At 40.3% G+C, this 144179-nt stretch overlaps 5 protein-coding genes across 14 annotated transcripts; 3 read left to right on the forward strand and 2 right to left on the reverse strand.

The window, feature by feature from the left end:
• Positions 1–1310: 1310 nt before the first annotated feature.
• Positions 1311–79645, reverse strand: abtb3b (ankyrin repeat and BTB domain containing 3b). Of its 3 annotated transcripts, none has more exons than XM_088298610.1 (17): positions 78579–79645; positions 28424–28564; positions 23625–23829; positions 12122–12274; positions 11743–11908; positions 10037–10126; positions 8288–8389; positions 7229–7322; positions 6897–7032; positions 5184–5404; positions 4888–5066; positions 3700–3805; positions 3331–3433; positions 3088–3169; positions 2926–2994; positions 2445–2558; positions 1311–2372 (listed from the first exon to the last, which is right to left on the reverse strand). In XM_088298610.1, the coding sequence occupies exons 1-17, from the start codon at positions 79432–79434 to the stop codon at positions 2163–2165; spliced, it is 3027 nt and encodes a 1008-aa protein (XP_088154736.1). In that variant the 5' UTR covers positions 79435–79645; the 3' UTR covers positions 1311–2162. The 3 variants fall into 3 exon arrangements, with proteins under 3 accessions (XP_088154736.1, XP_088154735.1, XP_088154737.1); XM_088298609.1 differs by having other exon boundaries at positions 23625–23837; positions 28423–28564; XM_088298611.1 differs by lacking the exon at positions 8288–8389 and having other exon boundaries at positions 23625–23837; positions 28423–28564.
• Positions 79646–84946: 5301 nt separating this feature from the next.
• cry1b (cryptochrome circadian regulator 1b) lies at positions 84947–94671 on the forward strand. The gene is made up of 11 exons (XM_088298613.1): positions 84947–85584; positions 86894–87002; positions 87729–87871; positions 87962–88146; positions 90275–90363; positions 90798–90938; positions 91023–91334; positions 91421–91572; positions 91822–92024; positions 92364–92498; positions 93291–94671. The coding sequence occupies exons 1-11, from the start codon at positions 85427–85429 to the stop codon at positions 93467–93469; spliced, it is 1806 nt and encodes a 601-aa protein (XP_088154739.1). The 5' UTR covers positions 84947–85426; the 3' UTR covers positions 93470–94671.
• A 116-nt stretch (positions 94672–94787) lies between these two features.
• LOC148335360 (dihydrofolate reductase) lies at positions 94788–99759 on the forward strand. The gene is made up of 6 exons (XM_088298615.1): positions 94788–95044; positions 97304–97353; positions 97479–97584; positions 97702–97828; positions 98058–98173; positions 98665–99759. The coding sequence occupies exons 1-6, from the start codon at positions 94938–94940 to the stop codon at positions 98744–98746; spliced, it is 588 nt and encodes a 195-aa protein (XP_088154741.1). The 5' UTR covers positions 94788–94937; the 3' UTR covers positions 98747–99759.
• A 3100-nt stretch (positions 99760–102859) lies between these two features.
• On the reverse strand, positions 102860–107752 carry mterf2 (mitochondrial transcription termination factor 2). Its single transcript, XM_088298614.1, has 2 exons — positions 107654–107752; positions 102860–105200 (listed from the first exon to the last, which is right to left on the reverse strand). The coding sequence occupies exon 2, from the start codon at positions 105169–105171 to the stop codon at positions 104044–104046; it is 1128 nt and encodes a 375-aa protein (XP_088154740.1). The 5' UTR covers positions 105172–105200; positions 107654–107752; the 3' UTR covers positions 102860–104043.
• A 19218-nt stretch (positions 107753–126970) lies between these two features.
• On the forward strand, positions 126971–139013 carry LOC148335362 (carbohydrate sulfotransferase 1). 8 transcript variants are annotated; one of them, XM_088299502.1, is made up of 5 exons: positions 126972–127101; positions 127303–127378; positions 128078–128109; positions 130989–131164; positions 137427–139013. In XM_088299502.1, the coding sequence occupies exons 4-5, from the start codon at positions 131026–131028 to the stop codon at positions 138593–138595; spliced, it is 1308 nt and encodes a 435-aa protein (XP_088155628.1). In that variant the 5' UTR covers positions 126972–127101; positions 127303–127378; positions 128078–128109; positions 130989–131025; the 3' UTR covers positions 138596–139013. The 8 variants fall into 8 exon arrangements, with proteins under 8 accessions (XP_088155626.1, XP_088155628.1, XP_088155624.1 ...); XM_088299498.1 differs by adding an exon at positions 128348–128420 and having other exon boundaries at positions 126994–128109; XM_088299496.1 differs by having other exon boundaries at positions 126994–127205; positions 127303–128428.
• Positions 139014–144179: the final 5166 nt, after the last annotated feature.

Consider the following 144179-nt stretch of genomic DNA (forward strand, 5'->3'; position numbering starts at 1 on the left):
ATACAGCATTGTCTTGTGGGTGATGTAACCATAGCAACACCTTAACAATGGCCTTCACCCCTTCCCTCATAGATTCTGGGCCAGACACACTCACTGCAAACGTCAAACATGAGAGTAATGAGTGGGAAAAAACGAACCGTCAGGTCATCATGTAGCTCGATCAGGTGCATAGTAACATACTTAGGCAGCAAATAAGCTTGCTTTTATTTTGGTAGCCTTTCATTCACAGCAGCAGTTGCCTGACCCGAGATTCACTTTTAAGGAGGGATGCTGGAGAACAAAGATAGGCCTGTTCTTTCAAAGCGCCACTTGATTCTTATTTTATTTTTTTTACCCTTTCTCTTTACAGGCGTGGGTATCCTTTAGTGAACTGACTGGTGAGTACACAAGACAGTCAATCACTAGGTATCCACTTGCGCAAAACATGACGTCATCTTCCCTGCAGCTCACAGCCCATCAAGGACACATTTTCACGGTTTCTTCCTATGATATGTTGTAATGCATGAAGATTTAGTGTGATTCAATAGGTTAAGTTTTCAACAAAATAATGGGGAAGTCAACACCGAAATTTTCTTTACAAAAATATGTTCCCTGCAGCCCCACTAATCGAAACATGGCATTCTGGTTAATATTGCATTTGTGGAATATGAGTTAAGCATTAAAATACAACTGTATTTATACATCTCTTTTGGGGTTGGATCGTGATGATGCCACTTGCTGTCGACTGACAATGACATCACAGTTGCTCAGGGCTCAGCTAATATCCAATCCTGGCTCAGCTTCAGAAAACACGTGAGTCGTGATTGGTTGTTACCTGAGCCCTGTGCAACGGGGATGTAATTTTCAGGAACAGAAAGTGACAATCACTGAAATAAACATTTACAAATAACGTTAACTGCACTAAAATATGTATTAAAAACTTAGTTGTGTTTACTTTATCCATTCATAGTGCACTACATGCTTCTGAGCGTAACATGTTTTTCTCTTCTGTCTCTCTACTTCTCTTCCCATTTTTCACTCTTATTTTCCTCGATGCTATTTAGTAGTCACTCACACTGAGACGAAAAAATCTTTAGCAGAATGTAATTAATTTCAATTTACTTGTAAAACGTTTTTCTGTCATTTGATTTAATCTATTAAACGTAACGACATCAGCTGGCTGCTAAATAAAACCTCTCCAACTGCGATGTGTACCTTTCAGCAGGTGAGAGGCATTTTTTTTTATACATCAATCAGAATAAAGGATGCCCCCTTGTGGGTATTTTTTCGATTTCTTTTGAGCGAGTTAGAGACAGCAGCTTGTTGCACATTATTAGTTCTCTTTATGGAGGAAAAATAAGTCACACATACATACACGGCATGTAGTTTCACAATTCTCGATCACAGCAGACAGCGTCTCTATTTCATGATTAAACACGCCTTCCGCCTCTCACCAAGAATGACAAGACTGTTAGACTTTTACACATTTAGTGACCCATGCTGATGACAACTCAATTCTCACTCAATACTCATTCTTCGGCAAAGCACCAAGCTTAATTCTCCAACACGCTCCCTTTGACATGCAACATTTACACATAGATAGCTTTTCTTGAACAGCAAGATTCAACAGTGAGACACATGAGAAAACAAATATATACAGTGACTTACATTATAGTTAAATCTGATTTTATCAACAATATTTACAGAGTAGTGAGGAAATCCAAGTTCTGATTTCCACATAAATCTCAATGATGCCACTCTATGTTGTGTTCCAGGTCAGTCTTTTGGCCTTAAAGAGTACGGTAATCATCAGGACTGACAATACAAATGTAATAACACAGATGAGTGAGCAAGTAAACACAACATTAGACACCAGCAACTTATCCTCACAGCCTGGGAAGGATCATCAGTGGTACTGTATATTTGTTTACAAAAAGCCTAGTAAATCTCTCAAAAGATAGAGCCACATCCTTCCTGTCAGTGTCCATAAATCAACATGGAACAAACACTGCATCTTTGATGAGTTGACGTGAAGTATTTTTGTCATTGTTACATTGTGGGAAAGTGTAGCTATTTTATGACTGTCACTACTATGCAACAATGGACAGCCATTCCAATATATTTTTGTTTTTATTGCAAAGATCCTCCAGTTGTATCCAAGTCTGCTCTATCACTTTAGGAGTTCAAACGACGGATCCTTTGGATGAGGACAAGTGGATGGACTGGATACGAACAGCCAGAGTTTTCTCCAAGTTCTGGAGGATGTTATAGCTGGGGCTATCCGGAGGTACATCATACAGCAGCTGTTTAAATGGCTCCAGCTCTATCAGCATGACCATGTTCTTTAGGAAGTAGCCCTCGATGTAGGATGCTAGGTCTGGTGCATCTAGAAACTGAGCAAAAAGTAAGGAAAGGGTTGTCATTCAATTTTTATCAATGTGAAAAAACTTTTGTTTTATTTGTACCTTGGTGTGGTTGTAGATCTCCACGCAAGTATCTGTGTTTATGTTCTTCGTGCAGATGATCTCACAATGCCTCTGCAGTGCTTCCAACTGGAAGAATTTAGATGCAGATAAAAGCTGCAAGAAAATGTGGAAGCATTAGGTTCTGAATAATTTGGACAGAATCATCTTGATTAGTCTCAGAAAAGTAGAAAGGTCACAGTGATATAATAGTCTAGCTCAAGTCACATATCAAATTATGTGTGCCAAAGAGGCCTAAATCTACGATTGTGCAAACTTGTACACTTGCACACATGCATTAAAGTACAGTTACACCGCAACAGCTTCTATATAACTATATCCATCCATCCATCCATCCATCTATCTATCTATCTATGTGTAATGTGCACAGACATTTTTCCATTCATTTCCCTTTCATTGAATTTCTTTCAAAAGGATTAAAAAACAACGACAAAAATACAATTTAAGGGAAGAGTGAGCTAACCTCCATAACATCAGGGTTCCTAATGTGCAAAGCATCTGCTCCTCCACAGTAGAGATACTGCATCACAAGCTGAGAGGGAATAAAAGCAAAGCTATTTGCCACGCATGGATACATACATTGTGAACACAAACATGAACACGGGGTTTGGAGTTCAGTAATTACCTGAAAAATGTGGTATTTCACATGGCTTATTTCAATGCAGGTGTTTTCACCACAGGGCCTATTTGCAAGGAGCGTTTTGAACCTTCACAAAAAGATATTGACATGAAAAGTCGTTTATTGACATATGAAATGGATGCATCACTTCTCTGAATATAAAAGCATTGTCATGTCAAGACTCAAATGACATTTTAGGTGTTACTGATCATAATAAACATGAATAAAATATTTCTTGTTGAGAGTTACCTATTGGAGGCTGTGAAAAGAAGGACTTTGTGGGCATAAAAAGGCTTCCCCTCCACCAAAAAGGTCACATCCGACATCTCTTTATTGTTCAGGAAGTGGGGATCTAAAAGACACAAAGATTCTCCAGTTAGAAAATCGACATACTGTAAACATCCGCGACGAAGGTGAATTATCTGTGACTTCCTATTTCTGGCCACGAGATGGCGCTCGGTCCTCATTACATTCATAAAGCGTACAGTGAGAGTTGACCCAACAATTCCTTGGAGATTTGCCTTTACACAGCTCAAATTCTGTTTTTATTTTCATGCCAAGTACAAAAGGATTCAGCAGAAAAGCATATTGCTTCAAAACAAAGTGACATGCTCTCACCGAGGCGTGACGACTGTTTGCGTTTTATCTCTGCAAGTTTGGGGATTGGGTAGGGCCCATAACACTGAGTGAAGATGGCTGACAGCTGTTGGCTGATCACTTCATTCTGGCAAAATACAAAATATACACAACAGAGTCAGCATGGATTTCATTTCACACATAAGAATTAGTGTTTGACATATATCAGATCTGTTTTACACCTGAATTCCCTAAGAGACGAGTGAAAAAACAGGAAAGACATGGATTCCATGACAGTTATTCGCAGCTCTCATGTGCGTGTTTGAGTTGCCAAGCAGAAGGGGAAAGGAGGAACAGTGCAATTCGCTACAAGCCCCCCTGTGTGCAATAAGGCTGTTTGCGCTTAATGAGGCATGACACCAGCAAACAGCTAGTAACATCAACTCGGAATAAATAGTTCTGATATACTGTACATTGAGCAAACTACAGTACAACTGCAGCCTTAAATAGCAAACATTTCACAATTCCAGGAGGCCTTTCCAAAGTCAATTAGTTCCAATTAAGCTTCCCCATTACAAATGTCAACCGAAAAAAGTCCATTCCAATAGTTGCCAACTATCAATGTTATAAAACAATACAGTTAATCCGATGAGTGGAAGAGCTGGAATAACACAGTACAGTACAGGACAGTTTAGAGTCGTATCAGAACAAAAATAATTCAAACAAGTGTTGTCAATAGTAAACTAGAATAACAATAAATCATGAAATAAAGCATCAATATGATGAAGAGTGCTTCCAGTAAAAAAGTTTCAGTTTAATGTCTACAGTTTGAAGCACAAAATATAAATCTGCCTATATGACAAAGGTGTCAAATCCAGGTCTAGAATGGAAACCCACAGTTCGTCTTTAGCCGCAAGTACTTTGAGAAAACCTGAGGTTTAACCAGCTCTTAAGCCTCTTAGGTTTATCATCAATTGATACCCTTGTGAGGTGTGTATGTTTACAAAAAAATAAATGAATAAAGGGGGGGGAGGGAGCATGCAAAACAGACTGGGAAACGTATGATGAAATAGTTGGGCAAGTGGAGGCCCGACTTTTTCGGGTCATTTTGAACCATGTTTGAATGTATATAAATGGCAAACCATTTGAGTTCCGTGTGGCCCACTTTCAAATTTTTACAGTTGACAATGACTATAACGAGCGGTTGCTGCATGATGTGACAACGCGTACCTTGCTGGCTCTGAGGATCTGGAACATGAGAGGCAGGCCATGCGTGATGAGCTCCTCAGTGTACTCATCTTCCTCAATGCAGATAAATTCTTTGAGGAGGCACTGGATCAGTGGCCGGCGGTGCTGGGAGAAACATGTGCGCAGAGACTCCAGCCATGTGTGCAAAGTCCAAGGCACCCCTGGCAAGAGGGATGGATGTAACAATGGAAGGGAAAAACAACAAGACATCAGGTGGTCATCAAATATTGTGAAACTACATACTGAGTTCAAGTTTTTAATACGTTACTGCAACTAACCAAGGCTCCGTATGTCTATGGTGATGTCTACATGTCCATGTTCTGAACTGTGGTACATGGCTTCTTTTAGGGCTTTCAGTTTGGCCTTCCCCGTTCGTATAAGGTCCGTCTCAGTAGAACTTCTTCCCTCCAGCTCTGATCCTTCTGCCAGAATCTCTTCCAGGGATAAGACATCTCCTTTACCTTTCTCTGTGTGTGACAACAGCTTCCGAAAGACGTTTCTGGAAGTAAAAAAAAAAAAAAAAAAACAAGCTTAATACTTTTACCATCCTTATTTCTCAATGAATGGACATCTTCTGTAATGCTGCAGACAGTTTGACTATAAACGCAAAAATACCTGTTGCGATGTAGTAGCAGTAATAGTACAAAACATGTCTTTGTTTAGGTAGTCGTGATTATTTTGATATCAGTTCACACCAGGTCCAGTCTAGGCAGGGCCAAGAGGGGGACTGGTCCCCTCAAATAAATGTTGTGTCAACCAAAATTAACACTCCCACTCCCCGCAAATCTATTTTATTACACATATTTGTTTTACTTCATGGTTGTCTCCTGCACTCCACTTCTTACTGTCTTAATGTCTTGCTTGCCCCCTGAAATATAAAATAAATATAAAATATATCAAGTTGTTTCTCATGTCATGCATCTAAACACCACTCCACTTCCCCTTTTCACTCGGCTCAGAGTGACGGCCTGCTGCCAACTTGCTAGCGGAGACCCAACTTTCAATCACCTTTCCATATGCAAATGAGCCAGTGTCAGCTTTTCTCATGGCAGTTTGCAGCAGTAATCTACAAATATGAGACAAATGAGCTGTGTTATACTCATTTGTAGTGTTTTGTGTGGTGACATACTTAAGTGCTAATAACAAAATTAAAAACAAAAGTGAATATTTTTCTTGAAAATATTTATTTTTTTCGGTCAACAACAACAAACAAAACCATATAATGAAATTCTGCTCGTAGCGAAGCTGTGGCCCATTGACCGAGAACAAGGAGTGTGCTCCCACTGACCTGTCATGTTTCACAGCACAAGGAGAAAGCACTGTCCACTCTCTGCCACAGACTTAGCACAAATTATCTGTGCGTGCAGGCCCAAAACAAAGCCCCGCCCACACCCCAGTTTTGCAATCTGGCTGATATCTTACAATCGCATTCCTGCAAAACTTTCAGCAGACTTATTCCAACCTCGAGTATCTCACTATCCTCAGGACTCAGCCTTTTAAAAAAGTGACATACAACAGAACACTAGTGAAGAGATTGCTTGCATTAAATTCTGCTGGTTATTCTGAGGTTACATATGCAATGCGGCGCAATGCCCCCTCACTCTGTAAAGTTGTTTTCTAATTATAAAAAAAAAAACGTGGATAATGTTAATGTACATCAATTGACAAAAGAAAAGCATTATCTGACATGTAAAAACAAAAGTTACTGTTTTCACAGTGTTGAGATCAACAAAATGGACTAAAAAAAAATTGCACTTTTGTTACAGAATGTTAATCATGTAATGACAAACAAAAAAAAAACACTCTCCATGTGCTAATTTCATGGTCCTTTAAACTGCTGAGAAGATGAGTTTGTGAAGTGTAGAGTATGCAATTTATAGTGTATACAGAGAAGGCGCAACAGTGAGTGAGGCTGTATGCTGCTGACTCATCCGTGGGTGTGTAATGGTGGCTGAGCATTTAAGTTAGGTTTTACCGTAAAGGTACATCACCTGTGTCCGTGTGCAGCTGCCAGGCTATAAGAGTTCATATCTCCCTGTGGTGCAGTAGAGATGCCATTGCGGGACATGGTTCCCAACATGGGGTCGGCCCCCCGCTCCAGCAGCAGGCTCACCAGCTCAAAGTTGCCTGAGCATGAAAAGCAAATATACACGCACACTGAACAGAATAAAAAAAGAAACGGAAAGTCTCTGCCAGCTCGGAGGACAAATTTGCCTCTGAGTCATGATTCAGCCAACGATGAGGCTGTCATACAGGTGAAGGTGTAAAAAATGGATTAGGAGGAGCAGCTGTGCGGAAGACGAGCCAGCGTCTTTGAGTGTACCTGCAGCAGCAGCCAGCTGCAGCGGCGTCTCGGTGTAGTTCTCCATCCCGTCCTGCAGGGAGCCTTCCACATTGGCTTTGGCATCCAGAAGCAGCTGCGGAGTTCAGGTGGGTTTGCAGAGGAAGTCATGATGGGAAGAGAGGGGAAAAGAAGTCTTAGCTCAGAGACTTTGAGCTTCTCTCACACGTAAGACTCAGTTCATGAATGTTTGATGGCTAACTTAGAATACAGCTGGACGTGGAATTAATTGTGTTCTTGTTGCATTAAGAATGGAACGAAAGCCAGCTGCCACTCACTATCTTTAGCCGAGCACAAAACGGGCAGACGGTGAGTCAAAACAAAGAGATGCACTGAGCATCCACAGATTCATTTATAATTAATAAGCGCTCATGTCCACATTAAAAAAATGTAAAAACACAGTAGCCAACAGTAGTAACACTAGTAGTAGTTAGACACGATAAATATGAGGTTGTGTCAAGCGAAGAAACTTGTTAGAAATATCCAGTTTTGAAAAAAAAAAAAAAAACACTTGACAATCAAAACTGTACATAAGGAATCCTTTACTGTTTTATACCTCAAAAGTATCTTGCATATTAACCCATATAACCATGCGCTGCTATAGTTAAACACTCGTAACAAGAAACGTTTTACAGTAAAAAGCTTGGGAAATGATTTCATGTTGTAGCTCTCTTTTTAATTCTTAATGCTATTTATTCACTGAGAGATCAAAACGCCCCGGCACATGTTTAAATCATTTTACGTTCAAATTAAATTACACAAATCCAGAGTGTGCACATCATTGAGAGGGCAGACTGAATTAGTTAAATGAGTTTGATTCCTTTAGTTAGCCATGGTTCACCTTTCCATTTACTTAATGAAGCCTGTTCCATTTGCTGGAAAAGGCAAATGGACATGCAATTGTTCGCAACAAAACCCCTTCTCGATCATGTCAAAATGGAAATACAAAGACAGAAGATGACCGTTGATTGATATGAAAATGATGACCAACCATGAGCTGAAGCACAGAGAGAGTCAACAGATGAGAGAGGACATCACTACCTGCACCACAGGCACATGTCCATGTGACACAGCAAAAGTGAGGGGCGTCGCCTGCCGCGTTTCGGGAAAGACTGAGTGGTGCCTGTGCACTGAGTTTGGCACCTGGGGAATGGACATCGGGAGGGTGGTTGTTGAAGGAGGGGATGGGGGGGGGGACATGAAAGGGAGATGAGGGAGAGAGACATGAAGCCATTAAAAAACGACGACATGGCCAAGCAAGCACAAGACGAGCTACTACAGGGAGGACCGAAAGCACTGGAGTAATCATCTAAGAGGCCTGGGGCTGCAGAGGACAACCTGTCAGCATGTTGACCTTCTAATGAACACAATAAATTGATCTGTCTAGTTAGGCCTCATTCTAATGGCTTTTCTTTGATCTCTCCCGCCTCCACTGTGTTTTCTCTAACAAGGGCTTTGACCTACCTCAGGGTTATCCCTCGAAACGAAAATAAATAAAAGTGAGATCCTTGATGCTAATGAACACACATTTTTTACAGTTGAGAATGCGTGATGCGATAAAAAGAACTTAACATGATTAACTAATCAATTAAAGGCTAAGTGATGCATAAATTGCACTTAGCGTGTCTTTGTGCTTTGGCCGAGTGTCAGAGAACTGCAAATCAAAGCTGGCACAATGGTTGATGATGCATGTTGCTGAGGTGAAAATGGACACGATCAAGAGGCTTTAACTTGATGTTGTCTCAAACATCTCAATACATCTCACCTCTTCGATGGATTTTGCGGGATGTTCCCGAAACTAAATGACATTACTTTTTCGCCCTTTTAAATCAGTACAATCAAACAACAGTCAAAAAAGTGTTGGCTTTGTTGCAGAAGTCAATTATTTAATGCCCACTAAGCCTTTAAGATGATTTTCCTGCACAACTGAAAGAGCTCAAAGGCCAGTCCTGGATGTGGGATTAACAAACCCCAGATTTGAAAAACTCCTCAGACTGCCCCTTGTTTGTTTGAAAGCAAAATCATGAGGTCCAATTTTGTATAATGCATTGAAAGAACATTTTTGACAATGACAAAAGAAAAAAAAACCCGTAAAGAATGGTGTCGCAGAAAACAAATGTTGCTCTTTCTTCTTTAGTGTTGAATTAGGAAATATAATTAATATAAGTGTCATGTGAGTTTGCCTTAGTGTGCAACTGCTCGGCACATACAAAGTGTATTATGTAATACACAAAAGATTTATATTATTCTTTGGTTTCATGGGTGAACAAAAACACCTCCCAGCAGTGCAATGCAATACAATACAATACAATTTTATTAATATAGCGCATTTCACAACAGCTGGAGCTGTAACAAAGCGCTTTCCAAATGCCATCATATAAATTAGCAGGTAATTAGATCACAAATTAAAACAAATAAACATATTTACAATAGATACCAGAAGAACAGCAGAGACAGTGAAAGTCTCGTGTTGAGTCGAAAGCTAAAGAATAAAAATGTGTCTTCAAACAGGTTTTACAAATGGACAGAGAGGGGGCTTGCCTAAAATTTAATGAACAGTACAATACACGGAGAGGACTATGAGAGAGATGAGAGTCAAGATATATTTTTTTCTCAACGTATTGCGCTAGACCTAAAAACAATGAGAAGTCGGGTTCTTTCACAGCAACAGCTTTGATGTCGGGACCATGAAACATATTATTTTCACGACAATGTTTTGGTATCGTGGATACACATTATTTTGCAGTTGAACTTGAAACATTCCAGAAACACGGCACCCAAAACACTAACCTCACTGTTAATATTAGCGCCGGCATCCAGCAGCATCTGCACCATGGCCTCGTCTCCACGGACACAAGCATACATGAGTGGGGTCATCCCCTGCATGAGCACAATCGCCGAACACAAGAGCAGCTGCGTCATAACTGAAGATATTTGCTGACATTTTTGCATAACATCACATGTGTACTTTGGTATTGCTTCACAAGTGTGGACGGTCAAGTGGCAGAAATGTAGCCTTGTGTTAACAATATTTCAGAAAAAAAATGGTGAATTATGACGTGCTTTAGTCATGGAATTTACATTTTTGGGCAGCATTATAGAGAATGTAGCGAGCATGACCTTAATAACTTCAGTCATGTGTAGTTACTGTGGTACTACGGTGACATTAGGTTGATTGAAGAGACTTTCAACTGTCCATATTTGAACGCCAGTGTTTATATACTTACAATTTAGGGTGTACCTTGCTCAAAGTCAGATGGCATACGCTCCAGCTCACCCATAAACTTGGACAGGATCAACTTTGGATATATGGATATGAATTTAATATTGCAGCCAACATCCATCAATCATGTACACCGCTCATCCTGTTCAGTGTTGTGGGGTGCTGGAGCCTCTCCCAGCTGATTCAAGGTAAAACCTGGACCGGTCGTCAGTCATGCGACCAAGATGTCTATAGCATTAAACAATACTGACAATATCTAGTTTACAAATATGTCACCCGCTTTCAAATACAGTGCACTCAGAGTCAGGTGGTTACAAGCTATTTTTCAAGTTACAAGGGGGCGGGGGATCAATTCACATCCTTTGTTCTTCGCCTCTGGACCAAGGTTATTTTTTTTTTCCTAAATCCGACCCTGGAACTTCACTGATCTCCAATAAACTGCAGTGGTGGGGAAAAGCAATTCATCATAAAAATATTTTTTTTTCCTACATTTTGAACCTGATACAGTTCTTTTTTGGGGGGGATCTCTTTAGAATGTTGCACAGAGATGGAACTACCAAAACACATTTTCAGTATTTGCAAGCTTTTTTTTACGTATTCCAATGAAAATAAGGAAATGTTTTTTCCAAAATGTATGTTTGGTGCAAACACAATTTACAGGGAAGCATGGTGGTGCCAGCATTTGTTTTCAACTGGAACTAGGGCCTTAAACAAGGTGGAGGAATTTATGAACAGTTTGAAATAGCAGTTATTTAGTTTGAAACCTGGCTTCTGCTAGCAAACAAAAAAAAAAATACAGGAAAATTGTAAATTGTACAGGAAAAGCCCTCTAGAAACAGCTGAAATTTATTGGGATTATGAAGAGGGACTCTTAATGGTAGCTGTTGTGTGCTGACTCCCATTTAATATGAGTTTAAATGTGGTTGCTTAACTCTGACCATAGGAACATTCTAGTATTTAGAATTGTGTAATCACATTATTTCACCGCCACCCTCTATGTTAGTTCTCCTCAAGAAAGGATGCAAAGGAGTTGTGTATCTTATTGCTCAGCTTAATTGTGGAAAACGTTTTGTAATCATTTTTATTGAAGTAGCATTTGAACAGGGGTGTGTAGACTTTTTTTATCTACTCTGTCATATGTGCATGTCTGCATAATGCCACCATTTACAAATATTTTTCGGTTCCACAAGCAGTGTGACAACTTTCTGTGCACATTCAGCAAGTGTAAATGCGCTTTAATATGAATTATTGAAGTGAGCTGACTGTCTCTGACCTGCTCACTCATGCTGTTGATACCATCCGGCCCCAGCAGGTTGACAGCCTGCTTCACCAAGTCTGTGCGTCCACAGCTGAGCATATGGAAGCCCAAGTTCTGCAGGAGCTGTGCCTCAGTTGAGGCAGCATCCAGCTTCCTTGAGGCGCTGAAGCAGTCATCCGTTCTGAAGGGAAAAGCGCACCAAGTGAGTAAGGTGGATGTTTTGATGAGCGTAATGCGCAACTGATCACACAAAACACAAAGTTTGAATTTTTTACGAGACACAATAAAATTCCTTGCTGACATGAATTGCGTTTTGGAAGGCGCGTGCATGTGTGTGCATGCACGTGTGTGTTTGTGTGTGCGCGCTGCCAAGCCAAGAGGACTGCAGCTGTACCGGAGCTGGCGGGGCTCGCAGTCCACTCCAGGCAGGATCAGCCTGGCAGCCTGCCGAACATCATCGCTGTCCACAGAGAAGCTCCGTCTGTGCTCAGTGTGAACAACCGCCACACGCACCCACTCCATCAGAGGCGGTAGCACCATGAACGGCCTGTGGGGGGAGATCGAGACACATGTGCGCATCAGCAGGTATGCACAAAACTGCAGATGGTAAAAAAAACAAAAACTCAAAAACAATTTGCATTTTATCTTCGTGCAATTGCCCAGCGAGATGGTCTTTGAGTAAAAGATGACCCCTGCTAAGAAAATGGAATCAAAGACAAAAAAAAAACACGCAATAGAGATGTGCTGCTGTGAGAAAATTGCATGAACATTATAGGGTATGGCTTACGCTGACACATAGTCAGATTTATCTACTGTGTGGCTAAAAAGAGCTTTCATAATTGTTCATGATTTTGCACTTCTATACAAATTCAAAGCGGAAAGAATGGATTCACTCAAATATATCAATCCATCCATTTTCAATACCGCTTCTCCTCGTTATAACTAGGCTTGAGGCCTTTCCCGGTTGAATTTGATGAGTTAGGTGGGCTACACCTCGCAATGGTAGGCAGTTTCTTTAATCCACAGGTGTCAAACTCAAGGCCAGGGCGCCATATCATTTTATGTGGCCCTCGAAAGAAAATTATGAGCATCAACTTAATGTTTCTTGCTGAAATTCCAGAATTGTAAATTGTCTCAATTTTTAAAAATATTGAGCTATTGCAAGCTTTATTATTACCAACCCACCACTTAAAACAAGTGTAATAATAAAAAAAACAGCCTGGCCTCTGATTTCAAAACTAGTTATTCAACAATTTGTTGTGTATATGTAATATCCGTCGATTAAATATTTGGTTACACGGTCATATAGGTCCTCCGAAGGGAACCGTCAATACCATGTGGCCCGCGGCAAAAATGAATTTGACACCCCTGCTTTAGTCAGTCCCTGGGCATTGGCGTGAGACCTGTCGTCCATGGCGGTGAGTCAGTTCACCAAATTCTTTCTTACTTTGCACATTAGTTGTTTTGTTTTTTGCTTTCAAGTTTTTTTATTTATATATATATATATAATCCCAAATACCCCATAATATTAAGGCACACTAGTGTGGCATTGCACCCTAGTTAGATTTATTTATCTATTGTGGTTACATTTCAATTCTCCAAAATATGGCAACTATATGGTTAATGGTAAAAAGTATGGCAATATATAATGGATTAAGATTTGTTGAATTATCGTAGTGTAATATGTTGTTATGGTACACCCTTGTAATGTGCTTGGATTACACAACCACACAAACACTTTGTAATAGAAGCCAAACAAGCAGATGGACTGCATCTTTATCACATGCCAGCATACTGTGCTGTAAGGTGGTAAGTGAGGGTGTACTTGTTAGCAGTCCTGCTGAGACAGATGCAGGAAATGACAACCATATGGTTGATCCTGACCCCAATGTTTACACGGTTAGAGATGAGGAGTATCCCTGAATTCAATACTAGTGCAAAGGCAACCTCATACAAAAAATGAAAAAGTTGAAAATACGCATATTATACATACGAATGACATACATCTCTCCACCAGTCCTACACATTTACACATCATCAGTTTATACTACTGCCATTTGACTGAAAATATGCATGCATGGTGCTGCATTTCGACCTTCACTGATGTACCAACATGTCATGCATACCAATAGGCACTTTTTTTTCTCCACTTAGGCAAGTAAATGAGCTGTCATCACAACATTTTTACAAACATGGCAAGTCCCTCCAGCTACGCCGAATGACATTACATTCATTTTGTATTCTAAAAACAGAATTAATTTTCATGAGGCATGTGGTCAATGAAGCCATCAGAAAGTACACATGATTGTGTGGTTATTGAATATTTAAACCCACGTAGGTATCTCAAGTATTATTAGTATTCAAAGTTATAGACCTGACAAATAGTATTTGATATAAGTAGATGTTTCATGTAATGATTTATAAGCAAGTCATTTGTTACTATGGTGGTTTTCTGCAACAGTGCAGGAAAAGCTGAACAGCTCAAGGTACTGTAGAAATGCCAAATAAGAACATTCTACATTTGACCTTCCACCATTTATGAGGACTGTCTCCAACGCCCAACAATATTTACAGGTAAATGTCTTGTCCAGAAAGTAGCAATCAGGGGAAATAACACAAAAACATTGCCAGAGCCTTTCATCATTCTGACATACTTAGATGATGCTACTGCAGCATCAATCAATACTGACTGCATCTGCAGGCCCACTGCAATGACTCCTTCCTGTACCTCTTCAGGTCATCTGAAGGACTTATTCGGTTTATTTTTTTTAATTACTTTAAAAATCTGTTCTATGACTCCTGAGGAATCTGGTGCCAGTGCGGGAGGATCTTGAGGAAGAAGAAGGAAATAAAATCTCAGTCTGCAGAGGTTCATGAGCACTGTGGAGTCATAAAAGAGAATTACCTGTGGATTCTACAGTTATATACAATACCCACAATACGGTATATGCTGAGGTAAGAGGGGTGCAAACTGTGTGGAGGGGTGTAAATTGAAGCACGGAGAAGACTGCCACTGCAGTTGTTTGGGCCTACGTTATTACCCTGGTGATCATCAAGCATAAATTATTATTACAAGATACAAGATGTGGAGCAGGTGTTGGACAGATAAATCAATATCAGGCCAGCCCCTATGAGGGCGATTTAATAAAAGAGTTTTTGTTTTTTTTGGGGGGGGTATGAACAGATTGAATGAGACAACTTACTTAACTGGGAATATTTTTCCATAATAGCAACAGTGATTTTAACCAAAGGCGTGTTTAGTAATTGGGATATTGAGTTTTGATTTGTTTTTGTTTTTCCTTGATACTGTCACTGAAGTTGAAGGGCATGCTCTTTTAGGATTATTGTTGTTATCTATTACTTAACAGAGCCCAAACCACACAATTAAACTTGGTAAACATTTACAAAAAAATGTCCACATTTCAATATATTTCCCCTTTACTCACTGCCGTTTGGCCGAAACTTCATGACCAAATTTCACAATTTAGTAAATAGTCATATTTTTTTCAGTCAGTCCACATGTGTGGGTGTTAATATTACAAAATAGTGACCAATTTAAAGTGTTGAAATGGCTTGCTCTTTTTGATGATGCAATGTTCATAGTTGAGTTGTTTTAGGGTCTCCTGAAAACTGATTTTGGCAGTATGAGGATTCCGCCCAATGCCAGCAATACGGGCATCTACAATAGCCCAAGTGAAAGAAAAATCAAGTTACATTGTGTTGTTGAAATGGTTGCCATAAAAACAGGAGCTTGGACCAAACAGACCAGAACGCGAAGCGTTTTGTTGTACAATGTGCCCCCCTCCCCGTCCACGCCCCCCCCCAAAAAATTACATATATCTGTCATCATCCACACCGCTTATCTTGTTCAGACTCACGGCAGGGAGCTGGAGCCAATCCCAGCGGACTATGCGCAAAAGGCGCACTACAGCCTGAACTGGTCCCAAACACACATACACCATCATTAGGGACACATTTACAGATATATTTATTTGAAAAAAAGTGAAAACGAATCTGACATAGAGAGAAACCTTGGGTTATTAAAAATGGCAGTTCAGAATGTCCCTCGACTGAATAAGATTGTTTGCTATAATACAGAGGTCGTTTGTGGCCCACAGGATGATATTTTGCGACGCCCTACTTGACATCAAAATTTAACGACCGTGCGCTGTTATTGCCCTGCACATTTTGTGTGAGTCTGTGTGTGTGTGTTTTTTTTTTTTAATCACTAAACGGCTACTATAACTCAGGCTCATGACAGCTTTCAGAGAAATGTAATTCTGAAGTGACACCAAGTAGAAGGAAAAGATATCCTGTCACCCTGTCCCAATCATGTCTTTTACAAAACCTGCTGTGAAGAGGACAGCGACGACAAGAACAGTTAATCTAAAATAAAGAAATAAAAAACAAGATCCCGACATATCTTCAATGTACATAGAATGTTGTGGTGCTCAAGAAATCAGACGTCATTACTCAACTGATGAACATGAGAGCGAGGAACGAGTCAAAAATCTTGTTCACGTTCTGAAGAACTGTTAATCCCTGTAACTACTCATAATAAAGATTGAGAAGATTGGATTAGTTGTACTTTTTTTGAAGACTATTTTGGTGGAATATTTGGCCCGCCCCAGACACGCCAAGACTCACAGACTTACAACCGATCACAGAATAGCATAAAGTGCTAAATATCTGCCCATCCCATCCAGCCGATCAGATCTGCGTAAGGTTTACTAATATTAGGGACACAACTAATATCATTGAAAAAAATGCTTACATGGAATGTCTATTGTATTTTTGGAAAGGGTAAACGTAAACGATGAAAATGCTTTTCCAGTCGACCCCATTGATTGCGCCCCCGCTGTTTTACATTCTTTTTAAGAGATCAATCGACAGGTCCTAGATTTCGATTTTTCTTTCTAAAAGTTCTCCAAATGACTGTAACAATATATAATTAGTCCATCGCTGGCATTTAACATAAAGTGTGAGGATTAAGCTTTTGTTCGACAAAATTAGATGGGTCAGTTGAAAATGCACATTTCAATATACAATGTTTAAATCTCTTTTATTTTGTGTGCTACTTTTACGTGACAACAACAGTCTGAGAAAGGTTCCAGTACGTTGAGTAACAATAGCTACGTTTGTCATTGTTTGGTTAAAGTAATGTCATGATCCGCGTCAGGCATGACAGGGGTTTTTGTATTGTTTTCGTGTCATGCGGTTTTGTTATTGTTTTCGTCACCTCCCTGCCATGTGCACTTTGTTTTTGTTTTGGTCAGCTGTGATAGCGCCTCCCCTCAGCACTCGTCCTCACCAGCCACGCACCTGTTCCCCGTTACCCTCATCACACACCTGTTTCCCATCTGCTCCCCTGATCACTCGGACTATTTAAGCTTCCCATACCGACAACGCAGTGTCGGGTCATTGCCGCACTTTCCGGACTTCCACGACCACGTATGTTACTGTCAAGTTCATGCTCTCGTTCCCGTTACGTCCCTCAGCGTTTTGCCCCGGCTTCTGTTCCTCGTCCTCCTTTTCTGTTAGTCACGTTTTGGTTGCCCTTGTTCCCTAGCCCCATGCCACGTTGTTTGTCTTTGTTTGTTTCAGTTAATAAATTCCCTTCACGTTACTCACCTCTCTGCCTCCTCGCCTTTTGGGTCCACCTCCTCCTCGCTGTAAGGCGAACCGTGACAGAATGACCCGACCGAGAAAGAAGGACCCAGCGAGGGGCTCGCGGCGGCGTCATGGACACCACCGCACGGACAACCTCCCTCAACCTGCCGATCACCTCAGCGCCACGTCTGCTACACTCCCCTCGTCACCAGGTTACGTCATCGATGGTTTACCCGTCATTCCACCCCATCTGATCATCGACTCGGATCACGAGGACGATCTCGAGTATTTCTACCGTCTTCCAGACGCCCAGCGCAACCCGGACTCAATCAGTGACCAGATTTCTGAACTTCAGGCCCACCTTGCTAAACTGGAAGCTCGCATGGCCCAGAAAGAGGAGGAGCTGCTGACTGTACTGGCAAGGAGGGAGGAGGAGAACCTCGCCCAGAAGAGGACCCGGGAACTAGAAGCTCAGATCTCAGAGCTGCAGGAGGATCTGGAAGCGGAGAGACAGGCTCGCAACAAGGCAGATGAGGGGCGCAGAGACCTTGGAGAGGAGCTGGAAGCTCTCAAGACTGAGTTGGAGGACGCTTTAGACTCAACTGCAGCACAGCGAGAGCTACAGGTCAAATTTGGAGAGAGCGAACAGCAGAGGCGGGAGATGGCTGACAAGTTGGCCAAGATGCAGTCGGAGCTGGACAATACCAACAGTCTGCTGACTGAAGCCGAGGGCAGAAACATCAAAGTCAGCCAAGACCTGTCTTCAATGGAGTCGCAGCTGCAGGATGCACAGGAATTGCTCCAAGAGGAGACCCGCCAAAAGCTGAGCCTCTCCACTCGCTTGCGGCAGCAGGAGGATGAGCTGAACGCTCTGCGGAAGATGCTGGCTGAGGCAGAGGAGGGCAAGAGGAACGCGGAGAAGCAGGTCTCCTCGCTTCAAGCCCAGCTGATCGACATGAAGAGGGCTGACGCTGATCAGGTTCCCCGTCGCGGCTGCGCCCGGCCCGAATGCTGCGCCCGGCCCGCAATCACCTCCACGTCAGCTGCAGCAACCCATGTCGCCGCCACGTCAGCTGCGCAGACCATGCCGCCTCCACGTCAGCTACAGCAATCTACGCCGCTTCCTCATCGGCTGCAGCCTCCAGTGCCGGTTCCTCACCAGCTGCAACCTCCAGAGTCCTGTACCGGTTCCTCACCAGCGGCCGAGCCCCCTTCCGGCGCCTCGGCCGCGTCCCAAGTACCCGATCCAGCGGAGCACGCTGTGTGTCCGTTTCAAGTCCATGTTCAGGCGGAGCACTCCCTGCGTCCGTCCCAAGTTCACGTCCCGGCGGAGCACGTCCTGCGTCCGCCTCAAGCTCATGTCCCGGCGGAGCACGTCCTGCGTCCGCCTCAAGCTTATGTCCCGACGGAGCACGTCCTGCGCCCGCCTCAAGTCCATGTTCAGGCGGAGCACTCCCTGCGTCCGTCCCAAGTTCACGTCCCGGCGGAGCACGTCCTGCGTCCGTCTCAAGGTCAAGTCCACGTTCAGGCGGAGCACGTCCTGCGTCCGTCTCAAGATCAAGTCCACGTTCAGGCGGAGCACGTCCTGCGTCCGTCTCAAGATCAAGTCCACGTTCAGGCGGAGCACTCCCTGCATCCGTCCCAAGTTCACGTCCCGGCGGAGCACGTCCTGCACCCGTCGCAAGTTCCTGTCTCGTCGACGCTCGACGACCAGCCGCCGATCCACGTTCCTGTCTCGGCGGGGCTCGACGGCCAGCCGCCGCTCCACGTTCCTGTCTCGGCAACGCTCGACGACCTGCCGCCGATCCACGTTCCTGTCTCGTCGACGCTCGACGACCAGCCGCCGATCCACGTTCCGGTCTCATCGACGCTCGACGACCAGCTGCCGCTCCACGTCCCTGATTCGGCGGGGCTGGACGACCAGCCGTCGCTCCAAGTTCCTGTCTCGGCTGCGCCCGGTCCGCCGCCGCTCCAAGCCTCTGCCTCGGCTGAGCCCCTCGACCCGCCGCCGCTTCTCGTCTTAGCCTCGGCGGCGCACTCGATGAGGCGATCTGGGCCTCCCGGACGCCCGCCTGAATGGCCACAGTCGGACTCCCTGGTTTGGCCTCCCGGACGCCCGCCCGAATGGCCACGACTGGACTTGCGGGTTCGGCCACCCGGACGGCCGCCTGAATGGCCACGAAAGGACGCGCTGGTCTGGCCTCCCGGACATCCGCCAGACCGGCTTCGATCACGGGTCGTTGACCCACCGTCCGACCCCTTCCGCCCACCCTCGTTTTTGGACATGGTTTTTCTTTTTGTTCTTTTTGTGGGACGTCTGGAATCCGTCCCTTAAGGGGGGGGTACTGTCATGATCCGCGTCAGGCATGACAGGGGTTTTTGTATTGTTTTCGTGTCATGCGGTTTTGTTATTGTTTTCGTCACCTCCCTGCCATGTGCACTTTGTTTTTGTTTTGGTCAGCTGTGATAGCGCCTCCCCTCAGCACTCGTCCTCACCAGCCACGCACCTGTTCCCCGTTACCCTCATCACACACCTGTTTCCCATCTGCTCCCCTGATCACTCGGACTATTTAAGCTTCCCATACCGACAACGCAGTGTCGGGTCATTGCCGCACTTTCCGGACTTCCACGACCACGTATGTTACTGTCAAGTTCATGCTCTCGTTCCCGTTACGTCCCTCAGCGTTTTGCCCCGGCTTCTGTTCCTCGTCCTCCTTTTCTGTTAGTCACGTTTTGGTTGCCCTTGTTCCCTAGCCCCATGCCACGTTGTTTGTCTTTGTTTGTTTCAGTTAATAAATTCCCTTCACGTTACTCACCTCTCTGCCTCCTCGCCTTTTGGGTCCACCTCCTCCTCGCTGTAAGGCGAACCGTGACAGAATGACCCGACCGAGAAAGAAGGACCCAGCGAGGGGCTCGCGGCGGCGTCATGGACACCACCGCACGGACAACCTCCCTCAACCTGCCGATCACCTCAGCGCCACGTCTGCTACACTCCCCTCGTCACCAGGTTACGTCATCGATGGTTTACCCGTCATTCCACCCCATCTGATCATCGACTCGGATCACGAGGACGATCTCGAGTATTTCTACCGTCTTCCAGACGCCCAGCGCAACCCGGACTCAATCAGTGACCAGATTTCTGAACTTCAGGCCCACCTTGCTAAACTGGAAGCTCGCATGGCCCAGAAAGAGGAGGAGCTGCTGACTGTACTGGCAAGGAGGGAGGAGGAGAACCTCGCCCAGAAGAGGACCCGGGAACTAGAAGCTCAGATCTCAGAGCTGCAGGAGGATCTGGAAGCGGAGAGACAGGCTCGCAACAAGGCAGATGAGGGGCGCAGAGACCTTGGAGAGGAGCTGGAAGCTCTCAAGACTGAGTTGGAGGACGCTTTAGACTCAACTGCAGCACAGCGAGAGCTACAGGTCAAATTTGGAGAGAGCGAACAGCAGAGGCGGGAGATGGCTGACAAGTTGGCCAAGATGCAGTCGGAGCTGGACAATACCAACAGTCTGCTGACTGAAGCCGAGGGCAGAAACATCAAAGTCAGCCAAGACCTGTCTTCAATGGAGTCGCAGCTGCAGGATGCACAGGAATTGCTCCAAGAGGAGACCCGCCAAAAGCTGAGCCTCTCCACTCGCTTGCGGCAGCAGGAGGATGAGCTGAACGCTCTGCGGAAGATGCTGGCTGAGGCAGAGGAGGGCAAGAGGAACGCGGAGAAGCAGGTCTCCTCGCTTCAAGCCCAGCTGATCGACATGAAGAGGGCTGACGCTGATCAGGTTCCCCGTCGCGGCTGCGCCCGGCCCGAATGCTGCGCCCGGCCCGCAATCACCTCCACGTCAGCTGCAGCAACCCATGTCGCCGCCACGTCAGCTGCGCAGACCATGCCGCCTCCACGTCAGCTACAGCAATCTACGCCGCTTCCTCATCGGCTGCAGCCTCCAGTGCCGGTTCCTCACCAGCTGCAACCTCCAGAGTCCTGTACCGGTTCCTCACCAGCGGCCGAGCCCCCTTCCGGCGCCTCGGCCGCGTCCCAAGTACCCGATCCAGCGGAGCACGCTGTGTGTCCGTTTCAAGTCCATGTTCAGGCGGAGCACTCCCTGCGTCCGTCCCAAGTTCACGTCCCGGCGGAGCACGTCCTGCGTCCGCCTCAAGCTCATGTCCCGGCGGAGCACGTCCTGCGTCCGCCTCAAGCTTATGTCCCGACGGAGCACGTCCTGCGCCCGCCTCAAGTCCATGTTCAGGCGGAGCACTCCCTGCGTCCGTCCCAAGTTCACGTCCCGGCGGAGCACGTCCTGCGTCCGTCTCAAGGTCAAGTCCACGTTCAGGCGGAGCACGTCCTGCGTCCGTCTCAAGATCAAGTCCACGTTCAGGCGGAGCACGTCCTGCGTCCGTCTCAAGATCAAGTCCACGTTCAGGCGGAGCACTCCCTGCATCCGTCCCAAGTTCACGTCCCGGCGGAGCACGTCCTGCACCCGTCGCAAGTTCCTGTCTCGTCGACGCTCGACGACCAGCCGCCGATCCACGTTCCTGTCTCGGCGGGGCTCGACGGCCAGCCGCCGCTCCACGTTCCTGTCTCGGCAACGCTCGACGACCTGCCGCCGATCCACGTTCCTGTCTCGTCGACGCTCGACGACCAGCCGCCGATCCACGTTCCGGTCTCATCGACGCTCGACGACCAGCTGCCGCTCCACGTCCCTGATTCGGCGGGGCTGGACGACCAGCCGTCGCTCCAAGTTCCTGTCTCGGCTGCGCCCGGTCCGCCGCCGCTCCAAGCCTCTGCCTCGGCTGAGCCCCTCGACCCGCCGCCGCTTCTCGTCTTAGCCTCGGCGGCGCACTCGATGAGGCGATCTGGGCCTCCCGGACGCCCGCCTGAATGGCCACAGTCGGACTCCCTGGTTTGGCCTCCCGGACGCCCGCCCGAATGGCCACGACTGGACTTGCGGGTTCGGCCACCCGGACGGCCGCCTGAATGGCCACGAAAGGACGCGCTGGTCTGGCCTCCCGGACATCCGCCAGACCGGCTTCGATCACGGGTCGTTGACCCACCGTCCGACCCCTTCCGCCCACCCTCGTTTTTGGACATGGTTTTTCTTTTTGTTCTTTTTGTGGGACGTCTGGAATCCGTCCCTTAAGGGGGGGGTACTGTCATGATCCGCGTCAGGCATGACAGGGGTTTTTGTATTGTTTTCGTGTCATGCGGTTTTGTTATTGTTTTCGTCACCTCCCTGCCATGTGCACTTTGTTTTTGTTTTGGTCAGCTGTGATAGCGCCTCCCCTCAGCACTCGTCCTCACCAGCCACGCACCTGTTCCCCGTTACCCTCATCACACACCTGTTTCCCATCTGCTCCCCTGATCACTCGGACTATTTAAGCTTCCCATACCGACAACGCAGTGTCGGGTCATTGCCGCACTTTCCGGACTTCCACGACCACATATGTTACTGTCAAGTTCATGCTCTCGTTCCCGTTACGTCCCTCAGCGTTTTGCCCCGGCTTCTGTTCCTCGTCCTCCTTTTCTGTTAGTCACGTTTTGGTTGCCCTTGTTCCCTAGCCCCATGCCACGTTGTTTGTCTTTGTTTGTTTCAGTTAATAAATTCCCTTCACGTTACTCACCTCTCTGCCTCCTCGCCTTTTGGGTCCACCTCCTCCTCGCTGTAAGGCGAACCGTGACAAGTAAGGGTCTTCCGGTGTTTATAATATAGATCAATGGTCCCCAACCACCGGGCCACACAAACAAAAGAAAAAAAACAAACAAATCTTCCAGTGTATTTATTATTTGAGGCTGAAAAATATTTTATTCGGAAAAATTAGCGGCTTCTCTCCGTTACATCGGACTGACACATGTCAAGATGCTAACTGTCGCGGTCGCATTATACTATTATTAAACCCACAAGCTAGCAAAATGAGTAAAAAACAGACCACGTACGAAGCCCGCTCTACACAACATGCGTTGAGCACTTAATTAGCCAGCTAATTAGCTTTAAATTGTATCGATGAATTCTGAATCTTATGCCGTTAGCCTCTCGTCTTGCACAGTGGGGGCGGAGTTACGATGAGGGAGACGGACTGGTGAATGCAAGGACGAAAGCGCTTTAAAAGGACCAGGACAGACGAGGAAGGAGGATGATTATTTCATGAATAAGTACGGAGGGACAATGACAGAAGGGAGCCCAGGTCATGGACAGAGGAAGGACCAGGAAAATAGGCTAAAGTGCCCAACTCTGCAAGTTTGTTTCGATTCACTAGTGACGATTGTTCTTTTGCTTGACTTTGCTGTTTAGCATCTTACCTCTCAGTTTGTAAGGAAACTTTTGATTGCTCTACGTTGGGGTTCTCCCACTCCATCTGAGGGCAGTGCATAAAGTAACACAACGTGTAGATGGCTTCGGGGGCCCAGTGGATGACCGCGCTCTTCTGGTGGATGGGTGTCCCATTGTTGTGGTTCTTGGTGTAGAGTGGCTGTAGGTAGTGCATAGCTCGAGACACCATATCACCTCCACATCCAACACAACCACACCACAGAAGGGGAAAATAACAAAAAGGACACACGTCATTAGGGTTCAGTTCAGTATATTCTGCTTTTTGTGCACAACCAGCCTTACTTTTCTTCCAATTTGCATAATCTTCACTGAGAACTACATTGATTAACGGTATCGTCTACATTTGTTTATCTTTTTCCCATTTGCATTTCAAGTATGCACCAGTTTGTCCATCTTAATAGAAAAGATGTGAAGTTGCAAGGTAACATTATGGAATTATAAGTTTTTTTGAACAACAATGTTGGCATTCAAATGTGCATAAAATAGCACTCGCAGGTGCGTAAACCTCAATGATTACCACAAGGAAGCTTATCCCATGCTAATTACGATGAGTCAGCAAGTGCTTTCCCAGGTAAAAACGCTGGAATGCTTTATGAATCTGATCATAACATTCTTATCAAGAAATAACAGACACAGCCAACTGCGGAATGCAATCCATTGTCATTGCTTTACTCTCATCATTATTTTGATGCATTTCCATTATGTTGTAAAATGTGATCGTTCTTGTTTGCATGTCTAAATGAATTCACTTCACTGTACATGTATGAGCGCATGTGTGTGTGGGTGCACCCATGTGTATTATAATGTAGTTCCAAACGGTTGATCCCGCAGACAAAGCCTTTATTTAGTTCCTAAATTGTGCTATTAGGTTCTTCCCAAGTGTCCATTTAGCCTGAACAATGTGAGTGCGCGAGGAGTGTCAAAAGGATGCCTGAATGAGGGAAGAGCATTTGGCAATGAAGCTGTGTATCTCCTTCGGGGGAGCAGCGTGGACAGCCACTGGACATCACCATCTTGTGAGTCGAGAAACTCGAAAAAAAGAGTTGCGTTCAGACATCAGTCTCCATTGTCTAATACAGTCAAAGATGCAACAACAGCATGTTTGGTTTTCATGAGCCTTTTTTTTTATAGTATTTTAGGCTCAATGTAAGACTATCTATCTATCTATCTATTATACCTTAATTGAATTGTCTACCTTTTTATTAAATTGCTTCACCTCTGGCATTTTACACAATAATCCCCACAATGAGACAAATCGACATCAGCACTTCTATTTCCTTCGAGAGGCTGCTCCCTCCACCTGACATGTAGTTCTTCTGTGGTATTAAAGGTAAACATTGCCCTCAGAGCTGAGACTCACAGGACAAGAGCACAGAAAATAAAGCTCTACCTGCACACTTTGCTGATTATGGACATCAACACAACAGAGGTAACTGATGTATATGCATATTCACAAAATTCAATAACATGGATCTTTACAAGAAACATTGTGAGGAGCAGAGTGACACCAACTTTGTTGGTTTTGGCATGAATGAGTGATTTCCCCCACAATGTTAATAACAGCTGTAGGTATAATAAGATGGTTTCAATTCAAATATGCTAATATGGCCTTTTGGCAGAAGAGAAAATGAAAAATTACAAAGAGGTAAGTTGAAAGTAATGCTCCAAGTGAGCCAAATGCCAGTGACTGTCCCTGAGCAGGATGCAAATGTGACAGGGGTGGAATATTTCATTTTAAAATATATTCCTGACAAATCACAATCATCATATTCTATTTTTCTCCCTCCAGCTCGCTAAATTAGAACAGAGATTGTGGCAGCCCTATCGATTCGGGCTATCCTTCGCTAGGGATTACTTTTGTCGTGTGTTTACAAAACCCAGTTATTTATGGATTTTTATTTTTTTTTTCAGAGAAGATGACATTGTCTCTGGACAGGGCTCTGCTATTATCCAACAGCCACTGACTTGTGTTTACCTTGTCAACAGATGATGAGTCCTTACTCAACCTCATCAATAACGGATGGATGGAAGACGCTTAGTGGTTCCCCCACCAAATGTTTACTATGACAATGGCGCTTTGCAAAACACAAAGAAAAGCTTCCTTTTGACACGTTGATGCCATTACGACAAACAAATAAAATCATTGTTTTTATTTATTGTGTTTTGTCCCAAGCACTCTCTTCAACATGGGAAAAAAGAGGTGATTCACAGAGCTGGGCATTCCCATTCAGGGGGAGGGATGGATCTGGACCGACGCCCAATTTGGATGCAGAGGATGGACACGTTTTTAAAAAGAAGAACTGTATTTCTTTTTTCGGTTCCAGCAGGATTGTGACCCGATACACAAAGTATGTATGAATGTAATGTAGAAGTTCAGAGCCCTGACCTCAACAACATTTAGAATGTACTCGTGATTGCGAAGTAGGCCTGCGCTCAGGTTACTAGAATTAAATTTAATAAGTAAAAAAAAAAAAAAAAAAAAGCGACAAATATATTTTTTAACTGCCATTCGCACATCTGTCACATTTGTAGTGTATAACACACAAATATACATTAATAAGCTCATAATTTATTCAGGTATGGCAGTGTTGGATTGTGCGGGCTGTCCATTTAGTAATTTAGCCATGATTTCTTTTACATCAGTTACTGGTACTTGATATTAGTTTTGTGGGGCCAGACAATTGAAGAAAGCCTTTTTTCCATGGCTGAAAACGAAACTAAAGAAGCATTAAAGAATAATCAACACTAAAAAGCCCAATCTAAAAAATTGAACTAATTGAATTAAAAAAAAAAGTCAAAATAAAATTAAAAAAAAACTACTGATATAATGAAAAATCCGAAATTATTATAATTGCCTGTTGAATTTGGCTGAAACAACTGACTGACTGAAAAATGCTGATGTTATTGTTGGCCAGACAGGCTGATTTGTTAAAGAAACACTTCCGTATAGTTTGAGTCACATCGGCTGATTCTGAATGGATTGAGCAGATTCAATTGACTTGGCAGCATAGAAAGTGTAATGTGAGAGGGGAAAAAAAAAATATCAAATATACTCATACACAGACTGGAAGCAATTCAGCCAAGAAAGGGGCAATAAAAGTAAAGGGACACTTGGATGAGCTTGACATTGGCACTCATATAATAGGTTTGCATGTAAAAAGGACATCAGTACTAAAATGCCCCCTCATCCTAAAAGACTCTGTAGTGATATAAATTTATTTTTGCGATGAGATTTACGAGAAATTGCCACGCCCACTTTTGGAGCGCGGCTTGGAATTTTTTTCCGGTTCCAGCGTCTATGTCAAGCATGGAGGCAAATTTGGTAATATTGCTCGCTTTGTCAGTTCTGCCACCACAATGCAAATGTACATTATTACTCTTGTCCACTTCAAACTGTTAAAGTATGAAAGCGTTCTGCACAATAGTTTGGATTTATTGACAGTGGCCAGCAGGCATCATCTTTCCTAATTCCTCCAAATTGAATGGATAAAAAGAAAATGAGAACAAACTAATTTCAGTGTCTAACTTCAATGCATAAACTGATCTTCTTAGTGAAAAATGAGCCATCTTGACTGGACAGATGCTTTAAGAATTATTTTGAAGATTTGAAGATAGACTGTTGGAAATAAATGAATTAATTAATAACTACACAAAACAAATTACACTTTAAAAATAAATCAATGCTTCTAACAGTGTCTGGGCCAGTATACAAGGCCTTGCTGACCAACAGTCAAAAAGTAATCTGATGCTCGTTATTGCTTACATAATGAGTGCATCGTGAATAGACAGACTTCAGTTATCCTTTAGAGAGGGGCTCTAATTATCAGCTGTGGCTCAAAAGACTTCTACTTAATGACATAGCAACTTCTGATGATTCATTTCTGCGTAATATGCACATTCACACGCACACACCAGGGTTATATAGTGACAGATTTCCTAATGTAGCGGGACAATATCTGGGCATAGCTGAATGCTGCCACCATCATATTAGCATATAAGTCAGTAATGTCAGCCAACTCAAATGTGAAGCGTTTAAAGCAACACGATGAGCACATTGGACTTAAAGACCATTGCTTGGAATTCATTCTGCTGGCTCACATTAACAAGAGTAGCATTTCTGCCATTGCCATGGCAACCATGGATCACCTACCTTAGTCATCTATAATGCTTGCGCATAACTGTATCATTCCTAAGTGCATTGCACAGAGTACTTGTATTAAACTCTGTTGCATGCAAAAATGCTGTATTTGCTAACTGTAGTTTGGCAGATTTAGAGCAGTCGGGATAGTGACACGGTCAGAGATTTAACAGTAGCAGTTAATGTTTGTAGTGATGTGGTTTATATTTTTGTTACTTTACTGAGGGGCAACATATTAGACCGCCCTCTCAATGATGCAGCACAGGTCTATGGCCCTGCAAACCACAGTCACGATAATAACCATATCGAGACATACAACCTCTCTGAATGTGTGAAGAAAAATCTTTGTAAAGGAAGAATATGTTAAAAAACTCCCAAAAATGGATTGGATTTCAGGGCTTTGCCAAAATGATGATAACTCAACCCTCGACTTGAGCTGTCGATCATGAATTTCAGCGTCTGACGTTGTTGACCGACTGAATAGCTCCACTTGAGGTGTTAGACAGTTAATTGCCTTACTCAAGGGCACCGTGACTTTACAGTGTATGCAGCACACACACACACGCACACGCACACGCACGCGCACAAACGCACCCCGACAGACGCGCACATGCACAAGCAATCACTCACTGAGTTCAGAGATGCTGCCCACTCGTGTGGCCAGTAAGCACTGTTCAACAGAGCGCAGTTCAGACTGGCTGTAGGCGTTACCCTCGCCATTCTTTCCCGCTCGCTGTTGCAGAGTCAGACCCTCAGGTAGGCTGAGGACACCTGAAAGAGAGAGAAAGAGTGAGAAAAAGAGAAACGGCAGAGTTTGAGTGTTCGCTAGGTGGATTATACGTTTCCATACATGGGAAAAAGAAATCAGCAATAATAGAAATATGTTCACAGGTCCAAACATGACATTCTGACTAATATTATATTTGTGGAATAAGAGTTAAGCAGCAAATTCCACCTGTTTTTAGCCATCTCAGGGGGCAGACATTTTGTCACTTATGGCGACTGAAAATGACATTTACAGTTGCTTAGGGCTCAGGTAACGACCAATCACGGTTCACCTGTTTTCTGTTGCTGAGCCATGATTGTTCATGAGCTGAGCCTTGAGCAACTGTGATGCCATTTTCAGTCGACAGCAAACATGCTAATTTAAAACAGCCCCCCCCCCAAGTTCTGTAAATTATGGTTAAATCAGTCTGAGTGTACATTTATTAATTACACCGACAAAAAGATTTCAAGTCTAAAGTGTACCTGTTCCGTTCTTTTGTGAACTAGCATCTGGTCAAAGGCATGACCATGAGCAGTAGCAGATCATATTGGCAGAGATGGGCATTTCGTCCCTGAGACGCCCATTTTGGGGACAGAGGACACAGAACGAGAGTCCGACCGGGTGCATAGAATTCAAATGTTTGCACTCGGAGCAGAAAGAATTCCTGTAATCTTAATCTTAATCTCTCTCTCTCTCTCTCTCTCTCTCTCTCTCAAAATCATGTTCTGCGAACAAAAAGAAATCATTTGATGGAAAAAAATGATTGATAATACAATTCAAACATATTTCTAGTTTATTGACCAAATAAAGCACACTCCCTAATTCATGTTTTTAGGTGTGCATTGGTAGAGTACACATTGGTTTTAGAAATATGATCTGGCAGGATTAACAGTAAGAAAATGATTCGTATTAACTGCTGGTGAGGCATATTGACCACCCAAAGCCATTTAAGACTATCCTCTCTCAATATGCCACTCTGCCACAAATGCCCCAAGGTGTACTGCACATTCTGCTCAATGATAATAACCTGGTATTTAGCATATCCAAAGCACAAAGCAGCTGCTCAGCGAGCATCAAACCAGAGAGATGACACCCACTGACGATGTGCGACAAAGAAGAGGAGACATCACCATCTGCTGCAAGTGTCAGGTGTCTTGAACAACTACATTGTTCACCCAAATATCCCAGCCAAGTACGAAAGATCAATGACAAACAAAAGTAGATTCTAAGTAAAGTAAATTCTTCGGTAACTAAAAAAAAACAAACCTTTGATGTTCCTTTTTTTTTTTTTAATTGTAAATATCAAGTAAATCCATCTATTTAAAACAAAGAGTGGGGCCGGATGACCTTGCACCTACCCCTCACTGCCACATTCTTCTTAAAGGGGCACTTGATCCGGATTAACATCAGTACTACTCAAAAAAAAAAAATAAAAATACTATGATCTTTGTGCCTTCGCTAGTACAAACATGGCATTCTGATTAATATTGCGTTTGGGAAATATGAATTAAGCAACAAAATCAACCAGTTTTTCACCATTTCAGGGGGGTGGCCATTTTGTCACTTGCTGTTAACTGAAAATGATATCACAGTTGCGAAGGGCTTAGATAACGACCAATGACGGCTTACCTGTTTTCTGAAGTTGAGCTATGACTGGTTATCTGAGCCCTGAGCAACTGTGATGTCATTTTCAGTTGACGGCTCGTGACAAAATGGCCGCCCCCAGAAATGGATGAAAAAGGGTGGATTTTTCTGTTTAATTCAAAATCCACAAGCACAATATTGATAAACGGACCATCCACAGTTGATCCCTTAAAATATTTATTTAGCACAGTAGCTACATGACCTGAGGCGTAAAGTGGTGCTGTGAGAATACCATACAGAAGTTTGCCTTAAATGTTATATACAATGTGACAACAATCAGCCTCCCAGGGACTATTTCTGTATGTCTTTTGGTTTTCACTTTGGCATTTTCTAACAATTTTCTTGAAAGACTTACCATTCGCAACAACAGTGTTGGCCATTTTTTTTGTAAATAATGGATTAAGATTTGGATACTCTTCATCAGTTAGTGCAACTTGTCAAGGAGCATTGGGTGAAGATTTAGTTTGTGTCATTAGCTTGTCTCGCTAGCTGCCGGCTCGACAAGTACGCTAGTATACTGAATGCTTGTCACGTTATAAAAAGGTCGAGTATAAAGAGTTTGTTATGTTGAGACCTTGCTTTCATTTCAAGCTTACGGACAATGTTAAAAATTAATGTATGAGGTGAATTGTACATACAAGACAGTGAAGAAAGTTGTCGCCTGTACAGTTAATCAAAGTTTCATAGCAGTGACAGTATTCCAAATACGATTAATTTCAGCTGTAACATCCATTCATTTTATACAGCGCTTGTCCTAATTAGAGTTGCAGGTGAGCTGGAGACGATCCCAGCTGACTTTGGCAAGAGGACGTGTATTCCTGGACTAGGTGCTAACTAATAACAGGGCACACATTGATAAACAACCACACTCCACACAGGAAACCCGAACCTCAGTGAGGCAGACACGCAAACCACGAACTCCCCAGGCTGCCCTCAGTGGAAACATTTGCTTTAAAAATAAACAAATCAGAGGTGGACCAGCATCACCGAAGAGATTGTCGGCCTATTCTACAGTCATGCTAGTGGTGAAAGAGATATCTCTCTGTCAATGTTTATTAAAACAGCCCATCAGTATCTATTAAAGAGGTCACATGAAAGATTGACTTTTAAATGGCGTGCCTGGACACCCATCAAGTGATAAATTAAACAACCAATTAACGAAAAAGCCCCGGAGAGCGTTTTGCACTAACAGAGGGGACTTGAGTCACGTGACTTGACTCAAGTCTCTAGTCGCCATGGCTTGCGACTAGCATAGCGAAAAGCTGAACTTCACTTTGAGTGAGACTCAACTTGAACTACTTGACTTGACTAGTTATTAAAGTCTGCATTTTCAACCCACAGTGCTATTTTCTTTTAAAAAATTTTTTTGGTGTGTTTCATTCACGCATATGTAGCAAACCACTGCATGCTTTTATGTGCAGTGCAAAAACCGTGGGAGCATGTATGGCACTGTATTATGGAATGATCTCCAAAGATCAATACATTTGGATTCAAGGATGATGTTTTCTCTTGGAAATCGGGAAAAGGGAAACGAGCAAGGTCTGCGACTCAAAGATAAGGGTTGGGGAATATGGTTAAATTAAACAGGTGTGGCATAACTAATTTAATGTCTCCTCTAAGGAAGAATTTCGGATACAGCTCGCATTTCATAGCATGTACTTGTCAACCAAATGAAGTAAACTACCGTATAAGTTGAAGTCAAAGTTCTATATGTCATCATTAAAGATGAAATAGCTAGACAACCTACTCAAGGATCCATATTGTCGCGTGCTTGGAATGCTTGATACACAAAAAAAAAAAAAGCAGAAAAACCATGCAATGTTGCTGTACAGTGCAAAACAACATTGACGATTTCATCTCTGTTATTGACTGTTACAGGAAACTATTGGATATTATAGGCATCCAATCATTGATCAAATTAATTGGCAACTAAACGATTACGGCTCTAAACGTTTAGTAGAACATTAAAATAGTTGTCAATTAATTTGGTAGAGTAAATGTTGATTAATCGATTAACATTGGTTCCTAGTGCATTTTCTGCACTGCCAATTTCAAATCATGTCCCGTTTATCTAGTAAAAGGCAGAGAAAATGTAACAATTGTCATCTTAATAGAGTACTTAAATATTCATGAGTTGAAGCCCTAATTATATCATTGTTACACTGTCAGGTTTGGCACAATTCAATCTAAAAAAAGTCATTATTCATGCCATTTCTGAGTAAATGCGCAAAAATAAATGCAAAAGTCCAGCATTTAGCTCTTCAGCTCCTTAGCCTAGTTGTGGGGCATAATAATGAGAGCAGAACTGACAGTGAATTGCTGAATGCTCTTAGGGAAGACTGAGGCAAGGTGACTCAGTGGCTCTCCTAATGCACAGCACTGTGTGCCCTCAGGGACTCACTGAAGGAGCGCTTACATGCCAGCCAGCCAATGTCTGCGTGCATTTGCACCATATGATATGTTGTCAGTATCTTAAGTCCTGATAGTCACCGGCCATGCACCAGTCACTCTGTGTCTCATGTGAAGTGGTACAAAAACGTTAGTGGGGAGCCATGATCAGGCAAATGTTGTGTAACACTTGATTTGGGCTGCATAATGTGCTGATACTAGACACTGGCTTTTCATTATGTGGACTCGTGAGATACAACAAAAGATGCAACTTTTTTCCACTCTTATACGGCTGGAGCTCATCTGTAAGAACTTGAGCTTACAAGTCATATTTTTAGTCCTGCTGTGGACATAAAAAGGCAACTAGATGATGGAGAGATGCTTGTCTGAGTGCCCTTGAGAAAGCACTGCAAGTGTTGTGATCAGGTTCTTTGTGTGCAGCACAAAATATACAACAGAGTATAAATTAAGAAGAATATATAAATTGCATGAATGAATGAATGGAGGACATGACATTTTTTTAGTTGATTTTATTTTTAGCTTCAACCTGTGAGCAAAAATCTGATAGTATTGCTGAATGTCAGAATTAGTAAATATTCTTAAAAAAACTAAAGTCAAAGAGGAATTGTGCATTTAAAACAACCATATAGCTTTGCCTCAGTCTATGTTAGCATTAATTTGAAGCTAGCAGATTATATCTTAAGAGTAATGCTATGCAATGATAGGCATCTATGTGGCTGTGTTATAACCAAGGGGAAAACAAGTGGTGCGCAGGTGCGTATAAACACTATAGTCATGTGCATGCCATATTAAATGGCCTCTGTCTCCGTCAAGTTGTGCCATGGCTTGACGAACCATCAAAATCCGACCTTTACTTGAAAGCGGCTAGTGGTGCAAAAAAAAAAAATTGGGGCACCGGAACGCTGTCCAAGACAACGTTCTCATATCACAAATAATGGGTGAGCAATTCATTTTTAGAAGCTGCCTTTTGGAAAAACTGAAAAAGTTTTCAATTAAATCTGATGAGAACAATTATCAGTCAAATTAAAATGCCTTATCTCCGCATTTTAACATGATATCACTATTTAATCAACATTCATGCAAAAACAAGACGGTGTCTACATTTTAAAGCATGCTGACGTTCACCCCAATTACAGGGCAAATTCCTCTCTTTCGCTCCACTGTGCAGAAAACAAGATTGTTGCAAATTTGAGGACCTGAGTTGGCGTTTTTCACTATTAATTTTTTTAATTAGTTGCAAGAATGGTCTGAGAAGTCACACAGCGAATTTATTTACGTTGACAACATTGAAGCTAGTTCGCTCGCAGTGCTAAAACTCATACACGTAGGAATAAAAGCAGTTGATGTATTAGTTTGACTTTCTAAAGGCTGCAAAGACTGTGGATGTGAGCCGCGGGCCCTTCTCTTTCCAAATGTGCTGTAAATCGTTATGTTCATTCACGAGATCGTGGGTCAGGAAAAAAAAAATGAGCACCAAACAATGACCTAGCTCATCTGAGAACCACCCAATTTTTTTTACGTGCATCCTTAATTACATAGCCCCATTAAGCAACAAATATTTCAACAAATATCATCTAAAGGCCATTTCATACTTTCTATGTCTATATGTCCACAGTGTGCATGCTAATTCATGTCAAAGAATGACAAGTCAGCATTTAGAAACTAAGCTACATGATTGTAGACCTCGGCTTTTTATGTCACATTTGCTGTAGATGGCATTTACCCATTAAAACTTTTGCACAGAAATAGGAGTTCAGAACATATTCTCACATACCATTATAGTCGTAAAAATTAAAACAACTATATACAGTAGTTCACATTGCCCATTTTCAATCATTCAAATTTCGTATACCCATCCATACTCCAAACCATAAAATTACTTTTCCTCTTCTTTTTAAATATTTTAGTGATGAGTAACACAGGCACACAATTTCTAGTCAAGGGGACTTTTTCGTATTCCATTCAATGGGACGGTCAAACAAATGGTAAGTACGCTGGCAAGTTAAATTACAAACTTAGTAACACAGCGAGCGAAAGATAGCGAAACAATGGTGGCTAGCAATGAGTATTGATCCAAAGCTTTCCAGAGGCTTCAGATGATTCTTAATACTCAGCAGATAATAGGAAGCAGGTGCGCCGACAATGACTTTGCCCCCAGATGCTCACTGAGAGGACTGGAAAAACACAAACACAAGCAGTACATGCAGGCACAAACACACGAACATGAGAATGTTTCATATTCATCAGGAATATTAGTGTATTGTATTTTGAGGAAACAGTACAAATGATCTAATATTAAGAAAGCAAAACGTTCACAATACAATGTTCAAAAGTGCTATTACAATGCCTATGAAGAGAATGGGAGGGGGCGGGGGGGACGAGATGAGGCTGAAAAGTTGCTCCTGGCAAGACATCGTTACTGAAGAATAAATAATGTGCAGAAGCTGCCATTAAGACGTCACTCAATGTCTCTGTGACAACAGAGGCAACCATACAGAACAGCTTATGTGCACATTCCAACACGAGCAGTTCAATTACCTCTTTTTATACAAGTGTGAAAATCTGCACTGCTTTGTATGAAATGAGCCATGCAATTTGTACATCAATACTATATTTTTTGGGCACTGACTGCGATCCCTGGGGGAGGGTGTCAAGCTTTGTGCATTTGGGTGCACTCTGCACCGTCTCAGGGTTGACTGGAGCAGTAGAGCAGGAACGGCGACCTCGCTGTGGCTCCAACCCTGCTCTTAAAATCTATTTTGGAGGGACTCATTGAGACGTACACATCGTCAAATGTTCTGCTGTTCTCAACTCACAATGGATGTGCCTTAACATACAGACGCAGTGGATTGAGCCCTTGACTTGGCAAATGCGAATATGAACAGGAAAGGTCAACTATGTTATTTGATGCATTAAGACAAGCGAAAAAAGGGACAAACAAGCGGAAAAGGTGAATGGCAAATACAGACTCGAAAGACTTCATGTTGTTACGCTAGATGGATACATGGAATACTGGGCTCATTTCTGCTGTGCCAGGCCAGATGGCTACCATATGTATCTGAGCGGGTGATCATAGAGGGAATCATAGCAAGAGGGAAGGCTTACATGGTGTGTCATAACTTCTTGTTCTACTTCATGGCAGCTTTAAATATTTTTCGGCATCTGTGTCGTAAGACCAACGGTATGAATAACGGTGGGAAAAGCAAACAGGGGATCCCGCAAGAAAAATAACGTCATTATGGCAAAGGGGACTATGAATAGTTTGTTTTTGACTCTCTGGTGACCAGTTTGGTCTGATGTAACCACAAGCGTGTAATGCTTTAGTTGTATGTCAGCCACAAGGGCAAGAAGTAGTCAAGTATACACGCACATGTCAGCTAAAATGAAGAAACCGGGACGAATAGAAGCCATGCGAGTAGTGAATAAACTACTAGTACATTCATGCAAATAAATGGTTTGTATACATCTGTTAAAAGTCCGAAATTACGACACTTGCTTATTATTGATAGGCTGTCTTGCAGAGAACGTGTTCAGCTAATTCGTCAATTGTTGCGCAAACGCAGGATCACGTTTCATGCATTTTAACATACTACCTCTTCAAAAGTGAAAAAGCTTAGCATCAGCAGAATGTTATTCTAATAGGGAGACAGCTACCGAATATTTTGGCATTTGGTTACCCTACTGAAAATTCTATCAAATAACCAAGCATTCAGATCAAAATAAAACATTCTGTTTACATTTTTGCTTGGTTACAGACCAATTATGAATAGAGAATAGAAAATAACACATTGTGACCAACAGTTTTTTTTTGTTTTTTTAGATAACCAACATGCTTTATTTAAATTTAAAACGTGCATAGCAGCAAATATTAAGAATTGTAAGAATTTGCTAACGTCATTAACATCCTACAGAATATGATATCAAGATGACAATATTTTGATATAGTAGCGATAGTTTGTGACGGCGATATGACAACTGCGTGTATCGAACAATCCAGGATGGAATTCCTGAAGCGTGTTTGACGCTTGATTCATTATGGGGAATGAGGTCATTGGTGACGTGTGAAGCTTCGCTGTCCCGAGTCGCTATTAATGAACAGACAAAATTCGTGTAATTATTGTGTTCATTGTACTGTTTTAACTTGGCCAATTTCCTGTGAAAAATATGTTTATTCATGTTTCCATTAATGACAACGAACTGAGTATAGCCGTGAAATGTTACAAGTAAAAATTGATGCAAGTCCATGTCATAGTAACAACATATTTCATAACTTACTACAAGATCCAGAAAGTTTTTAAAATTCCAATAAATGTTTTTGTTGCTCGACTGGTTAGCACGTCCGCCTCACAGTGCAGAGGTCGTGCGTTTGAACTCAGCCCTGGCCTTGCTGTGTGGGCTTTTCATGTTGTCCCCGTGCTGGCGTGGGGTTTTCTCCAGGTACTCCGGTTTCCTCCCACATTCCAAAGACAAAATTTTTAAGTGGTTTTGCTTGCAAGCATGCTTTCATGATCATGGATGCACCAACACACTAATTCCAATAAAGTGCATGAATAAACTGACTAAATGGTATCTCCCAATAACTAAAGTGCAATGCTGGTTATTTATGGACACCAGGGAGCATTTAGCTGCTAATGTGCCATATATCTTCATAATTAGATGAGAGAAGTCTTGCCAGTCTTAAAATAAGCGTGAAGACCGCCATTACATTCCAAATGATTGCTACCATTTATGTGTTTAATTGCAGAAATAAACATTTGGACATAAAATTAGACTGTGTTGTAACTAGAAATAATGCAATTTTTGTATCCTCATAAAATAAAGTCCCCAAACGGACTGTTTCGGAACCATGCAGAGTTTATGAATCTAATAAGTAGCTAATGAAAAAAGAAAATAATGAAACAGCAACAGTTGGACTTCTGAATTTTCTCATTGTAAATCCTGTAAAAGTAATCGTGAGTTGTATGTTTGTGTTTGCCCTGCGATTGAGTGGCAACCAGTCCAAGATGTAAGCCTGCCTCCCGTCAGAAAAAAAAGATGACAGAGGCTTCAGCTGACCCGCGACACTAATGAGGACAAGTGGTCTAGAAAATGGATGAAGGGCTATTATTGTGATAGTACAACATACGGCATACTGAGATTGTGTTTGACTTAATTTCAGGTGCAACTTTCAAATTTTGGAGAAGCAATTTTGTCAGGTCTAACTGCCTCTGCTTCCTAAGCCCCGCCCCCATGCTAGTTTGTGCATGTTTGTGTGTTTCTCTTTGCAGGTTAGTGGTGTGACTCAGCAGCTGCAGCTCATCAGTTAATAAGCAGCTTCCCTTTTTAAGATGGCTTTGGATGCCACAACTTCTACATTGGACATCGAGTTAGTTTTGTCTGGAATTTTTCAATAACTTTGGAGATAGTGATATTAATCCTGCCTGCTTGTCTTCACCAGCTGCGGCCTGCTACCTGCCATTGTTTGCCACCAACCTAACCTCAGTCTTGTTCCCCGAGTCCCCACAGGCCTCGACCTGGACATACTCGCTACTGCCAAGGAACGTGCAACATTTCCCACAAATAAATAACCCCTCATCAAATCTGCTGTTACTTTTCTGCATCTGGGTCCTTGTCACAACCTGCCATCCAACACCAATTTTTTGCCAGTAATCCCAGGGATCTGAAGCAAGGGTTTTTTTATAAGCAATAAAAACATGACAATATCACAAGTGAGTTGAATATAAGGCTGCAATAACGAACATTTCAGTGTTTGAATATCCGAGTGAAAGAAATTGTTAATCTGGATAAACTACAGTATATTTTTGCTCAATATATTTCACCGGATGGACAGCAATCTTCTGCCCTTTTAAAAAAAAAATAATAATAATTAATTTTCCATGTTTCATGTTTGTTGTGTTTACCTTGGTCCGAAACCACAGTGATGTCTTCCGGCCGTCTGACATACCAAAGTGTGATTAGCGGTTTGTGTATTGATGAAGAAGGCAGCTAGGAGGTGCAACAACTAATTACAGGGTGACGGGAGTGGATTTTCAGTCGTGTCCTGTCGCATCCCAGTGAAAACAACTTCCTTTCCATCCTGCTACTGTTCAGAAGAACTCCCACTACTTAGTTATAAAATAATAATAAAGTTGCATTTTAATTTATGCATTTGGTGATTTCCGTAACATTTGGCAGCTCTCCGTTTTGCCACATAAACGGATGTGTGCAGCAATGCTTTTTAAATGTGTTCAATTGAGGCGCAAAATGTGCATTTTGAATGATAAAAATCTGCTTATTTCAAGCCTTGAGAGGGTGTTGCTGTTGATGTCTTATAGCTTATATTAATTAGACATTTCAAATTATTGCAAATTTGAATTTATTAACAATGAAAATATGCCAGCATGTTAGAATATGTTCATACACAGCGCAGCATGAATTTTCGAGAAATTCACCAACAGGACAGCAGTCTTCATACCGGTAGTGTGCATATTGATTTTTGAAATGCTTTAGTCAACGTTTATCTGTTGAATAAGTTTGGATTTTTTTTATTTTTTTTTATTTTTAGTATTCAACATGAAGCCTGTCTGATTTTGTCAAAGTGTTACATGAATCTCGTCGGGTCAAGCAAATCACAATTCGAAAAGCCTGAATTTTTCATATTGCATTATATGGAAATGAACAATTTTAATGTTGTGGCCTTGTGTGCAAAAGCTTACTAAAAAGAAAAAGTGAGGTAAAAAAAAAGAAGACAGTCATGGTGAAGTTAAGCAAAACATACACATGCTAGAACACACAGTTCATCCTAACACAATAAAACGAGCACACACAGAGATGACTTGTGACGGGTGACCGGCGCACAACAAGGGCACGACTATTACGTAATCATATCCAATCAGAGGGAAACCAGTCTCCCTCTTGGCTGTGTGTTACTCAGCCCCAAGGTAGCAGCTCACTTGCCATTATTTCATTCTTTTTTTATCTCTTTTCTGCCGCCAAGGATAATAGGTCTGTGTGTAGTACCCACGAGTAGTGCAGTTCCCGCGGAATGCTTTGCAGACAATACTGGCAATCAACAACATGACTGTGAAGTCACTGAGCCATGCACCCACCCTCGCCCCTCACTCCCCACCAAGGTCTAACTTTCTATGAAGGCTGAGGCCTTTGTTCGACGTCTTCGCCCATGACATCTGATTTGCAAAAGGCGCATGCTTCTGAGTGGTCTGTTGCAGTCAACAAAAGAACGACGCAAACACAGTGAATTTGGAGGGCTCCTATTGACAGATTGTGCCAGCACTCCAGCTAAACGCAACAATGTTTTGATGTAATTGCTCATTTAGAACCGAGGGCACTCGAGTAATTAAAGAATATGACTAATGCCATGAAAATGGGATTTTGCTACAAGGGGATGTTTTCCTCCAGGCCAGGGATGACATCATACCCAGCTGCTTGTAAATACGGGCTGCTTTTAAACGAAGCCACTCGTGGACATGAAAACTCGGCAGCATAAACACCAAAGAAAGGTGCAAAGCACACAAGACAGTAACGCCTCCAGGCAGAAAAGGTACAGTCACTGGTTGTGTGTAATGGGCGCATGGTTCTTACGTCTGCGTGTCTGCATGACTTTATGTCTTTATGGCAGTGTATATTTTTCCGTGCCTTTGTCGGCATCTATGAAACAAGGAAGCGCAAGCTAGCAACTGCAAAGCTAATGTTCACTCAAACATCTTCAAAATTGCTGTTCTGAAAATACCAGAAAATAACCAGGGTTATATTTTTTGTTTACATTTTTAATGTGGATCAGCCCAACTAGACCAAAACAACATAGTGCTGTCCTGTAACAGTTTGACAAGAGCAGAACAGAATCTGAGGAGGAACAATTATGCAGTAAGAGAAGACAAAAGCATGATTCATTGTTTTTCTGGGAGGAACAGAAGCACTTGATGTTAGACATAATGGCAAATGATGACAATGTAAAAATAAAATCTACCAAACAGCTACACAGGCATCCATTTTCTAGACCGCTCGTGTTCCGTAGCGTTGCGGGTGAGCAGGGGTCGATCCCTGTTTAGCCACCTGTGGAAATTTTGGAGTCTTTATTTACCTATATATCTATGTTTTTTAAATGCGGGATGAAGCCAGATTATTCAAATAGATTCGAACCCTCGACCATAATACAAACAAAAACAATCCGTTGCGGTCAGTGTGATGCCATCGCAGCAGACTGAACAGACGCTTGCTGGGTTGTGCGTCACCATAGAGATGTGATTGATGATTTCTCATTCCATATTTAAAATGTCTTGATGCTGAAATTTCTTGTCTTTGCGCTGAGAATATGACCCCCCTCTTTGTCACTTGACTTGGTACAGTAAAACGTCCTGTGATAATAATTACAGCTAAAATGAGCCCACACATTTCTGAAACGGATTTAAAAACATCACAACATTATATGTTGGTTCTAGATCAGGTGTGGGCAAACTTTTTTATTGGCAGGCCACAATGGGTTCTAAAATTTGACAGAGAGGCCGGACCAGGACCAGTTGGATGGAGTGTTTTGGTAACCTCACCTCAACGGAGAAAACAAAAAAAACAAACATTTAATTTGAAATGAAAGTGAAAAAACCATTACAACAATATACATGTCTTTGAAAACCACAGTATTTAGAGAATAAAATATTAACAAGGTTAATTCATTTAATTTTTTGGCGGGCCCGATTAAAACGTTTAATAGGCCGTATGTGGCCCCCGGGCCGTAGTTTGCCTACGCCTGCTCTAGATGGATCATACCAATAATGTGTGTGTATTTTGTCTTTTTGTCAAGGCTTAGGATTGTTTCCTTTTTGTATTGCACAATACATTCATTTTTAATTCGCCAAAAGACTACATAAATCGGCAGTAAAAAAAAAAAAAAAAAATGGACCCTGTACTCCTTTCCAATTCCTAACAGCGAGTAATTTCATTCACACCTTTGTTGAACTTTCTTCTTCAAACGTTGTTGCACCCTAAGTGGTTGCAGGTTGGGAGACTCGCAAAATTTGATGCATTGAGCTACAAATTGCTCAGTAATTGTTTAACTCACCTTGTGTAATCTGTCAATCTGACCGTGCGCAGTCGCTGTGCGGCACGTCAAAAGAGACTGGAAGTGGGCCATGCCTGGCAGAGACTGATGCTGCTCCTTATTTCTCCGAGAAAGGGCCCTCATTGTTCAGGGCCAACTTTAGCAAATATCCTTGTCACTTTGATGATGCGAGAACAGTCGTATCGGAAATGCCATCATTCAGTGTGAAAGCACACGGGGGGGAGATGCTTTGAAACCGCTTTTCTGGTCAAAAATATGGAAACTTTGACAAAGTTTTATAAGTTTGATGCATAAATGACAGATTGAGGACTTGTTTTTTTTTTTGTTTTTTTTTTAATTGTGAAGTAAATTGCTATTTTAGTCATTTTAGTCAGTATCCCCTGTTGCAGTTTTGGTAGTTGTAATACTTTAACTTGTTCCTGTTGTTACTCACGCCTCATTGCTCCTACTAGGTTCCAACTAGATCAGAATATCTTCCCCACACTCACAATGGCCCTCGATTATTTTTTTTTTAAATAAAAATGTTAACAGTTGATGAGCTATTGAAAGATGTAAAACCGGTGTTTACCACAGGTTGGAAGACATTGCTCACCAGCGCCTCCAAACCTGAGGCTGTAATTGTGAAGAAGAGCGTGTCATGCATGGCCTCTTCAACATCCATCTCCAAAAAGTTTTTTTTCCCCAAAAGTGTTGACAGTTTGAAGCGCATTTGTGTCCTAACAAAAACATGGATAAATTCAAGGCTTAATAGTGTTCCAAATGCTGTTGCTTAACTAGACAAGTGGCTTTTGTGATAGACTCACAGAGTGTCTCAGAACTATTCACGCAAATGTTCAGGTGTTTTTCGGATCCACAAAGAAATGCACAATTTTCATGTGTTTTATAAAATTGTTTGCGCATTTATCATGACTTAGCATTTGTAAATATTCAGTTCTGTGTGAATTGTTGAATGTGCGTTTGTGGATCACGCACATTTATTTTTGACACAAACGTCACGCCATTTCAAGATATTCCCTCACACCGGCCTCAGAAAATGATGGCCTTTCCACACGTGAATATCCGAGACCCGTGTGTGTGTGTGTGAATATCTTGACGTTTGTGTCAAAAATAAATGCAGGTGTCTGCTGAACCACAAACACACATTTGACAATTCACACGCAGAATTGAATATTTACAAATGATAAGTCATGATAAATGCACAAACAACACTTACTAAAAACTTGAAAATTGCACAGATATATATATAGAACTGAAAAACATAAAAATGGCAAATGTATTTGTGGATGGGAAAAACTGTGAAAATCGCGGATGTATTTGTACAAATAATTTTGAGACAAATCTCTCCCCATATTAAGGTCCAGCTTTACTGCCCTATACTGGCAGTTTTCACACAGGTGAGTGAGTCAGCCGATTAATTTAGGGATTTGAATTACATGCACAAAACAAGTTCTTACATTTGGTGTTGGTTTTGAATGGGAATTTCTATGAAAAGAGAGCCAGTCAGTACTATTTGTGGATATTTTTGGTGGATTTTTTTCTACATGTATTTGAAAATTCATTGGTTAAAAAAAAAAAGAAACAGACATGTGCAATTATTTTGTCCATATTTTTGTCACACATCAAGTTATGATGTGCATGGTCCTATGTGAGAATACACCCCATCGAGAACAGAGAATGTGTGTGTTGTTTGCACAGGAGTCTTTTTGTCCACACAACATACAAAATTAAAAAAACACATAATCAAAATCAGAACAGTAAAAGCATAAACCAGCAAAGAGGAACTCAACCCCCCAAAATTCTTTGCAATAATATGCTCCATGCAGCCCTACTAGCCCAAAAAATGGTATTGTGAAAAATATATTGTGTTTGTGTAATGCTCTTGATGAATTTAGAAAGACTATTCTCAACAACGATTCTTAAATTTTGACTCAAAATTTGACTTTGTTTTTAAAAGGTCATTTCTAAACTTTAAGTTATTTAAAGTAATAAAGACATATTGCAGCTCTGGCTCTGTAGTCAAATACATCAAGCTACATAGATGAAGTGCCACAACCACCCAAGCAGAAAAATAACTTGTGTTTGCCTGGGCTAGCACATGGTTTGGCCTTGACTAAGTTTGTACGCCATCATGCCTTAGAACTCTCTTGATCTCAGTTTGACCCTCCTCATGATGGGATTAGGGTACAGTATATGTATATTTTGGTGTTAATGGAGCACAACGCCACTGGATTGAGTGTTGGTGCTGATGTATTTGGTTGATTAAGATGAATGCGCTCTCTGAGGATCGAATGCAATCATCGTCACTGATGAATGTTGGTGGTTTCCAGATGTTTGCTGCTCCATGACGGAAATATGTGACACTGTTTTTGCAGTGCACTATATTTGACTTTGAAAGGCTCCAGTATTCCTCTTTTGCTTTTTTTAAAACTTGGAAGTGAACCCCATCTCAGCAAGGTTTTAACTCTAAAGTGAACAATGTCTCCCTTGAATTTCTTTCCAACTTAACAGTGAAGCAGTACAATTATTATGCAACGTGATTTTTTTTTTCTTTTCAAATTTTGCGCATTTGCATCTGTGTACAGTGTATAATATTTGTATTCAATGTATTAGTGTGTGTGTGTGCGTGTGTGTGCATACACACTTTGAGACCTCCAAGCTTAGTGACACCATATTTGAGTTGTGGTGCAAAGTGGATTATGCAGGGCTTTTCCCGGCCTGGCAGTGTTTCCCACCCACTGCGCTGTCACAGTAGAGCCAGTAAGGCTGCACAAAAACGCGTAAGGAGGGAGGTACAGGCGGGATGACTAGCATGGAGCAAGATGCTGGAAGCAGAAAGATGGTGCTACAGGGGAAACATCCAGTTGGAAAGAACTGCGGATGCATGAAGAATATCTAGCAGGAACAAAGTAGCATAAGAGAAATTTAGCTGCAGGACTGGCTCGTGTCGAAATTGTATTGTATATTATGTACTATATACACACACGACACACATTTTACTCCTGTCATGATTCTCCGATTTCTGCAGTCCTTCATGTATGCACGCTGATTAACCTTTTAATCAAAATAAGACATATACCACAACAATACATAAAAAGAATTGGTTTATAAACAGTTATTGGGAAAACAACGGTTATACTGGACACGTTTATGCAAATTAAAATTTTTTTTGATTATTTGATTCATCAATGGAACAATCAAGAAAATATTCGATAGGGCGCAGCCCCAATCCCATCCATCCATCAACTCGTTGCCAGTCAATCACTAGCACCAATCGACAAACAACCATTAATCGTGACATTCACACATATGGACAGTTAAAAACAGCGAAAATAGATTTGAGGCCCACATAAATTGAGTTTGAGACGCCTGATTTAGAGCCTTAAATTCACCTTAACAAGCATGTTTGGGGAAGTGGCGTGGTGTAATTGTGGTTTGCACTACTGCCTCACAGCTTGCATGCGATCCCCGTGCTTGCGTGGGTTTTCTTACCCATCGATGTGAATTCACATGTGAATGCTTGTTTGTCTACATGTGTCCGCTGATTGATTGGCGGCCAGTCTAGGGTGCAACCCGCCTCTCGCCCGAAGTTAGCTGCAGGGCTCCATTAACCCATGACCCTAATGAGGGTAAGTACGACGGAAAATGGATGATTGGATGGATGGTTGGCATGTTTCTGCCAAAATTGGAGTACTCTGAGAAAAGTCTCACAAACAGAACCTGTGAATTCTACACAAATTATTCAGAAGATTAACATTCTTGAAGTACTTTTAATCGCCTTAATCGTTGCCATTTTCATTTAGAACCATCTAATATAGTTTTCAAAACCCTGCAGATTCATTATTCCAAATACTCATTTTATATTTTCTGCATGCACTATTAGCTCAACTTTAGCACAATTCATATGAAACAGCGTCATTCCCCTCGGGTATGTCAGTGTTGCACGTTGAAGCTGTGAAGCGAGCACGGCTTACATCAAGCACGATTCCAAATGGGAGCCATTTTAACTTGCTTTCCTAATGTTCCACTTGCCTCATTTGTCCCCTCAAGGAAACCTCTGGATTCCAAAAAGCCTAAAAGCACCTAATGCAAGTCAGAAGATTACTGCGACGATGCCACCAACCAGGATTGTTCAATCAAAGACTGTTTGGTGATGTTGATGACCACATCTTTTTAGGCAGTGAGTGCAATTTGCCGTGAGGAGGCAAATGACTTGAACAGTCATGGACTTGTACACTTTGTGCCAGCCTTATGAGTACTGTGTCTTTTGCTGCAAAGTGAGAGCAGTAATGCCCTTTGGTCGGCCACAGTTTAATATTGTGCTGTCAAAACGTCTACATCTATACAAATTTTAATAAGCTTAAGATTTTTGGACAAACTGTTCCAGAGTCTTATTTTTTTGTCTTGTGTTGCCACATTTCAGAATAATGAGTTCCGTAATTGATTTTTTTTTTTTCGTTGACTTTACTTTGCGCCCTAAGCCATCAAGAGAAGCCTCTTCTGTTTTCACAATAGACACTCTTATGTGCATTATATAATGCTGGCTTAGCTGCCGGGGGTATTACAGTCAAGGTCTTGATGGAGGGCATGAGCACAGAGGCCTTCCGCCTCAAACTGAAATCCACCCTCTAGACTTTTCCACTCCAACACTCAGCTGCCTGTCCAAATCAGAAGGTGGATCAAAGTTAGATGTGTACACTTCTCTTATTTTCCTTTCATTTCCTCTAGCTCCTTATCCTTTGGATTCGCGCTTATAGGTAGCCCTTGTGTAAGGCCGGTATTCGTGCATGTGTGCAATGACAGCGAAGCGTGCGATGGTGACGAAGAGCCTCAGAGCATGCCAGCTTCATCCATGAGCATTACTGTGTTTTCCGCCTTACTAGACATTAGCCTGTCTGCACACAACACTGTAAATCACCCTTTGACTCCTTTCATATCATATGAGCACGGCAGTGTGGTAGTAGTCTATATGAATCATGTCATGCCATGTCATATTAGCTACCTTTATGTTAACCATTGCAGGGTTACGCAGTCCCCCCAGCCTTGTCAAAGTGACAGATGGATTACAGTGTCGCATCCTTCAAACATGTCAAGGACCATCAACAACCAAATAGATGGAATCACTCAGCTGTTTTTAAAGGCAAAGGTTATGTGACTAACATCAACTTATACGTGAAAGACGTTGCAACATCCTTGAGTCATCAAATAAAAAAGGAACAATGTGTATTTTGAAATATTTGAGGTCTAAGGTGAAAAATCAAGGCATGGATTTGGTTTCATGCAAACAATCAGCCCTGATTTGGCTTGAATTTTCACCGCGCGTAGGCAGGATGGCGATTAATGTCAGCGACATACGGAAAATTGGGTCGCACCATAGCAGCAATTATTTTAACAATTAAGTCTGTATCCCACTGAGGGGCGAATTTTTGGTATCAAACGCACGTTCATTGTTCACACGTCATGGTTCGTCAAATATTCCCCAAACATTCTCCAGATGTTTGCCGACAATTGCCAACAATCTTAATGTTTTTTTTTTTTTCTCGTCACAAGAATATTTTGAACATGCTCATGGAACGCGTTAGGGTGGACAGAAACCAGCTATGAACAGCAAATTAATATTTCAATTAATAAGCATCGAAAACAAACAGTTAACAGATTACACAAACATTAACCACACGTTTGAAAAGTGGAAATGAATCAGTTATCGCTTAGGATGCATCAGTCTATCAAATATTTTTAATATCAGCAATGTTATTTGTATTTGTTTGCGCTATTTTGGTTGATAGAGTGCCGAGTTTAAGATTGAGATCTCTTTTTATTTGTTAAATGTATTTACCTTACAAAAAGCATGTTTACATGAGCATCCAATATTTAAATGGAAAGAAGCAGAGAGATGACTAAATCCGATACATAACCCATTTAACAGGAAATATTTACTTTTCACATTCAAATGACCCAATTCAGAAATATTACCGTTATCATTTTACACTTACATTTACAACACAATCTAATATATACAATTACTGTGAAGAACATTTTAAAGGAGAAGTCAACCCAAAAGTCTTCTTGACAAGAATATGTTTATGCAGGCCCCACTAGTCAAAAGATTCTGCTTAATATTACATTTGTGGAATATGAGTTAAGTAGTAAAATCCATTCAGTTTTCAGCCATCTTAAGGGGCAGCCATTTTGTAACTTTGGTCGTCTAAAAATTGCATCACAGTTGCTCAGGGCAAAGCTAACGACAACCACGGATCAGCTGTTTTCTGAAGATGAGACATGATTAAAACCAAATTTGGACATTACTAAGTTTGCATCAGACTCTCATTAATGGCGTGTATTGTAGTTTTGTGATTGGAGGTGCCGTAGCGTGACGTCATCGGCCACCGCACGTCTTCGGCTTTGAGGCAGACGATTCACATTTTAAGTGTGAACAGCCAATCAGAATGACCACTGTTTTATATTAATTGATGGCATCTAAAAATCATATTGACTCATGGTGACTGAATCCTGCCAGCTGATTCGCCGATGATTTATCACTTCCGCCTCCTTTACAGTCTATGCATGCTGATTCGCCGAATGAGGATTTCATCACTTCCTTTGACTTCTGAGCCAATCAATGAACTCCTTTGTCATTTCTTTTCAAAACGCTATTAATAGTAGAAGTAAAATTGCACGTCAAAAAGGCAATGTTGACGATAATATCGATGATATATATCGCTCACCTCTACTTACACACGTATGACAGCAAGCAGTAGTCTTTTGTTTATTGAACCAATTTAAAAGGGTTAGGTCAAAAAAGGACTGCGTCGTACGGCCTCTTTAGTGTCCTTGCATGACTTGGGTAATAGATTTTAATGTTTTGACGGAGTGATGTAATTGTCTGCCATGTTTATAAATGTTATTGTTTATAGCAGTGGCGGGTCGATTATTCCACACCGAGGCCTTCAGTGAAGTTCTACTTGCATAAATCCCCCTCATAACACGATTATTTATGACATCATGGCTGGAGAAATAATATACAGTATGCGATACTGGGTGTTGGATGACCTTGGCTCACGAGAGCTAGCTTTTCTTGAAAGGTCCGTCTTGAAAAATCTGCAATCAAATCCACTTTTCCCTCCATCAGCCATAAATTAGGAATACATTTTAGATTTTCCAACAGTCACCGTTTAAGACTGTCTGGTGTGAATTTGTTGATTCTCAATAGACCTTGAATGCCTTGACTTCCCACCACTGGTTTATATTGAATGTTGCACTGAATAGTGAATTGAAGAATCGACAGATGCTTGGATTTGACAACTTTTTGGAGTTAAAAGCCGCCGCTTGGTCGATTTGTTGCTTTGTGTTACCAGTCAAAATCGGAGCCAGCTTCAGATACCCTGTCACTTATATGGCTCAGTTCACTTCAATGGGGAATATTGATTTGACATACGAGTAAATTGAGTTATGAGTTGGCCATGGAACGAATAGATTTGTAAGTACGGTATCGCTTTAAATGGTCATTCTTATGTAGTGTAACTCATTTCAGTGTCAGTGTATTATTTGTATTACTATTACAAGAAGTTTAATGTGAGTATAAAACACATCTGTGTACAGTTGTGAATCAAACTGTACTGCTTGGTAGGCTCAAGGTGTATATCCCGGATTAACAAAAGTTCTGCCAGCGCCAAGCTCTTAAAACCATCCTGAACTCCCAGTACAGCAATTTATTTTTTGAGAACTAATCTCCAAATGGATCGGACAACAATATGCAATTCCTCAAATGACTGAAAAGTCCGCATTGGATGCTTTCTCGCCAAAAACATTTCCGCCCCAATATTAACTTGAACAGCAGCTGGTTGGTCAATGGTGAGCTTTCACAATGTCAACAAATACAATCAAACATGCATACTTAAAAGCAGCACAAGAAGCCTATAGCTTAATTGGACATTTTGCACGTGACCAAAATAATAATAAGTTCAGGGTCTAAGAGGAAAGAGAAGGAATGGCACAGTAGGATGGGATTTATAAGAGAAGAAACCAAATGTGATTAATTATAGATGTCAACAACAATGTGAAACATGCAACATTTCATTAAGTATTACAGTATGTTGGGACATGGCCTATTTTTTTTCTTTTGGCAGCCCTGTTGAAGTATGACTATGAGCTGTAAGAAAGTAATTTGTTCACTTCAAGAAAGATATTACTTACGCGATAGAAAAGTATAAGGCAGCAGAGGATTTTTTGGGCAAGAGCGTGTTTTGGGAAATTAGAATATGTTTGTGGTTCAAGTTATTGTCTGCACAGGAGGAAATGACATTCCTTTTTATTGTTTGGAAGAGTGATTTGTCGGGAGCTTCTCAGCAGATGAGAATATAGCAGAAGGTATAGATTGAAAATGTGTTTTGATATTTATTAAGTACCTAGGTTTAAGATGCTTACTGGGGAATAAAAGGGAATTGATGACGGAAACTCTTGAAGTGAACACGGTAACAACTGGGTGTCTTAGTTTTGGTTGATAATACTACGAAAAACCTGTTACACAATTATAGTTTGTTTAGAGTTACTTTATTATTTATTTTATTTTATCATGTTAAAACAAGGGCAGCACGGTGGTTGGCTGGTTAGCACGATGGCCCCCACAGCGCAGAGGTACAGTTCCATACACAGACTGTAATGACGTGACATCATCTTTCGTGACATCTCCATAAAATGAGATTTTAAAATTCTTGCCTCATCATTATGCCCAATCAATTTCTACCTCCTACAGAATCGCTCCCAAATACATTCTCACACACATAAAAAAACAGCACAATTCTCATTAATGTTGTTTATTTGATCTCTGCAGTTGGAAACAGACAAATTTGGTGACTCGTTATAAAGGGGAAAAAAAAAATAGAACTGGGTCACCAGGTCGAGGCATTTTCTGAGAACTATCCAGTCTCGTTTTGTGAATACATAATGAAAGTGACCAAAATTGAACATCTGCCGTTTCTGCTTGACAGCGACAAAATGTCAACATCATCGATTGCCAGTTAAAGACGGTTCATTGGGAGACAAAAACGCGGTGAGCTGCAGCAAGGAAGCATTCCTCACTCGAGATGGCAAGCGTTGACGACAAAAGCCTATTTCGGTGCTCAAAACATTGCTGACCGGCTGCTGACGGGGAACGATTGTGTTTCACTTGCTTCCGCAGGCTTTTCTGTGCTGCTCACATAACCGAAGCAGACCCACAATCACAGTTTCCACTAAAGCACTTTGACGACAGTGCTGCAACTTTCATCACAAAGGTCATTCCGGGTCTTTTTCTCGCTTGAATGGTGATCACAACGTGGCAGTTTTGTATTTTGATATTGCGCAGTGCGCATCCTTTCTAATATGGCCTTCACTGTCACCATTTCTTTATTGATTCTCAATGTGGAGCCCCCTCCTACGACTTGTCACGCTCCACTCTTTCAACTCATTCTTATGTTTTCATTGTTTGGAGATAAACTAGCGCCCATCAATCTGTGACAGCAGCTCTTTCATAAATTTCCTTCATAATAGTGATTTTCTCATGGTGGACATACTGGATTGTAGCTTCTTGGTCAGAAAAAAAATTGCCGGAAATAGCTCAAAATAGAGCAGTCATTTGCCTATGTTTCCTTCACATAATATTTGCTTGTGCAGGTAGAAAGTTCATAGATTTTTTTTTTTTTCATAACATCATAGCAGCTCGACGACATTCAATAAATCGAAGCACATAAATCCAAGAAGGAACATTATTTCTTGCTGACATAAATAAGAAACATGGTGGAAAAAAACCTCACCGGACAGAGAAGCCTGCGTTTATGATACAGTTCTGTTTGTATGACACCAACATAACCTGACTTGATGTTGAAAGGAACACACCGTCCTCTCTATCACCAACTTAAGATACTGGGGAAGGAAAGGCTTTCTTAAAGATTTGTTAAATATTTGAACACAAAACACTTCTCGGTAAAAAATTAAAAATATTAGAATAAAAACATTAACTAAAAGAGAACAATTCCCTTTTGTTTGAAATTGGTTGGCATACACCCAGCAAGGGGCTAAAGACATTCTTATACAAATGTAGTGTAATGTGAATGTGTCGAAAACATGTATGCTTCAATTTCTCTTTTTTTTCCCCCAAACCAACGCTGAGATGCGCATACTCACGGATGACTAATAAACATATAACAGCATTTCTAGCTCCAGACAAGTAAAATAGAATTCCAACAGAACATGCTATAAAGTGGAAGAAAACCGAACGGAAAGTGAAATTATATCATGCTGCTCGGAGTAAACAAGGCTCAAGACTAACTATGCATCAGAAAGAGCACATTTTGCAGTAATTATGTCCGTATGAAAATAAAATGGAACACATTGTAATGGGCCATTCGCGTACTGTTGCAACACGACAAGGAAAAAAAACTCTTGGGAAATTACTGTCATCTGAAGCAAAGATGCCATCTTGCATGAACCTTTTTTTTCCAGTTCTATGTCTAATGGATAAAATCCCACTCAAAAGATTTGCCATATTTGTGTCCTCCAGGCACAAGTTGTTTCTTGTTTGTGACAAATGACCAAAGGCCACCAAAGTAAATTGTCGTGGTCTTATATCATTGAGTCAGTCAAGATTTCAACCCTGAATTTGGGAACATTTTGCACCAATTCAATGCCTTCAGGGCACGCCTGACATTGTTGCCAATCAGTGATTGGCAAATAAAAGCTCTCTGGCCAATATCAAGTCCCTGCAGGGGCTTAGTGGCCCCGATGCGGCACAAGCTGCCACAGAACCCACAGATTATTTCCATTACAACTCTCATCACCATCACAGAAAACATTCTGTGCCTTCCAGTATTTATGACACTCAAGCCTCACAGGTTATTACATGTTTTTTTTTGGATGATCGTGAAATACTACAAAACTGAAAAAAAAACAAACAATGATAAGGTAGTGCTCATCTCTAGTTTTGAATTTATTTATCCCCTTGTTCACTTACTCACTCATTTGTGTCTGTGCCTGTTTGCTGAAACGCAAATTGTTTTCATTTGTTTTCTTTGTCGTGATTTGTGTTGATGGCATACTTTTTTTGTCACTGCTGATGTCAGCTTTTATTGGCAAGAGAGGCTGAATGGGACTGAAAAAGCGCAGAGTGGCTCACTCTCGCAACAATTTCCATAATTGCTATTTCTCAACAACCTAGGCCTTTTTTTATTTGAATGAGCAGTATTTTTGAAAAAAAAAAAAAAAAAAGGATTTCAATATTTGACTGCAATGGTTTGGTGATGATGTTGCGTTAACTTGATCTGCAAATTGTCTAAATTCAACAATACGGAATGTCAGTGCGACAAGTTGAGTGTGAATTTATACATGTGGTATCAGTAGGTTCACATTTGTGACCCATTTATGGCTTCAATTAACGCAGTCTGTTTCAAATTGTCTTGGGAAATAATCATGCTAATGCAAGATGTACGTTGAGTCAGGAAGTGCGGTGGTCTGAATGGAAGTGGATTCATCAGTTACCACCGGAAAGGGTTTGGCTCTCTTGGATCTTAACCTGAATGCAAAATACAGTGACACATTATTAATTCATATATCTTCCCAGCAAATATCTGTGTGACAAAATGTAGCTTTTTTTTTTTTTCTTTTGAATAATATCAAGCCCACCCTTTATTATTTTAATTATATATATATATATATTTTAAAATAATTTTAATTATTTATCTAATTAATATATTTGTCTGTATTATTGTTGTATTGCACTGGAGAGGGGAGCCCTCTAATCTCGTTGCACACTTGAGTACAATGACAATAAAGGGATTTCTATTCTATTCTATTCTATTCTTATATCAGTACGTCCATCTGTCCATGCAAGGATCCATTTTCTTCTGCCTATGCTGTTCAGGGTAAAAGGTGATCTGGAGTCTATACAAGCTGACTCCTGTCAAAGACAAGGTGTACCTGGTTCCCTCTCAGTCTCAGGAGACCAAATACAAAATAAGACAGGCATTCACGTTTACATTCGCAGAAGCACTGAGCTTGAAGAGACACTGGCTGCATGAAAGTTTGGCAAGTGAACCATTGCAGTATTAGTGACTTCCCCTAGGTATGTACAAATACTGGACATCAAAGTGAGGATGAGGTACTGTTTTAACATCCATCCATCCAGTATTTGAGCTGCAAAATGGTGTGCTGAAGCCTATCCCAGCTGTCTTTGAGCAGTAGGCGGGCTACACCCTGAACTGGTAGCCTGAGTGTCGCAGGGCACACGTAGACGAACAACCACCAGTGCTCGCACTCACGCCGAGGGAAATTTAGAGCATTCATTCAGTCAACCTGCCATTTATGCATGCAGGAAACTGGAGTACCCAGAGAACACCTATGAAGGCATGAGGAGAACATACAAACAGGAAGGCCGGAATCAAATAGATCCCACAACCTCTGCACTAGGAGAACATCGTGCTAACCAGTTGTCCACCACGGCGCCCGTATTACAAAATAATTCTTGAAATATCTTATTTATTCAGAGCACACTGCAGGAAGATTTGAGTTAAAGCATATATTATTGTGAACTAGTTTTGCAAGTTCAGTTTTGGGCTCACTTGTCACACTCCCGGACCGTGTTTTCTGAGAACAGCATACAAACTGTCAGTCCCCATGAGGGTTTTGGGTCTGTTATTTTTACAAATTATTAATCAATCCAAAGTGCTGAAAATTGCATGAGAACCTCAACGATTCAGTGTCAACTCAAAAAATATACCTATATTTTCTTTCCTGATAAGTGACATTTTTGGAGAGGTTAGGAACAAAATGCCTTGAAAAATGTTTTAAGCTTAGGGGACTCACTGTTACCCTCCAGATACAAAAGAAAAACTAATGCAGAGCGCACATCCTTTGAGTGTTGATAGCACAAAAGCCCCAATGACATTACAAACTGGAGGCTGGCCTTGCCATTGGTTCGCAGCCATCCGAGATTAACAGCTCCACCCTCATGCTGTCTCAAGGATCTGAACAAGATCATCCAGATGGCTGACAACCACTGGCTCAATCCACCAAGAACATTGCACAATGCACTGATTGTGCAGAGACAAAACAGTTGTGCATGGAACTGACAGAGTGGTATGAGGGCAGCAGAGTAATTTGCTAGACTGACTTAAAAGCAGTGGGAAAGCAATAAACCTCTCCAACACATGTGCGCGCACACACACACACACCCCGACTACATCATCCATACAGCAGTTTACAGACCTTCCCATGTCCCTTTCCCTTTCCCTCCCTCCTCATCGTCTTCCCCATCATTGTGTTCATCACTATCCAAACCAGAGGTTGAACATAGAAAAGCAAGCATTGCAGTTGAGATGAGTTTGAAATCTGACACTCTTTGACAGAAATTAGGCTAATTCAGATAGAAAAGGCACTCTGATAACTGAGTAGTTTTGTACAGATATTAGACATTGAAAAAACCTGCATTGTTTAAAGCGGCAGCAAGAGAAATGTTAACTGAAATTATTATTACTCCAGGCAGGATTCAGGATCATCGAACACACAGGTAAAGACAAAACACAGAAATATAATAGAGCACAGAGGAACATAAATGAGGGGGGAGAAAAAAGTAGTTCAAAGGGTTTCACGCAGACACTTTACAGGCGTGATTAGGTTCTGACCTGAAGGCATCCAAGGGCGTAAAGAGCAGCTCCTGCCCTTAATCAAACTTAAAAGGCAAAATGCTCGGCAAGCCTTGGCTTCGGGGGCAGGCAGGATAATGCATCAAGTTTGTTTCAAGGTGGGAGCTTTCTTTTTTTTTGCGGTGAAATTTACTGATCCTCATCATTGCTTAATCAAGGCTGATCTGCATAATTAAAGATGAAGCACTTTAAAATTCACACTCCAAAGACAAACAGCTTGTACCCCGAAAAGGTTCACGGCCACTAGTCAAACTTAAATGAATGCAGCTATTCCTAGTTAAAAGAATTCTATTTATATTGTGCATTAGGGCTGCCAAGATTAGTCGACTAGTCACAATGTCAATTAATTTATAGTCGAGGTCATTTATTTATGCATTTATTTATATTCATGTATTTATTTATATTTATGTATTTATTTATATTTAGATATTTATTCATATATATATAATCAGCCGAACACCTAAAACACCATTCTTCATTCACCTCTGTACTGATTTACAAAGCAGGCTGTGCTTAATCAGTCATTCATCTTAATTTGCTCCCTTATGCTTCAGCCAAACTGATGTTATACGAAAGTTCGTGCAAAAGTTCCCACACCTTACTTGAACTATACTGCTAACGTATATTCATATTTTATGATTTATATTTATATTTTATCACTCGAGTTCTGCTCGGCACAAGCACAGCTCATTCAATTGAGATGCAACTGCGGGCAAAAGGCAACAGAGCAAGACGTGTGCACACACGGTGAAGGATCAGAGACACAGTATGACACATTTATCTCCATCCCTCCAGGAATTTGACACCCACCCTGCACAACAGGTGGGAGAAGATAATTCAAACACTTGGACTGAGATGCTATCACATCGTTCATAATACTTACTACTTGATGTTTTTCCAAATAACATAGCACGTATCATTTACTTAACCCTTACAATAAATTAATGTTAGCACAACGATTAGTGGAGAGGGTGGATTCATCCTTGTAGAATAATGGAGATGCAAAAATTATAATACTTTTTTAGGACATGCTATAGTCCCAGTGAGTTATAATCAACGTGTGGCACAATGTGCACATTACATTATCTAGCTGTGGTCATTTGCCGGGCAGTGTTTCTCTAGCAGTGTTCCGGAACACGTGAGTGTACGGTGAGAGATCATTAGTGTGTTGCGCGTAATGATCCAGTGCCAATTATTTTGACCAAAAATTTTTTCGAATGAAAAAAAAAAAAGGTTCTATTTCCAGTAATTTATCCATGCCAACCACATGCAGTAAGAGGCCAAACAACCAAATGCTCTTCCGCTAGATGACACAATATACTGAACATAATAAACCTGCATATCCACTTTTGTGATTCATTTTACTAAGTGGTGTTCTGAGAGATGTTTTTTCCAATGTGAAATATGTGCTTGGCTCAATAAAGATTGGGAAACGCTGCTCTGGAGGTAAATTAAATTAAACATATCCAAATACTTTCAAGCTTCTGAAAAATGGATATATTCTACATAATGGTTAAACTCTTGAATCGTGAATGCATTTTTGTGAGGCATCTAAAATGAAAGGGGACATGTGTAAAATCTAATGGCTTGTGTACAAATACACTAGTTGGGTCTCTGGAGTGCCTGCCCACTCATCAATTGTGAAATTAAACAAGTATGTCTTTTGTTAGCTGCGTAGTTTTGAAAATGTGTCTGTCAGCAAGCGTTTCTTCACTTCAGCCCCACTGTTACATAACAGTGAGGCTAATTTATATGAACCACCACCCACGCTAAGTTTTTCGAGCCAATTTCAAGCTACGGCCACAGTCTGTCCATCAAACTATGCTTTGTGTAATATTATTATGCAGAAGCACTTCCATGCAGAAACATCCACATGGCGTGACGTAGTGATATCACAATACCCACTTTTGACTTCGATACTTACCTGGATACAGAAGGTCGATACCAGTACGGAAAGGATACCACGGCAAAACATCAGTAAAAAGTAGTGAAATAATAGTTGACGGCTAAACATCACATTTGCTTTATTTGTATTTAAAAAAAATACTGCAAAGATAGCAATTAGAATTTTTATATTTTTTTTCATATTTTCACGCAGTTTAGAACAACTGAACACAAGACATGTTTTAAACACTACTGATATTTTCAGATATAAATTATCCAGTAATGTGCAAAATTTCAAGTAATATGTTGTTTATCATTTAAGCTTTGGCAGTAAAAACTCTCACAGATTTCTAACGTTTGACATTCCAACCACGAATACCAGGAAAACGTGCAGAATGGAGAATTGAAGCCCACTGATTGTAACACCAGTGACTAGATTGATTGCTGATTGTAATAAAGTTAAACAACAAAGTTGTTTTTCCACCCCCATAATTTTTCTTGTATCAGCTTTTTGTGCTTTTCGAAATTTAATACATTGATGGAGGTTTTTTCTGTCTGAATTTCAAATGTCCTACTGTTTAAATGTTCTTTAAAATTGGAACACAATGTTTACTTAAGATCCATGTTTTATAGATGAACCACAAAGAGTGAGCATATTACAAACAATAAGATAATATTCAATCGCAAGAATCTGCCTGTTGCATCCGATTTTGCTTTCATGCACACAATGAATGTTTCCGTATTTTAAGATTGTGATCGCTTGATAGTTCGTCTGTAAGTAAGGGAATACCCTGTGACATTACGGGAACAAATGTTCTGTGTTTAGCATTTAGCCTACGTTTTACCAATACGTTTGAACGACTTTACCAAATGCATTCCAATGACTTTTCCAATACGTTCAAATGACTTTATCAACACATTCGAACGACATAGCCCGGTCAAAAATGTTTACTCCACATTGGCAGTTCCATGCTTCCATAGATAAGCGTGCCAGCTCCGTTGCTAAAATGCACCGAACGGTATTACTCCACGCAGTGCTTCCATGCTAACCAAGGAAGATAGCTCACACAGTCCTTCCTTTATAAAAAGCAAATTCTGCAAGTTAGGTTAGATGTCTGTTAACATGGCAAAGAACACATCCAGAGTTCCAGACTCAGATAATTATTTATTTAAACGGGAAGGATTTAATCTGACCCGCGCCACAGACGGGCTCACGCCTTCTGTGATAGCAGAGACGCTGTACGGTGTCCCCATCTGACACAGAGTTCCCCAGCCCCCAAGTACCGGTATTTGGAAATGATTGGATCCCATTTATTTTGCAGACGAAAATTCCGAATACGGTAAAGGAACCAGTACTTGGTGCAACCCGAGTGTGACTGCCCAGCTATTTCATCAAAACCAAAAAAATGGCAGAACTGCATTGATTTTGTTGGACGCACAGATTAGTGTTAGCAAACGGCGTGAGCTTCTGATAACTAGCACATATTTGATTGCTAGATGATGTTGGACCACCTAGTGCTTACTTTAAAAGGGTTGTGCAGTAGACTTTAGTCACAGCTTTTAGTTGGCTTTCAAAATTCAGGCCTGAGTCAATAATTACACCAACATTTCCCACTCATTGTTATGACGGATACACTCTGTTAGAAAAAGTAAGGGACTTAGGTTGTGTGCTGACACTTAGATGCACAGCTGTGTGTTGTCTGCATAAATCTTTCTTCGCTTAGACCAAGGGGCTCCAATCCTGTTTTCCATCCATCACTGCTGCCACACACCTGATTAAAATGATCAGGATCCTTATTTAGCTTCTGCAGACCTTGCTGATTAACTGATCATTTGAATCAGGTGTGTTGCAGCAGGGAGAGATGGAAAACAGGTAGTACACCGGCCCTTGAGGAACAGGATCGAGTACCCCTGGCTTTGACTCACAATGTGCAACTGCAATTAAAAAAAAAAAACTCACAAACTTGAAAATTAATATTTTACTGGTTTAGCACAGTGCTGGTACCAATCTTGTTGAACACTGAGTACAATGACAAAAAAGAGAATTCTGATTCTAGTAAGTCCTAGCCACTTATTCAGTCAGTCAAATGCAAAACTGAAGGTCCAGCAGAACAAAAAGAATGGTTCTGTCGGCATCTTTTTCCCAAAATATGTAACATTTTGAAATCCGCATCTCACTGGGAACCTAAGCTTTGCTAATGTTTGCACACTTTGTGAATGTTGATTTTTCGTCAGGGTTCATTAATGGCTGCAAAGATGTTTCCAAACTGTTTTTACTCATTGCAAAACAGTTTTTACTTGTAGTAAACACTTACAAACTTAAATTAGGACTGAATTTCCTTTGAAGCAAAGTCTATCAATCACACATTATTTCAAATCTACTCTGGTGGTGTGCAGTGGTAAAGCCGTATACAGTAGGCATATCTTGACTCAAAAGTCTCCCAATTCATGATTTTTTATTTATTTATGTTTTTTGCTTTGTATTGAAAGCCAAAATTTTAATTGAGAACCAGCTTCAGATATGCCGACTGGAATGAAGTGGAAAAAATTGTGGCACAGTCACCGATGTGCTTTCAGACGTTTATTGAACGGTCAAACAGCCAAACACACAATTTGGAAACACTGAATGAGCACAGAGCAGATGCTTACACGAAACTAAACACATGGTAAACAAGAAAACAGGGGGAGTTAGAGCTCCTGATGTCACTCACTCGACTAGACCACGGCCCGTATATTTTCCAATATAATGCTATCTTTTTTTTATTATTAAAAACATTTGGGGTGCATTAATGATATTTTAAATCATTTCCGTGCGAAAATTGATTTGATATGGGAATAAACTGAGTTCCGAGCTTGGTCATGGAACAAGTTACGAAGAACAACTAATAAGTCAAGGTCGCACTGGACTGTAAACTCTGTCACTGTCTTAATCCCCCACAGGAAAAGAAGACATGCTTGGTCCATCCTGCTTCTGCACTTTGACTAGCAGGAAGCTTGGCAATGAAGAGCATCACAGACTGTGTTAAATCCAATCACAGCTACCTCAGCTTTCCTCTGATATGGATCCAAAGATGAATGTTTGTTGATGGTAATATTTGGGAATATCGCAGCCTATCCGCTGCGATTGCGTCAGAGAATTCTTTTCTCATCATCGAAATTTCTCTCTGTAACTGTTAACCTTCATCACTATGAGCCGACAAATCCCAAACCAGTGTGACCGCAACCCGAGTATGAGGACATTTCTCATTTTCAGCATGCATTCACATTCACACAGGCCAGGGGTGGATCTCTGTTTTCTAATGTCACGGGATACTTTTCATCAGCAACGTGCTCAATGAACATTCTGTCATGTTCTGACGATGCCGTTAATGATTATTAATGACCACTGTCTCCTGCGGCCACTAGATATAGTAGTTGATGAGTGTTGCTGCTTTTAGAGGACAGAATGACAATTTCATTTCTTTAAGAAAATTAATTAACGTCTGAGTCCTATAATGATGGGGGAGTTTGCACACTAGAGATGGGCTATAATTCACTTAAGAGTCATTCTGTGCAATATAGCGCTACTGCTATCAAGTAAATAGTATTACAACACTGCCAACACGGATTTTGTTTGTAATAAAACGTTTAAGTTATCATTGATAATGGTTTCATGTTTTTGCAAAACATTTTCACACAACTAAACCATGTTAGTAGAGTTGAGAGTTGAGTCTCACTGCGCAGTTTCAGTTTCAAGTCAAGCTTTCCCAACACCCAACGTTCCAACAATTTAAGTCCCCAAAAGAAGACTATTTGTTGGGTTTCTCCTCAGAGTAACTCAGCAGAGGTTGTGCTGGCAGGCATGTTCTATCAGTGGAGCACAAGCGCCTGCTGTTCATTACGCACAACCCGTACGATCAAATAAGGCATACAGTGAGTTTCTTCTGGTGCTTTAATGATGCTTTATTTTCCGCTGAGTCGGTGCAAGTCGCGCAGGCAGAATCCTAAAAATAATAAAGTATTTTGTAGCTCACCAAACACATTCAAAGAGAACTTATGGTGTTCAATTATTAAGCAGTGTACATAAACGCAATAATTACTTGTGGTGAACTCATCATTCCGCAACAAGAGAGCCTGTCACTCCCACTGAACAAATTTGATATTTCTGTTGAATTTCAATATTTTTGTCAACAAAACACTCATAGGCTTTGTCGTAACTCATTGGTGTGACCTTAAAAAAAACATTGCTCCATGCATTATTCATGTTCCCGTGAAGGGTGTACAAGGCACACCTCATGTGACATGTGCTTGAATCTGCATTACACAACAACAGTACGTACACACACAAACACGCACACACGCACGAGGAGAAGGGTTCAAAACTTTAATTTCATTTAAAATGATGCTTTCTGTTAAGCATTACTTTCCAATTCCCTCTTAACCTTCACTAAGTCTCACCTAAAATGATATCTTGGTAAATAGATGAATTGTAAACGCAATATTCCTCAAATAAATGAGACAGAGCGGGTCAACTCTCATCCTGGTATAAGGAAAATGCAAATGACTTCAATCTGTTTCCAATTGAGTGTTAATCTTCAGCCGCAGAAGAAAATCAAATCCTACAGCGTCTTTGAGCTCCCTATCTCCGCGGCGGATCTCACTTTATAAACTGTCGACTCTCATGACGACAAGGTGATGTGCTGCGATCAGTGCAGCCTACTGTACATTATGAAATACCAAATACAGTTCTAGAAAAGTCTATATATGTGGTAAAAATGCAACTCTTTCTCCACTTATTCAAACTCTTAAAAGTCGGCAGTTGCAATGTGACCTTATCGTTTCACCAATTAAGAATGGAATCACTAAGAATTTCACTGCTTAGTTTCATCTTCATTCATGAGAGCTCAACAAGAAGCAATGACAATGAGCACATAGAAAGTCTTATGATGGCCTCAATGAAATGTCAACTCATTCCCCGTATGGATTAAGTCATTTCCCGGGGCACCCGATTACTCATCATTCCGCTCAGCGTCCCTGACACAGACACGGTGATGTCTATGTGATTATCTTTTTTTTGCCCCCTCTGGGGCTAACACTTGGGTCAACATCACTCATCAGCCCCAAGGTGCTCTGCCTCTGTTATTGCTATCTGCGTGGTGGGAGAGGGCAAAGGACACCGGCTTTATCTCAGTGCCTCTCCTATTCATTTTTTGTTATAGATGACACTGCCATACTACAAAGCGGCAATCAAGGAGTCAGAAGTCATCGTCAGTCATCTTAAAACAGGTTTTACAACAGTGTGGCTTTGGGAAGTTCGGAGCAAGGCGGAAGGAAAGTTTTAGGAAGGCTATTCATTTGATCTCTTGTCCTTGCTGTGGGGATCAGTTAAAAGCTTCAAGCGGTATGGACAAAAAAATATTAATGGAAGTTCTAAAAAAGAATGAACCACTACTGACATTTCATTACCCCTGCCAAACAAAAGATGTGTATAGCAAATTTCAGTTATTAGTTATATGGCTGTTCACATTTTTTTATGATGTTCCTAAAATTAAAAATGTAGTTAATGCAAGGAAAATACATTATACTGTATTTATTACTCACTGGAGGTACTGTTGATGAATGTTTAATGCGATTTATTTTTTTTTTACATTCCAGGTTCATATTTTGCTTTGGGAATGACTTTTCGTAAAATGTGATTAAACTGAAAAATGCACCAAGCGACACAGCACGAAAATGTATTCTTCAGTAAAGAAAACATTATTCCAACTCCTATTTGAATAACGCGAATGCAAGTCAAAGAAGAAACAACTTTTTCATGAATTTATTTTGGTCTTCGAGTGGCATGATAAAACTAAACTAAATGAATGGAAAAATTTGCTTGTCCTCTTAGTGGTCTTACTGTGAGAGAGCATTTTCCAGCTGCGAGATCATGTGAATCTGAGCTATAACACCATGCGGATCTAAAATCACAGGTACAAAAGTGAGAGATTCACTTGCGGTGGATCTGTGTTTTTGACTACTTTCAACTTCTCGCTTTTGAGTCACTCTTACATTCTGTCTATTAAAACAGTGATTATAAAATGAGTTCAATAAGTAAACCATGACAAGGCTGGAACCAGGGTACTAAGGTAGCTATGCTGTTGTTTTCCCCCAAAAAATCCACACATTCATTTAAATTTATCTGAAGTAATAATCACCTTTCACATTTCAGTGAAGGCCAAACATTCTGTTAAATCTGTATCTGCGCCTTTTTACACCGTGGTTTTTTTCGACACCAGTTATGGACTCCCATGAAAAAAAAAATGGAGCTAGGCAGACGGGCGCATATGTTAGCAATAAAATTTGCCATGAACCTATATACCATATACCTCCTCAGGTTGTAATGTGTACCACATGCGGAGTTCAGACGAGGGTTGCACAAACTCACTTCGACGGAGCTCAACTATTTCAAAACAAATGTTCAAATAGTTGGACTCAACTAGCAAGCAGGCAATGGAGAAATTGAAATGACGTCAAACACTTATTGCTGGCAGCAAGTTGACGTACTTGAGCGGTCTTGATATTAGTCACTTGTCTTGATGACTTTCTCGCACATAGCGTTCTCAGCTTATAGATTGATGGACATGCATGTGTCTTTAGTTTGCAGCGTCTCACGGTGTCCATCATTTTCGGCCCAATACCTTCCAGACATTCAGGATTCTTCTACAGTGAAAAGGAAACTGCTGCGCAGACTAACTGAAAGAAAATTCACAATTGCTATAATTTGATGTTTCTTTTGGAGTCATTTCCTTAGTCGTGTGGGTGTTCCTGTTCCTTATGTATGACGCATAACCCTGTCAACTCCTAGTTTATCATTCGAACAGCCAAGTGCAGGGTATGACTATAATATGCCAATTTTTCCATTGGCCTGTATACGAAGATTTGTGCTGTCATGCAGCGAGTGGTCTAAGAAATTCTGCTATGTTGCTGCATACGCTACCTAGATTGATTTTTGGGATGATTTGGGTTGTCAGTCATTGGGAAAAAAATCATACAGACAGTAGACACTGCTGTAGGTGTTCAAGTGAAAACACAACTGAAAAGCAGTCTTCCATTTACTCACATGACGACAATCGTACTAACATGATCTTGTTAAGTACTTAAGGTCATGAATATGTACTCTGAATTGACATGTCTTATTCACAGTAACTCTCGTGTGCATATATCCGCGATAAATACATGCGCTGACACATGTTTGAAGGTCAGCGCTCTGAAGTCTCAGTGGAGGTAATGAGATCACGCTCAAGTGGAAAAGAATCACTAGCGCTAGCAGATTCACAGCTTCGTTGAGCTTTCCAAGTTTCAATTGGTTTCTTCTTTTGAGTTTGACTGGTGGGCCTTTGCTCAGTCTGTTTTTTTTTAAATTGAGGATTCTGACAAAACACCAATCGTTTGCGGAATTAAATGAAATAATTCTAACTACTTTTCTGCTGTATTGCGTGGTATTTTCTCGTGATGGGATTAAAACACACAGTAAGGTATTAACACACATCTCTGATGCGTCTATGTCCTTGGAAAGAAAGCAAAAATCTCTAACATTGACCTCTTCATTTAAGAGTACATTTCTATGACAAAAAAAAGAGCTAGTAAACTTCTGTGTTTTTCTGAAAATTACAACACTGTCAAAAGATCTCTGGTCACCTGCTGAGATAAAAATGCTATGGTAGGCCAGGCACTTGTCATGAGTCTCATGCCATTTAGGGTGTAAAAATGATCTCATGCAGGAAGTAGCTGTTCCATGTTCTGAAGATCTGCACTAAATTTGCCTACATTCTGAGATGATCTAGAAATTATCGTCTGATGTCTGTTAACAATTATCCTGAGTGATTATGGCGTAATGTCTGCGATTGGCTGGCAACCAGTTAAGGGTGTCCCCCGCCTACTGCCCCAAGATAGCTGGGATAAGCTCCAGCACCCCCCGCAACCCTTGTGAGGACAAGCGGCTACAGATAATGGATGGATGGATGGATTACGTTATGACCTGCTGATCAAAAAAACAAGGTGGACAATCATATATCTTAAACCTGTCCACCATTTACAAACACAAATCCTCATGTCTGTCGCCAAAACCAAGTTGACACACTCCAAGACTTTGATGGGAAATTAAAGCTCACCTTGATTTTAGACTTCACCAAAAGGCAATCTTAGCTTTCCCTATTATGACACTTTCTATTTCTTTTTATTTTCTATCAATCTGGAAGCTCTGTGGCACCATGAAGACTCTCATGGGTTAGTCCTGGTACTACGTAGGTCTGGGCAAAATACAAAACACCAAATAATGTGAGTTTTTGTTCTCCTCTTGCTGCAGAACACCTTTTGTCCTCAGTAGGTATTTCAAGTTTCTTCCTGTATCGGTCACATAGATACATACTATCAAATCTGTGATGAAGGACTAGATGTTAATATCCCTCTCGTCAGCATACTTTAAGAGCCGGTGGGATGTTCAATTGAGTGATGGCATCCTTTAGGTTGTCAAGTAGGCGCCCTTCTTCCATATAATCGTAACAACATTGCTGCCGCTAAAGAAAGCGGCACGTTTGTTCCCTAGAAAGGAATGGCGTCATCATTGATTTAGAACTAATTTGGGTCTTGTGGCGATGGACATAGAACAGGTGACTGCATGTGGCAAAGTTTGTCTAAAGCCCATTGCAACAAAAGGCTGCAGCACAACAAACTTATTGCAGCCTCTAAAAACAGAAGCATCCAGCCGAGGGGGAGGAAAGGCCAATCTAGACAGCCATAAGCAACACTAAAAAGCAGCTTAATGTGATGGAATCATTTACGCAAGGCGCCGCATATGATGAGAAAAGGTGACGGTGCCGAGCGATTACTGAAGCGGCCGCTTTGTGCATCACTGAAGATATGGCAATACAATACAATACAACTTTGTTTATAGAGCAGATTTCACAACAGCTGGAGCTGCAACCAAGCGCTTTCCATCAGCCACATATACAGGGCCATCATTTCCCATACATGGAAAATTGTATAGTCCGTTTATTTTTTTCAATGTTTAACATTGCCTCGGTATCATAGGTATACAAACCTTATGTAGGGAAACGTATGGCCCACCCTATACAGTGGAAAGACTTGCCAATTTTTTCCCCTTGTTCTCTGTGGAGTCGCTCACTTTTTAAAAATCGACTAAAATGTTAAAATTGGTTATGTGTGCACATTTCAAGTCTCAGCCTTAAATTACATTTTAAAAATTTGAGACAGGCAACCAAAAAGAAGCCTGTGTTTAATTGAGATGGGAAGAAAACACACCATATGGATAACTTTTGCTAAAAGAGGAGTATGACAATTCCAAAGAAAATGACAGTTCCAAGATGCTTTAAAAACAAAAAGTGGGGATGGGTGCATGTGCCATCCAGTGTACCACATATCCTTCACTAAAAAAAATTTATTCATTCATTTACAATCTTACTGTTGTCATCACCATCTGCCAATAAAAGATATAAAAAGTACAGATATAAGGAGTACAATAGGTACAATGTGGGAACAGTGAACAATGTAGGATGGTTATGATGTGTTGGGATATTTTTTGTGCTGGAATTTACGTGATAATTATTATATTATATATTATATTATAATTTGTGGGGCAACAATTTATTTTGGCCTAATTCCAACCCACCAAGCAGCACAAGATTCAACGATGACAATAGAGACTGCAAGGGTGCTAACTGATGTCTTTATTTTCAAGGATAATGATGTCTTCCAGGGAACGTCTGGGCCTATAATTATTCAATAGGAGCAGTGGTATGCCAAAGAAAGAGGTTGTTTATTTCAGCACTAAATCCGCTCCGTATTTATAGCCTACAGCTGAATCTTCTACTTAGTCATGTGTCGAGGAAAACCTCGATGCTATTGAAAAGAATGAAATAAAAAAGTGCAGATCCCTGCAGTCACGGATTTCCATACATTTGGCACCCAGTGAAAGAGCCCAATAATTACTTCAGATAGTAAGTTATATTTGAGCTCAAATTCGAAGCCTTGTTTCATTTATTATAAAATGTAAGGATACCCGAGACCGGCGTTCGGCCAAAATGTCCTACCCGTGCGAAACTTCCTACCAGAATCTAATTGATGTGAACTTTCAGATTGTTTTGTTTAGATGCATACAGGTAGAACTTTGAAAAAATCCCTTAATCAAATACTTATACATAGATGCAAGCAGGTAGGACGTGCTGACAGTTTAATTTATACAGTATGTTAATGCATAGAGATATGATGGCAGGATGTTCTGACCGTTGAATTTATCCATTTAGAAAATGTTTATGCATAGATACAAGTCAACAAGCATAACTTTTACTGGCGATCTCAAACAAGTGTCGTATACATTCACTACATGAGTAATGTGGTCGACAGAAACACACATCAAAAGTATTTTGAGGCAATGAAAAAGTCAAATAAGACACAATGAAAATGAAAATATTATGTATTCCCGCTTTTAACCGAACAAATGACAGGTAGGACAAAAAGTTCCAAACTTTCCGCGAAATCCCTGTTTAGTGAACAAAAAGTTCTAGCGAGAAGGCAATAGGAAGGAAACATTTTTGGGTTGGCAATCCCTGCTCAAGACCATAATAGCTGAATTCCAATTGCTCTTTTGTTTGTATGAGATGAAGGTAGAATGGACAGTTATTACTTTAACTTTGCAAAACGATTATTCTGCTATGCCATGTTGCTAAACTATTCCATTCTAGCAACAGTAAAGTCACATTAGGAAGATTTAAACATACATAAAATGAATTCAAATTAAAAAAAAAAAGATTGACCCATGCAATTAAATAAATGAGAATTCATCGGACTGCTAATTTCCTGAGTTTGTACTGGGATTATCTTTAAATTTGAAATAAATCGTAAATAGGGAAGATTCACTGACACGAGTTGGGCCTGAATAAACTACTCCTACCAGAACTTTAAATAACTGCTAAATATTTAGTTCATAGCCTGATGAATTCAAACATCTTTTAAAATTCGGATTAAAGCAGCTATGACCCAATACTTTGGAGTTTTCCTGCCGGTAGTAACCGTAGGCCTTATTTATCAGGCATGCATACACAGAGAAATGCGCGTAAAGATTTATAAACACACATTACTTACTGCTGGGCATAAGGGGTCCCCGCATTCGATAAATCCAGATTTTTTTTTCTAAATTTCAGTCTAACAAATGAACTTAGAAGCTATTCTTTAATAAATGAGGTCCCAGCCCCAGGAAACTCCATAAACTGTGCAGAGTGATTTTAAAGCAATGAGTGTGCCCTCACTGTGTGGTTATTGCCAAGGCTATTATGGTGTGCATTTCATATCAGTGTAAAAGGTCATGCATAAAAATTAGAACATTCAGTAAAATTACAGAGAAGCTACATCAAAACACATTGTGGGGGGATGCAGTTATTGTGATACCAACCTCCCCCAGAGGTAACCACAATCCTGTAGATCAATTATGTTGTTATACTCATGCATGAACGTATCAAATCGGAACTATAAGGGTAAAACATGTACATCAGTTAGAGAGCAATGAATATAGCACAACACAACTTTTGTTTTTAATACAGCAGAAACGACATGCTGTTAATGTAAAACAGTTGGGTTATTAAATTTGGTCATAACAGGACCAACCAGTCATTCATTAAAACCCCAAAAAACTGGGTCAAATGAATAATAATAATATTTTTTTTTTTGTAAAGAATATTTTAATTTGTCTGGAATTACTGTGAGGGATCCCAGGACGAATAGTTTCCGCACTAATGGTGATCCCACTTTAAACATACAATAAACAATCACACAGGGTGCAGAAATACAAGCTATGAAGATTGTTGCACAGTATCCAAATCCCAAAAATTAGCATTCCAAATTTCCATCCCAATCCCACAATTAAAATAATTCCCAAATACAGTAATTACTGACTTCCAGAATGTCATCCTTGCCTGTGTCTGTGTGCTTCTTCATGTCTGCCGCTGACCGCTAATGCTAAGACCCCAGGACTGAAGTGCAAGGGTTACCCCCCAATCCCCTGATTTATGGTGTATTATATCTCACCCAGTATTAATGAGTACTGGTCTCCCCTGGTACAGAATGGTACTATTACATGTCCTGTTAATTCCTGTCAGTCTTCCCTCCCCACAGCATGTGTGCACCAGGCACCAAGCTCGCAGAGCAACGCACACTATTGAAAAAGGAAGAAAAGACCAGAAAATGAGTGAGACCTTCATTTTAAAGCCCATGGCAGACTAATAAAACAGCTCAAAGCAAAACAGTAAAGTTACAGCTGCTACAGCAATTAGATACACTAACCGTCAACACCTTCATGTATAATACATTTTTCTTCACATAGGACTGGATGTAACCTAAGTTCTTTTTTAATGGTTAGGTATTATGGGCTGTCACTTGTATCGCACTTTTCTATCAAAGGTACTCAAAGTGCTTCACACTAAATGCGCTATATAAATAAAGTTGTATTGTATTGTATTACCTCCTCTACCGACTGATGATATACCATCAGAAGCAACTAGGGGTTCAGTAGCTTGCTCAAGGAAACTTCGACGTGGCCACAATGGGCGGGGATCGAATCCACAACCTTAAGGATGGGATACGACCATGGAACCACATCGATCCGATTAAAAAAACAGCAATATACTGTACCTAACCCAGCTAGTTTGAGACATGCGCGCAATTTTGTTCTGGTAAACCATAGATTTAAGAATAGATAGGTTTTGATTTTGAGTGGTGTGCCCAGGGCGATGCTAAGCTAACGTCCATACTTTGCATTGCTTCCTTTGATGGGTCTGTTGCCACAGCTAAATGGTTGCCACATGAGTCCATGCATCGCCTTTAATGGGAACATCGCCAATGCCAACATGGCCGCCACGGTGGCATGTCTGTGAGCGTGCCCTAGTCTACTGTATATCTTTGACAACAGCGGCACAGCGAGAAACAGTATCCAGTATCTGACAGCACCACAGTGCCGTTTATTGTTGTTGTAGTGCAATTGCGACCAATTGTGCAACTAACATAATTGGGTGTGTTTTCAGTGTAGGCCTACTGGACACTGTTTTCTGTTCATTAAATCCAGAGTCGGTTAGTTCCGGTGCCATTGAATCGAGGTTCAACTGCATATACACACACTGTATGGCATCCCTCAGAGAAAACGCCACCAACCACTTCAAATCAAATTAATCGATAGTAGAAGTGAGGATCAGAGGTCAAATTGTATATATATTTTTTTAACCCTCCATCAAAATGGCCAAGAAAATATTGCCATCAAACAAATTTGGTCTGAAAATACAAGGTCGACCACATAATATTTAAAGCTTAATGTGATATTTTTCATGAGCTGTTTAAGGCCAAGCAAGTCTTCCCCGACTTTAAAAGCCCATCAAGACTGCCAAAACAAAGCCGCCCATTATAAAACAAACTAAATTTCTGATCCCTGGACATCATGCTTGACAAAACATTGCCTCTCACATGACCAAAAACCAAAGCGTTGTTGAGGTCCTGGGCCTTGCGAGGACTGTAAGAAATATTTCAGCATATAGAGTAGTTTCCTGCTCTGACGGATACCGCCACCATAGAAGGGAAACCCAACACCCACTTGTAAGTGAGTCAGACATTTAGAGAGGAGCCCTTTACATCTTGATGCAAGCGTTTTATGTGTGTGTGCGCGTATGTCTGCTAGTGTGTGTGTGTGTGTGTGTGTGTGTGTGCGTGAGCGCATGTGTGCAAGAAAGCATGTGTAGGAGGCTCACCATATGCTTGATGAGCCATTGCAGAACTGTTGCAGCAGGTGAGAACAGACACGACAGCATTGGGTGACGAAGGTTTTCTTGAGGCTTGTTCAGTACATAGGAGCGCAGAATGACACGCTTTACATAAAAGGGATCACTTACATAAATGAATCCCTCCACACCAACAAGCAACATGAGGTAAAGTTGCACCAATTATTACAGGGAATTGCTCTTCTTATATATGGCTGACTCCCTATTTTATGGTGAACAGGCTGCCCCCTTCTTTCACCATTTGCTGGTTAAGACCCTAATAAATGCAGAATTGTACATACTGTAAAGTGATGAGGCATTGTGATTTCCTAGGAATGTAGAAGTGATCATTTCACATGCATAGTAGGTTGACTGGACATTCTAAATTGTCCCCAGGTGTGAGTGTGAGCGCGGATGGCTGTTCGTCTTTGTGTGCCTGCGATTGGCTGGCAACCAGTTCAGGGTGTCCCCCGAACCGCCCGAAAACAGCTGGGATAGGCTCCAGCACCCTGGTGAGGAGAAGCGGTTCTGATTATAAATGGATTTTTAAAATGCTTGTTTGATGCGTGTTCTTTGACAAGCAAGCTGCTGCATCACCAGTACACCCAATGTGTTGATGTCGTTGTGATCAGTTTCACGTTTCCTCGGGCGCGGGAATGCAACTCTGCATGAATGTTATGTATATGTTTTTATTACTTTTTGTTTTGCTGGGTGTAGTTTAAGATAATTTGTCTGGATGTGTCATTTCAGAAGTGTGTATCAAGCTGCTAGCCCTTTCACATTAATCAAGGCGGATTTAAGAGGAGAATCACTGAGTACCTTCTAAACAAACGTCACAGAAGCGGCGAACAAAAAAACATGCCCTTTTTTCCCAGTTCTATCCACAGGAGACCATCCGTGGCATTTATGCTCTTACAAAAATAATGATGGGGCTCCTACCAAACCCATTGTCAGTACCATCATCTCTGTGGGCTCTATTTTAGTCGACAGGTGCACATGCGCTCGGCGTAAAAACTGACGCTTCTTCATTTTCAAGCCAGGGCAAGTCCAGTTTACCATGTTTGGGAATTTATCAGCCCGTGCTACGCCATGCTTGGCGTTCTGGCGAACCCAAGGTGTTTTTTATTCTTAGCTCCGGCCTGTTAGTATTCCCCTCAAACATAGTGCTCTGGAAGTGCCCCCCCCCCCCAAAAAAAAAACATTTCCATGTTGAAACAAGCCACCCAGAAACAACGTTGGTTGACTTGACCTCATAAAGTGCAGTATTTTTCTTGAAAAGTGCACCTTGAAAGTGAGATTTCAATCATATCCAACACCGTCCTCCCTGTAAATCAATCTTTGGGGCACATTTTAAGCTCAACCAATCAGAGAGCTAAACGTAGCTGAACCGATTAGAGCAGCGTTTCCCAACCCAGAGTACGCATACCCCTAGAGGTACGTGAGAACTTTACAAGGGGTACATTTCTTCCCACTCCCTGCATGGCCACGGCAAAATCACAATAACCGTGGGTCAATTCAAGTAATAACGTTCAGATGACTGATGAAATTAAAATATTACTGCTTCAGTGGGTGTATGCGTTTAAGTGCACAATTATGACTTAAACAGAGAGAAGTGGTTGAATCTAGTTGTGTTGAATAAACAGGGCTGAAATGTTCGCTCGGACAGAGTACCAGGTCCAGGTTTTGTTCTGAATGCACCAGGCCCACCATTTGGGACACCGTGCACCAGTGCTGGCTGCATTCAGAAATTAATGGGAGCGGAGAGCACTCTGCCTCTCCAATCACACCCACTCTTCGAGTAGTGCACGGTCACAGAGTTGATTTCCGAACATGCCCTTTGTCTTAGCTAGACAGCGAACTAAACTCTGGAGACATGATGCAAGACCTCCTGATAGTTGTTTGCAACATTTTGACAATGTTTGGCAGTGTGCATGGATTCAAAGTGGTCTCATACTTTCTCAACCGTGTAATCTCTTGAAAATATTTCACCCGAGCCCTCAACAAAAAAAACTAAAAGTATGATTTTCAAAATAAAAACCAAGAACAAATAAACAAATGAAAAAAAACTAACCTGAAAGTCAGAACTGCCTGATTAAAGGGGACTTATTCAAAGGAGCTTCATTTTTTAGTTAAAAGTTCTATACGACAAAAGCATGTTTCTTCTATTTTTAATTCATATTTTTTTATTCATATTATAAAGGCAACATATTCATTTTGATGTTTAATTTGAGTTAAAAGAAGACGATGTAAGTGACACAGTGGTCGCCTGGTTAGCACATCTGTCTCACAAGTACAGAGGTTGCGGGGTTTGATGACAGCACCAGCATTGGGCATATAATAATTGCATGGCAACACATCAAAGCTGAAATCTGATTGGACAAATAATAAAATGAACCCACAAATGATTGGAATCTGTGCAACCAAGACACATGCTATGAAATGAATGGGCTGTCGCTTGTGTAGCACTTTTATACCTTCGGGACAAACTAAAGTCTGTTGGAAAAACATTATTACCATTTCATGTAAGTTGTAAGTCTATGTCTAGGCTTCTAATGGCATTTGGGCCAGCAGGGAAGGCCTTGAAGACCCTGACTGCACACCACTGGGTCATTGTAGAAGTCAGTTCATTGAATGTAGTATTATTATTTTTTATATTTTTTTTAAAAGTGTGTGTGTGTGTGTTGAATAAGTGTGTGTTGTCACACACAGATGCATGATTAGGGGTGGAAGGCGGTCTCCAAGTACTCACTTTACAACTTTACATCATCTGCAATTGGAGATCTTTTTGCAGTTCCTTATAAATTAACTCGCACCTCACCTCTGTTGAATTCAAAGCGAGCCTTTTTGATTGGCCGGGAACCAAGTGTTCACTACTGCAACGAAGCAAATAGCGACCAAAATTAACTAATAAATTACCTCAGTCGACAATAACATCAAGTTTACTCAAAGATGTCTAAGGCGTTTTTCTGGGCTGCAATATCCACAATGGCGATCACAGGGTCTTCAAAGAGCTATACCGAAAACACCCACACTCAACAATAATTACTTTTTGAATCACACGCCTCACTGGAACATAAACTGTGATCATTCAAACCATCCTGAGACAAAGGCAGTACATGTTTGGGACAGACAAGATGATTTTAAAGAAAGTTGAGAGTGGGAAGTTGAGAAAACACCCATCTCCCACACAAGTGCAATGCCAAAAAGACTCAATAATTCAGCTTCCTATTACACATGACAAACAACACAATGACGTTTGGCCTTCAGGTGCCTCGACAACCATTGTCACAACTGAATAAAATATTAATGAGGGTGAGGACATTACCATCCACAGGGAGAAATGTACCATAACACCTCACCCAGGAGTGTAGATGGCATTTTAAAAAGGCGGACATGGTGTCCCTGTCTTTCTTCGACTGGACTAACCGCTCCCTTTCCCCTTTGTGATTTTGTGTCTGGGAAAGAAGACCAAGACCGCTTCCGGAGGAAGAGACAGAAGACAACGCAGACACGTCTATCCAAAACAGTGTCCGCATGGACCATGATGAAGCCGTGCTTCAGCTGTTGTCAACCTGGCGCGAGACGAAAACGCAAATCCCTGAGAGGAAATTCACCGGCTGAGACAAGTCGAGAACCGGGGCTCAGGCCTTACGGGCAACAAGAATGGATGAATATGATTTATTAATCGTGTCGTATAATTCAACTGAATTTTTGGGCTCTCATAAGATTCTTGTGAAGAAAGCAGTCATTTCCCTAGAAGATAGAATAATCACTGAGGCCGAATCCGTACAACGGAAGTACATGACATATAGTTAATAGGCATGTTGCACTGTCATAAGATAAGATAAGATGTCCTTTATTAGTCCCACAATGGGGAAATTTGAGGTGTTACAGCAGCAAAGATATAGATCACAATATATATATATATATATATATATATATATATATATATATATATATTTGTGGACCCGTTCTTGTAGACCACATTTGTAGGGACCTGTGCCCCTATAAACCTTAATGCAACTTTACAGCTTTAACAACAGCTCTCGTTCTTTCCACTGCTCAACTTGACTCGCACACAGCATCAGATTTCCATCTTTCATGTCAAAATGAACCGATAAAATCCTTTCAAACATGAAAAACATACAGTTCGGAAGGATTAGACCAGTTGAAAGCCCACAGCTTGTCTACGATACTACGTCAGGTTTAATCAGCAGTTAAAGAACCACAAAACATGCCATTGTTCCAGCATGCATTACATCAGCTTTTCAAACCTCGTCCTCATAACTTTACGCGCGTAATAAACGGCTAAACTCCTGCCACACCCCTTATGCAGCTGGAGACCTACTGTATGCCAAATGGACTGAATGCACAACGTGACTCAATATTGGCATTAAACAATACGATCATACAGAGCAGTGTGATGTTTTATGATCGCCCTGCCTTGGATTTTCTCGACTATGTGTGTCTGTAGGGCAGCTCTTGCCAAACAGGTTCATACTAAGCCTACCGTGGCCCAAATATACTGCACAGTATCAGACTGTTCTTAAATCTGCTGTTTGATTGGGCAATGCAGATCATGTTGGTGTCATGATACATTGTGTGTCACTTCAGTCTTGGTAATTAGCTAATTTTCCAGAGTCCGGGGGACAAATGTGTCAAGCTCAGCTTACGTTCTAAGTGTAAGCATGTGACATCATGTATCTGGGAGTAGTTGGAAGGGTAATAGCAGAAAATTAGCGACAGCATTAGCATTTAGCTAGAATCCATTGGCGACAATTGGAAGATATTGTTAGGCTCCATTTGGCATTTGCATTCCGCTTAGAATGACAAATGAGCAATGCTTAGAAAATACACTGCATGTACTACGCCGGCATGACGTGAGACCAAAGGAAAATCTGGTGACAGTTGCTTCCCTCTTCACCACCATCATGCCAAAACATACAGGTTGTCATAGCTGTATGACACGTTTTGACACACTGCAGCATATTCTGTCACTCAGTCTGACTGAAGGACGTGTTCCGGTGGGAGGTTGAAGTCAGAATAGCCGACATTGTGGGAAAACTGCAAAGGAAAGCAAATTTCCAGGGCTCCTGCTTGGCTGTACAAAAATCAACACTCCCACCAAAATGGTTCACATAGTTGGTATAACAAATTTAGAGAAGCTAAACAAACAAGGGTGTACACAAATCTTTTCAAGCTTCGGGCATTCATTCGTGATGCATCAATATAGTCAGCTTCTCAAACTCTCTCTATTTCACTCTGTTTATCTCCCTCTCTCAAAAACCCAATTTTATTCACACTGCTCTGCATAATGGATGATAGCGCAAACTGTAGGTCCCTGAGGGTCTTTCATTATGTAAACCTGTTGCAAGAAGAGCCACAGCAGCAGTTTTTCAGCATCCATCACACCAACAAGCATGTATTAGAGTGCTGTGTGATGTATTGCCAGTTACGCAGCAGTAAAGTCTGAATACAATTACTTTTAAAGGCAAAGAACAAAAAGTGAAACCAGAAAGCCAGTGTGGAAACCACAAAGGGAGTGTTGTCAGTATTAAAATAAGCATGTAAACTTGGTCATCCACCACCATTAATTTGGGGAAGATTAAAATGCACATCAAGCTGCAGTGCATGACATCTACAAGAATTTCAAGAGTAACATAAGTGAGACAATGATGCGCTTTTTGTATTTAAGGATTTTGAAGATTAACATAAACTAGGACGATACGGTGTGAAAGTCTGAAGCCAGCACTGGCTTTGATTTTATAATCCTTTCACAATGAGATAGCGAAGAAAAGTATCCATCTTTTAACAGCAAAGTAGCAGGCAATTTAATGTGTCAAGAAAGAAAATTATACAAAATATTGCGACACACGCAGCTAAACAGGAAATGATTGTTGAAGCCTCAACACACCAATCCGAAAGTCGGTACACGTCTGTTTGTTGTCGCGCGCAACGTCGTAAAGTCGGATCCGTTGGTTTAGCGTTTTTTCTTGTTGCAAGGAAATTTTTAGATGTTCAAAATTCCCTTGCGACATGAAAAGTACAGGCGAACGTCTAACATTCGTTACCTTCGCAAACATGTGCCATCTTCAAGTAAAACAAGCTGCAGCAAGAATTATTTTTGCTATGCAAAACACACCACCGCAGTAGTGAGAAGGCCAATTTCGAAATAAAAATCGTTAGTACACTTTTATTTTGAACTTGTAGTGTGGCAGCTGACTAGACTTTTCCTGTCGACTGGAAGATGGACAGTTGGAACCCAGTTTAAAGGTATACTTTACTAATTTTGCAATTTTCAGCAGTAAAAAGTTAATGTTTTGCCAAGAATTAATTTGATAATTCTTACTATTTTCATTATATTAGCCGTTAGTGGTCGTTACATGAACCCGGAGTACTTGTGATGTCATTGTAATTGTACATGAATAATAATCATCAAACAAATTATCAACAAAATATTAACTTTTTACTGTTGAAAATTGCAAAATTACTAAATTATCCCTTTAAGTTTAAAATTTCCATCACAAACTGCTGCCAAAAACATCAACACATCATCATGTTCAATCACTAATAAAGCACAAAAAAAGAATACAATTCCACTGACATTGTCGAATGTGGCGCCTGCTAGCCGCTCGCCTCAATAAGCGAGTGCGCCATATAGGCTGGATGTCTTTTCGATATATGAAAATAACTGCACACTTTGATGCTGACAGCCTGGCACAGATGCAAATGAAATTCCTACTGATCATTAAAAGGAAAAAGAAAAAAAAGAAAAGAAAAAAACAGGCTAACTCTAGTATGTACTGTTCTAGCCCGCAACGTCACTGCTGTGTTTCACTTCATCACATACCCCAAACTCTGACTGAAATACAGTTTGCTGCTATGCAAAGTTGAAATTAAAGGGGAAGTTGATTTTCTAAAAATGGAAAACCATAGTATTATTTTGTCCTTCAGGGAAGCAATTTTCCATTCAATTTTATCTGAATACTCTATCATTCGAGTTTTCAATAGGATACCCGAATATCAAAATATTCGATAGCAGGTGGAAAAGAAGGGCTATACAAGTGAAAGACCAAGACCAATGGCACTTAAAAAAAAAAAAAAAAACATTCACACTGCCATTATACCCTCATTTAAGTTGGACCTGATCCCATACTGCCGCTTCTACAAACTCAAATTTACTTCATGAAACACTTTTTCTGCCAACACTTTACACATTCATACTACAGCGACAGAAAACAAGGTTAAAATCGTCGTCATTTTTCTCAATTGCTCCGCCATGGTCAAATAACATGAAAGGTTTTGTTTCCTGGAGAAAGCTTTGGCTTCTGGCACTCAGAACGACGTGTGACGTCATGGTGGAAATGTCTCATAGTCTACTGCAAACCCCAATTAAAAATCAATCATCTCAAAATCTGCCAGCACTAACAATATTCATGTACACATAAACTCAATGAACCTTTGAGGGTTTCACAGTCACTACATGCCCTAGTAGTTTATCAGGCCTTATCAATCAAACTCAATATACACGAGTTCGATTTGAAGAGCGGTTAGAATAAGTGCCCCTGCAGCCGTTACTCACCACTCGCATTCTTCCCACAGATGAGGTGTTGCCAGTGCTGCAGTGACCCCCACAGCTCAGCATCACTGCTGACGGCCTGGTCCAGGCTCTCCACGCTCAACTTGGGCATACTGTTGTCCCGCTCCAGCAGCGCACTGCGGAGCACTCGCTCGTGTATCTCGCGGAAAAGGCTTTCCATGCACGCCGCCAGATAGATGGCCGCGTGTTCGTGGATCCTGATCGCAAGCCTGCTATCGACCATCCACCTGAAGAATCTCCCCACGTTGAAGACGAGCCCGCAGCGCACGGACTTGCCGCGGCCGAACTTGTCCTCCTCCGTGCTCATGTTGTACAGAGACAAGGCGCTGAGGGCAGCGCCGATGCAGTTCGTGGAGACGACCCACGACAGGACCATCTTTATGGCACTTTGGATCTCATATTTGGTGCATTTGGCGTAGCGCAAACTCAAGCGCTGCGCCTCCTTGGCGACCCTCACGAGGGCCCGGCTGGCCAGCGCGGAGAGCCGCAGCAGGACGTCCTGCGGTGGGCTCGGCACGCTCATTCCCTCGTCCCTTTGCAGGGCTCTCGCCACCTCCCCGAGGCTCCACGGCACATCCTCAAGCTCGGGTAGTTTAGCGCACTGGCCGGTGCACTCCAGGATCTCGGCGTCTTCGACCAGGACCGTGTTGACAGTGTCCAGGCTGTTGTTTCGACTGTGCATGGAGTCCGTTAGTTGCCAGCAGTTCCCCCCATGTGCCTCCGAGCAGCACAGCGACGCACTGGAAGACCTGAAGGAGTCGGCGGCTCCACCATAACCCGAGTCGAGAGTCAAATCCTCCAGGGTCCTCGCTGCTGCTGACTTGCTACTCCTTGCCATAACTGTGCTTCATAGCGACAAGGAAAAGTGGAGAAAATCGACGAGTATACAAACGCGCGCTCCATGCACAGGAAATAAAATTTTCTGCTCGGTTGCAATTTGTGCAATGATATAATACAAAGTTAGAAGAGTAAGACCTCAGTGCACCAGCCGTCAAACAGTTTGACCAGCGCAGTGCCTGACAGTTGGGGGCGGGGACATGGCGCCAAGATGACAGCCAATCGACACGCGATGTTAAGCAATAACTATTTTGGATTGGATGAAGCGCAGATCTCCATACAAAGTCACTAATAAGGCTGATTAATAAAAAATGCGGTGTAAACAACATTGTTTTCCCTCTGATACACAACTTAGTCGAAAGTTAATAGAGGCATACACATTTGCACTGAAATATTAATGATTGCCAAAATACAATGAGGCTGAAATAAATGAGCATAAATGCCTTCAAATTATTTTCATTTAACAACTACAAGGTAATTTGGGCAGAGAGGGATCAAGCCTTTTTCAATATACCTTTTTCGGGCCCTTGCCTGATGGTAACATGATTCATGACCATTAATAATATATTACAAGCATGTATCAATGTATCATTGTGCCTGTGCGTGGATGTGGAGGCAACCTACTCAGACGATCTGAAGTAGTTTCAAGGTCATTTGTAGCACGGGATTACTTTTATTCAGGTTCTAACCAAGAATTTGTTTTGTAACTTGAATAGACTCTGTATATGACTCGCGTTGTATATTTATATTAATAACGCGCATACATAACGTGCATAATTTCTAATAAAAAATTGGTTGTATTCATTATAATTTGGATTTTTTATTTATGGAATTCATATCTCACAACTGATTTTGAATTAAGAACTTTCTTTTAGTTCCGTGAAGAAAACGTAACCCATTTTTTCGTTTTTTGTTTTGTTTTAAAAAGGGCGACCTGAACGGAAATAATATAAGCTAATTTTAAATTACTCATATATCATATAATGCAGTAAGATTCGCTTTAACAGGCGGTATAAAATTCTTTCTGGAGCAACAGTGACCTCCAACGGAATAGAGCGGTAATTCAATTGAGTATATAGTTAAGTCGTTTTTATAGCTAGACTAGGGATGTTCAAATCCGGGTCGCAAGAGCCCCCATCCAGCCTGTTTTAGATGTCTTCCTCCTCCAACACACCCGATTCAAATGATCAGCTCATCAACAAACTCTGAAAAGCATGATAAGGATCCTGATTATTTTAATCAGGTGTGTTGGAACTTGGAAGAGGGAGACATCTAAAACAGTCTTGATGGGGGGTCTCGAGGACCAGACGTGGGCACCCGTGGTGTAGACTTTATCTATCTTGGATTTGATTTCTAGGTGATCTATAATCAATTTATTATATATATTTTATTATATATATATATTTTTATTATACAAATTATACAAATGGAAATATAGCATTTACAAATATATATATATATATATATATATATATATATATATATATATCATGGAAGTGCATGGCCACATAATGAATAATAGAAAGCAATGACATTTGTCTTTAATTGACCAGGAGAAACTTGTTCATGATTGTATTTCGATTTGAGTTGATTATCGTGATGGCCTTCTGACAGGATCCCCTCAAAACAGAATCAAAGAGCTGGAGCACATTCAAAAGGATTTAAACTGGCTTCCAATCAGCAGTAGAATAGATCTTAAAATTCTGCTACTCCCCTATAAATCACTGAATGGTTTGGGTCCATTCCTGCCCCAACCTTCCTGCATGAAGTTTTTATGTTCGCCCCGTGCCTGTGTGAGTTTTCTCCGGGTGCTCCAGTCTTCTTCCACATTCCAAAGAGAAGTATGGTAGGTTGATTGAACATTCTAAATTCTCCCTAGCTATGGTTATGAGTGTGGATGGTTGTTTGTATATATAAATACAGTAGGGCTCTGAAGTCTGCAGTTTTGGGTCAAATAGTGGAGTCCAGAGTTCAAAGTAAATATTGTGAAACTGCATTTAGTTGTTATGATGCATGTAAATGCAATAAGCTGCCAAGCGAAGAAAAGACAGTCAGTCCCAAGGTAAATCTTTGATCCCCATATCTTTGATTAAGGCCTTGCAAACTTTTTTAAATTGTTATTTCGCTTTCAGTAATATTAGAAAGCAATTTACTTACTTTACTTTTAAATGTTTTGAAGATTTATTTTAATGTTTTTCAATGTTGTCAATGTAGATTATTTTGGTGAGATACTTTTGTTTCCTCTGCCCTGCTTCTGATTGTATAGAGTGTGTTGGTCAATTTAAGGGTAGCATATATTTATTTTCTTGCATAAATTATAATTAAATTATTTACATATCCTGTAAGGACTTGGGCTTTGGAAATTAAATGTTGCAGTTGTAGTCACGCTAGTAGCTGCTGCATAGATGTATGCATAATTTTATTTTTTTAATTTGAATAATTCCTTCCTTCCCTTGAGAAAGGCACCTCTCTCACTACCCATCTGAACACTGGGAGCGCAATACTACTACCAATCACTTTGCGGTCTCTCCTTCCTTGCATGTCTGCACGTGAGTTATCCACCTCTCTATGTGGCAGTAGTGTGCAAGTTGAATTTCCCCTTGATGGATCAGACAGCATAGGTAAATGGAATTATCCATTCAACCATTTTTAAACACTTGTCACCTTGTAAACTAGAGCATATACCAGATGACTTTAGGTGAGAGGTGAGGCACAGCCTTGGCTGGTTGCCAGTTATCGCAGGGCGCACATATTCATTCACACTTGCATTCACAGCAATGGACCAAAGCCCCTGAGAATGTCTGGACAGTCACATGCGCCGGCGCCATATTGTCATCAGCTTGAAATAACATTTAAAAAAACATCACATATTGCAATGCCATTAACTACAGTACATCCAAAATTTAGCATATCAGGAGACGTTTTCCACATAAATCTAAGAATATGTATTGTGACAGTTAGTGCAGTGCTTCTTAATTATTTTCTGTTATGCCCCTAGCAAGAAAACAATTGTATTGGCCAACACTCCATTTGAAAAAAAAAATCATTTTTGACACAAAATAAATTCCTTCTTGAGGTCTTTAACATGCACTCTGCAGTATTTCACTCCAAAATATCTTTGCAATGATTTTTTTTTTTCATTTCACCATTTATGATTGACACATTTTATGAATAGCAAAGTAATATTTTAGCTGTTCACAATTGGTATTCTTGAATTTGTGTTCTTGGTTGCTGGTAAACAATTTTCAGGATAGAATCGGATTCAAATTTCACATGGTCTTCATGAATGTGCGTCTCGACCTCATCTCACAGTCGTGAGCCTCGTGACCAGAAATTAGATCGGTGGAGACTACTGAGATCATACTTGAAAAGCGATGCACAAATGGATTTCTTCTGCTCCAAAGGTAAGAAGTGATGATATCGTCATTTAGAACTCTTGCACATGAAGAAAGGAGTGTGCAATTTCATTTTCCGGCTGAAGGTGGCAGTAGTCAAGTCAAGTCAAGTCAATTTTATTTGTATAGCCCTTAATCACAGACAGTCTCAAAGGGCTTTACATAGCCACAATCGACATCCCCGATCTTAACCCCCAGGAGGGCAAGGAAAAACTCACAAAACCTCATTAGGGGAAAAGTGAGAAACCTTGAGAAGGGACCACAGATGGGGGAATCCCCCTTCCAGGATGACCAGGCTGCAATGGATGCCAACTGGGCAACATTTGACACATACAATGATGCTATGCAATAATAGATGAGATAGCAGAACTCAAAATCCTGCAGGGTGCAGCTTTAAAGTAATTGTGCTCGATTTTGTTTCTTCCTTAATATTTAATTCTATAGGTTTTACCTCCCACACTTAACCACTTTTGTTTTTTTTCAGGAAATGCTTTATTCACATGGCATGTCCAGAACGAGTCGAACAACCTGCAGGCCCAAAATTTTAATTTTGCCAAAAATCGTTAAAAATCCACTTAATAAACACTCAAAACTATCTGAAGCTAATGAAAGGTAATATTGTTAATAGAACCAACATGGCGTCCATACTCCATGTGACATGGATTTAACCAATGTGGAGCCGTACAGCGAGTTCAAATTGTGTCCAGACTTAGTTTTCTACAGCTTTGCAATGGAAAATTGAATTTAGAGTCTTCGCATAACCAAATATGTTTCTTGAATGTGGGAGGGAGCTAAGTATCCAGAGAAAATCCATGCAGCCGGGGACACCATATCAGAGTCAAGATACAAATCCATTACCTTTTGACTCTGAAGCAGACGTGCTTACAAACCCGCTACTGTGCTCCCCCAAACCCCAAAACAAATATCAAACTTTCCCAATAATAATAATTCACAAAATTCAGTATTGGTATCAGAGACTCACGACCTGGTGAAAGCAATACTTGTTGGATAAATGTCACCACACATTTAAATATCTGAATCCACAAAGCCACAATGGCTGTATGAATATGTAGTTTTTGAGTAATGCTGGTAACGAACACCAAAGGAAGCCATCCGTTTTTTCCCACCACTTGCTTTCATAAGATTCGCAGTTTAGCTGGGGTTTATTCCAGCTGACTTCAGGTGAGCAGTGTGGTACACCCTTGACCTGGACTGGTTGCCAGTCAATCAAAGGGCACACTGTATAGACAAACAACATTAACACTGATAGACAATTTAGTGGAGTAGAGTCTTTAATTTACTCAATATGCATGTTTTGGAGGAGTGGGAGGAAGCAGGAGTACCAAAGGAAAATCCACCCAAGAACAGGGAGAATTTTCAAACTCCAGGAAGGCCTGAGCTGAGATTCAAATTCCAGAACTTCAGAACTGTGAGGGAATGTGCAAAAGCCACACAAGAAGGTCGGCACTTCAAACCCCCAACCTATGCGCTGTAACGCAGGTGATTCCCAGTTGTCCACCAATTAATTAAATGAAAAAAAAAACTGAAATAAAATACAATACAAAGTAGTGCAAAACTAGATTTTTTAAAACACTCAAAAATACAATGCAAAAAGCACATAATTATTGGGAAGTAGTATGATGCAAATATAGAGGTGACTATGTATATGAATAAAACGAAAGTAGTAATCAATATTGCTGATTATTTTTTTCACAATGATCTGAAGGAAATCACAACCCAGTCTTTACTTTGAAACTGGGCTCACTAGATAACAAACCCAGCACCACTCCTCACAGTCAGCGCGCTCAAAAACGTGATCATCCGGGTATTTTGGGGTGTAACGCATAAATCATGACCAACCTTCTGATTGGCTGTTTTTTTCTCGAAGTTTTAAACCCTTTTTTTTTTTTTTTACTTACTTTATCGTCCACTATACAGCGAATTCCCACAAAGTCGACTTTGTTAGATTTCACCGTCACTCAAAGAAAATAAGTATAAGTCATAAAAAATAGTAAACATTACGTAGGGCCCAAAAAGCACATTACTGAAACGTGACAGCGAAAGACTTGTATAATGGTCTGCGCTGACCAATCACAGCGCCCCGTTTCTTCCTGAATATACCAATGGGAGGAGATGTTGACACACAAGGGAAGGACATCTTTGCATTGCTCGCTCAATCCGTTTATATACAAATAGGTCTCTAGATTAAGCTCAAGGCTCGTTTTAGATTACGTCTGTTTCGGGGAATCATATAGAAACATTAAAGCATTTATGTAGGATTTAGTTACGCCTTCAGAAATTCACAGAGATTACTGGATTGCATTTATATACCATATGACAACGTAGTCGCTGCCACAACAGTAAACGGTTTGCTTTGTTTTTGTTTGTTTTTTCTGTGATTTTTTGCTGGCTCCACAAATGCGACCACAACTGCCCAGAGGAATTAATTGTGTGGAGAAATTAATGGAGCTAGGTTGACTTTAGCGCGAACACTAACTTTACCGTTTCCAATTTACTAACTTGCTTTATAAACGCGTCGTATTGGCAGTTGTGATACCAAAACACTGTCCACCAAATAACGTACAGCGCGCTGACAATATGGTGGCCAACGCAATCCACTGGTTCCGAAAGGGACTGAGGCTGCACGACAATCCGTCTTTAAGGGACGCCATTCGGGTGGCGCACAATATACGCTGCATCTATATCCTGGACCCTTGGTTTGCAGGCTCTTCAAACGTGGGCATCAACAGGTGGAGGTACGTTTGCAAACAGACTCTTTTGAGACAATCTGCTTTTTCTGTTGATGAATACAGACCACTGAATAGCCATTTTACAACCGGAGACGTGCATTCATTTGGACTTGATTCAGTCAACCTACCTCCCTGTGGCAATTGTCATAATGATGAGCAATTTTCTACTCAGCCACAAGAGGGCATGCGTGAGACGTTCGTCGTATTGTAGGTGGTTTCACAATATTGAAGTTTTAGTCCACTTTATTATAATTGTATAGGCAATGTTTGAACAGTAACTTCCAAAATGTAATATGTTACACCTTACTAGTTCATTTCATGGAAAAGTAATAAGCGTCTTTATAATATTACTACTGATTTTGTAGAGTCCTGAGTTACTCAAGTTTTAGTTTTAGAATTTTACTTTTTTTTAATCGGGGATTATTTTATTTAATACTTTTTTGCCACGTTCAACGGCCAATGCAAAGTTTGCTACCATACTGTAATTGGTAAAGTTAAATTGTAATGAGAATATTTAACTCTATATTTTGAGCTACAATGGTAAATGTTTCTACTCTATGGTGGGAGATCACTACCCTTGATGAATTATTGTATGAATATGATTTAAGATTAAGATTTTATTTTTTAATATAAATATTGGAACTGATATGTTTTCCAGTAAATAAATAACCCCAGACTATAAATCCATAAATGAAATTAGCAATATACTCAAGTGCCTTGCTCAGGACACAGTAGTAAGGAAGCAGACTAGTCTCTCTCCAACCACTATTTTTACACTCTTCCACACCTAAACAGTTACCCTCTTGTTCCGAAAACCAAGTCCCCCTACTCCGACCATTCATTTCATCCATCCATTTTCTATAACCCTTGTCCTCATTGGGTCGCTGGTGATCTCGAGCCTATACCAGGTGACTTTGGGCATGAGCCAGGGTGCACCATGGACAATTTGCCAACAAAACACAGGCCACATAGAGACATGCAACTATTGACAATCACATTCACACCTGTAGACAATTAAGAGTCTTCATCGAACTTGACAAACATGTTTTTGTAATGTGGGGCACACACAAGAGAGAGAGAGAGAGAGAGAGAGAGAGAGCACACAAACTTTACTCTAAAGAAAGAGAAATTCAAACTATAGACTGCTGATGTTGCAGAAATTATACTGCTGTAAAATAAATACGGCAAAGATTTGTATGAACAAAAACACTTGTTGCTGCCCACTCGTTTGTATTTTCCTAACATTGTTGATGTGACCCAATTCAACAGAAAAAAACAGTTTCTTGTGACACGCATCCTGTCTGATTGTTTGCAGGTTTTTGTTGCATTGCTTAGAGGACTTAGATGCTAGTCTGCGTAAACTCAACTCCCGCCTCTTTGTCATTCGAGGTCAACCCACAGATGTCTTCCCCCGACTATTTAAGGTTGGTTTGATCGAACTAGTTGGATGACGTAGCAATTCTAGTGGTATAATTGAATATTTGATGTTTAATTATTTAATTGTTGCACACAGCTGAGCATGGACAAAATACAGTATGATCAGATGGATAGATACATGTTTTTGTTATCCTGCAGGGAATTCAAATCAAAATAATCATGTGAAGTAATCATGCAGCTTCCAAATCAGCAACAATCATCTAACTCTTTACAACACTAGTTTTATATCCAAACATTCAAATGTGTTCATGAACCAAATTTTAAAGGTAATCAGTAGTGATGGGAATCTCTGTCATGAGGCAGATTCGATACATATTTCGATAAACCGGTTGCAATTTGATTGGAAAATTAGGGCTGAACGGTTCAATACAGTTCGACTAAGTTCAGGAGTGATATGATACGATATTCATTTCAATATTCCAAACAATGTAATAGTTGAAATTTGTTGATGTAGCTGTTAATCATGAAACACCCAAAATGACATTCTAACAGTATTTTCAAACACGTAATAATAATAGCACTGTTGCTCTGACACCTAAAAAAAGTTTAAAAAAAAAAAAAAAGACAATCATAAAATGTTTTATATTTTTAAACACCTAAAATAAACTGCTCCAAAAGTACAGAGGCAAGTTCATTAAAACACATGAAGTTCCTATTTCTAGTCAACTTTGAAATGGCCAAAGTGGCAAATTTACTTTTCATTTTCTCTTCAGGAATGGCAAATAACTCATTTATCCTATGAATATGACTCGGAGCCTTTTGGCAAGGAACGTGATGCTGCTATTCAAAAGCTAGCCACCGAGGCGGGGGTTGAGGTCATGGTACGGATTTCACACACCCTCCATGATCTTGACAAGTGAGTGATCAAACGCAAGCTAATCACTTTCCAACTGCAAGTGTCTGTTTGAGTTTAATATAATATGTTGTGTTTAATTCCTTTTCAAAGGCTCATAGAGGTTAATGGTGGTCAGCCGCCTCTTACATACAAGCGCTTCCAGGCTCTCATCGGTTGTATGGATGCTGTGGACAATCCGGCAGAGACCATCACAACAGAAGTCCTCAAAAATTGCGCAACACCCATCAGTGATGACCATGATGACAAGTTTGCTGTGCCGTCTCTAGAGGAACTTGGTAAGAATTACGATAATTCATTCCTGCTAAATGCTATGTAACATAAATTGTCACTGTCCTTGCCAAGCAGGGCTCCCACAGATGCTTTAAATGCCACTCCCCCCTGAATTTTCTTTCGAAAACGTTGAATGTGTTAATTTGCTTATCCTATAACTATTACAAAAGTAAATAGTAGGGGCTGAGTCGGATGCTCATTTTAGACTACATCCGTTATGGACAATGCATTTCTGCCGAGTACGAGCATGAAACGAGTCCAGCTTGTCATTATCCATACTCGTGGGAAAGGAAAATCCTCATTATGTAATTAATTATGTATTCAGTCTTCTCGCTCTGTGATTGGACCGTCACGCACAGCGACCGCCCCTCACTCGACAAACTTGTCACAAAGAAGAGCCGTGCGTTACTCTTCGTTCTATGCTTGCTTGGCTCTACTCAAGCTCACGTCGCTCCAATCCGTACTCGGTTTTCCTCAACTTGCCTCTATTTCGCTTAATATGATATTTAAAGTTATAAGTTATTGGTAACCTCGTTTCGTAACAGAGGTTTGAAAAGACAGAGCTGTAAACGGCTCATGTTGCGTCGATCGCCGCCCCCCAATATGGTCCTGCTGCGTCTGCAAATGGGCATTCCCGTTTTTACAGCAGGACCCTTCTCATCACTGATGGTGGATTTTTTTTTTTCGTCTGTTTGCTTCAACTTTGGCTGGTGATATCAAGTCAGTTGGAAAACAACTTCTCTCCTTCTCTCACACACAGTGACTCGGTCACGCGCACACGCACTCGCACACACACCCACACACACACACACGCACACACCTTAATCAACATTGTTTAACTTGGTTTGGAGGAAAAAAGTGGGGTAGTAAAACTAAATAATAATAATAATAATAATACTCCCTTTATTAGTCCCACAATGGGGAAATTCGAGATTCGAACCCAGGCCTCCTGGGGAGACTGGGTCCTGAACGCGGCGCCTTAGACCACTCGGCCATCCAATAATAAAATCAGTTTGATCGTAAAAATAATAATACTAATTCTAAAGAAAGTAGTGTTGAGTATGACAACTCTTGCACACTTGGTTTATAATTTCCTATTGCATGCGTTGTATTCATTCATGCACTTAAAAATATTCATGTGACTTAAAATTAAAAAAATAAAATAAAATATTATGTAAATTCCTTTATAGTGCTGGATATCAATTCAGATGACCAAAATTAATTTGATTCGATATATGATTCACAATTCATTTTGACTGATTTTCGATTTCGTTAAGAATTTCACGCAGTACCACTTTTACTTTCATATGGAAGAAATTCTCACAAGCAGCAATGATGCAAATCGTCAAAATTTCTTGCGGTCACTTGATGCAGTAATAAAAATATGACTTTGGAGAAGGAATTGAACACACTGCAGTTACATTAATTATGTTCTATTGAGCATGACCTGATCAATACAATAACTAATCATTTAAATCAATTCCAACCACAGGACAGGCTGTGTAAATAAATTGGTAAAAACACATTGTAAACTCGTGACATTATATTCCTGTCTCACAAAGTGTTTATTCAATCCAGAAATCTTCCAGACATCTGCCTTTTAGCTTGTTGGTGCTGATTGCCGTGCTTTCGCCACGTTGTTTTGATACATTACACACATGTGGTAACAAGATCTCGCGTGATGCAAGTTTTTCTGAATCGATATCGGGTTATGAAAGGTAAAATCAATTTGTTGCAAATAATCAAAATTTTGAGGCTGTTCCGTAAATAGTTTTCAAAGAAACAATAAATAGAGCAACTGCTGACCAATCCATGCATATTCCAGACTTTAAATAATATACAGATTTAAGCTCCACCCATTTTCGGTTAAACCATACCCCCTCCGAGCATACAATACAAATCATTCAGATAGGTGAACAGATACAGATGCAGATAACGGTGCACTCGCTCATCCCTAGTTAATAATCTTTTAATATGCATATTTTATTGTACATTATTTTATTTGGTGTCTCTGTAAACCGTTTGAAAACTTGAAATGTATGTCATAGATGCTTTATCAATGTTTTAATGCATTCTAGGAAAAGGTGCAACCATGACTTTGCTCATACTGTCCAACTTGTGCCTCTTTCTCAGGTTTTGAAACTGACGGTTTAACAACAGCAGTTTGGCCAGGTGGAGAAACAGAAGCCCTCTTGAGACTCGAGAGACATCTTGAGAGAAAGGTACAAGGACCACACCAAATGTGTGATTTGGGGAAATAAAGCTGATTATTCAACTTGTGTCCAAAAGCACACTATTTTACTATAGTGGACAAACTAGACAGTTTTTCCTAAAGTTTGACTTTTCACTGGGGCGAGAGAAATACAGATTCTATGCATGATATTTAAACTGCCTGTTTTTGTGAGAACGTACAACAGATTTTGGGGTATTCCCACCCATTCTCTTAATGAGCCTAATTCCGGCAGACAAGATATTAATTCATATTCATTCTGTAAGAAGGATAATTCAGATTCAGTTTTTGTGTTGATGTTTGGCAAATCGGTCCTTGTACCCTTTCGGAGATACATGGGAAATGTATCTTAATGTTGTGTATGAAATATTCTTGGTGAACATAGTCGTAAACATCTTGTGCACTATTTCTTCCGTCTGTTTACAGGCGTGGGTCGCAAATTTTGAGCGTCCTCGGATGAGCGCCAACTCGCTCCTGGCAAGTCCCACAGGCCTCAGCCCCTACCTTCGCTTTGGATGCCTGTCCTGCCGACTCTTCTATTCCAAGCTTACTGACCTGTACAAGAAGGTAATGGGAGAATTATTGTTGTTGGTTCAATGGAACCTATCACTGCAGAAGATATTTTTTTCTAAACGTTTGTCTGTCAAATAGGTTAAAAAGAACAGCACGCCGCCACTTTCCTTGTATGGCCAATTGCTATGGAGGGAGTTCTTCTACACAACCGCTACCAACAATCCGTGTTTTGATAAGATGGAGGGAAACCCTGTATGTGTCTTGATCCCCTGGGAACGAAACCCAGAGGCGCTCGCCAAATGGGCAGAAGGACGGACAGGCTTTCCTTGGATAGATGCGATTATGACCCAGCTGAGGCAGGAGGGCTGGATCCACCATTTGGCCCGCCACGCTGTGGCCTGCTTCCTCACCAGGGGAGACCTGTGGATCAGCTGGGAAGAAGGCGTGAGGGTAGGCACGCAAAGCTCACTTGTAATCGCTTTGTCGGCACACTGCCTTTCTACTTTCCTAAATGAACCTTGTCCGCATCCTGGCAGGTGTTTGAAGAGCTGCTGTTAGATGCGGACTGGAGTGTAAATGCTGGCAGCTGGATGTGGCTTTCTTGCAGTTCCTTTTTCCAGCAGTTTTTCCACTGTTACTGCCCCGTGGGATTCGGGCGACGTGCAGACCCCAACGGCGACTATATTAGGTGTGTAGCGTTTCTCTGAATTTTCATTTGTAATTGTGTCGCGCATACACAGATGAGTGAGGTTCTCTGTATTGTTAGCTCACATAAGGAAGCCATTTTTTCAAGATGCTCTCACAGTGCATTAGTATAATTTATTGACAACCTACATTGTTGAATTTGAAACGTAACACTTGTACAATTTTGCTCTCAATGCAATTTCAAGATGACCAGCCTGTCAGGTTAACGTAATCTTTGAATCTCCTTATGTAGGCGTTATTTGCCCATATTGAGAGGCTTTCCAGCCAAATATATCTACGATCCGTGGAATGCCCCAGAGGAACTACAGAAGGCTGCCAAGTGTGTCATTGGAGTCCACTACCCAAAGCCCATGGTAAACCATGCAGAAACCAGCCGCGTCAACATTGAGCGGATGAAGCAAATTTATCAGCAGCTTTCCAGCTACAGAGGACTATGTAAGAGCTGCAGTCACACTTCCTTGTCATGTTATTGAAGAGCAACTGCATTACAGCCAGAAATTGTACTACTACAGCCACACAAAGTGGAAATGCACTCATAAACAATTTCATTTCCATATCTCAAATCTGCATATAAAAGTTTTACTGGTGGAGTGAAAAACTTTTATACGCTCACGATCACAATGAGCACAAGTACTTTAGAAAACAGACTGAATGTGTTTTTTTTTCCAAACGAGTTGATTATTGAGTTTATATCTGAATGCGCAGTGAAATCTGGACCTTGTTAAATTGTGCTGCGCTTTGTGGTTTAATTGTGCCGCATTGCTGATCATTCAGGTCTGCTGGCAACAGTCCCTCATAATCCTAACAATGGAACAAATGATAATGTGGGAGGAATCAACCCAGGAACTACTCCAGGGCCACAAGACTCATCAGAAGATGCATCAATCCAAAAGTGGACATCCCAAGCAGGTAAAGTGCTTGCACCGTTGACAGCATCCCTGATGCATTTGTATGTACAAGGCTCAAAATAAGCGGTTTTGCATCACAGTTTTGCAAGTCAAAATTAGCAACTTGTGCCTGATTAAAACACTCTGAAAAGCAAAAATGAGGATCACAGATTTGAAAGTTTTCCCGTGGAGACAATCCCAGGAAGCTTATGCCAGGCTGGACACCAGCTAACTAGCAACAAACTGGTGAGCCAGTGTGAGTAAAAACGTTGTAAGGTTTCTCCTAAGTCAGTAATCATCACATTCGTGGCCGCGGATAAGAAAAACACTTATTTCAGGGATGGCTTGGAGTAATGATCACGAGACAGAGGAGGCATGCTAATAATACATGTAATTGTGGAATTAAGCACCAGTTTTCTGAATTTGGTCACGTGATTTGCTGCTTAATTCATATTGTAGATCATTCCTCTCACAGCCTCCAGCTTGGTACTTATTCTTTTTTTTTTGTATTTTTAAAGTTAAATTTGTTGTTTAACAAATATTTTGAGGGTTGGGAACCATGTTTAGCGGGCACGAGAGGCCTAAATCCCCTCAAAATAAATATTAAAAATAATATTAATAATAATAAGACTCAACGGTTTTTCACTTTGCGCTGCCCCAATTAACCGCGAAAAATGAGGGAAGACTGTTGGGCGTTTGTATGTCTAAAAGGGCTTCATATGCTTTTGTGCCACACACCCAAATAAACGTGGTAATATCACACAAATATCTTTTGTTGGTCTTGGTCATGTGTTAATGTGCTTATTCCCTTTAGGTGGTTTGAATGCAGACAGAGAACAATCAAGGCAGAAGCGACGGAGTGAAGAAAGCCAAGCTGAGAGCAACGCCAAATCCCTAAGACCTAACAAATCGTGTTGTAAAAGACAAAATACAAAGAACCCCTCTGTAAACCTGAATGGCATCCTCCCCGTTGTGCCTTCAGCTAATATTTAGAATTTACTGGAACTAAAACTGCCCTCAGTGGAGTCATGCAAAGGAGTGATGGATTCTGATCCCTACATTACTGAATACTAACTTGATTATGCGTTGTAAACACAATTTGACATAATATATTTTTAACACAAGTACTAGAGCACTGTCAGTTATTAATAAGAACCAATCTTCAAATTGGACATTAAGGGAATTTTGCCTCGTTTCCTTTTCCCATAGATGAAGATTATCGGTCATCAGGCTAAATGAAACAATGCTGTTCATTCGCCCAACATGACTATCGCTTTGTCAACACTCACATGTTTACATTTAAGAACACAACATACATTACAAATTGAACTATCAAACAATTTGCATTCCATTGGTTACACACACATTAAGCTGTTATATTTTAGTATAATACAACAAAAATGTTGTTGCTGTTATTTAGTTCTGTTCTTTGTATTACTGGTGCGTTGTATGGGATTCCTTCATCTTATTTATACAAGCATATTGAGTCTGTTGACCAAGATATCCATCTAGCCATTATCCAAACCGCTTATCCTCATGAGGGTTGCTGGCGTGCTGGAGCCAATAACAGCTGTCTTTGGGCAGTAGGCGAGGTACACACTGGACTGGTCGCAGGACACATATTGACGAACAACCATTCACACTGAAATCACGCCTGGGGCAATTGGGAGTGTTCAATCAATCAACTGTGCTTGTTTTTGGAATGTGTGAGGAAACCCGCATAGGCACGGGGAGAACATGCATATTCCACAGAGGATGCCGAGCCTGGAATGGAACTCATGACCTCTTCACTGGGTTGCGGACTTGCTGACAAGTCAGTCACCATACCTCCTGACCAAGATATTTATTTATTTATTTTCAATTTTATATGTTTCTAATTGAAAACTGCCAAATCCACAGATGTAAAAAGAATGTTAAATGTGTGTATGTTTTCTATGATGAGGAATATGCCATGTTCAAAACTGTTAAAGAAATGGACGGAGTTAATGGGATCATAGTACATGATGTAAATATTTGCTAAGTAAAAAAAACGTGTATATTTGGGGTTGCTCAACACGTTTTGTAAGTAGCTCATTATTACCAAACCTTTCAGTTTCATGACATGTAATTTCTTTAATTATTTTATTATTATTTTTATATAAAGAATGACCACGTGTAACCTGTTTTGGAAATAAAAGCAACATTGTAATACCTAACTCAAAATCCCTTGCGTTTTCGCTAAATGCGTTATTTTGCATGCCAAATTTCTAAATTGCCTACCGGTGACACGATAATTATGCAGATGTTTGCGCCTACAAAGTATGAAATACGCATGCTCAAACGCTTCTACGCAAACTCTTTAACAAATCAAGCCAATAGCAACCGAAACTCGGTGGGCGGTGTCAGAAGAGTTCTCTGGTCCGGCAGATAAACTCGGACCCTGATCCGAGCTTCTCGTGAGGACAGGGGTGCCTTTCTGGAGATGGAAAACGATCACCGGATAATGCAGAAGAAATCCCTTCGCGTCATCGCAGCGATGTGCAAAGACAGAGGCATCGGAAAAAATGGCACACTGCCCTGGAATCTACCGTAAGGCTCTTTTGGCTCAGATAAACACTTTTGTTTAAACATTCGTCGACCTTTTAAACGGTTTTTGATGCATGTTGAAGTCATGTGATGCACAGATAATACTTTAAAATAACATTCTGTGGAACGTATTAAGTGATATTTTTGCAAGTCACTCCTGTTGCTCTTTCCGGGTCACCTTAATGATAAAGTTAGAGATCGAACATCACCTGCGTAATCTAACTCAATCAGAGAGGTATATATATATATATATATATATATATATATATATATTTATTTATATTTACAACTGTGCTGCACCATTCTGCACACCTTTGCAAAGTATAACCATTGTTGAATTCATACTTTTAGTTCTCGTGTTGGATCTCAAAGCAATTTGCAAGTGGTCATTAAGCGACTGATCCGTGTAGGACTAATTCTACCAACGCTTGTGGGATAGAAGACTAGAGCAGTGGTTCTCAAATGGGGGTACGCGTATCCCTAGGGGTACGCGAGATTTTAAATTTAATAAACAAACCTGTGAAAATCTTTTACAAATAATTAATGAATTAATTAAATATTTCAGGACGATATAAGTTCATAAAACAAATTTTCTATTCAGTAGTTTATTAAATGTCATTATTTAAAAAAACAAAAAACAGATTCGCCCCCATACTAAAATGGTTCGACCCAACTCGTCACATGCCATCTCTCTTACCTGTCAATCATTTGAAGACGCAAAAAATGGAATCGTGGTTGAAGCGTAAGCCTTATAAAAAAACAAAGGCACAAGTGCAAAAGAAGACCAAAAGAGAGTCAGCAAAAATCAGATTGGCTGTTGATTGTTTTATTTGGACTTATTCCCACAAGTTGCAGTTCTCTTCTGATCCAAAAGAGGACACTTTATTTTGTTTTTTTTGTGGACCAATAAAAAAAGACAGTTGAAAGGTCCTAAAGTTGAATAAATCAGACACAGATGGCAAGTTTTACGTCTTCTTTTTTTTAACCCAAAAATGCCTGGTTTAGGGCTACTTGGCTGAAAAAAATATTTCACAAGGGGTACATCGCTGAAAAAAGGTTGAGAACCACTGGACCAGAGGATATAGAATACTCTCTTCCAGGGTGATACTGTTTCTAATGCAAATTATTGTTTTTATGATCATTATCAAACAGTAAGGGAAAATACTGAAAGCTGTAATACTCCAGTGTCAACCAGTTGCAAAGAGGGTTTGTTGTTTTTTTTTTTTTTTGGTTAACGATTTAACTGTGGCGTATCACATGCCAAAAGAAATGCTGTCCAGTTTGGAAATTGTTCTTGTAACATTGATATAGTGAATGACGAGTATTAACCTGTAATTATTCATTTTCAGAATTTTGTGAGGTGATGGCGTGTTTCAACATCAATACGAAAATGATTTCACATACCAAGTATAAACAATCATGATAATACATTTAAACAAACTCCCACTACATTACTCGACAGTTGTGGCTTTGTAATGCTTCTTCCATGGCAATTTTAAACATAATGTTTATTCTTTTAAAAATAGGCGTACATCACGTTTATATCTGGTTCACGACTGAGCATGGTTGTTGCTTTTTGGTTGTTGTTTTTTTTTTGTATTGCAACATGAGATTGCTTCTTCAGATTTTTTTTTCTTTCACTGACGGACACAAGCCAAATTTGACAGGCTAAAGTACATTAAACGTGTCATAAAATCTATGCTTTTGAGAATCCATTGTGTTAAGAGAAAAAGGTTTTGTCACCTCAGGCCAATTTAGACATTTCAGTTACCTAAGAAGCCTTGTTTATGCAAAGTGGGAGGAAACTTGTGTGCCCAGAAGCAGATGTGACCACAATGTCCCAGTTGACTCCAAAAGATCAATCCTTAATCCGAAATACGTGTGGCTTTGTCATGTGTTTGCTCTCACATTCAATGGAGAAAACATGAGCCTTAAAATGCTCATTTCAGGTTGAAAGCCAAGTTCTGGATTTACTATGATTGTGGTCTAACTAGCATTTCCACATTTTCTTTAGTTACATTATTCCTGTTGTAGTGTAGTGGAATTGTTTTTATGAAGTCACTATGCAGTCGTACATATGTGTGCATGCATTACACATAACAATAAAGACCACATTATGGTCAGAAATGATCATTTTGATATTTTAAAACTGAATATGGCCAAATATACATTATTGACACATTTGGAGGGAGCAAGAAGAAATGTGAAGCCTTTGAAGACTGACTTGTTTTCCATTTTTTTTTCTCAAAATCAAATTTGCAGATCTGAATTCCAGTACTTTCTCCGCAGTGTCACACAAGTCTCAAAACCAGGTACTATCAACTCCAATCTACAATTTTTTTTTTCATTTGGCATTAGATTTTTAGGCCGGCGATGAACACTCATCAAGTCAAATGCACATTATTATTATTATTAATTGTTTTGTTTTCTTTTTCAGGAAAGTTTAATATGTTGGTGTGGGGCAAACTATGCTGGTTCTCCAACCCTCAAACTATGTTCCCAATGGCTAACGTTTTAAATACGGTTCTGAGTGAAACACTCGAGTGAGTGCAATTTCACCTTCACACAAAGACGAGATCACATGTGAACCAAATGAATATTGTTGTTCTCTACTCATTGACTGCAACTCCAGTGTCACTCTTTTAACATCCGTCTCACAGCACGGTCCCAGATCATGCCCACTTCCTGTGTCAGGACCTGGAGAGTGCTGTCCAACTGGCTGCACAGTACCCACTCGCAGACTTGATTGAGACCATTTGGGTTGCCGGAGGCACTCGGGTCTACAAGGTACACGTTTTGGGAATTAGATAGCCAGGTGCTATCCGGTGGTTGGGAGGAGAAATGTCCTTATTGATGTATCAAAATTATCATTGTGTTGACTGGGCAGTGAGGGGATTACTGCACAACTGGTCACATTGCACAACGCTCAACGTCCCAAATATCACATATTGCTGTTATTGCGTGTCATTCGGAATTTGTCATTTTATTCTATTTTTTATTTTTATTTTTTTTATAGGATGCACTGGATCATCCCTGGTGCGATTTGGTTTTCCTGACAGATATCATGGCTGAATTTGACTGTGATGTCTTCTTCCCTGAGATGGATCCACAAGTCTTCAAAAAACAGGAAAGGTGCGTGTCTTAAAAGGATAAGCGGTGTAGAAAATTGATGGATGATATTGTTGCACCTTGTTATACAGTAGTTAAGAATGACTTTACAATTCCAACTTTCTTCATAAAAAAATCCTTTCATGCACTTCATCTGTAGTGAAGTTGCAGTCGGTGAATTCATTCAATCAAGTCAAGTGATTATGAAATGAAATAAGTTGACGATGTGAGTTTGATTAAGTCAGGAATTAGCCTTGCTTGGAAAAATTATGCGTGCTCTGCATTTTGCTACTGGCCAGTCCAGGTTGTGCCTTGCCTCTCGCCCGATATGTGGGACACCTTCAACCTCACCTGCCAACCTAATAAGGGCAAAAGCGCTATTGATAATATAAAAATGTTTTTTTTTTGTCTGATTTAAGGCAACTTTCTGTTTTCAGGGTACTGTAAATGTATTGTTTTTTTCTTTTTGGTTGTATATATTGGTTACTTTCGTTATTATTTTGTCTCCAAATAAGATTTGCTGGAGTACCAAGTGGAATCCACGAGGAGAATGGCATTAAATATCAATTCCAAGTATTCAAGAGGAAAGATGCATAGGGGAAATGAAGAAAATGTTTTGAATGGCACTTAAATAATGTTGATTGTTTTGTTGTTGTCACGCCACTTTACAACTTAACCAGCATTCCAGTTTTCTTTACCCAAATGTTTAGTATTAATTATGACTGTTGTGAATGTTGTGGATGAGGAGCCTGAGTTGCTACAGTGTGTCACACTCTGGTCATTTCTGTTTCATGGATTTTGGCAATTTGACTGGTGTCAAGGTATAAGGAAATAAAAATGATTTACACTCTGTTCCCTCAGTTTTCCACATCTCTGGGGCTCCCGAGTGATGCCTCGATATCTGCCGACAATGTTGGCATTCTGAGTTGCATGGTCTATAAACTCTCGCAATGGACAATGACGAACACATTATAGTCTTTTTAAGGCTCATAGTCGTGTTTTTGCTTTCTGAGGCTATAAAAGCATGGCTTTCATTTTAGGACCTAATCAAGTTTGGAGCAAAAATTAGATTAACCCTAACGACTGAATCCGACGTTTGTTTGAGCCATCCGCCATTTAGTTCAGGGCTGAACTGAGAGCTACTTCTTGAGTACTGATTAATGTTAATGTGAATTATATATTCACTTATGTGAAGACCCGGAACATTTAAACTATGCAACATATTTTTTTCGATAAATCTCCGCTACGATCAAATTTTCAAATGAGCACTTCCACAATACTTACAGGAAATCACAATTTCCCCTCACCGGGAGCTATTTTTAGAACCGTCCCGCAGGCTCCTCATGTGACCCTGGGGGCTACCTGGTGCTCGTGGGCAGCGAGGGGGTGACCACGGCTTTAGTAGTACCTGAAAGAATTAAGAAAAAAAGAAAAAATACATTTACTAATCTCTCCTGGCAGTTGAAGCGCTTTTGGAAGCGAAACAGAATATGGTTTGTTGATCACTGGCGAGACCCACAGGTCTTGTCCATGTCCACTATACATTAGTATTAACGGCTAGTTTTTGTTTTTTTTATAGTTTTTTTGAGCCATGTCCACAAAAAGAATTAGTCAGTTTTGCATTTTTTCTATTTCTTTTTATTCAAAAGTGAGCACAATGCGCTATGAAACAACATCCATTCAACATGACATTACCTTTCTTCTTCAAAATTGAAGTTACAGATGACTGAACAGATTAATTAATTGAGGATACAAATCATCAATGAATGTTATTTTTCTAATATCTTGGCTCCATATTTTGTTATGTTACAAGTTGGAGTAATTTTTTTAGACAAGCGGCACCGTGTACTACTGGTTAGCACTTATGCCTCACAGTACAGAGGTGCAGGGTTCGATTCTGGCTCCAGTCTTCCTATGTGGCATTTACATGTTCTCCCCGTGCCTGGGTGGGTTTTCTCTGGGTACTCCGGTTTCCTCTCACATACCAAAAACATGGATGGGTAGGTTGATTGAACACTCTAAATTGTCCCGAGGTGTGATTGCGAGCACGTATGGTTGTTCGGCTATGTGTGCCCTGCGATTGGCTGGCAACCAGTCCAGGGTGTCCCCCGCCTACTGTCCAAAGATAGCTGGGTTAGGCTACAGCACACCCATGACCTTCGTGAGAAGAAGCGGATCGGATAATTGATGGATTAATGTAGTAGGGTCTTAATAATGGTAAAATGAAATAGATGCAGGGGATTTTTGTCCCATTTCTAGTCATAGTTGTCTGCATTACAAATAAACTGTATTATTGCAGCCCTCGTGAAACTGCGGTGAGTGATCAAACGAGACGTTTTTATGTACAGTTGAATTAAAATGAAATTGTAGTTGCACATCATCCCCACTAGAGAATGGCAAAGCACTAAAAAAACTCAAGACTGCACTACCACATGACTGCTGGACAAGAAATATTAATTCATTCAAACAAATATATTACCAATCAAAATGTCCACATCCCATAACGCATCTTTTAGAAGCACACTTCCATTTCTTGTTTGACCATTTCTATTTGTTGCCCTCACCGTCAAAGATTAACACGAATGATGTAATCACAAAGGAAGTATTTGAAGAACATCTGACTGCAAATCAGGAACAATAAGCGCAGATTTGGGTGTTTGTATGGATTGTGCTAAAACAATGTCTATTAATATGAAATAAAATGCTGAATTTATTTCTGCACGTTCCAGTTTTATTATGTTTTGTGGTGTGCATAATATTGTCGTTGAACACAAACTCATTTCTGTTCATTTATTACAATTCATCAATGAGGAGTTCATCTTAATTTAGTCCTTTAGGACAATTTTATGGTCCCAACATCAAACTATGTTGAGGTGTGTGAGCAGGCGAGCTTGTGGGCCCATCGCGTCCAACATCAATGTCATCTGACTTCACAAATGTTTTCTAGATGAACGGAAAGCGATTGTCGCAGCCCTTCCAGTGTCTTGTAGATCATCAAGACTTGAGGTTTTTATACCTGCAAAGGGGACCCGACTGTTTTCCTCATCTTCTTCCAACTCCTACAATAAAGTGTAGTACAATAACCATCATATATGGTTCAATAGATTTGAAATAACGTTGACTGCAATGATTGAATGAAGGCTATACTTCAAATATAACATTAAAAGATATTAACTGAAAGTGACTCCAAATAGGCGGCATTTATTACCACAGTACATGTACGCTCCCACTTCAGATGGAATTCCTTGCTTTTAATTGCAGATGTCATCTGTTTCTCCTGAGATATGCCCCCGTAAAGGCAATAAGTTAAGCGTGACGACTGTAATATCAACCTGTGCCATGTTGGAAATGGAAAAAGGACAATTTATGCTCATCCTTATTAACCTCTCTGGCTCCACTTTGCCATTGAGGGACAGTCAGCAAAGGACAAGTGAACACAGATGGCTTTGGCTTTTAGGAGCTGACCAAGGCCCTGTGTCATCTGCTTCCATTGGCAGCTCCCAAATATGCCCAGTAGAACAAAGTAGTCATTGATTAATTAGGTAGAACTAATTGTGTGAGGGTTGTCTGCTTGTTCAAGCTTATACAAGACACCATAGACCTACCAGATACAGAAAATCGACTGGCCACAATATAATGACTGCTTATGAGTTCCAAAAACAAATCAACTTGCCTTTGCAAAAACAGTATAGTAATGCTCAGTTTTGATTTGGACTCGCTCAGACAGTTTATTATTATTATCAGGACTCCATACTCCATACCATAGAAAGCACCATACTGAGAGGCTTAACCAATATTTAGACTAACAGGGCACACGTAGTCTAATATATATTCATACATTTACTGTAAACATGCACCTATGAATAGTTTGTCTTTTAGTTTTTGAAATGTATAAGAAAAGGCATGCAAGCACACAAGGATGACCCAACAGAGATTCGAACCAAGATCTTATGTGTATGAGGCAGGCTGCTATTTTAACGTGCTGACCCTGAATCAGGTACACCTACAATACAAAAAAAAAAAAAAACACTTAAATTAACACTTCAAAATTGTATTTCTGAAGTCAAATTTCACGACATTGGTTCTCATCAGATGAGGTGTACCAAATGTTGTAGGTAAGAGTATGCAGCTGTGGTAAATGTAAATAAAATAATGTTAAAGCAAAATGAGGCTGAGGAACAACACAATTCTTTGCTTTTCATATGAAAATATAATGATGTGTATGTATTACTTGCCACAAGCGTACAGCTGGGGATTCAACCTCGCAACTAAGGGAAAGGATGTACAAAATTACTCGGATTATGAGTGTACTTGAACCATCAGCCTTGCCCCCTTGGGGCTTTGCTGTTGTGAATGGGCTCAATATGATTCCTATTCAGGCATCCATCTGCTGAGCTCGCATGCATTATCACCAGATGCACTCACTTTTTCATTATCTGCCCAGTGGCTATCACCATGACGACACAGTCATGCTGAGTGATGACGACGGCAGCAGATGGGAAGTGGAAGTTGTTAACGTATGTTTTCTTCTTGCTCTTTACCACTCAGCACACTTAAAGCCTTGCTTTTTTTATTTGTTCCTTAGCTACAAAACAAAAAAAGCGCTCGGACGCATGTTTAGAGGGATTTGGCTGGTTGTGAAAACAATAACACTGCATGAAAAAGAACTTGTTTACTCAGAACAAATGCAGCTTTGCCCGACTCAAAAGCTAAAACACATGGGCATAAATCCTTTTTAATTGAATTTAAACATAGAAGCAATCCCTTTTTTTACATAAAACGCATAATAAACAAGTCAGCTCACCGGATGAAGGTGACACAAAACCATTTGCAACACAGATTAAGAGGACTTTCCGTCATCTCATTATGTGGTCTGCTTTAAAACAATGATAGAACATTTTCCAGGTCATAATAAAATGTCCCCATCTGTAAAGTAACAATGAAACTGTTTGACTGCTTGCCGGAGGGAAACAGCTGTTCCACCAAGAACATTGTAGTAAAACGAGACATTTGCACATGCTGTAAATAAAATGGTTTGTTTCTTTTTGTTTAAACTCGACATTTGGCAAAGGCATAATTCAGCGTGTGCAAATTTAATGTGATGAGAGCATCAGTTTGAATTCTTTTCTCATTTGGCAGCTGCAGCGTTTTAACAAGACATTGTTATTAGGCATACAGTATCTGATCTCACACTAGGGGTTGGGTTTTTTTTCACAACGTAAATTTGCACGAGCAACCAAAGTCACTAATCCCTTATGACCATGGTGTGTTTTTTTTTTGTTTGAAGCACCGTGAAAACATTCACTTGGATATACTGAGTAGACAATACACTTTGATGACATACTCAATCGGGCCGTTTATATTTTCTTACCAAGGTTTTACACATCAAAATTTGTAAAAACGGTTTGATGACAGTTTTATTCTCTTCTTTTCTCAATAGCCCTCTTTTTAATGGCTCAAGGGGAAATTCAATTGGCACTCATTGTGACTGTGACACACACAGTGACTGTGGCCCTGAACTAAGACGGGCGGCTTGGAGGGGGATGGCTGAAGAGGGTTCTCATTCTCATATGTTGTTTTCATCTTAAAAGTCAGTCATAAAGCTAAAATTGTGTGATTGGAATCTGTTTGCAACTGTAACCACCCCATGGCTATAAATAAATAAGGTGCATAGACCAAATTAAATTAGAATTGATTAAAACATTGACAATTTAATGTGTTTCAAGTTGAACTCATATTTAAGATACATCACTTCCAAAGAATAGTAAATTAGGTTTTACATTCTTCTTTTTTTTTATCTTATCTTTATTTGGTTTGCACGAATTTGTCCACCTATAAATGTACCTCTCACCCAACTCCAAGTCTAAACCTGTTGAGACTCTGTTAACCGTTAATCAGTCTTCTCCTTTTAAAGGAGCAACAGGGTTAAAAAGAGGTCTCTCTCTGCGTAACTGCAGTTTCCCATAGCTCACCTCAAAGTCCTTTTTAGTACCATTAAGAACGTCCAGACTAGCAGTCTTTACATCATAACCACGTGACTTCAGTCTCTGCATGCGATAATTAACTATTTGTGTTGTCAGTTCCAGCACAGTTGGGGTTTGCGTAATTTGATGCATACTGATTCCAGCACGGAGGAGCCCCTGGAAGCGCTCAGCCAGATTATCTTCAGGGTAGTAGAGTAATGCCGGACAGTTGACGACGATGTCTCGCAGCTCTGCCTCGGAGCATCCCAAGGTTTCCTGAGAGTAGTTCAGGGTGCGGCGCATGCTATCCGGGTTCAACTCAATAACAAAGCCCTTAAGTTTGGAGAGGAGGTAGAGGAGCTCTGCTGTGCTGAAACCTCTGTCTTGCAGGAAGAGCATGTTCTGCCTCAGGACTTCAGGAGGTTTGAGGAGCACAAAAGGATTCTGGCTCAGCAGCTTTTGAAGCCAGATCTTCATGTTGGCCTCATCTCCTCCGAGGCCCTTGTAGGTCTGCTGGAGGGTGCGAACCATGTCCTTGTTCTGCTCTACTGGACGTCTGAAGCTCTGCGGGGCGCTGGCCATGAGCTTGGTGATCATCCGCTTGTTGAGGTTTAAGCTTTGAAGGTAAGTGATGTTGTTGCGCTGGTTGTCATGGTGACTGGAGGAGGTGAAAAAGGAGGCTGGGAATTTCTCTATGATACCAACAAGCTCTTTCTGGTTGGGACACACTAACTTCCAGAGCTCTTTCTGTGCAAGTGTTTGGTCTGGGTTGCAGAGCACAGCCTCAGGGTAAACTGTTAAGATCTGAGAAATGATGGTCTCTGAGGCACCAAGGTCCTTCAATAAATCGGCAACCTCCTTTGTGTAGGCCGGATTCTGACGCAGGACCCAGCCTTTAAGCTTTCTCACCTTTTGGATGTCCACAGAGAGACCATACAGAGCCTCCACAGTCTGTTGGTTCTCTGCTGAGCTGAGTGTCCCACATGGTCTGAAGTTTGAAGGTAAAGCTGTCACACGGTGACACTGAAGGCACAGTGATGCGGTGATGAGGCGCAACATTGACGAAAGTAACGCCTTGTCTTGATCACCTATTGAGGAGAAGAAGAAATTGTAAAGCGATTCTAATAACGCCTTTGCCTTACCAAACATTACATCACCCTTTGGAAAGAGTACATATGTTGAGCAAAAAAAGTAATCAAATTCAATAGCAATTTTTGAGTTAGCAAAAGAAATAACCAATAACATTTTTTTTAATTATTGATAACAGAAGAGCTAACTATTAAGCGAAAAAAAAGTGTTCAACAGTGTAAATCATAATTTTTTGCTTCAAGAAAATGAACATTAATCAGGGGACTAGGGAACAATTGGATTAGAAGTTATTTATGGAACCGGATTTATTACGTAGACATAAGTAATATAATCTATATAATGTATGTATACAATATAATAATCTTACCTATATTACTGATGTCACAAATACATTGGAAATGGGAAAATGTAAACTCTTTGCCAGGGACACAACTATCCTTTGCTGTAAAACTGATTGTGACCAGTTAATTAAAACTGCAAATTGAAAACTTGAAAAATAGGGACGCACGATAACATTTTAGTTTCCACTTTTCCTCCGATACAGATAACTGATAATTTTACAATAAAATACAACTTCATTTATAAGGCGCATTTCACAACAGCTGGAGCTGTATGAACAGAATAACACTCGCATGTGGACTGACCAATACTATAGATGTGTGAAAAGATATGAAAAAAAGTAAGACTAAAATAAAAGTTGTAAATTGTCAAAGAAGAAAAAAAAACTGCTACATCACAGCTCGGAACCAGACCAATAATGTTGTATTTGAGGCGGCTATTATTATCTGTCAGTTTTGTTGATATCGGGCCGATGAATCCATCCATAACGAAAGAAATTGTGATTGGTTCACTGTGAACTACTAAACTTTATATTGCTTAACTAATAATATGAAATTGAATAAAAAGCAAACAAATATTAAGCAGTCAGTCAGTAGAAGCATACATTTACAATATTGCGACCAATTAGTTTGAATGGACTCGATAAGCAACTCAATTGGAAATATAGAATGTCCACTCTTGAGATGCAACAACTAATCAATTATCATATTGATCAATAATTGGATAATTGTTTAGAGGCCTTCTTTAATCTAAATTAAAACTGTCCAAATCTTGAGAATTTCTGCCTCTCAACAGTAAATATAGGCTACTCAGGTTTCTGCAGTCCTACATGAAAGAAGACTCATTATGTTTGTGTTTTTTTTTTTCCAAAATACATTTGTAAAAATATATTTTTACTTTGGGAAACAGTGACCAACATGTTCCGACAAGTTACGGACCAAACCAAGAACTGAATCATAATCAATATATGTATGAGCATTTTCTGCACTTTCAATTTGAAATCATGTCCTGTTTTTGAATAAAAGGATGGAAATAATTAAGGGTTTTTTTATTTTTATAAATCCAATTCATTGATTAATCAACACAGTAATCAATAGATTATTCAAGTACTAAAATGATCTTTAGTTGCAGCCCTAGTCAACTCCAAACTTTTAAAAACTATTGTATAAAGTAGCACACCAGAAATCATCTTAACCAAGACACACTTAAAATGCTGTACAGTAGCCCATTCCTAATAGTAATTAATACAATTCTAAATAAGGCAATCAGAATAATTTAAAATGTAGGCAAATCGGAACACACAACTCTTTTATTTAAAAAAAGAGATTTCTGGATATTGTTTAAGTTCAAACATCTCTTTCAATGCATTTTTTTAATAATGACATTCCACAGAATATTCAGCAACACTATATAACAATTATCCATTCATTATTAAAATTACTATTTTTTGACCAGGTAATTCTACCAATTTCAATTAGAGTTGTGTTTACATTTTTTTATCTAACATGCAAATAATTTAAATACCAAAATTCACATCATCCTCACTAAAACATATCAGGTATTCAGTTATGTATTTAGTTGTGAACAAACTAAACGATTTATTTATGTGTATATTTATTTTTAGGTCTAAAGCAAAAATGTATCGAGGGGATGGTTTAATTTCACTAGCTTTGCTTCTGCTTTTTCTTTCTCCACTTATTTACGTATTAAGTCATTACCATTTATAAATACAACCCTTCTTGATATGGCTTCGAAATGTGTACATATTAAAAGAAAAATATTTTCATGACATAAGATCACATATTCTTTACGGGGCGACATTCAAAACTGTTGCTGACAGATACGATGGTGCAACATTAAATAACATTTGTTATTTTCATCATTTCACTCTTGACACACGCGATATATAAGTATTGAACAACACAATAACCCATCAATTCACATCAACAGACCGGTACCCGTCTTACTGATTTACGCTAAGGTAACGTCTTAGAACTTAGTATGTAATAAACAAAGGAACGATCAAAAATCGATGCGATTGTTAGTGCAAAATTGGTGGCTAACTATCTAATATAACGAAATCATTTGTAAAGGTAAACAGAGAGAACGTTACCGGTCAGGTACAGTCAGCGGATGTGACGTTTTGTTATGGAACGTCTTCTTCTTCTTCTTCGACTTGCATTACCACCTCTTCCATTTTATATCCAACAGCGACTACTACAGGCTGATACTATTTCTGCGACTACACCTGAAACTACGTACTCCAGTCCAAACTAACACTACGACGACTGCTGCAACTACTCCTGCTAAAATAACAAATAATAACTCAGCTCCATACCATTCAACTTTTACTATTTACAAAGCATTTTAACTCCAATAATAATACTAATAAATATTGTTAAAGAACAAAAGCACACTTGTCGAGTTGTTTGTGAAAGCCGTTAAAAGTAATTATAGATTTGGTAAGGTAAATTTTTCTACAACAATTTCAATGTATCTATTTCTTTTATTAGGGAAATTATATTAGCATGCATTTTTAATTTTGTCAATTTTTATTTGCGAAATCAAGACAAAATAATTATAATAATTATAATAATAATAATCTATCAATTAAAATGAGCAATTTGGCCACACCCCTTCCCCTCTCTCCATGTCTTGGTGGCAGTCAAGTCAAGGGCAGATCACAATTTGTCCATTAAAAGTCATTGAAAATATGTAGCTAATAATGTGAAAAAATGTATGCGGACATCTCGACTTAGGCTCACTTTAACTCTGAAAATCATCTCAAAACGATTAGCCTTTCCACGGGTGAGTCAAAGGAGAATGAGGAAATGAGCAGCTTGTGTGCAGCTTCTGTCATGCCTTGTCTGTTTTCTTTAATAAGTCACCAAGATACGCAAACACAAGGTTAATTGTTCATAGGTCATTATATATTAAGATTACATCCACAAGCATTAGCTTGATTTACTTTTTTTCACCAAGGCCATTCAAAGAGTACTCAGACACCACTCATGGACATTTTAGTGCTGATGTCATTTTTACATGCATAACTATTAAGACTAAAACAAGCTTGCTTTCAATCAAACAATGCATCATTTTTTTAAGAGATGTATTTTATGATTATTGTTGTTGCTCTAATTGATGTTGTTGTTATTTTGAAGAGTATTAGAACATCACATAATTTAGGGTTAGTCCTTGGGTTTGTCTGTCAGTTGTGGCCCATTTATTTCATATTCAACTTAAGGTATGAAGCTTCTATGCAAACTGTAGACTACTCTTCTGGTTAAAAAAAAAAAAGAGTTTATCTCAAACAGCAGTTGGTGTGCCTGAAGCATGTGTGTCCATGAATACACTCTGGGTAATCAGCCCTGAGTTGAATTGGTGGGAGCACATGTAGAGTTTTCTCACAGTTGGTGCTTGATCATGATGCTTGATCACCAGCTCTGCAAGCTGTTCCCTCAGCAGCATGGGAGCTGCTGCTGAGTGCGAAGCTGACTTCATTATGTACAAGTAAACAGATGAACTACCTGGAAGGAAAACAGGTCAGTGCTTCTTTTCTTTCTTCCGTTATTTATTAAACGCTTAATATCTTGAGAAGCCCGAGTTGGCAGCACAGATATGTCATTTCAATAAAATCACACCCAAATGCAAGACGCTCTGTATAGATGATTTGCACAATTTATTCAGTTGGTATTAATCATAGGAAACAACTTTCTTAGTGGTATGAAGAAACATGAGGCCTATAAACAGTGTTATCCTCTCTCATCCCATTTGCAGTCAAGCTGTCAACAGATTCATTGCCTCCGTGCAGGCTTTAAACAGTCACGTAGTCACTATCTACCCTTCACTTCTGAAATACTTCTCTAGCTCTGCTAGGAAAAGTAGCTAAAAACACAAGCAACACTATAGGACCAAATCCATTCATCCATTTTCTATACCGCTTGTCCTCATAAGGTTTGCGCGAGAGTTGGAGCTTATCCCAAAGGTACACCCTGGCCTGGTCGTGGGGCACATATAGAAAAACAAACATTCACACTCACACTCAGCCCAGAGGACAATATAGAGTTTTCACCCAAGTTAACATTCATGTTTTGGAGCCCAGAGAAAGCCCGCACAATCAGCCAGTGAGAACATATAGTTAGGAGGGCCGTAGCTGAGATCAAGCCCAGAACCTTTCAACTGTGCAACTGATAATGAGATCATGTTCTCCCCGTGTTGGCATGGGTTTTCTCTGGGTATTCCGGTTCCCGCAAACATTATAAAAACCTGCAAGGTCGGTTTATGGAACGATGTAAATTGTCCCTAGGTGTGATTGTGAGTGAGGATAGTTGTTTGTCTTTGTGCACCCTGCGATTGACTGGCAACCAGTTCAGGGTGTACCATGCATACTACCCGAAAACGGCAGGGATAGACTCCAGCACGCCCGTAACCCTCGTGAGGATAAACGCCTCGGATAATCGTTGGATGGATAAATAGAGTTGATCTAGTTAGTTTTTATTTGAAGATTCACATCGTGAAGTGGCCTAGTTACATGATGTGATTGATCAGGCAATTTGTCCGATGTGTTGATTGTCACCATTAGTCGAAAGGACGGGACTCTGCAGTCATATGTCACCATATGAACAACATTAAAATATAATGTCATTCACTGTGTCAACAGAAATAATCTTGACTCTGTGTTCTTTGACAGTTTATAACGTTTCCCAAAGTGGCACTGTAACAACTCTTTTGGTTGAACCTGTTCGTCAAGGTCGCACTTGATGTGAAAGGCGACACCTCTTCTTCATTCTGCAAAATTGCACATGACTTGAGTTGTGACAGTTCAAAAGCAAAATATTAACTGCTCACAATGAATAAGTGTACATGACTAAAATATGTATGGATTATTTAGTCATCCAACATAGTCGGCATTAATGAGGTATTAAGGTATTTCTTGGGCCGGGACATTTCGAATGGAAATCCCAGAAGAGCTGGTTGTGTCAGTCGTTCTGACTAATTGATTATAAAGTGCGTTTGTGTGCGTGCATGTGTGTGAATTATTTTCTTCCTGCATTCCAACATTTGTATTTGTTTACAGATTATGTTCAGCAGCATGCTCTAAGCAAAGAATGTTGAAGTGCAAGGTGGAAGGCGGGACTAAAGTGACAACTGTGGGTGAATGTTTTAAAAGAACTTGAGTGTCGCTACAAGTCTCAGTCTGTGACAAACACAGCGCGTGAAGTAATATGGGTCTCATTGTATTTCTCCAAATTTCTATTTTGTTCCTCCTTCATCAGGTGAACAGCGAGGAGCCAGAGCCAACGATCAGAGCAGTCGAAGCCACCATTGAGTTGGGCTATTGTTTTGGAGTGGACTATATCGTCGTTTATAGATGTGGGCCGGAGGGAGACCAGCTGCTTGGCAACTCTTCAGATGACAGTGAGCCCTCCGCCCCTCTTGCTCATCTTCGGAGTCGCATCCACATCAACAATCATAATCAACTGCTCGGGCTGCAGCTCCGTCAGCTGACGCACTTGGACTCTGGGATTTATAGGAGGGAATGCTGGCAGAACCAAACACGAGTCAGCCACAACTCACAGCTGCTCATCGTGTGTGATGAGGAGATTGAAGCCAAAAAAGTCATTGCAGATGAAAGCGGTGGCCAGACTGAGTTGCTGTGCAACAGTACCTCCAGAGTCATGGAGGGAATGTCTGTGCGCTGGTATTATGACATACAACAGTCGTACAGACTCCAGCTCTTCTTAGATACTAGCGTGTCACTCGACCCATTGGTGCGTGAGCTGCAGGGAGCCGTGACGGTCAGAGACAATGGGACATTGCTCCTAGTGGACAACACCTTGATGAAGCAAAAACAGCAGTTTTACTGCGTGGTGACTAATGGGACAGAATGTCTCCGTTTTCAAAATATGTACCAACCTGTCCACAGCGAGAGGAGGACAATATTTGCCTCAGTGGGGGACAAAGTGGAACTGAACTGTCCCTTTGAAAGTAATAACCAGCTATGGGAGACTCCACTGGGCAACATAAACGTGAGAAGCGTGAAGAACAGCGAGATGTACATATCAGACAAACAAAAAGACTACTCCCTGGTGATTCCTGTTGTTTCTAACGAACACAGCGGCGAGTACTCGTGCGTCGCAGCTACTCTTGACCTGCAGTACTCGCTATCGCTTTGCCCACAAAGGCAACCCAAAGAAAAACTGTGTACCGAAGGTGCAAACATCTTGCTGGAATGTGAAGTTGACCAAGAGGATCCCAAGAGGGTGCTGTGGTTCCGCCAAGACTCAGCAGGCGATCACAAACTCATACTGGACTCAAGTGATGAGACTATAGAAGTTCCAGAGGATCTGAGAGGCAGGATGGCTCTGTCAGAAGGCAAATTCTCACTGACTCTGTCTAACGTTGATATGAAAGATGGAGTCTTTTACTGGTGTGTTGCGTTGGGAGAAACAGACTCTGTAGACTTTGACTACGATTACGTTGATGACTATGATGACAAGAACAACGAGTATGGTGATGGACAATACTGGTATGAAACACCAAGGTGCATATTTAAACAAGAAAACAAATTGATTTTGGCAGGAAAAACCTCCAGCACTTCTGAGTTTGCCATTGTTGCAGTAGCAATGGTGATAGTGGTGGTTGGACTAATTGTTGCCGTGATTGTAATGAAGAGGACAAGAAATATACAGAGGAGCAAGCAAGTGGCCTCACGGTCTGGACGAAGAACAAACAAGGATGTCAAACTGAGTACGGATACTGAGTGTACTGAAAAATTGAATCCTGCCTAAAGGGTTTTTGTTTGCCTTTTTAAGTGAAAACTTGACTTTGCTATGAAACATGAGTAAGTGTTCAGCTCTTTTCTGTTTGTTATTTAAGTGCAGAAATGATGTTCCACTTAAAAGCTTACATTTTCCCTTATTACACAGGGAAAAAAATGAGCTTGTGACTGAAAATGTTTCCTTCCTTTCATCATGTAGGCCTATCATCAATATTACATTTATATTTGTATTTTCAAAACAAACGAAAAAAAAGTACAACTATCAAAGGTCATAATTGTTGATCTCCACTGTGCTAATGCTAAACACTGTATGTGTTTCAATAACAAAAATACGTAAGCAGTACAATGATGCTTATACATTGCCTAAAGACGGCGAGAAACCAGTTCGACTTGTCTTCTGTAGATGGGTTCAGTGCTATTTATAATCAACTGAACTGATAGAAGACTCTCACCTAATTCAAAGAGAGGGATAGGACGCTGTGCATTATAGCTCTTAAAAAGCTTTTTCCTGCATATGGTTACACTTGATCAGAAAGAGTTAACATTTAGCTACGCATGCTTGCACTATTTATAATGCATCAGTACGTAGTGAAAAACTTCAGCATGCTATATAGTCATGGTTTCGGTGGCATAAATCTGTTGTATATGTACATATAATTTGAACCATTAAATTGAATTTAGTTAAATGATGTGTGCGTGGTCCGTTTTCACATTTCTTGTTGGCAGCGACAAGTTGTTATGTTCATGGCTACTAAGGCACTAATATTAATTAGACTTACAAAATTATGAGCCAAACATAGTGATGTATTTCCCATTAAATTAGTAGTTAGCCAAAAATGGATTAAAAAAATATCTGTCTGGATATAAAAGACGTTATTTCCAGCCGCAGGAATCACATAGTTTTGACAGAATATATTTCAAATGCTACTCATTAAATTGCGAAGTGTTGGGCAAAAAGACATTTTACTTCAGGCTTATACTGAACTATTTTATTCTTTTTGAAACAATTGTATTATCATGCCTACATATTTTCAACAAAGTCCATTTAACAAAAGAATTTAAAAAAAAAGTTCAAATTCTAGGTTTGAATTCAGTTTCACAGTCTGAATTTAAAACATTTTACTATCTTACCTAGATTGCCCATATTTTAATTTCCCAAAAGATAGAACAGTTGTCTAGGCCTCAAGATACTGAAATGATACTAATGTCATACATACACTCCCTAATAATTTTAATGTAGGTGTGCACATGTTTGGAAAAACCTGCAATTTGCCAGAGTTTCTTAACCTTCATTGAGCCGAGTCACACCAATTCAGCAAAATGAATCACAAAAAGTATTGCTACAGATTAATTACGTAACTGCAGTCATTTAGTGAAGAGCATTCCATAGTTTCGCTTGTTACTATCTGTAGTTGGCGTCGATAAATTACCCCCAAAAAGTTATGAGAAAATATTACTTTTTTTGCCACAATAACTGACATTGGGTAATTTTGGCGGGGCACACTTTGTTATCTCTCACGGCCCACTAATGTGCAACGATACACTGGTTGAGAATAACTGCAATATTAAATATGGGTTGCACATTTCAATATCAATATTGCAATATTTAACATGTACCTACAGAAAAGACACGTTTATTATCAAATTATTTTTTTTTCCATGTAGAATTTTTTTGTTCAACGTATTTGTGCCGGATTACGTTCTTTAGTGTTAGTAATGCCCCGAGATACTGGAAATGCACATTTGAGGTTGCATCTGATTGGTCAAAGTCAGATAAAAAAATACAATTTTATATGAATTTACTGCTTGTCTTTTGTATTCTGCATTACATGTGCCATTGTCATCAAGGCATTTTTCTTTTCCTTCTCCATTTCCTCTGTATGCATTGAAAACAAAAAAAAAACCATAATAAATCTAAATAATACATTATCTGTTCAAAATCCATCTTATATAACTTGATTCCCTCATCTCTGGTTGAAAAAACTAAAACTAATAAAAACTAACAAAGCCGCCCTGCAAACTAATTAAAACTAACTACATTTAAAAAACAAAACTCCAAAGGAAATAAAAAACTATGATTAAAATCCCCAAACTATAATAACTCTGCCAGATGGACACAATACTGGTGCATTAAATATTCACTTTGTTGGAAAAGGATGCTAAAACGAAAAACAAAGCAGCTTAACACCCTGGAATGTTTGTCAGTCAGTCACACGGCACATAAAGAGACAGACAATCTTTCATACTCACATTTACACTGTCACTGAGTGGGAATAGAAACCTCGCCACCTGCACGGAAGTCAGGCATGAGAACCATTATTTTTGCATGGGATTTTACTGAATAGGCCTAATTTACCCAAGCCCATCAAGTTGTAAAACCTGGAAATGAAAGTGTTTCTGAAAAAGTGCATGTGCTACAGCACCCAGTGTGAGACGTCCATTGACCTGCATGATCAGTGACAATGATAACTATGAGTATGAAAATAATTTTGGATAATAATAATAATAATAATAATAATAATAATAATAATTATTATTATTATTATTATTATTATTATGTGAAGTCTAAAAATGTATAATAATAATAATAATAATAATAATAATAATAATAATAATAATAATAATTATTATTATTATTATTATTATTATTATTATTATTATTATTATTATTATTATTATTATTATTATTATTATTATTATTATTGCAAGACTCTTTGTTTTGTTTTTGCTCAAAAACTCAACATTGCAGAACAAATATAAAGGGTTTAACTATGGTCACGTTTATGTGTGAGTATTCTGTAATTGTTTACTTTACAATGACTCTTGAGATCTAGAATCCAGGCAGATGCTGGATCCTCTCATGTTAGGTGATGAAATTGCCGGTGCACAGACTAAGCCCCTTTGTGGCCAAACTGTATGCTGATGACTCAGCACGCCTCGGAAAATAGCGACCAGCGGCAGCCGGTTTGTCCCATTGAAAGATTTTCTGTGGATCATGTTACTTGTTGATGCATCTCTCCAACCATTCATGTGTCTAAGAAGGTGGGCCTCAGCACTGCTATTTGGAAATTCAAGCAGAATCCTTTTAGAGTTACAACTTGTTGAATTTTGTACTGTCTTTAAATGCAAATGCTGGTTCATTCTTAGAATTCATTCTGACTGTTAAACATTCCATCCCTCTAACTACCCAATCTAGAAGGAGAGCATCCAACCATCCATTTTCTGCACTTGTCCTCATTAAGGTCAACAGATGAGTGCAATACACCATGGACCGGTCACAGGTCAATTGAAGGGCACTTGGAGATACAAACATTTCCACTCACATTTACACCTAGTTGAGTCATTGAGAAAAGAGATGTGGAACACAAAGAAGGTGAAATTGCAGATACTTTTTTTCCCTGAAATTGTGTTTTTGCTTAGCTTTTGGCATTTTGCCAAACAGAAAAGTGACCCAATAGAATATCATGTTTAATTTATAATAAGAAGAATAAAAATAACTAAATGAATAATATGTACATCTCACAATGTCATAATTAAAACGCTTTTTTAAGTGTTGTGCATTAGGTGTTGAGGTCCAAACATCCATTTCATTATATTATTTCATTACAGATGATTAACATTCACTGAAACTAACATGCAACAGTAAATTTCGTCGAGTATGTTTTTCCCCAAAAAGATTATTGGTCCCAGTAAACAAAGCAAGATTCGAGAGTAAAATGTTCAGCGTAAAATTTACATTGAATACTTTATTCTCAAATCTTATTCAGTTTACTGGGTGACTGGAACCAAATCTTTTGGGAGAAAAATATACTCTATGAAATTTACTGCGTACTGGCACCGAAGCTACTTTTTTTCCGAGTCCCATTTAACAATTTCTGAAGCTCGTTTTATGAGATACTTCATCTTAGAAATGGGACGTGGTTGAGAGTTGCACTGATGAATCAGGAAGTGCACAATCCATGCAATAATGTAGCATCCATCCATCCATACCGCTTCTCCTCACTAGGGTCGCAGGGGGTGCTGGAGCTTATCCTAGCTGTCTTTGGGCAGAAGGCTGAGTAAACCCTGAATTGGTTGCCAGCCAATCGCAGGGCACACATAGAAGAACAACCATCCGGGTTCACACTCATACCTAGGGGCAATTTAGAGTGTCCAATCAACCTGTCATGCATGTTTTTGGAATGTAGGAGGAAACCGGCGTACCCGGAGGAAACTCATGCAGGTACGGGGAGAACATGCAAACTCCACACAGGAAGGCCGGAGCCGGAATCGAACCCACGACCTCCGTATTGTGAGGCCATCGTGCCACCCCTGCAATAATGTAGTTCTCGCCTAAATGTCAAAATTGGAAGTAAACCTTGATTTCAACAAGTATTGTTCAAAAGAGATGCCTTTTCTATGTGCATATTTGCACTTAACTTAAAAAAAAAAATCATAATTATATATCATTTAGTGAGCCCACAGTTTTCTGTGGCTTATCCCAAGCCCCCTTGTTTATTTCAGCATGTATAAATTAAGGGGGAAAAAAAGAAACAATTACTAAATTGGTAAACTTAATAATCATATTAAAGTAAAGATGAAATAAAAATGAAAAAAAACAGAAAAGAAATGAGAAACAATCGCAAAAAATAAAAATAAAAGAGAAAAAAGTCATAAACACAAACATGTTTAATGAATCGGAAAAGAGGCCAGTGCTTCACACACCCTTGGACGCATTCACTGACATTCAAGAAGTGGTTCCTCATATCTTGTTATCTTGTTGACCCAAAAAGTTAAGACTGGCAGGTTCCCTGCAGTAAGTAGAATTATTAACCGAGAGTCATGTGAATCAACACGTGACTGTGGGCAGCTGCATCACTTCTCATTGGCAGGTAGCTAAACGGTTCCTCCAAACAATGGCTCAGATTGCTGAAACGTGTCGGTTTGCACATGAACTGGAATGATTAGCTGCTTTTAAAGAGTCATTAATTGAAGCCAAGAAAGAACACTGACGTTAGTGTAATGGCTGACAATGCAGTGATGGTAATCATAATCATTTATATTTGATTGTGCACAAACACAAGAAAGTAAAGAAAAAAAACAAAAAAAGATGTGTCATTAAGCCGTATACATTAATGCATATGAACACTTCCAATTTGACTATTTTTTGAAAATATTGCAAGTTTCTTTAAATATTTTGAGACGAAGATTATCTTGTTTTTATTCATGTCCACACAGATTTTCGAGTCCGAAATTAACAGCCTATTGTACAGCATGCGTGACATTGCAGGAATTACATGAAGTGGTCCAAAATGTCCTACCCACAAATCCGATGAACCAACCACAAAGTCAATTATCAAGTTGCGGCCTAGGGTATCCTGGTGCCGAGTACACATTTGGACACTCTTGTGTTTGAACGTGGTGCTCGTTATAGACAATATGTAAAAAGACACAGAAACCCAGTAACACAACACCGTTCGGGTTCTGATCAGGGCAGGGGCGTTGCTCCCAATGACTCCCCTTCAGGTCTCACTGACATTGCCAAAGTGAGCAATGAACTCACCCAACAAAATGATCTAGTCCCCAGAAGGAGCACTCTCCAGCATTCATTCCAAAAATTCCATAAAGGGTGAGTACTCTGCACCGCTGTTTGGTGCAAAAGCACAAACAACATTCAAGACCCGTCCCCCCAACTGAAGGCAGAAGGAGGCTACCCTCTTGTGCGCCGGACTGAATCTGAATGTACAGGCGCGGGGCAATAAGTATGCCCACAACTGCTCTGCGTCTTTCACCATGGGCAACTCCAGAGTTGAAAGTAGTCCAACCCCACTAAAGAAGACTGGTACCAGAGCCCGAGCTGTGTGTGGAGGCGAGTCCGTCTATATCAAGTCAAAGCTTCTCTGCCTCGCACACCAGCTCAAGATCTTTCTCTTCCAGAGAGGTGACATTCCACGTCCCTGAGCCTGCTTCTGTAACCAGGGATCGGACCGCCAAGCCGTCCAGCTCACTACATACCTGACCCATTTGGCCCGTCTCACAGGAGGTGAGCCCATGGGAAGGGGGACTCATGTTGTCCTGCCCCTATGGGTGCAGACCCTACCACCAATCACTAGCCTTCGAGCCCCACCTCCAGGCTTGGCTCCAAATGGAGGCCCCGGCGTCCGGGCAAGGGAAAACTAGATCCAATGTTCTGTTCAGCATTTTTCTGGTCCCTCACCTAGTACCTTTTTATCATGGGTGACCCTGCCAGGGACATAAAGCTCCAGACAACTTAGTTCCTAGGATCATTGGAACACTAAAACCCCTCCATCATGATAAGGTGACAGCTCATTCAGGGGAGAAAAAGATAAAGACGGATGAAATGTGTGTCATGTCATTATGAACACCGTTTATCCTGTAGTGGATCGCAGGGGAGTGCTTGAGCCTATCGCAGCTGACAGAGCGAAAGGTGCACTACACCCTGAACCGGTCGCCAGCCAGTCGCAGGACGGATAATATGGATGGGCTAAAATTGTAAATTTCCTGAACATGTTTAATTAGTCAACATTTTAAAATCAATCGGGAACAAACAGATGCTATATGGCAAGCAGGATACATGACAGTGAAACTGATGAGAGAAACCACGTGATCAACCCAGCAGGGGTCGTTTTTTTTTTGTAATCACTGTAACTATTTTAATTGAAAAATGTTTCCAGATGATGTTGGAGTTGAATATTACTGCAGCATGGGAATCGGTGAGTGTTAGGCTGTCTCAGTCACTTCACTCACACCCTGTGAACAAAATTCAGCCTACCAGTATTTATTTGTCTTTTGCTTGCAGTGTTGGAAGTAAATGCATTATAAAACTAGTGATTTACAAATAACGCGACATATCATGTGGAACTGTAGTCGCTGCGCTATTAAAACATTTCATTCCATAATGTGCATCATTAAATCCCGATGCAATGGGGCAAAGCAAATGACCATACCTGTGTCATCCTTGTGTTCCTGATGTGTCACCGTAGCAACTCAGAAGCGTATTAGAAGGCGTTTACTTCAAAGTACCAAAATGACAAAACCTTTTTTGGGCTTCAAATTGATATATCAGCATACCATCATCTCCAGATAATATTTCGTGAGGGTTCCACAATTTTTATTGGTGACTCATGTTTTGATAATCTGATCATATGCAGTGGTTATTCCCACAGAGAAGCCTTGTTTATATTAATTTGAATATTTATATGGGGACATGGAGAGGGAGGAGTCAGGTACTCCAACATTTCCGCATTGATTGAGAGATAGGAAAAGAATGTGCAGCTTCATGCTTCCGCAGAGATTCATGCGCCTGGAATTTTTTTTGTACGTGGCGTTTTCTGGATTTGGTTGGACATTAGTAGGAAAGCAAGACATTGTTCACGAGGCCCTTGATGATTTTTTTTTTTCTTACGTGGCATCAGCGCATCTGTTGAGTGTTTCCTGACGTTACGTGAAGAGAGCCGAGAGAGGCTCAATCTGCCGTAATTTGCGGGAACTATTCCTCCGACGAATGTGATGTCCACAAACATGCGAGGCAGTTGGTGTGATAAACAAATGAGGAAAGGAGACGAGAGTACTGCAGTAATAACCACAGCGAGAGCATATGCTTCAAGCCTATGGCATCACTTATTCACCAAAGAGCACTTCTGATGGACTGTCTTTTACTGTCGAAGTGCAAAGGGGGTGCCATGGGCAGAATGTGCCCTTTAGGTCCCCCCCCCCCAAAAAAAAAAATAAAAAATAAAATAAAAACTACAAAATACGGACAGGCAGAAGGGAGATGAGCCGCTCTGGGCTTTTCTTTCTTAATAACGGTTTGCTCACAAGCCAGACGTGTGAAGGTGTTCGGTTAGATTGTAGCAATAGCAAAATTTATGGCTATGATTTTCAAAGGGGCAAACCAAGCGAGACCGGGACCAATCAAATGCTCTCAATAAAACTGACTTCCCCGGAGGTCTCAACGGCTTTACGAAGATTTGATTTAGAGTCTGCAGGCCAGACACTAGTGAGGATGAGGTTGAGATGTTGTGATGCACACTCTTGTCAGTTTGGATAAGTCCTGCCCCCTTTCACGATGAGACTGTTTACGAGAAAACATTCTCCGTTTTATCCACTTCACGAGAACAAACCTTGAAAGGAGAAATTTGCTGCAGCTTTGAATAGAAATATTCTCGCAATTTCTTTGGGCAGCAAAGTGTGCTTTTAACTGGTAGGATGGGAAATTTTGTAATTGGATCTTTCGGGTTCTGCATGTTGTAAGGAAATTGGACAAGATTTAACTGCTATTCATTTTTTTTAACCCACATTGAACTACTCTTACGATATAAATGCAGCAGGTAATTAGACTTAATTGTGGCGAACAACTAGATCCAATTTTACTCTCATGCCAACCCAATTACTGTTAGATAAAACCAAATAAAAAAAAGAGAGGTGGTGAGAAAAGGGCACGCATGTACAACACAGTCGCGACAGTATTATATTAGAGAAAACTTTTTTAAGTCAGAATAAAGTGAACTTTGTTTGAGGAAGAGTTATATTTAGTTTCTTCTTTTTTAACCAGAGTGTGGTTGAAATAAGTTTAATACAATATACAAACATGATAAGTGAAAAACACTATTGTAAATAAATAAACATTTATAACAACGTAATAACTATTTATTGCTTTCTTGGGGAAAAAAAAAGAAAGAAAGAAGTCATGTTTCCCACAGACTTTTTGTGATATTGCAATCATTCATCCATTATCTGAGCCGCTATTCCTCACGAGGGTCACGGGTGTATCCCAACTGTCTTTGGGCACTAGGCAGGGTACGCCCTGAACTGGTTGCCAGCCAATCACAGGGCACACATAGACAAACCACCATTTGCGCTCACACTCACGGAAAATGTGGGGTGTGCAATCAACCATCCATGGATGTTATTGGAATGTGGAGTACCTGTAGAAAACCCACGCAGGAAAACATGCAAACTCCACTCGAGAAGGCCGCAGCCAGAATCAAATCCTGCACCTCCGAACTGTGTAGCGGATATTGCCACCCGATATTGCAATCAGTAAGCCCAAAATTATTAACTTTTTGGCCAATTGAATTTGATATTTTTGACTTGAAAAAATATATAATAAAGAAAAAAACTGCAAGTTGTTATAATCCTTCCATTATTCCTATAATTATGATATTTCTGAATTGAGGCGTATGCATTGATTTAAATTGCGCTGAATTACATCTCAAACTCTGGGGTCAAGACCGACACATCATCAATTTTTCGCTATATGGACTTGTTCATTTCATTTGGGTAGAAATTCTGTCCCAAATTGTAATTTACTGTTTTGCTGATGAAATAAGAATTTTTCCACCAAATTCCCTCTTAACATATATATTCCGATTATTACAACCAATGTTTACTAAATTGGCAGAATTGTAAAAAAAATATTATTTTATAGATAGATATATGTGTATATATATCTATATATAAACAATGAAATACAATAGCCGGTTGTGCATACCTAATAATATAGTGAGGTGTTCCATTTTTATGATTTTCACAGAAACAACCCCCCTCTGAGGGACACCATAACTCTGATGCAGACTGCGATGAAAATGAGTTAGACACCCTTGTGCTAGATGTTGCCAGGATCCTTTAGAGAATGATGCAAACGGTTGCATTAGTGATATGAATAATTTATTTCTAACACAACTTCTTACAGTCTTTTGCCACTGAATTGTGTCATTTTGTTGCAGAACGTTAAATAAATTAAAAGAAAACGCCCACGGTGTAGTTATATATGTACAGTCAGAGATTTATTTAAAACACAAAAAAAAGCAATAAACCATTCTTTTTCAATCACATTTTTTCACAAACATCACAGCCACATGTGCAAGCCAGAGATTATTGGTGTAAACTTCTCGTTGCGTCTGTTGTCACTCCACTCAAGCGGTTCTAATTTTTCAATCTGCGAAACTCCCCTCTGCCAGGTGTGATGCAGCCGATTCCAGCAAGCACATTTTATAACAGAAGCTGATCTAACTTGGCCAACCTGGATGGCAAGGTGCCTGGAGAAATGTTGGTTGAGCGCTAACTTCTTTTTAAGGGCAAGCTGTTCCCTCTGATGATTGTCTTTGTCACAAACTGTTGGAAACGACATCAAGGTAACCGTATTTAATAACTTGGGTGGAGCTTTCGCCAGTACTCTTGTGTAAGTACTTTTATTGCAAGTAACCCTACCTTTACCTTATGTCTGGCACCAAATTAATTACATTGTAGCCCAACTGCCAATTAGTCTAATGAAGTGCAAAATTTTACCTTGAGGGAGAGAAAATGACTCTTTTTGTCAGATTTGTAAAAGTTGTTTGCCGTTGGATTGAGTGAAAAAAAAAGACATTTATATTCTCAGGACTTTAGTGAATCAGTTATTGGTACCACTGTTGGATTTTGTCAAACAAATACGCATATGTACATGCGATGAGCCTCCTAATGGAAACTTTTAGAAAAGAAGAATTATTCATACCGTTGTTTCTTGTTCAGCTCTGCACATTTAGGTAAGTAGCAGCACGGCATCATCAGCGTGACAGGTCAATGTAGTAAGATTGTTACAGATGCGTTTTGCACTGGCCAACCAATCAGAGGAGGGAAAATGCTGACAACATCCAGGACCAATGGGCTGGCCTGTGGAAGATTGATTTGAAATCGCATTTGTTATAGAAACTGTCCCATTGCAAAAATAGTTGAAGTTACATCCCACGACTGATTCTGAAGGCCGTGGCAAGATTGGAAATGCAAAATTCTTGGTTGACAAATGCGCAGTGACACATTTGCTTTTGGTGCACATCTGCGCACCACTCATGACCACCCCTGTCATGTCAACCTTTGTTAATTTTGCCGGTTGATTATTTATCCAATCAGCTTCAATGAAAGAACAGAACAGTCAACACAGAGTTCTTCCAGAAGACAAGCCAATCGAAAGGCATAGAATGAAGCTGAAGTGTATCTAGACTACGCCTTTTTTTTTTTTCATAAGAAAATGATTTAACACAAACATGCCAGCAGAAACAACAGAAACCTTGGTGGTCAGCCTTGAGTTCTGCACTTTAGTTATAATAATAAAAAAAAAAAAAAAAGATCAACATCTTGTTTGCCCTTCTGATGGAGAGCAAAATGGAAAAATTAACAGAGCTTCTCAGATAACGAATATGAGAGTGCAGCCTTTTGTAGTGCACAATAAAAAGCATGACAAACCCTTCTGGTTAATCGTAGCATTATGTTTAATGTGTTTTTAATAATTACAACATGGAAGTTATAACCTCTGCTGTTCAGAGGTACCTTTAACTGCCCTGCCCACTGTTGAAAAGAATTCTCAAATGTTACCAGAGCAGCAACAGCAGCCAATAATAGAGTAATAGAGTGTAGTTATGCACTGTGCCGGTTGTTTGCTGAAATAAATTTAGCTGTCTCAGCCGGCACACCAGGTGGGTGGAATGCGATTTTCTTTTCACTTGCTTATTGCATTTATAGTGAGGGAGGGCTTGAATAAAGGGACTGTTTTGGAGAACTGATTGTCCTCTTGACACGCGGGCTGACAAATAATCTCACTTGCAAAAGTAATAAAAGAGAATTGCCAATCAAGACCGGATGGAGAGATCAGGTTCATCAGAATGAGTGCTCGCATCAACTATGAGCTGAAAATCTGACATGTTGAATTGCGTTGTAGTAGTGGAACTTAAGCATGGTGATGAGTTCAGAGCAAAAAAAAAAAAAAAGTGAGAGAGAGAGAGAGATTCCAAAACATACATATGCTCATCGCACTTGTATTTCTTGCATGCAGGGAATATGGGAAACATGTTGAATGATTCTGTTTGTTCGCTAAAGGAAAAAAAAAAAAAAAAAAACACTTTCTCCTATACAAATCCTACCCAGAAGATGAGGGGGCGTTCAGCTTCTCGGAACTGGGGATTTGAAGCTGGCAAAGCAAGGGATCAACACTGAGAGGCGTAGAGGACAGGAGTCTCTTGTAACACTAGTGTGTTCTTGGCGGTTTTTGTCCTTTGTGTGTGCTGGCATGCTTTAACCTTTGGCTGCTATTATTGGAAGCCCATATTGCTCGAGAAATGTTACTTTGTGTACATGTTTGTGGGACTTCAGCTTGGAAGGTGCTTTTTTGGGCGCCTTTAAAGGATTATGTAAAAGCTCCTGCAAACACGGTAGTGTATAAGGTTTAACATAAAAGTACAATATATCCCTTCAGTTGTGCCGCTAGGTAAATACAATTTTCATTTGCTATAGTCGAAGGGTCACCAATGTTTTTGAAGCTCGGAGCTGCTTTTGTGTGACTGATCAATGCAAAAGGATACTAATTTCAGACTTCTGTTAAAACAAATTTGCTCAAATTATTTGTATTTATGTTAATATAGCTATCGGGCTACTTTTGTGAAGACACTCATGTTATTGATTTTTCATCCAAATTATGAAACAATGTAAATATCAAAATGTATACATTTTTTTAATCTAAATCTCTACCAATGTTCACATTTTCAAATGATCACTTCTGAAATATTCCAAGGAAATCACATTGTCCCACCACTGTTGGGCTATTTTTAGAGCCTGCGCACAGGCTCCATGCATTTAGATGACCCCAGTTACAGACAATCAGGTGGTCTAGATTCGTTCGTCTCGATGTACTACTCTCTGTCGTCAGCATTTCCTCTATGAAAAGTGACAGGGCAGACATAGACACCGTCACCGAGTGGGAACCGAACCCACGCTGCCCGCACACAACTCGGGGGAGTGTACCACTACACCATCAGTGACTGCGTCATGAAAATGAGTTATAATATAAAACAGACGTTAGTCCCCGCAGGAATCTGCCAAGAAAAAGGTGAGTCTCCTAATTCTGCAGAGAGCAATTCTTGATTCCGTGGCTTGAAAGTTCATTTTCGTTAAAATAAATAAATAAATAAATAAACAAATAAGACATAATGAAGCAAATTAGTGTAGTAATAAGTATAATTCTTTTTAACAAAACCAATACACTGTGAACCATTATGGTTCTGAAATACTTTTTATCTATTAAGTGAAAAACATTTCCCCAAACAATGGGTTTGAAGCAGAACAAGTGATGTTTAAGCAAAGATTTAAACAAGATTTATATACTGTCCACTTGACCTGAATATTCAAACATGCTGCACACATTATGATAATAAATAGAAGTAATTCGTTCACAAAGACAATCAGTTGATTTATTACTCGTGAAAATAGTGTGACATCATCTTTAGTGCAATAGGAAAGCCTTGCCTGATTTCCCCAAAATATTTCTACCTCCTCCTGCATCACTCTTCTGTAGATACAGGATGATAAAAAGAAGAGCTCCTACATGAGGGACCGCATTTTCTTTCATAAACACTTTCACTTGATGTTGACCTTTGTACATATGCGTGTCACATCACGGCTGCAAGGCGTTTACATTGGAAGTCACATTTGTTTTTGTAATGTGAATGTGTCCACAAAAACATTGGATTGAACAAATAAATCCGAACAATCAACAATTCAAATTGGAGATCATGCCCTGTATTATGGTATGTAGTATGTAGCCTTATATCTCATTTATTTGACGGCAACATCTTGCAGGGATGAAAACTAAATGTAAATGTAATATTCTGCACCTCATCTCACCTGTATTGCTTTGATTCCCGCGGCAGGCTTTGAAAACAAAACACATTATCATGGTCTTAAAGCTGTGAAACAAGTCCCAACCTCAGTAGACATATCATATGACACCTCGAATCTTATGCAATGCTATACTTTTACATACATCCATTTTCTATCGTGACAGCCCGCAATACACTTTAGTTTAAATTGACTTTGGTGAAAGAAAGGCTTCACCCTGGACTCTAATAAATGTCTTATACATTCTGCAGATGAGTAAATACATACCAATTGCCACTGGAAAAAAAAAAGAGTAATTATCCATGTATCAAGAACATGCACAATCCATACATCTATTGTAAAACCAAACCAATTTTTTGTTCAGTGAACATGATTAAGCCAGTGTGCCGAAGTCACAGCATGAAATCAAGCAGAACTCCCCCTAACATCTTCTTCATGGACTGATGATGCTGTCACTGGCTGTATCTGAACCCATAATGACCCCCAGGAGCCACGATATTGCACGTAGTGCTCCATGCATGGAAGTCAGTATAGCACATTTGATGATAACAGTCATCCTCACTTGAATGAGGGAACACAAAGGTCGTGTCACGGTGTGTGTGTGTGCGCACACGCCATCTTCATTTAATGTTGGTGAGAATCCCCGCCAAGAACATTATATTGATGATGTTTATGTTCAAAGTGAGAAGTGATTGTTGATGCCTGGCAGCAGCTGACAAAAACTGCTTTCCAGGATATGTATATGAGCCATGTCTTACATTAAAAAAACACAGACTTCAAGTTATCCACAAACTAAATCAATTCATGTGTTTAGTTGGGCTAAATTGACATGACTTATTCGGACGTCATGCAACATGCACGCCATGCAAGGTGCAGGATGAGGCTCGACAATACAATTTTGCGCCCAATCTGGAGACTCCGGTTGAAGCCTGTGTGCTCCCTTGCCCCCACTTCCCTCCTCCTCTTCTTCCTCCTCATCCTCATCACTAAGCCTCCCGCTGCTCTGGCGCATCTCCATTCCTAACTCCTGCACCGGCTCCTCGGCATCACACACACACAAAAGCAAAGAAGAAGAAAAAAAAAAAACAGCACCAGAGAGGACCGGACCAGTATCACAATAAAATAAGCGCGCGGTAAGGAAACAATTCACGTTCGATGCTTTTGCGGCTGTTACGCGCGCTTAGGTGTAGCGTTGAGAGGAGCTGTGATCGGACTTTTTGCACATGACAGCGAGGATGTGAGGTTACACTTCTCTGTTAATTATATCACTCATTAACACAGTACGGCATGCTGTAATGTTGTGGTTTCTCCTTTTTTCCCTTCAATCATTGCAGCCCGCATCCGTGTACAAAGGTTCACAAGAAGTTCAAGGTTTCCTCAAGACTGTTTACGACCGATCATTTACGACAGGTGTATTTATACCTTTATATTTTAAAATGCGAAATGGCATTTTAACATGATTTTTCAGTACTAAAAGATCACGTGACGTCCCCCCTCGCTGCACGAGAGTAAAACGCATCTCTGCGATGACTATAATCCGATTAAGTTTTCCTGAGTTGTTTGTATTTTTCTTCGTGTGTGTGCGTGTTTGCTGGCGTAATTGTGCTGGACAAGCTGTATCCTTTGTCTCATCTGTGGAGCTCTGTTATCCCGTGGTAGTGCACTTTTGAAGCAATTTGACAAAACCAATGCAGGTTTTAAACTCCCCTAAAAGATTGTCATTAATAACCAAAAGTAAAAGCCGGGATACTTTTTGTTATTTTGTAGTTGCTTTAAAAAAATATTTTTTTGCTTTTTTTTATTTCTTCATTACTGTGTATTGTGTGCGTGTGTGCGCGTGTGTGTAACATTTGAAATAAAAAAAAAAAAAGAGGACCAGCCCTCCGATGTAATAAACCGCTTTGCCCTGAGTATTAAAGACTTTACTATGCAACACCGTACCGGAAAAATCATATGCACCATGTTGCTTTCACTCTTGCATCCTAAATCCCTCAGTCCCTCCCTCATCAGGTACCTCTGACCTCATTTGTTGCTTTATGGTCCACATAGTGTGTACCTTGCAGGAATGCTATTATGTTCAACATGTTTACTTTTATTTTATCTCAACAGCACCACCTGTGTTCCTTCACTACTGGCACAAGGTTTGTCTTGCAGAGGCTTTTATGAGCCACTACAAACAACGTTGTGGGATGTACAGTTTGTGTATATGTTGGAGAGATACAAAAGAAAAAGATGAGACCATTGTCTTCACTTTAGCACTATACACTATAGCATGCTTGGTCTAGCGTTTGGCACTTATAAACAAGGGGCGGACAGAAGACTCGCATATCAATATGTTCTAAATCACTGAAGCATCTGTCTTCCTTCTCCGGAGGGCAGCAGGGTGTGAGGAGCTGGCAGTTTGATCATGACTGGAAAGAAAAACAAGACCTGTAGCTGTGGAATCACACAGGTCAGCCAGTGAGTTATTCAGCACATGCAGGCCAGCGAAAACGCTGACATTTTGGTTTTCTTCGGAGACTAAGATGATAATCGCGCCATATCTGCATTAAGGGCGGAAAGGCATTGTTACATCATATTCACTAGATAGCACCGTTTTTATCCATCCATCCATCCATTTGCTATGGTGCTTGTTCCCATCAGGTCAGAGTGAACTGGAGCTTGCATATTTATTTACTAAAGTGAATACTTGATATTTATTTTAAAACATCTTCTAATTTAGAGTAGGTATTAATTTGTACAAATGCTTTTGTCAGAGTGGCGGTACACGCGTTGCTATTTGTTGTTTTGTCAGTGGAGAATTAGAATTTCCATGTTACAATGGGAATCTAATGGGTAACTTGTTCACATTAGCTGTTTCTATTCCCATGTCCTATTATTTTGTTCCCATCAATAATGCAGTGCAGTAAGAGGCAGAAGTAATTATTTCCCACTTGTTTTCTAACCTGTCAACTACAATACATCAACAGTAGAAACAGAAAACAAATATGGTTGTTATTGACTAAATTGATTCATGTCTTAAAATGGTAGCACTTGGTGGAAAGGTGGCAATAGTAAAAGTACTGGCATACCTTGTGGCACAACCTTTTAATGAAGGTAGCAAAGAGGAGACCTATGGGGAGAGATGAATATTTATTCAAGTGCACATTGTATTCAGCAAATAATAGATGCACATCCAGAACTTTCTGAGGCTATGTCCACTAACTCCGTTGCGAGCTGGCTTATTCCAACCCGGAAATTGATTGTTTGGGTACTTTCAGAGCAGTAAGTATGCATGAGTGGAACAGTTGGGTTAAACAGACAGGCAGGAGTAAAGAATTATTGATATATTGTGAAAAAAGAATATATATACATATATATATATATATATATATATATATATATATATATATATATATATATATATATATATATATATATAAAGAGAGAGAGAGATAGACAGATAGCACCAAGCACCACGGGTCGGGCCGTGCATGTAAATCCCTTTTTTGTCAGATTTTTAATTTCTACGTTAATGGGGTTCCTGCGTTACAGACATCCCATTAACATGAAAATTAGGGGGGAAAAAAATACAAAATTGGACATACATGTTTTTTAGCAGGACAGCAGTTTATGTAGAAACAATTTCCCCCTGAGGGCTTGATTGTGTGATTTCTCTTGGTTTGTAACTGTATGCAGACAGAATTGCTGATGATGTCAGATCAGTTTCGTTCTCCAACACGCAGAGCAAATGTCTTTGGTTTGGTGTTGTTTATGTTTAATGGAACATCAAAAGCTGATCACAGCTCAATGTGACCAATTCACGCAGATATAAGTCTGCATCAGAGACACATGCACAGCATGAACGAACAAGGACCAGACTTGGAAAACAAGGAGACAGAAAAAAAAGCAATATCAGTGATATGATGCATCATTTACATGTGGTTTTGTTTGTGGTTGCTTGAGCACAGCCACTCTGAGTGATGGAGAGTCAGGCTTCCTAGGTGAATATCCAACATCGCGTTTATGCACAGACAAGAGACAAATGGCTCCCGATTTTATAGATATCTTTCAAAAAAGATTTTTGCTTCCTTTTGTCAAAGAGGTTAAAAGTGTGCAAGAGAAAGTTTAGCATTTTCATCTATGGAGACTAGGTACAGAGCTTGTGGGCTTTTATCTGAGCTAGTATTAAAGGCTAAATTGCCCACAAGAGAGGAAAATTGACTGAAATAATGGTACTGTGTGTCTGGTATATACTGATCTTGTTTGGGTCTGTGTCTTCCTTTAGGAAAAAAAATCTTTGGGACAAGAGTTTTCAAAGGGACTTCAGATGCACAAGCAAGAAAAAAAATCTCTATTTTAAAACCGGATTTGCTGATTTCCGCTATGTTAAAGGAAACATTGTTTGTAAGAGCAGAGTGGACTCTGGTGCAAGAAGTAAACTCTACAGCTCAAAGAAAAAGATTGTTGACCCAGTTGTAAAATAAATATTCATTTGTAATACTGAAAACAGAGCCACTGCAATGTATTTAACAAATCTGGAATAATTAAATAGTTATTAAGATTATTATTATTATTATTATTATTATTATTATTATTATTATTATTATTATTATAATTATTATTATTATTATTATTACTATTATTTTTATTATATTTTATTATTATCATTATTTTATTTTTATTTTTTTATTGTTTTTTAAATTAGCACTATTATATTACACATAGCACTGCTAGACCTTTTGCACGATATTGAATGAATTAGCATGCAAATACTGTATGCATATAATGCGTATAATTTTTATTTTTGCTAAATCACACTGACAAAGTGATAGAAATTCGACACCGATCATATAAATGCATCATTTTTAACACCCAAAACTGACATTTGAAGTTAAAAAAATATATATGATTTTTAAAAATGCATGTGTCTTTTAAGGGCCCTTAACCATAAACATAGAAACATGAATTGAACAAAAGTTGTGCTTGTATAAAGCTGGAATCTAATTGCGTACATGTGTGTATGTGTGTTCATCATCAGTGTAAAGGATGTAGAGCCAGCGGGGTGGAGGAACAGGATGGAGTGCTCCTGGAAGGCAGTGCTGCTGCTGGTGTGTGCTTCACTGGGGGTCCAGTACACGGCTATTCGCACACTGAGGGACTCGCTGGCTGGACCTTGTCAGGGTGTTTACCAGTGTCAGAGCAGACATCACAGAGGTACCAGTCCGAACATAAAATATCAAAAATACAGATAAGATCATGTCTGATGTAGTGACAAAGGTAAATCTTATTTTTTAACAGTAGTCATATCCTGTCAAAGTGAATTTAGTAACCTTTCATAACTTGAAGGACATTGACATTGATACTCGCTACTCCAGATTTGGGGCTGTCTCAATCCCAGACAATTCTTCTAACCCTGTTTTACGACACTCACCCACTACAAAAAATGAATTCACGAGCATCCTTAACTCCCTGTCCCCTGGGAAAATCAATTCTGTCTCCTTCTCCTCAATTGCTCCTTGCTTTACCTCACAGCTCAGGTCTATGAAATCTAAAGTTCGACAATGACTCACAGTACAAATGTACATATTCCAAATTTGTCATTAGAAGGATTCAATAGCCCGAGCTAAAACAACCTAGTTCTCTGGCCTGATCTTATCAAATATACTCTTCTCAGTCTCCACTAAATTACCCAGCCACCTCAATTCTCTACCTCTATACATGAACACACTGGACACCTGAATCTTATTAACGCTGTTTTTTAACATGAAAATCCAAACTATTCACCAACACCACTAAAATGCATTACCTTTCCGCAAATGGGAGCCTCTTCCCTCTGTCAGTCTTTCTTTCCCTTTTTTACCCCCTGATTCCTCCTTAATCTCCCATTTTATTCATAAATCCAACCCTCCCCTTGTCTGCTTGATCCCCTCCCCAAAGTCTTGGTCAAATTCGGTCTCTCCTCCCTCCTTCCCCTCAGTTCAGCCATTGTCACTCCAGCCTCCATTAGCATCATTCACATCAGCCTAGATTGGGTCCATTCCTACCTTAAAGAACGCGCTCAGGGTCGACTTCACAAAGAATGAAATGCGGCCACTGCAAGCACCTTTAATTGCATTTCATTAGAACTCACACTTTGTTCCATCTTAACGTTCTGTTCACCAAGGATATTGCGCTAATGACATACCAGCCCACAAAGTTTGACAGTGGTTTAGAGTTTGTAGCTGTTTTCCGCTGATTGCACACATGCCAAAGTATAAATGCTGCTTTGTGCTAAGAGCACCTTGGCAGAACAATAGCAGTTAGGGAGAGACCCTTTCACAAATCACAACTCATAACACAGCTTTACTCAAGCTGATGTCATTTGTCTCTGCCCCTTTCTGCTCTTTATTTTCATGTTAATTTCTTTTACAAATTTGGGCAACAGGTCAAGTGTGTATTGGACCGGCCCGGGTCTTTTATGGCCCGAAATTATTTTGATGAGTGGGAGGGAAATGGGATGTTACGTAATTAAGACGATAGATCTTTCTACATGTTGGAAGTTTCTCTGCCAAATATATGCATAATACCTCCTAGAAATATGTGCAAATACCTCCAGCGCACCAAGAAACATTCTGCTTGGTATCTCAGTTACAGACACATTTCACCAACTGCGGTTGCATTAGAAAATAAACACTGTTTGCTCCAGTTTTACCTGTTAGCACCACGCAAAGGTTACGCAATCCATAATTGAATTTGACCCTCTGTTTATCCAGCTAAAGTTCATCTCATCCGTTCCCTCTCCAGTGACTTCTGATGTGCCCCAGGGCTCTGTCCCGGGGCACCTGCTTTTTATCATCTATCTCCGCCCCCTTAGTGCTATTTTCCATAAATACCGTATTTTCCAGACTATAAGCTACTACCTTTTTCCAAGATTTTGAACCATGCGGCTAATACACCGGTGCGGCTTTTCTGTGGATTTTTCTTTCATATGTAGTAGCGCTCTATAGTTCAGAAAATACACTATGTAAATCTAGATTTTTTTTTCACTCTGGTCTGTTCGGTTTTAATTAGCAAAGTTGTTGTCGTGTTAAAAGGCACTGTTTTATCAATTTGTTTATATACTTTTTTGTACAATCACAGTACAAAATCATTCTGTACATGCAGTAAACAACTAATTTTTTTCAACATAGAAAACTGCGGCTTATAGCCTGGTGCGGCTTGTATATCATTTTTTCATTTTTAACACAATTCCTGTCTTCCACCCATTTTTCTTACATTCTGCCTGTCAGACATTAACTCCCGGTTCACATGTAAATCCATGAACTTAAACAACAACCAAACCAAAATTCTCAGAATTGGCGCCATAATTACATTATCCAAAGCTTACAGTTTTACCATCTAAGATTAGAATCTGGGTGTGATCTTCGACAGCGCACTATCATTCTATTTACATACCAATAACGTAACGCCGACTGCTTACTTCCACCTAGGCTAACTCAATAGACTCCGCCCCTCCCTCACCATCCAGTCTACCATTATCCTGGTCCACAGTCTTGTTACCTCACCTATTGACTCTTGCAAATCTCTCCTCTTTGGGCTCCCTCACAATTCCTTACATAAACTCCAACTGCTCTAGAACTCTACATTACCCAAACCCCTTCTTCCCATCATATTACCCCCTTCCTCCAGAACTTCATTGGCTCCCATTCAAACAGAGGATCCACTTCAAACTCGTGCTTTACACCATCGAGGCCATTCATTACATTGCACCTCCATATTTTTCTGACCTCCTCCATATCGACACTGCAACCCGCAGCCTCTGGTCCTCCTCCTTCATCCATCTGACTGCACTCTTTGCTCTGTACCATGGGGAGCAGTGCTTAGAGTTGCTCTCTTCCACAGCTCTGGGACTCCTCCACCGCCACCTGACCTCTGCAACTCAAATTCTCTCATTACATTTTTGAAACGCAAAACATATCTGTGCATAATCACATACTCACCTTAACTTGATTGCTTTGTATTTTTTTTAATCTATCTATTATATTTGTTAATTTGATGTACTGAGTGCTTGAGGGTCTTAAAAGTGAAATGTGCTTACAAATATAATGTATTATTCGTAGTAGTAATAGTAAAGACAGGTCAAATCACAAAGGAAACATGCTGCGGTTGAAGCCAAAGAAAGAGGAGAGCACATCATTAACCCGCTGAATCCCGAGTAGAGGTGTGAAAATTGAAATAAGATTCATTTTACAATCACCCTTCATTTTTTTCCTCCATTAATCCCCTCTACTGTGCACCCCCATTTGCAATCAACTCCTCATCAGTAGTAATTACATGTTAGCTGTTTGTGCTATATATGGAGATTGAGCATTTCATAAGTCCTCACAGTAACCACAAGAAGACAAGCTTCTTTCTAATGATTTATACTCTCTTGCTTGGTTTCTTCCCATTTTTCTTTCGAGCTAACACTGATGATCTGATCAAAAGTGATTAACTTATATTTTAAAGTAATTGTTTCAAAACGATCCAAATAGCCCCTCAAGAATTTAGTCCACGAGAAGAGGATCAATTTTGATTTAATAGAAGCTCATTGACAATATTACTGGATTCTTTTCTTAATTGACATTAATGAGCCAATCTCTCTTCGTTCAATTTTGAAAATAGTAAGACTGCCGAAATAACAAGTATTTACTTCTTCACATCTGAAATGCTGGTGTTTTGTGGGACTTAAGTGGCTAACATGTCTCTTGAAATCTCATGTGGATGTCAGGGATAGTTGATCTTGGCTGACTGGCGTTGTGTGTGGTCTCCTGTTCCAAAAAGCTGTGTGTCTTGACTATATAGACTAGATACTGTACAGCAGGCGTGGGCAAACTACGGTACGGGGCCGTTAAACATTTTAATCCGGCCCGCGGAACTTGGAAAAAATTAAATGAATAAACCTTGTTAATGTTTTATTTCCTCAATTCAGTGGTTTTTCAAAGACATATATATTGTTGTAATGTTTTTGTTCACTTTCATTTAAAATTAAATGTAATTTTTTTTCTCCGATGAGATGAGGTTACTAAAACACTCCATCCATCTGCTCCTGGTCCGGCCCCTCTGTCAAATTTTAGAACCCATTATGGCCCGCCAATCAAATGGTTTGCCCACCCCTGCTGTACAGTATCTAATCGTCAGCCTTTGTCGAAAAGCATAGTAGTCGTTGCTGCATTCTGAGTACTGGTGGGGTAAGCCAAGTTTCCTGACATCCAAGCCAGGAGATCCGAGGGCATTCACGGAAGTTCGCCCAACCAGGATGTGTGATTTGGAAAAGGTATTGGACCGTATTCCTTATGGTATACAGCGGGAGTGAGCCAGGATTACCGGGATTGATGCCCAAAACTGCTGATCTTTTGATACCTGTACAATTTAAGAAGTAACTTGGTCCACATTGACAATGGACTCTGCCAAGGTTCCGCATCAGTTGGAGGCGACTGTGGCTTTTCCAGGAAGAACTAAATCTGCTGTCATGGGTCTCGGTTGGAAAGGAGTAAATGTCCAGTTTATATTAAATGGTATATTTATGTTCCCAGCGCCACATATGGTCACCTACAATTAATGTTTCTCAATCAGCTCTGCAATGAGGTGTTCCAGGCCTGTGGTCAGGGAAGATCTATGGACCACACTGGTGGGACTAACACATGGCCAGCCTCTGAATACCTCAGTGTCCTTTCAGTGGAACTGGCAGACATGGTCAGAAATTGGGAAATCTCGCTTTCTCGCCTAGCCTTCTGCCTTCTAGCCAAGGAAATTGACGGATAGTTGTTGCGAAATGTTTGCACATTATACTTAGTGTAATAAGATTTCATTTAGGCCTGCCATTTATATAATCTATCCATCCATCTATATATGAAACTTGTTTTGCCCAGGGTCACGTTGGAGCTGGAGCCCATTTTTTATCTTATTTTCATTTTATTATTTGTTCGAAAGGGACAATGTGCAATACCTGCGTAAATGTGCCAAAGTCAGCGTACAGGTAATTTCCATTCGTCGTCGCTTGGAAGGTCACATAAGACAAAGACAGGACAAATCAACATGCTAGAAAATCCTTCAATAGTTCACAATGACACATTTAATCAACAGTCTAAAGTGCTTAAGAGCAAATAGAGAAGCACTTTCAATATTTAGGGCTGCAATTTGTAATTATTATTTAAACCAAGTAAAGTAATTAAAAGTAATCATTAAAATGTGCGAGAAAATCCAGGTGTATTGCCTTCCCCGGTCACTTGGAGGTGACCAAGACATGAGCAGCTATCAAAATGTATGAATAAATATGTTCAGTCACTAAATCAGTCATACCTACTATTTAATTATATATTACATAATAAGCACAAACAATGTGTACGAAAATGGTGACTGATCACCACCAAAATGCAAATGCACATTACTACTCTTGTCCAATTCAAACAATGAAAGTATAAAAGCATACTACACAATAGTTTGGATCTATTTACATCAAACATGAGCTCATGTGATCACCTCCACAAAATCAACAATACCGTGACGATCGATTCTCCACTTACATAGGCTGACGGACACACGAGCAAGAATGTGCACACGAACCCCGACTTGTTGTATTTCGGACATTTAGCTACGCTAAAGTTGTGTCAACTCTCAGGAGGCAGACGGCGGCTGGCAGTGGGCAGCAGGCAGCCAGCAGACGGGAATGGATCTTTATTATCTTTATTATAAATGTGCACATCTACTCATTCCCACTTCAGTCTCTGTAAATATCCCAACTGGTGTTTTATGCCGCACACGTCCTCACCGTGATCAGCAAAAAAGCAGTGTGCTCTGCCCGTACATTTGCTCACACATTTCCTCATTCTCATTTCAATCAGCCATGGAGAGGTTAATCCTTTTGATATGTTGAAGTAGTAGTAGGTAGGGATGACCACATGAATCTAAGCAATGACACTACAATGATTTCCAATGTATAGTTTCTCATCGGTCCCTTTTGTAACTCCCACTGAGACATTGAGAGAGTGGAGGGAGACATGGCCATATTCCTCATTATAAGTAGGCGTTTTTCAAGTTGTTACTTATTTCCTAATTTCTCCTAAATTAATAGATAAAAAAAACTGAAAAATCCACTCATTTTTAGCCATATCTGGGCTTTTGTCATTTCTGTCAACTCATCTGTCTTCTGAAGCTTCGCCATGATTGGTCGTTAGATGAGCAACTGTGATGTCATTTTCAGTCCACAACAAGTGGCAAAATGCCCACCGCCCGATATGGCTCAAAACGAGTGGATTTTAGTGCTTAACTCATATTCCACAAACATAATATTAATCAGAATACCATGTTTAAGAGAGAAAACAATGCACACAGCAATAACTATGAACAGCACTACACGAAATATTCATCTTGGAAATGAAAAGGAAACATGCTTTAGATTGTATATGGACTGAAACAAAACAAAAGAATCACATGTATTTTTTTTGTCTTCTCAAAGAATCCAATTGGAGAACCTTGTGTGATGACAGTTGGAAGCCCATGGAGTCCACTCAGAAGCACATCCTGCTGTTTGCTACCACACGCAGTGGTTCATCCTTCACCGGTCAGCTGCTCAACCAGCATCCAGAGATCTTTTACATGTTTGAACCTTTATACCACATCCAGCAGGCCTTCACAAATTCCAGCGGCAGAATTCGACGTACTTTGGACCGCCGGGCCCTGCTGGGAGCGTATAGAGACCTCTTGCTCAACTTGTACAAATGTGACCTTCACTTTATGGAGAGTTACATCCGCCCTGAGCCCCAGGACCATGTCACTAATTCCTTTTTTCGTAGAAGCTCGAGTCATGCGCTTTGTTCTCCTCCTGTGTGCGCGGAAGGAGGGAATGGAACAGCACTTGATCTACCTGAAGAAAGTTGGTGTACCAAGAAGTGCGGCATCTTGAACCTCACCTTAGCATCAAGGTCGTGTCTGTCAAGAGGCCACGTAGCCATAAAGACTGTTCGGATCCCCGAGGTGAGGGATCTGAGAACTTTGGTTGAAGATCCACGACTGGACCTAAAAATCATTCACCTGGTGAGGGACCCTCGAGCCATTCTGGCCTCACGTATGGCAGCGTTTTCAGATCAGTTTCGTGCTTGGAAAATATGGAACGTCACAGGGCGCCAACCGCGATACGTGGACCTATCGCAGATCACCAGCACCTGCAAGGACATGTTGGCATCCGCAGAAGCAGGACTGCAGAGACCAACTTGGCTCCAGGGCCGCTACCTTTTAGTGAGATATGAAGACCTCGCTTTTAACCCAAAGCACATGGCAGACAAGCTCTACCAGTTTATTGGCCTAGAGATGGAGGACAGGGTGCAGACATGGATTACAAGGAACACCAACAGCAATTTGTCCGCTCCATTTGAATGGAATTACAAATACTCCACCACCAGAGACTCCAGAATGACGGCCGAAAGTTGGAGGCTTCGTCTGGGCTATGATATTGTCAGGACTGTGCAGAATCTGTGTAATGACACGTTGGCCCTTCTGGGATACAGACGTGTTCATTCTTCAGTCCAACTAAAAAACTTGTCGTATAGTCTAGTTGAACCCATCCCATTTCAACCCAACCTTTCCCAAACGTGGGTCACGACCAAAAATGGTCGTGCATGCACATAATTCATTATTAATTCATTTTGTATTTTCATCCTTTCTTTCTTTCTTTTGTTCTTTCTTTTGTTCTTTCTTTTGTTCTTTCTTTCTTAATCTTTGATAAATACTGTGTGCATATTTGAACATAATTAAGTTTGGAAAAAATTTGTAATTTGGGTCTTGCGACTGAAGAGGTTTAGGATACCCTCCAACCCGTCCTTGATAAATAAAAACAATAATAGTAATAATAAATGTGCCTAGGATACCCTTGATAAATAAAAACAATAATAGTAATAATAAATGTGCCTGTTGCGCTGTTATGTATTTATATCTTTTTTTTTTTACCAGTGATTCAGTGCTCGTCTTGATGCAAAAATAATTAAATTAAAACATGTTTTATGTAAATATCTTGTTTACATTTCCAATAAAAAAAATGGTGAAAGGTTTTTTTTTTTTTTACTGATGGTGTATTGGTACAATCGCCTGACTTGTGTGCGAGCAGCGTGGGATCGGTTCCTGTTCTGTTTGCCCAAAGGCAGCTGAGAAGGGCTCCGGCACGGATGAAAGAAAAAAAAACTTGCAGTAGTTTCGATTTATTTAATACGCGAGGCTGAAAATATTTTACTTTGAAAAGTGACCAGCTTCTCTCCATTGCATCCATCTTTGATGGATGCATGTCAAGATGCTTATTGTCTCGGTCATAGTACACTAATATTAAACCCACAAGCAAAAGAAATGAGTAAAAACCAGACCGCATACAATGCCTGCTCTGCACAATATGCGGAGAGCACGCGCGCATACACACACACAAATTACAAGTTAAGATTTTCTTTTCTGCATTTCCTCAGCTGGCACGTTTCATGCATGTCAACTTTGTATGTAGGACACAGTCCGTATTGAGACGAGAGACGAGCTAGCGAGCAATAGAAGTGTGCTCTTGTCATGATGACATGAGTGTTCCTCCATCAGCTAGACACCGATGTGTGCAAATATTTGAATTCTAAACACGCGATACTTGACCCGGTTAGTGACGATTAAAGGGACGGACAAAAAACTCTTCCGTCCTTGCTTATTGTGTCCTTTTAAACTTCTCATCCCCCAGCCCAGAAATGGGCATTCCATCCCTAAGACGAAATGCCAAACTCTGAAGATAGTGGTCAGCCTGGTATAGGAGGATACCTTATGCTCCATCTGAAGACTTTGAGAAGATTTGGAAAAGACCCATGGAAGACTTTCATTTCCACCTGCTCACATTTTAAGACAAGTTGTAGAGGTTTTAGTCTCAGCCTATTCTCGACTCAACAATTTAGAAGACTACAACTAGATTCTTTTCTTTTCTCATTTTGTTTCCCATCATGCAAATTTTCCCTATCGTGCTCTTTGTAGAAACCTAGAAGGAGAAGCAGAAGATTTGGCTACAGCTACCCAAGAATATGCAACAAATATGCACTAGTGAGCATATATATATATATATATATATATATATATACATAATAAGTGCACAAATATGACATCCATACACATATTTTTTTATTATTTCGAATTTATTTAGAAATATATTTGCAAGATTATCGTTAAATTTATTACTTGTCACAGGTGGCTGAAAGTCCAGGCAGCCTTTTCTCGCGATCACTACGATAAAGGACGGGAGGTGTCAATGGACCGCGCAGGTGACATGCCATTCAGCCATATTTTTTCATTTTAAGTTGTGAATCTACTGTCGTGACTCTACCGCCCACTTCTCTTCCTGGACACTCCATTTTTGCGGCGCAGTCGCCTTTTCGTCAGTGTTTCCCCCTCGTTCATGGCACCCTCGTGATCACAAAGTGTGGGAGTAAGTGGCAAAACTTGCTTGCAGCTGCCACCAGCAAACTGGTCAGGTATCTCCGTAGGGACTATTACGGTAAATCTGAGGTAAAATTGCCCTTTCAATAATGTTTGTTTGTTCATCTACTTTCTATCTTTCCTGCAGCTGCTCTTACAATTGCTGACACCACAAATATCTCACATACATCAAAAGAATCTGGGGAGAGCAAACAGGATATAAAATGCATGGTAAAATGAATACAATCTGCAGACCTTACACAAACTGTTCATAAATTAAACTTTTAGCCCAGTCAAGGAAATGTACATCATCATCATATTTTTTTTCTTGCTATTCCCTCCCTGTCATGCAAGCAGCAAGAGGACTGAGTCAGCTGTAACCTAATTACCCATTTCTTTACGCTCAATAATAGCCGTCTCTTCCCATCCCCTTGACTGTGCTGACAAAATTGTATCAATACTGCTAAAATTATGAGGTGCTGTGGCGGGAAAAAAGTGCACAAAATCCATACTTTCCTGGCGGTAATCTAAGTAGATGACCCAAATCCAATACATTGAATCATTTAAGTTTTTAATTTATTGAGTAACTCGTGTAAAACAGGAGAAAGCGCTATGTTAAGATCAAATTTACTTTTAGGCCACTGTGGCAAATTCAAATCTAGGTGGTTAATGCGCATTTGTTCACATATTGATTCAAACTCTCGTTCGAGAGGGCCAACACAAACAGCCCCACACAACATGTCGCTAGTCGAAACACATGACGCTGCTTGAATGGCACACTAGGACTGGTTACGCCATGCAGATGGTCAGAGTGGAGGCACCAAATCAAATTGAATTGAAATTACCGCCAAACAACTAAGTTTATTTTACACATGATTTTAGAAAGAAGTCAAGCTTTTAATACATTCACCTCTGAATGTTCATTCATTTGTCATTGTACCTAATGAAACATTATCATCATGTCTTCATATAGCATCGTTCTTTTTGCTGCAAAATTGTGTAAGCACAGCATACAATTAAGGCCAACAAAAGATGTGCCAAGACTGGTCCACCAGTGCAGTTGCTGATCTTTATGACATAATAGATATTTTCAAGATGCTTTTAGCATTGAAAGTATTGCATTACTTAGCTCCAATGTCTTTGTCTGCGTTTTTCAAAATACGCTCATCTGGCTTGACCAAAATGACATGATCTGACATCTTCAAGTCTTGGCAGAGGTCAGACAGTGTGAACCAGCTGCCGCTGATGTTTGGTTAAGTACCATCTTGACCTTCGAGAACTGATCTTGTGTCACTGTTGATGGAATCAGTTTTGTTGCATAATTTCCCCTCGGTGTTTCTTTAACACCCTTCCGTAATCACCAGGTTTATCCAGTGGATGCTTATAATGAGATGAGGGAAGGATGTCCTTGAAGTCGATCCTCTCGCTGCAAGTATGTGGTCCATGCAAGGCTTTAATATCGCATAGTCTTTATGGTTCTTAAAGGACCTCGTATGGGCAAGCAGCCAGAAAATTGGCAAATAAGAAGCTCACTTGCTGCCACACGGACACGCAAACCGGTTGCAGACATTTTTATTTTGTCGCTTGCATACAAACATGCAACACGCTTCTTTGTTCCTGTGTTTTAATGGAGATGTGTTTTGGCAGCTTCACAGTATAAAGAGTGGCCGCAGCACATTCTGCCCTCTTTTAGGATGGCATTGATTTACGAAAAGTCAGAGGCTGGGGAGAGCACAGCAAACAGCATATTGACAAACCACTTAAAATGACTTGTGAAAAGTGCTGTTGACGACTGGAGGAAAGTCATCGGGAGATGGCCAATCCTATTTGAATCAGCGCCTCAAGACAGCTCGTAGTATTTATGCTCGTTTAATGGCACCAGACCTACTGTGTACAATGCTACATATGGTATTGAAATGTGTTAATCACGATATTAAAGGTGTGGAGAAAATACTTGAAGCTCATCTGAATCCAAAGCATGGCAGCCCTTTTCCCTATTCACACAAGCACCACAATCCCACAGGCACTGGCACAGACATATTGCATTTTTCTCACTGCTCACTGGAAAGCAAAGATGTCATTTATAGAGAGATTAAGGAGCATTTAGAAAACACTTTGAGCCGCTGGGGCCCCAAGCAGACGTCAGCCGCAGTCCTAGCCTCACTCACACGGTTATTTCCCCCATGTGCGCAGTTCAGACATACGAAGACAACACTCTGCATACAACCCTGCTGCTTAGCTGTAGTCGACTCTCTTCTGTGCTCTCTTTTCAACAATTTGCATCATTTTTTATAGTAACTCGACGTCACTTAAATTGCTGATCTTTAGGAGGTCCAAAAAAGACGCTTGTTCACAGTCGAGCAAATGTATGTTTTTGCGAACTTCCGACTGATTCTTCTCAGCATCCGATTGCTCATGTAAAAAGTGCAGAGAAAAATAGAATAGAGTGTTTCAGGGTCTCGTGATGCTCCATCACCTCACCAGGTCTGAGAATTCATCGCCACAGGGGGTCTTGCTTCTACAGGAGTTTGAAAAAAAAAAAAATCAATTCAAAGTGAGAAACACTCAGATGTTCTATACGGGAATATTGGTCTGCTGCCCACCAATCACCTCCTCGCAAAACTCACACCCTTCCTCCATCTATTTGTTTTCTTTCATACCCGGCTCTAGTTTCAGAAAGACGTAGGCGTGAAAATGTCTGTGGGGTTTTTGTTTTCCATTCTCCCCCATGGAAGTCTTGTACACCAGGAGGTGGAACAAAGTGCTGCACGAGGCGGAGGCTGCATTATCACAAAAACAGTCGGGGGCAATTGTGATCTTCCAAGCTTAGATCACAAGTTAACTTTTACAGAAGCCTGAGTTTGGCTTCCTGCAGTGACTTTTATTTTCTATACCTAAATTACTTTGCCTTTGGCAGATGTCCCTTCCACCAATCCCAGAATTTTATTTTTTTTGGTATAAAATCAACAAACGTTTTTTTTTGTATTCATATTCTCACAGGGCCCCCAAATGGCTGGGTATAAAATGCCATAGACATCACCAACAAATATGAAGAGGTGCACATCTGTCTATCTATTTTTTTTTTCAAGAACATGCCATGCTTTAATTAGCGTTTAAGTAAACTCAGCTAATGACCGGAAAGTCAAGGAGAAACAGCTTAAGACACTCGCGATCCAAAGGCGTGCAAAGAATTTGAGGGAGGATTTTTAGAATGAGCCTTCTGCAAGGCAGGAGGTTGCCTGGACCGACCTGCTTCAGCAAATCTGCAGGATGAAAGCATGGATGAATGCATTTTAGTGGTTGATTTGGAAAAATAAAGCTCTCTGCTTTTTTTTCTTATGTCATTTTCCACACTGCATTTTGCAGGCTATGATGCGCAAAGAAGCAGGCAAAATGTCATTATAAGGACACAAAGGGGGCTTAGTTGTAATCATTTCAATTGTAATCGTTCCAAAACTCTCATATCAACGCAGAAATTCACCTTCTATTTATTTCTCCATTGCAATGTTTGAACACTGACTAGCCGGAACATTATGACTACATCAAGGAGCTGTAGATCCAACATAATCTGACTTTAAAATATAATGTTTAGTTGTAGTTAGTTGCCAATGTCAGATAGGTATTCAGTCAACAATATTTTTTTTATTATAGTTGTAATATTGAATTAAATTCCTATTATGTATGTACTGGTATATATCAATCTATTTTCTGTATTACCTTCCTCAGTGGGGGGGGTGACCTTGAGGCTATCCCAGCTGACTTTGGGTACTCAGGACCGTCAGGTAAA

This window comes from Idiotropiscis lumnitzeri, chromosome 6, assembly GCF_059441095.1.
Source record: "Idiotropiscis lumnitzeri isolate Australia: NSW breed Sydney's pygmy pipehorse chromosome 6, RoL_Ilum_1.0, whole genome shotgun sequence".
NCBI lineage: Eukaryota > Metazoa > Chordata > Actinopteri > Syngnathiformes > Syngnathidae > Idiotropiscis > Idiotropiscis lumnitzeri.

Bases quoted from the DNA above. Each gene is read 5' to 3' on its own strand.
- LOC148335360 (XM_088298615.1), top strand. From the start codon at position 94,938: ATGGAAAACGATCACCGGATAATGCAGAAGAAATCCCTTCGCGTCATC. The intron at 95,045-97,303 runs GTAAGGCTCTTT...TCAAATTTGCAG, and splicing joins ACACTGCCCTGGAATCTACC to ATCTGAATTCCAGTACTTTC. The intron at 98,174-98,664 runs GTGCGTGTCTTA...TCTCCAAATAAG, and splicing joins GTCTTCAAAAAACAGGAAAG to ATTTGCTGGAGTACCAAGTG.
- cry1b (XM_088298613.1), top strand. From the start codon at position 85,427: ATGGTGGCCAACGCAATCCACTGGTTCCGAAAGGGACTGAGGCTGCAC. The intron at 87,003-87,728 runs GTTGGTTTGATC...TTTTCTCTTCAG, and splicing joins TCTTCCCCCGACTATTTAAG to GAATGGCAAATAACTCATTT. The intron at 92,025-92,363 runs GTAAGAGCTGCA...CTGATCATTCAG, and splicing joins TTCCAGCTACAGAGGACTAT to GTCTGCTGGCAACAGTCCCT.
- abtb3b (XM_088298609.1), bottom strand. From the start codon at position 79,434: ATGGCAAGGAGTAGCAAGTCAGCAGCAGCGAGGACCCTGGAGGATTTG. The intron at 12,275-23,624 runs GTAAGATGCTAA...CTCCCCCCACAG, and splicing joins GTTTCCTTACAAACTGAGAG to GCCGTTCATGGTGCTACCGC. The intron at 2,559-2,925 runs GTTAGCTCACTC...ATTTTCTTGCAG, and splicing joins GGAACCCTGATGTTATGGAG to CTTTTATCTGCATCTAAATT.
- LOC148335362 (XM_088299496.1), top strand. From the start codon at position 128,376: ATGACTGGAAAGAAAAACAAGACCTGTAGCTGTGGAATCACACAGGTC. The intron at 128,429-130,988 runs GTGAGTTATTCA...GTTCATCATCAG, and splicing joins GGAATCACACAGGTCAGCCA to TGTAAAGGATGTAGAGCCAG. The intron at 131,165-137,426 runs GTACCAGTCCGA...GTCTTCTCAAAG, and splicing joins TCAGAGCAGACATCACAGAG to AATCCAATTGGAGAACCTTG.
- mterf2 (XM_088298614.1), bottom strand. From the start codon at position 105,171: ATGTTGCGCCTCATCACCGCATCACTGTGCCTTCAGTGTCACCGTGTG.